The 118,299-nt window shown below is 40.7% G+C and overlaps 3 protein-coding genes and 2 non-coding genes across 7 annotated transcripts; 2 read left to right on the plus strand and 3 right to left on the minus strand.

The window, feature by feature from the left end:
• Positions 1–6,866: 6,866 nt before the first annotated feature.
• Positions 6,867–34,825, minus strand: zgc:65895 (TSC22 domain family protein 1). Of its 2 annotated transcripts, none has more exons than XM_028572273.1 (3): positions 31,994–34,825; positions 9,563–9,614; positions 6,867–7,154 (listed from the first exon to the last, which is right to left on the minus strand). In XM_028572273.1, the coding sequence occupies exons 1-3, from the start codon at positions 34,042–34,044 to the stop codon at positions 6,891–6,893; spliced, it is 2,367 nt and encodes a 788-aa protein (XP_028428074.1). In that variant the 5' UTR covers positions 34,045–34,825; the 3' UTR covers positions 6,867–6,890. The 2 variants fall into 2 exon arrangements, with proteins under 2 accessions (XP_028428074.1, XP_028428075.1); XM_028572274.1 differs by lacking the exon at positions 31,994–34,825 and adding an exon at positions 9,954–10,313.
• A 4,353-nt stretch (positions 34,826–39,178) lies between these two features.
• Positions 39,179–78,619, plus strand: LOC114551211 (cilia- and flagella-associated protein 47-like). 2 transcript variants are annotated; one of them, XM_028572380.1, is made up of 43 exons: positions 39,179–39,512; positions 40,168–40,325; positions 40,602–40,717; positions 41,188–41,326; positions 41,488–41,572; positions 41,741–41,881; positions 42,179–42,348; positions 42,718–42,824; positions 43,020–43,249; positions 43,340–43,544; positions 44,690–44,918; positions 45,224–45,376; positions 45,490–45,676; positions 45,812–45,899; positions 46,087–46,303; positions 46,396–46,640; positions 46,854–46,984; positions 47,893–48,015; positions 48,124–48,255; positions 48,381–48,458; positions 49,808–49,955; positions 51,966–52,051; positions 53,857–54,055; positions 54,159–54,244; positions 54,513–54,729; positions 57,439–57,664; positions 58,307–58,424; positions 59,691–59,818; positions 60,641–60,741; positions 62,513–62,635; positions 62,756–62,981; positions 63,106–63,177; positions 67,982–68,119; positions 68,700–68,781; positions 69,031–69,126; positions 69,921–70,107; positions 70,558–70,655; positions 70,984–71,100; positions 73,205–73,339; positions 73,823–73,935; positions 76,341–76,491; positions 78,104–78,192; positions 78,532–78,619. In XM_028572380.1, exons 1-43 carry the CDS (start codon positions 39,369–39,371, stop codon positions 78,617–78,619), a joined length of 6,102 nt encoding a protein of 2,033 aa, XP_028428181.1. In that variant the 5' UTR covers positions 39,179–39,368. The 2 variants fall into 2 exon arrangements, 1 of the variants encoding a protein (XP_028428181.1); XR_003691872.1 differs by lacking the exons at positions 70,558–70,655; positions 70,984–71,100; positions 73,205–73,339; ... (2 more) ...; positions 78,104–78,192; positions 78,532–78,619 and having other exon boundaries at positions 69,063–69,126; positions 69,921–69,934.
• Positions 42,574–42,645, minus strand: trnad-guc (transfer RNA aspartic acid (anticodon GUC)). Its single transcript has one exon. It is a non-coding gene; the product is annotated as a tRNA-Asp (tRNA).
• Positions 78,620–86,678: 8,059 nt separating the features above from the next.
• LOC114550668 (cilia- and flagella-associated protein 47-like) lies at positions 86,679–115,162 on the plus strand. The gene is made up of 17 exons (XM_028571427.1): positions 86,679–86,821; positions 88,021–88,194; positions 89,933–90,044; positions 92,786–92,839; positions 93,334–93,431; positions 97,370–97,545; positions 97,735–97,842; positions 99,071–99,182; positions 99,572–99,676; positions 100,698–100,854; positions 100,974–101,057; positions 102,236–102,383; positions 103,394–103,578; positions 105,070–105,244; positions 111,646–111,807; positions 113,205–113,370; positions 114,132–115,162. Exons 1-17 carry the CDS (start codon positions 86,705–86,707, stop codon positions 114,321–114,323), a joined length of 2,325 nt encoding a protein of 774 aa, XP_028427228.1. The 5' UTR covers positions 86,679–86,704; the 3' UTR covers positions 114,324–115,162.
• Positions 87,613–87,683, minus strand: trnag-gcc (transfer RNA glycine (anticodon GCC)). Its single transcript has one exon. It is a non-coding gene; the product is annotated as a tRNA-Gly (tRNA).
• Positions 115,163–118,299: the final 3,137 nt, after the last annotated feature.

Below are 118,299 nucleotides of genomic sequence, written 5' to 3' on the forward strand. Positions count from 1 at the left end.
TCTCTGTGCTTCCGTCTGCGGTTTGTTTTGAAATTTCAGAGGGCTCTCGCTTGGCTTGGGCACGTGCCTCCAAGAAATGTGACTTTGGGGTGGAGGACAAACAAGGACAGAGACATAATGAAGACCTGCTGCACACTGACCCTGAGCTTCCCACAAAACACTCAATCCCCAATGTCTTTTAATGCCTCACCGTCATTGTTTGTGCAGTTTGTGAATGACAAACGTGAGCAAAAATCTCTTTCTGTGTTGTGCTAATATTCAATAATAGAGAGGATGACAGTAGGAAAAGGGAAGATGAGAAGACACAAGAAGAGATACCAGAGCAAAGGGCTTGACTTTTTAAAAACCTGTTGTTTTCTTACTAAATTAAGTTAAGTTATTTGAACAGTATTGAATCTGAGCGTGTGACAATTAGTGAGTCTTTTTTCGCTAGTTTTACGTTGCATTTTTCATCATTGTGAATTATCGTGTTAAAAAACTGCCAGCTTTTTGTGCCTGGGTGCGTTCGGTTTTAGTGGAGGTGAAGAGAAAACACTTGATGCAGCAAGTTCATGTCAACTACAGTATGTGGGGATCTTCAGAAGGGGCGACTGTGGCTCAGAGCGGTCGACTACCGACTGCGACTCAGGTGGAAGAGCAATCATCTACCAATCGGAAAGTCGGTGGTTCGATCCCTTGCCCCTGCAGTCTGCATGTCGAAGCGTCCTTGGGCAAGACGCTGAACCCCAAATTGCTGAATTGATTACCAATTGATGAGTTGGTAATAAGTGGGAATTTCCACACATGTCGCCAGGGTTTCTGCAAACGACTCACCCTTCGTCTGAATCTTGCGTGTAACGTGCGTGGAAGCAGCTGACTCGAGTTAAAAATCAGCACTGATTGAGTGCACATGTGAGTCTGCGTGTGACATAAAACCAGACAGGCGACTTCCCTGTGTGGATGACTCGGACACCACAGACCACTGAATCCATTGATTAAATGTGTATGTGTGTGTGTGGTATTAAAGGGTTCTCTCAATAAAACTGATTAATATACTGTCTGATTCCCCCAAAGCCTCATCTATCGTTTAGGGGGCAGTAAAATGAAGTGCATATTTGTAAGAGTACTTGTTCGTGTCCTTGGCATCAGTGGAAAACCAGACGGAAGTCAAGGTATAAAAAAAAGAAAAGCATTGATGAGTCCAACTCGCCTGGATCCAGACACCAACATCACAGATTTGTTGAATAGTCGGGTGTTGGCGGCTGTTTCCCATGGTCAGAGAAATTGACCAAGCAACAGCTTCTGCCTCAACTAAAAATGACATTATCTGGACAGATTTGTTACTTCCTACTGACTGATAAGGGCAAAACAAAATACCCCCACCCCCACCTTCCAACAAGAGCTTGTTAACGTATATGTCAACTTTAATTGTGCATTCTTAGAATTTACTGTATCTATGGATGGCTATCTTAGTGACTTCCTTACCTATAGGCCAGTTAGCCTATCATTGGGCTATATCCTCAACGTTCCACTTCCGGGATTTCTCCGGTGCCGCAGGGAATTCCGCCGGATGCATGTATCCTTCCTTCGTGTTGGGATTTTAAACTCGGGTGGATTTATGGAGGACTATGGTTAACTGCTCCTCAGATCTCTGCGGGAGAAACTGAGACAGCTAGCTAGACTATCTGTCCAATCTGAGTTTTCTCTCGCACGACTATTTTGCAGCGGCTCCATGCGGAGCTCAGCACCTCCCATGACAATCGTGATTGGTTTATAGAAATGCCAATAAACCAGAGCATGTTTTTCTCCCATCCCGGAATGCTGTGTGGACTAGCCAGACCCGCCTCCGCTCCGCAGCGTGTGGATGGAGACTATAGCCATCATCATTAATGTTTGTTTTTTAACAAATAGGCTGATTCGTATTTGCTAATAATATGTTGGATTCATCTTAAGACATTTTAATTTTTGAAAAAACTTAAAATGTGCAGCCCCACCCTTGCATTAACTCTGAGGACCCCCTGTTGAGGATCTCTGATTTAGAGGATCTAACCAGCTCTCATCACAGCTGCTGTTTAAAAACTTCAAAGTCAAGGGTTTTTATTTTATTTATCATTTTATTTGATTGTCTGAAAAGATTGTACCAGGTAATATCACCTACTGTGCGTTCAGATGCTTTAGGCTGGATTTTTCCTCCTAACTCAGCAACAAAATATGGTGTTATCGGTGGTGTATTTGGGATTTCACAGTGACGAGAGTGCTGTTAACAGGTTGTCTTTTGTGTGTGTGTGTGTGTGTGTACAAACATGAAGCGTATGTCTGATGCCTGGACACTGGACAGGCTAATCCCCTCATACAGTAGCGTCTCTGGGGGGCCCACAGGAGGTGGGGCCTCTGTGACAGTCTGGACGCTCAGGGTTTAACCAGCAGGCCACCTGCTTTCTCAGCAATAAGGAACAGCACGGAGGGAGGTCCAGTTCAGAGTGTGTAAAGAGGATTTTTTTTAGGGGGGTTGATTTGGGGTCAGAATGGTCTTTGCATGTCTGGAAACCAGAAAACAGAGGTTTCATGCGTATCAGTTTATGTACGTACTTGTGTACTGGTCCAAATGACTTAATTGATGGATCACAGCACATATTGTAAAAAAATTGTCTTCTATATTTGTGCGTCCAAACATCAGCAGTGGCACAAATATATACGAGGTTAATCTGCGTGTGATCCCTCTGCCTTGGAGTACATCCTATCCCCACTGCGGCGTGGTTGAAGACAACACCTTTTGTCAATGGAAGAGGATTTGCGAAAGTGCCATCTGGACTGGAGCTCTGTCTCTACGCAGCGTCTGATCCAGCGAGACAGCCAGTCAGCCAACGCGAGATCAGGATCTAGGATCAGACTGACCTGAGGAGGGGGAGGAGGGTGGGGTGGAGGACAGAGCACGGCAGGTCAAGGCCCTCTAAATAGATAATTAGATCAAAACCTCAATTAATTAGTGTTTTTTTTTAAACCAAAACTCCTTATTGTTCTCAAGTTACATTTTTATCATACCAGGGTTGTAAAAAAAAACATGAAGCTTTTGATTAGAATAGGTTAATATCACATGAAATGGTAATAAAACAATTAGTTAAACTACAAAGAAACCTAGTTTTGATTGCCTGTGTCGAGCTCTCTGGTGTGCAGCCTAGAAAAAGTTGCTAAAAATAGACACACTAAGGCCGCTGTGCCTCGAGGTTAAAATGTGGCCCTGAAAATAAAAGTATCCTTCTTTGTTGGTGTAAAATGTGCATGTATATATGGATTAATCAGTTTTGTTAATTTAACATTTTCGATACGCAGCTGTCATACTTTTGTATGTGAAGAAAGTAGTCAAAATGATTTCAGATAAATCTCTACACCACTATTTTATATTTTATGATTATTAAAACAGGTTAAAATAAAGATATTCTATGATTTAAATGAACAAATTAGTTTGGAATAAAGGATTTCCTTATAGGACCTTTTTTTGTACCTGTGTACATTTTTATTGATATAAAAAGTGTCTGTTTAGAACCTCCTGTTTTATTTAATTGTTTACTGGACCACTCACTTTTGTATGTTTCTTATATATATATATATATATATATATATATATATATATATATATATATATATATATAAAAAACATTAAAAATCCTAAACCATGTTGTAACATTTGTAATGTCTCCTGCTGCTGCACGAATACATTATGACATATTAAGTGGAATATGAAGGTTATAATGTTCAGTTTTATTGACTTTTATTCAATATTAAATCCACCCTTTCGGGGTTGAGATCTCCACTTTTGAACAAAATTCAAAGTTTGAGCATTAAAACTTTTTCTGCAATCTGGCAAATTTTTCTGCAACGTTATGTTTCCAATGTTTGTATTTATGTGAAGCAAATTATAATAGGTTTTTGGGGTGGGTTGCACTGCAGTTTTAAATATGGGGGGTGGGGTGGGGGGTAAATTACGCCATGATTTAAAGTAATCCTATATGAGGAGATTAAAAGGCAGACTCAATATGTATTCATGTGTGTATACATTTGGTATAAGTATGTAATATGGCATATTAATGTATGTTTGCTTGCAAGTAGGCTAATTGTCTCACTTTTCTTTTGTAATACCTAGTTTTGAATGCTATAGTAAAAAACACTTAATGTAATGATCGTCATATGAACAGAATAGGTGGTGTTTTTCCTCACAGTCGCCTATAATTCACTTTGAAACCAGCTTTTAATTAGAGACATCTACATATGTATGAATGCATGAATGCATCATTTTATTATTGTGTCATGCACACAAAAAGTATGCCCAGCCCAAATAGGCTTACAAGACATCATTATAGCAGGGGACCAAATACCAAAATAGCAACATAAATTAAAAATACAAACCTTCTTGTCTTTTTGCCATGCTTTAGAAACAAAAGTCTATTAAATCTAAACAACCACTCCATTTGGTCATCATCAGTACACCAGAACATTTTTAATATAAAACACAGAGGATCGCTGTGTAAGCTAAATACTACATTTTACACACACACACACACACACACACACACACACACACACACACACACAAAAGACCAAACACACGTCGTAATTAAAGCGTTTTCAACTCGGCTTCACATGACGTCGTCCTATATTTCTGCGCGCTCCCGTTTGCGCGTCCTCGCTACCAGCAGTCCCTAATCCATCCATGTCAGGTTCTATGGATGTATAATAATAACGGAAGTTCCACATGCGGTGGGCGGAGCAACCGTAAGATGGCTGTAAGAGGGCTCGGTCATATATAACCAATCAGAGGGCTACATTGACGCAGGCTACGTTTTTATATCATTAGACTTCTGCGCATGTGTAATGAGGTCTAGTGAGGAAGCAGCCGAATGTCTGGGTTAACCATGGATGTTATAATTATTTTATATTAACAGGGTTAACTGGGAGACAATGAGGGATATTTATTAGCTTTAAAATGTTGAGTAGAGAGAAAACCAGCTGTATTTATTTTTATATATTGTGGAATTATATGGTTTATTTCTGGCCAAGCTACATTTTTGCCTTAATTTAATGACTTAAATCCAGATTTTTTTGGATTCTAGAGGGAGAAAAGGTATACATTTATGCCTAAAATTAAAACTTGTATACATATTTCTGAAGAATGCACCAATCGTCTTCTATGAAACCTGTTGGATAAGATCGGTCAGACTTGTACTTAAAACCACGAAAAAATAAACAGTCCAGGTTTTACATTTTTCTTTTTATTTGAGGTGCAACTGTCTAGTGCAATTGTAACGTCACATTTGTGATGGGCTGAGGAACATGCACAAAACATCGACATACTTCTGCTAGGCCTTCCCCCCTTGCCAAGTGTAATTATTGTGTTCAGCGCTCCAGTTGCACAACGAGCAACTCAAAACACTTGGCTGTACAAAAGACAAAAAAAGAAAAAAAAAAAGAAACCATCGTCATTCATGAAAACAAAAAAACAATATCGCACGTCCCCAAGTGGTCAAACAGTCTGGAGAATTTGAGCATTTGAGATAAGCGACGGCAGAGGAGAGTTTGCATACAGTACAATGCCGTGTGTCACTGCAGGAGAGACAGCATCTTAGTGTCGAGGGAAATAATCCTCGTGTTCCCAACCTGAGTAATGACATCACAGGTAGTTTAAAACCTGGCAAAACCATAGATATATATATATACACATATACACATTTATATACACAAATTGAATAAAACAACTAAAAAAGCTTGTATATATGTATCTATGGTTAGAAACCAGGCACTTGAATTGGAAATTTTGAATCTGTACAAAGTTCATTACTGAGAAACAGTCATGTCCTACTTATTTGCCTTTCCATCAATTCTTTTTTTTTTTTTTACAGATCACTAGGACGTTAATCACATCAACGAGAGCGGAAACACGGAAACAAACAAAACCTTTCGTACAAAAACCTTGATTCCCTGCATAAATGTCGAATGCTCCATCCAAGACCAGGGAAGAGGGTGAGTTGAGGGTGGGGGACGGCAATGTGAACCTTGAAGAGAACGGAGTTCGCGAAGCGAACAATGAGGCACAGCTAATATATATATATATATATCTCGTAATCCTTTAACATCAACCCGGAACATCAAGAAGACGTTACCATCGTCTTCAGATAAAGAAAAATGGTAGCTGGGCCGTTTGACTCCCATTCCAGATGGGTCGCACAAAAATATCGTCTGAAAGTGCATGGAACTAAGCACAAAAGGAAATAATAATAATAATAATAATCAAATGTCAAACAAAACTGAAGTGTGTGCAGATGGACAGTGCTGGGCTGAGGTGGGGGGGGGGGCGAAAGATGATGGCACAATTTTTCACAGGTCACACAGCAAGGGATTCGACAGCACTGACAAGAGCGTGCAGCATACTCCCACTCGATTGGCCGGACCCTGCGTTAGCTCCTTCCTCCGCTGGTTGGCTCTGACCAATGGCAGCGGCTGTAAGGGTCGACTGTCCGGTTCCTGTCAGCTCTGTCATTCCGTTCGTCAACACTATGTTGAAGACGACGATGGTCTGAGGCAGGTAATAAAAGCAGATCTGCACACGCGCGCGCGCACACGCACACACACACACACACACACACACACACACACACACACACACACACACACACACACACACACACACACACACACACACGCAATTGCAAAGTCTTTCGGTTCAATTAAATGTGCAACAACAACAAAAATTGTCCTCCGGTTCAGCGGACGTGTGCCCTCCTCGAGACGGTGGCATATGTGTTGATGTTAGAGTCAGTTCACAGTATGGCAAAACTTCTATCTCCTCCTTTTCTTCTTCCTTCCTTTCCCCCTATTTCTCATCCTCTGGGGGGGTTCTCCAGTGTGCCGTTTATGTGTTATGCAGATGTGCCGGAGCTCTGTGTGGAAGGGAGGACTGGTGTGGTTCCGGCCGGGACCGGAGGCTGGGCAGCGCCATTCGGGGAGCCGCCAGTTTCTGTCTGTGCCTGAAACTGAGCCATTTGCTCGGGGCTGGCCAGGTTCTTGAGCAGGTTGTTCTCCTGCTCCAGCTGAGTGTTGCGCTCGATCAGCTCTTTAATCTGCTCCTTCAACACCTCCACCTCCTCGCGCACGGCGTACATGAGGTGGCTCTTCACCAGGTCCTGAGGACGGAGGGAAGAAGAGAGATTCGGTTAGCTGTGTAATTTAAATCGTGTTTTCCCTTTTAGATAACATCTTATTCAAAAATCACATTTCCGTTTGAGGCTATGAACTCCTTGTTACACAACAAAACATACAAAAATGCCATATGCTTACATTTTTAACCCTTGTGTTTTCCTCGGGTCAAATTTGACCCGTTTTCAAAAAAAAAAAAAAAAAAAAACGGGTTTAGTTCAACCAAATTGCCTAAAAATAACATGGATGTTCTTCAGGTAACATGAATGATTATTTTCATAGAATTTTGGTTGTTTTATTCAATTTTATGTAGAGATGGTCCGATACCGATACCAGTATCGGTATCTGCTCCGATACCACCTAAAACGCTGGTATCGGTATCGGGAAGTACTGGAGTTTATGCACCGATCCGATACCGCATAATAAAGTCCTAAAGAAAATCTACGTTAAAGTAGTTTATTTCTGTTCTTTTTCCGTTGTAACTATAAAAGAAAGTTCTGTGGCATTCCTTGTTTGTGTTTGTTCATGTTTCACAAAGAGTTTAACCTGAGCCAGACCTACAACAGAGATAGAAATCATATCACATCCATACAAGGATAGTAGTATACAGTTGTAAAAATATAATAAAATATATGACACATCGGATCGGTACTCGGTATCGGCCGATACGCAAATTCAGGTATTGGCATCGGTATCGGGAAGCAAAAAATGGTATCGGCCCATCTCTAATTTTATGGCATTTAAAAAAAAGAATTGTTTCAAGACAGTATTCCTGACTAAACTTTGACATACATTGTAATTGTAATTATCCATCCACATCCTCTGATCTTAACTATTAGTCAAAATAATTCATAATTTGGAAAAAGCGACAAAAAGCCGTTGAAAAAAGTGACAAAATCCTCAGAAGAAATGACAAAATATTAGGTTTATTGGCCATGGAAAGAAAAAAAAAAAATGTCCGAAAAAGTGCCAAAAGTTGATGGGAAGACAACACAAGGGTCAAGTCAAACCACACTGGAACTTAGACCATTATCCAATGAAATGATTAGTTAGGCGATTTATCTGCAAACGGACTGGACTGTATTTATATGGCGCTTTCCTAGTCTTAACAACTCCTCAAAGTGCTTTTACATAGTCCAGGAACCATTCACACACATTCATACACCGATGGCCATGGCTGCCATACAAGGTGCCACCTGCTCATCAGATAAAACACACACACACACACACACACTAACACTCTGGTGGCGCAGCATCGGGAGCAACTCGGGGTTCTGTGTCTTGCCCAGGGACACTTCGACATGGGACTGCAAGGCCAGGAAACGTACCACGGACCTTCCGGTTGGGTAGGTGACCACTCTACCACAATGAGCCACAGCCGCCCCAAACATTTCGATAAGTGGTAATGTTTCAAGTGTGAATGTGTTTTTATGCCGCCTTGCTGCAAAAAAAACAAATAATCCTTTCGTGGGTCAATAAAGATCTGTTTCTGTCATTTTTCAAGCCAAATTGCTAATGTTTGTTGGTTCCAGCTAGACTGGGGACTGTTTTGGCTTGTCCATGTTTTTATGTAATCCACACACAGCCACGCACACGCGCACACACACACACACACACACACACACACACACACACTTAAGTGTGACTGGAGGAAAACAAGGCATTGTATAGTGCATTCCTGTGATGATGCTCGAGCTGTGCCAGGCTGCTGAAGGAGGATCTGCGTTTATTAAGCTGAGCATCCCTCCTCTGGACCCGCTCCTCCTCCTCCTCCTCCCTACCCACGGCACGCAGTGAGGGAACAAAATGTTCCTGCACCGGGGTGGGAGGAGCCAATCACCGGCAGAGTTATTTATACTGAGCCGCGGGCGGCAGGGAGGCTGCTGCTGCTTGCCTAGCAACACGGGACAGGGGAGGGGGGGGGGGGGGGCGAAGGACTAGATGTTTACGCATGAGAAAGAGAGCGAGAGGGGATAGCGTGTGAACCTTAGCCTGGCCAACATCAAGTTGCCAGCAAGCCGGAGGTCATCGGTCTAAAATGGTCACAGCGCTGGAAACTCCTGCTGTCTCTCATTAATAAACAAGCAGGTGCATATAAGCGGTAAAATTATTATTTTTTTGTTTGTTTTTTACGCTTCTGCAGCTTTGATGTCTACTAAAATTCACGTCTAGAATACAGGACAGCACAACCATGCTTCTCTCATTCATTCATTCATTCATTCATTAACCTCTATATAAAAACATAACATCTTACGAATATCATTTAACAGGCAATCAAAACATGACAAAATAAAAAGCAAACAGTTGTCCACGTCCTTGCTTTGGCTTAACGTTACGTAACACGGGCCCATTTACAAACAGTGCGTGTAATAGGAGTGGGGTTTCAGATGCTTACCATTGCTTGTTCAATCTTGTTGTCGATGGCCACCACACTTGCACCGGAAGAGCTGAAAAGGGGAAAAGAAGAAGTTAAAAAAAAGAGAGATGTTGATGTGAATACTGCAGGTTGAATTTGAAACTGTCGTCCATCGAGGGTTTAATAGCATAGACGTAGACTGCCATTTGCGGGATTATGCTGACAAAACACAACAACAAAAAATAAAAAAAATAAATAAAAAATGCAATAAAGCAAACGGAGGTCGGGAAGGCAGGCTTTGACTTTGATGGCGGAGAATCAATGAGCCAACATTTCAGGCACGGAGCCTCGCTTTGAATCGAGCCCGCATCGCTAATAAGATGAGTGAGAGGATGCGCCGAAAAAGCCCGGTGGTGACATTAAACGTTACCTATTGTCGAGGCCGACTGGTCCACTCTCCTTTCCGAGCACAGAGGACAGAAACGATATCGAGAAATTCCTCAGATGACAAACGCCAAGATCCATCGCCACCGTATAACATTGGGAGTTCATGCTATCCTGCCCATTAAAACCCCCGAAGGCGATTCTTCGGCTGTGCAAACTGGAAGTCCAGTGGTATAAAAGTAGAAAAAATAGCGCATTATTGAGGACAGGATGACGGGGTGTGCTCTCCGGGGCGACCGTGGAGCTCGCAGCCGGGACAGAGCACACAAAAGACTGCAGCTCCGCGCACCCGCGGCTCCCTCTCTCTGGATTAATGCATGCAGGGGAAAAACAGCGCCAGCAGCTGCGCGATTGGCGGAAATGTGAGCTCATTAACATAATGCGTGGGAGGAAATGGTGCCGCGGCGCACCGGATTGGAGGAGACGTCGCTCATGGTAATGATTTATGCAACATCGCTCTACCTGCTGCACCGTCCTCTATAAAAAACCGCAATTCCACCCACGAAATGAAAGAGGGGACTGCCTCGACTTAAAACAGGACAAGGGCAGCACGTTTATCAGCGGACATTTAGCTGTTTGCCGTTTTTGTCTCGTCTCAAACTGCGATATTAATGAGTTGTTTGTTTCATGCTTAAATGTGGACTGCAGGTGATGGGAAGACTTTGACTGAAACAATGTCTCCACCTATCGACACACACACACACACACACACACAACACACACACACACACACACACACACACACACACTATCTTTGTGGGGACCCGTCATTGACATAATGCATTCCCTAGCCCCTTACCCTAACCTTAACCATCACCACTAAGTGCCTAACCTTAACCCTTACCCTCACCCTAACCTAATTCTATCCCTAATCCTACAACCAGGGGCGTAGCAAGCTTTTCAAAAGTGAGGGGGATGGATGTGATTTGTTTATTAACAATAAAAATGATGGATACAATGACAGAGGGGTACAAAATGTATAACATACAAGATATAAAAAGCTTCCCATTTAAATGAGTGATACTAGAAGAGTATAAAAACACGAAAAATAAGTTTGCGTTTAAAGTCTGTGTAGAGAGAACGGTGTCGTACTGTTTGTTAACATGGGCAAACGGATCATAATCTAATTACGTATGTGGTAATTTGCATAAATAGCACAACAGATCTAAACATTGGGTATAGCCAGCTGAAAATGTCTTGTTGACATAAAACAGTAAAAGACTTAATATAAAGGTCTGAATGGAACCCATAGGCTACCCATGAGCATTAATACATAGAGGCAGGAAGAAGTGCTTTAAAACAGCATTTATTAATTAGCCTATATTATAATGTAGCTAATGTTACAGAAAGTTATCTTCTTACATGGGAAAATACTCGTACATATTAGCTTTCATTTAACGTTGCTAGTGAAGTTAAAAAGGTGCAGTTACCATCCATACTAAATACAGGCTCAGTGACCACCAACTGGTTCAGACAGAGATGCACTTCCTCCTCCACTGGGAAAAAACTATCTTCACTAAGAGATTTACACCTTGGAAAAATAGCCCAAAAAATAAAACTTCCCAAAGTTAACACCAGAAGAGAAGCTGGTAGTTCTCCTAGGAGAGGGGACAGCAGCTCTACTGACAGCTAAACATGGATCTGCCAGCCTGAGGGACTCACAACCACTTAGGATCCCAAAATTACAGATTTGTTTAGTATTGTATTGTAATTATATTAGAATAGTATATATGTGACACCTACATATTTAATATATGACATGTATTGTAGGCTATGAATTTCTGTAAACTGCTGAGAGAGAGAGAGAGTCTGATTACCTCCGCTGTCTGAAAACTCCTGTTTTCTGAACAACAGTTGACACATCAACGTACTATGTGAAGGCATTTCATCATCTGCTGTCTCAGTGTGTAATCAGCTGTGTCTTCTTACTAATAACTGTTTTTGTCTTCTCTGAGGTGATTTTCGACCATTTTCGACGCACTTCTTTTGACATTCTGAACCATTGACATATATATAAGTTCTGAACTACCGCAGAAATGTCAGAGCACGTCACCATTCTAAGCGAATCCCGTTGTCAGAAATTGGCATCAGCCAATGAGATTGCGCTTTTAGAATCAAATCCCCCTTTTACTTTCACGATTGGTTGCTGATGAAAAGGAAATTGCCATATTTGGATCCGACAGCATTGTAGAGGAGAGAGAGAGCTTTCCGACGGTATATGCATTGGGTATATGAGATGACAGGGTGCAGACAGCGATCGCGGAGCAGCGGGATGATTAACACCGCTGCGAAGTACACACCGTTGCCATGAAAAACAGAGCGTTGCTATCGCTACACACCGCCTACGACGTAGCTACGGCGGCAGTTCGACGCGAGGCGTTTGTGCAAAGCTGCGGAAAAACTGCAGAAAAACTGTGGGTGTTGAACCCTCTCACCGGGAAAAGTGTGGGTGTTAAAACACCCACATCCCCCACGGGTGCGACGCCCCTGCCTACAACCAAGTCTTAACCCTCAAACAGCCCTTTAAACTTGTGGGGTCCAGCATTTTGGCCCCACAAAGATGTCGGGACCCCACTAGTATAGTGGACTCCCGGTTTTTGGACCCCACGAATACAGTTAAACAAGCGCGCACACACACGCGCACACACACACACCATAAGTAAACATAATCAATTGCCCACGAGCTGCCCTGTGGCCTCAGTAATGTCCCCATCTGTGAGAGTAAATAAGCATTTACACACTGAAAGTCTGTGGAGTGGCGTGCTCCTCCTACGTCCTTTAGATCAGTTTGAATGTGTAAAATGGGAACAGCCTGTTCTTAACCATAAAACAGAACCGCCCCTCTGTTCTGTGTTAGGCTCTGTGACAAATTATTTAAGAGGGTCTGTGATGTGTGATAAAGCCGAATCCCTGATTCAAAATCGACAGAAAATGACTGGCCAACCATTTGATAATGAATGACTTGTCAAAGTCATTTACCAAACAAATATTGGGTTGGTTTCAGCCACTCAAATGTGATGATACGTTGCTTCTCTCTCTTTAGGTCATTGTAAATGGAATATCTTTGGGGTTTGGGACTGTGGATCGGACACAATAAGATATTTGAAGACATCACCTTGGACTCTGGGAAAATGTGATGTCCATTTTTTTTTTCTTTTTACAATTTTCTGACATTTTATGCATGAATGATCAATTGATTTAAAAAGGATTAATCGCTAACGATAAAAACAGTCAGTTGCAGCCCTAGTTAAGTCTACTTGAGCAACAAAAAAGTATCTATTGTTGTTAATATAATTTTCTATTAATGCATCCTCAGATTCTGAGGCAACCACAGTTAATGTTTTGGTATAAACAAATAACTAATTTGAAGTTTGCTACAGCAGTATAGTTTAATAACATGAAATGGGAAAAATAAAAGTAAGAAGAAGAGGGAACTATTGCAACTAATGGTTATTTTATTTATAGATTAATCTGTTGTTTAGTTCAGGCTATAAAATGTCAGGCAGTAATTTAAAAAGCCCATCACAAGACAAACAGTATGAAACCCCAAAAAATATCAAGTTTACAAAACGGCAATATATAACAAAAAAATTCACTGAGAAATAGCTGAAACGGTTAATTGATTATCGAAACGTGAAGACTGATTTTCTTCTTAGGGTTTTATGTGGACCAAACTGTAAGTGAGAAAGCTATTTAAGACTTGCAACAATACAGTCAAAGATATTTGACTCTTTCGACTATATAAAACCACGTCAATAAACTCTACATGTCTGGCTCTTGATGGGATTCTCATTTTCCAGTAGGGCCCTTTAGTGAAATAGAGTTTGACATCCCTGTTCTAGAATATTAAACCTAATATCCTTGAGTTTTGGACTGTTGGTCGGGCATAACAAGTGATCTGAAGACTCTGGGAACTTCTGATGGGACATTTTTCAAAAGAGTAATTGAATAATCAGGAATATTATCGTTGGAGTTATTTCAATTTAAATTAGTATTTAATTAGTAGAATTATATATAGTAATTAATATAAAAGAATTGCAGGACCTTTGACTAGTCACTGCACCCGTTGTATTATCCCTTGTGTTGTCTTCCATTCGACCGTGTACTTGTCGTCCTGAAAATCTACACTTTTTCATCTCTTTTATCAACACTTTTGTCTCTTTTTTTTCAATTTCAAAAGTCAATGAAAGTAGAGATCCCATCTTTTGTTGTACTTGCGAAGCGCAATGTACGGAATCATCCAAATTAGGTAGTTAAAAAGAAACCCATATTTCCGATATAGACATTTTGAAAGAACGGGTAAAATTTGACCCGAAGACAACACAAGGGTTAAACATTAATGAAGCACGTGCCACTTGAATTACACAAGGGCAGATTCAATCAACTCTTTTTGATTTAATCATGGGGCTAAATTCCTCACGCAGCACACAAAAAAAAGGAAGTGCATTTAGTGCAAACAAGACTGAAACTAAAAAACTGTGAGGGTGTGGTTTTCTGTTCACACTCCTGACCACACGGACACATTTGAATTGAATTAGTGTGAGCTAACTGATCTCTAACCGCTCCTTATTCCCACCTTTCATCAACTTTGACTGGACCCATGTAACTGCTTCAATAAAGCTTCAAGCACCAGTGGTAAGATCTTTGACTACACGTCAGGAGCTCCTTTCAAACACCTAAGGTGCTTACGTTAGTCGTGTTAATTCTCTGGCTGGAACATTAATTTGAGTAAGTGGAAGTGTGTCAACATGGGAGTTTGGAGATCAGAAACTTGGCTTAGGAGATGACGAACCCCTCGGCCTGCTCATATCTTTCTATTTTAAGGGGTCAACAGTCAAGGGAACTCTGACGGGATTGAGTGATTTTTAGAAAACTGGAAAATAATGTTTGTAGTGACTTCTCCTTTTTCCTTCTTCCATAAAGGATCAGGGTCACATGTATGCACTGTTGTAGAGACCCTATTCATATGTGCTTGTGCCCAAAAAAAAGAAAATAAATAAATAAAACAACGTTGGAGACAAATATTATAACTCTCTAGAGCAGGGGTGTCAAACTCATTTTCACTAAAGGGCCACACTGGAAAAAGAGAATCACACCAAGGGCCAGACATGTAGAGTTTATTGACATGCTTTTGTTACTGCGTGTCACTTTTTTTTTTTTTTTAAACATTTTGTTAGCTTTTTTCCTCATTTTTTGTTCGTTTTTGGTCTGACTTTTTTTGTGGCTTTCTCAGACATTTGTCACCTTTTTGTAAATTTGTTGCTTTTTCCGACATTTTTGTATGCTTTTTGTCGCATTTTTGTTGACATGAAGCCCTACAAAAGTAATCAAAAGAGTTCTTAGCCATCATAGAATTTAGCAAATCAAGCAAAACAATGATTTTTATTTTTTTTATTTTTTTATTTTTTAACAACAACAACCTGTTTCACAGCCTGAATATGAAAACTCTGCTTCTGGGAGGATTTCTGAGTCTAAGAGTTGGCAAATCTGCCGTATTCTGCTTTGAATGTCATATAATTGCAGTTTAAAAAAACAGTTTCCTGTGTTTGTGGTTTGGCACACAACTAGGTAGGCCAAAATTTATTGTGAACCCAAATTTATATACAGGCCGGATCTAAATCTGCAAGGGGCCGGATTTGGCCCACAGGCCTTGAGTTTGACACATTTGCTGTAGAGAAACTGGTTGTTGGGTGCAAAAAAAATAAAGAAAAAAACTAAAGGTTAAATTTGAATGTTGGACAAGCTGATTTCATATTTGTTATTGGGTTTTGGGAGACGGGAGTCTATTAGTGGCGTGAAAACGGAGCAAAGCGAAGCAAATACGGGCTGACTGGATCAAATGAGGATCTGGAACATAATGCTCATCTGTGGCAGTTGAGATTGGAGGGAACAAAAAATTAAAACTGAAAGCAGACAAGATAAAGTCTTAATGCGGGATCTGTCCAGGACCACGTGTACATTAGCCAGCCTTGTATATGGAGTTAGAATCATGCCAAAACATCACACACACACAAAACGTGTTTTACTCACGCCCAACGATTCACAAACAAACTCAGTGTGGTTTGCAAATACAAAACATCATTCACAAACTAATGCGTTTTGTTCTTCAAATAAGAAACCTACCTATCAAACAAATACAGTATGTTTTACACATAAAAAGAAACGTATTTCTTCAATGACAAAAAATATCCTGCAAGTACAAACTAAAATCTTTCAAGTACAAAAAAAATCCTGACAAAGCTTATGCAGTTGTTAGGTTAGGTGAAGCCGGGTAACTGAAAGAAATCCAGCATGTTGATCTTGCTTCGTAGTAGCCTACAGGCTGCCGGTCCCACAGAAATCTGTGAAATGGACACGGCCCCTTAACTCAAAAACTGTGGCAGTTTCACAGATTCGCCGAAAATTCGGTGACGGGTATGTAGGTCAATGACAGGCATCATCCGTGGTCTACGCACAGATTCCCTGATCACAGCACGTTTCTTTCTGTACAGAGAAGCTGTATACAGCTTTGCTATTATTGGTATTTTTAGCCCAATAACCGCTGTTTTAATCAACTTTTATTCACCAGATCTTATCATGGTTTAATTGTATTTCTTTTAATGTTATTATTTCGGTCTATTTCGGCCAGGAAAGCTGGATTGCTTTGTTGTTTTGATATTTTTTAAACTATAATACTACATCTTGCAACATATATGTAGATATTATCATAGTTTGCCTTTCTTTATTTTAATAATATTATTTTGGTCTTATTACTGGTGAAATATTACAGTATGCTGTAAGACAGATCAGATATGATCAGAGTTGGGCGCATGCAAAGCCGATTTCCCACAATGCAATGCCGGCATTCATTTCAGAGAATCAGACAACGATCAGCGGGTCTTTAACGCCAGAATTGCTACAATATACATATATATATATATAAAATCAGTGGTTTTGTCACAGCAACAACACGTTGCCCAGCTTTGTTCCAGTAAGTTATGAACCGCAATAATGTTTAAAAAAATCCGCTTGTATGTATGGTCCTGGTAGGCTTAAATTGACTTAACAGCGCCACCTGCTGTGGAGTGCAAATTACAGGACATTTGTTAGTAAATTTACCTGCATTTGTGGATCTGAGGGCATTTGTGTGTGGATCAGCAAGGCGGAAAATTAGTGCCAAAAGTCACGTGACAGTTTTTTGTACTTGTAGAATTTGTTTTGTACTTGTAGGATTTATTTTGTACTTGAAGGATTTTTTTTTGTACTTGCAGGATATTTTTTGTCATTGAAGAAATATGTTTCTTTTTATGTGTAAAACATACTGTATTTGTTTGATAGGTAGGTTTCTTATTTGCAGAACAAAATGCATTAGTTTGTGAATGATGTTTTGTATTTGCAAACCACACTGAGTTTGTTTGTGAATCGTTGGGCGTGAGTAAAACACGTTTTGTGTGTGTGTGTGTGTGTGTGTGTGTGGGTTTTGGCATGATTCTAACTCCATACTTGCCTTTCACACTCGCGCAGTCAGATGTAACATGCGTGTGCAGAAGCAAGAACATTGTGTCCTCAAACACATTTATATAGCCCTTCAGGGCTGCGGAGCAGGCGTATGCACATGCTGAGGTGATGTGCCTCGATTCCTTGCTGCAGGTAGAGGAACCACACACCAAGGGCCAAGACAGATTTGAAAACTGCAGGGGTTAAGTTTCCCTGGATGAATGCTTTGATAACTGCAGGCCCTACTGCCATTTTTCTCCTTCAACAATGGATAGAAGAAGAAGAAAAATAAATCGTCGAACTGAAGGCCACAACAACATTCAGACAGATACATCAACACAAAGCCCTTAGTTTAATCCCTATGCTGCTGCAGTGGACCTGCCCCCCGCTACACAAGCGCCGACTCCACAGGACAATGTGACAACACTACAGCCATCGTTACCTCTTCAGATGCTTGTCCAGCTCCCAGAAGAGCGCTCCTCCTGCCCCAGCCAGCCCCTTCTCTCTCATTGACGCTCTGAGGCTAAAACACACTCTCCGACCAAGCAGAGGGCCCCCGCCACACGGCCCACCGAAAACACCCCAAAACAAACACCACCACCAACACCACCACCACCACACCTCCTCCAATCTCCTGACCTGCTTAGCTTTAGCTGTGGGAGATTCACATAGGGGAGCCTGACCAACAATGGAGGATGGGGATGTGAGTGTGTTTACAAGTCCTCCTGATTGCCCTCTTACTAAGCCTGAATCACACAGACTCGCAGCCGATTGGGTGCATGGTAAAGGGGAATTAGTGGGTGGGGTGTGATGTCACCGCATAAGGAGTCATGTCACCTCCCCTTCGGTTATATAAACTGCCAGTAGAGATTAGGGTGATCCGTCCAATGGGATGAGCTACTTTTGACCACACACCCCGCTAGCACGCCAACAGCCCCCTGCAAGCCACTCCCTTCGGTTTGCAACCTCCAAGTCCTTTCTTGTGCGTTTCCTGCGGCATCCTCTTTGTGATGGACGCAGGAGTGGTATCCCATAATCTAAACCTCCTTGTAGCAGTTTCTAGTGAAGAGTGAGTTTGTTTGCCCTTAAATGCCATGAATATAACAAACAAACATCCCACACATTTCTTCACACTCGTGCCCCTCCTTAAGGTATCTCAAGGAGAATGTTTATGGTGTACCAACCATGCCTTTAGCAGTCTTGTCACTCCACATCAGTGAATGCACACTGGCTACACACCCACAGTATGGGTCTCTATTGGAGCAAGGCTCACGTGTATAGCTCCATGTTAGCAGTAAAAAAAGGCTGCTACACAGGCACGCGTTACAGTCTGAAAAAAAGACGATCACAACAAGATGGCGATCTAGACGGTAGATCAGGCAAAGAGCTGATGCAGGGCACAACAACTAAAAGAATCAACACTGTATCTCAGCCGTGAAAAAAAAAAAAAAAAAAAAAAAAAAGAAAAAGTGTTGAGTAGAGGAACTATAGAGAACAAAGGGAAGAGGCAACCCTAATTGAAGATGGTGCGCAATTGTGTGGACCACAAAATGGCGCCGAGGGGCGCGAAGAGTTAGTTTGTTGGTGGGATTGAGGCTCACCGCCTGCAGTGAAATTGTTAACCTCATTAGGTGAAGGTCACATATTCCTTTCTTCCCTCCACTGTGTGTCACTAATCCAAAAAACAGTCGAGGGCTAGAAAACAAGTGAATTGAGGTTGTTGTTTTTTTGTTTGTTTTTTTAAAAAAGGAACAGAGATTCAAAACTACCATTATTGATTAGCGGCAATTTGTTTTTCTTAAGTTTATTTGTAATTTGAAGACAAAGCTCTTCTTATACTGTATATCTATACATTGTGCACTTGCAGGTTTGGGGTCAGTGTACGCACGCCCCACTTGGAACAAAAGGCTGAGGGAAGCATTCGCTGATGTGGAGACAGTTGACAGTCAGCCAATCGCTGATGGTGCAACAGACTCCGCTCAGCCAATGGTGAGAGACCTTCATCACAGACGGGATGCTTTCATTCTTTATGTATCCACGTCCATCTAAGCTTGTGTATGCGGGCTGACCCATATATTACCTAACCACTATGTTAAAGCTTAATGTATACTTATACTACACACGGGAGACTTAGAAAACAAATAGGCTATGAGGAAAAGTAGTGATAATGTAATAATACTTTGTTTAAGTCACTACAATGCCAAATTAAAATCGTCCTTATTGGCCAGGCTACCATGTTGATGTTACACAAAGCTATTTGATTTTATTAGTCAGGTAATGAGGTCTTGATCTTGCCTAACTGTGAATAAAAACAATTAACAGACAAAGCTCTTCAAAACAGCATCTTCACCCATCACAAAATGCACCACCTGAGAAGGCTCAAACGTAAATTCAGAAATATCTTGAGAGTATATGACTGTATCCTCATAATATAGAAACATTTTTTAAGATGAGCTGAGAGTAAAAGAAGGCAGAGGAGAAGATATATTTAAGCTCCAGTGTTCCAGAAAAGTGTAAAATCAATAGTGCCAACAGAAACCTAAATGCCTTCTTGTGTATTTGCTGTATACACTTGAAGGCATCTCCCCATTCTACCCCAATCCTTCCTTTATACACATTCTCTCTCCCAAAAGCCTCCAGCCGAATGGAAGTAACGCTTCCGCCTTACTTTATTGTGCTGTTTTGAGTGAAAGCAGAGCTGGGCCATCACTCTGGCTGCAGTGTGTGGTCTTGAAAATGATCCAACTCTGCCACAACTGTAAGTTATAACAGAGGCCATTATAAAGCAATTAGGCTAGTGACTTGGAACACAGGAAACAGGACAACATAAAAGTAATCTCCACAAAAACCACCAGTAATACTGGGTTCACTTTTTATATCCATCCTCAAATTAATGTTTCCCTGCTTCTCTCCTTGCATGATCCCTCCCCAACGGTTTGTATGCCGCTCTGTGATTCGCCCACCTCCTTCCGCGTCACTTGTCCTTAAGCAGTGAGGAGACATCAGCTGGCGTGTGCGTCCTGTATATGTGCGAGGCTATGTTTGCAAACTGGCAGGATCCGGTTTCAGAGGCTTTTGAACACTGGCATTTTACACAGAGGAGAACCAAGGCCGGCAGCAAGATCAACCCTGCTGCGTGCGCGTACGTGTACACACACACACACACACACACACACACACGCGCGCAAATAAAGTGTGTTTATAACTTCCAAATTTAGAAATCAAAAAAACCAACAACAGATGAACAAGATTTGATGAAAAGAAAAGGGACAATTACATGACCAAATTTGTATCTGCAGCATGCAATCATTTTTCCGTTTTCAAGGTATAAGTCATGAATAGGGAAAGCGTGCGAAGGTAGCAATACAAAACAACAAGTGGGGATAATCTCCTTAGATCTTTGTACAAACAGACAAAACAAAGAGCAGGAACACCCCAAAACTAGACCAGCTCTCATGGCATCACAGAGCTGCAGGGCAGCAGCTCTGTCGAGCGTAAGTGAATCGGTCTTTGCAATGCACGCAATGCCTTATGTAACAGACCACTGTGCCATATGGGCCACGGAAGAGACTGAAGAGAGAGACAGGGAAGAAAGAAAGGAGACTGAGCGCCAACATCTCTACCACTTTAGTGACACTGCAGACATGCCTTGTTCTTCTGATGGATGGCTGGATGGATGGGGTGTTAACTTTGGAAATTGTCACACATTCCTCACCCACTATGAAGTTGAGACACGTTTTTAAATGGAGGTAAAAATGACGGAGGGAGTTTTTGTCTTTTAGGAAGGAATGTGTGAGATGTCAAAAAGATGCTATCATGCATGAAAGATTTCCCAAAGTCTAAAAAGGTGAAGCTAACAAATTGCTCGTTTTTTACAGTCCAAAAAGATATTCAGTTTCCTATTAAATAAAACTAAAAAGCAGAAAATCAATTTAGCCGCTGTATTAGAACACAATAAATATGAATATCGAAATAATTGACGATTAAGGTCTACTTATGCCCAATGAATCAGTAGCTTTTCATTTCGTCTGGCATGTTTGCACCCACAAGCACACATAAGGAAACACACTGAGAAGACACCATGCTTGGGTTCTGAATTGGCACAAATACCAGCGATTTGAAGGATTACACACAATCTGGCTAAAATCAATACGGATATTCTCCTCCTGCTTCTATTTCGGTGTTCAAAACAACTTTTGGCTCTGTGTGACAAATTTCCACACGTAAAATTGGGATTCAACAGCCCCCCCCCCTACCCTCACTCTAATCCATTTGTAAATATTACACAACCTCACGATACACTGACAACGTTAAAACGTCACGGGAAGTTGTGCTGCCCACCCCCAGTCACGAGGATCTGCACAGTGTTACTGCTGTGAGGTGTAAGGGCTCGATGTCAATGTAAACAAACAGAGTTACTGTCATGTGCATTAACAGTGAGGATCTTCTCAGCAGCGGTTGAGAAACTTTGTTCCAGGCTCTCTGCAGTGTACAGGCTTCGTGCAGTGATCAGAATGCGTTTTCACAGTAGGAAGGGTTGAGGCTCTGACACAAAACAATCCAAACGTGTCACTTTCGGGGGCGGGGGAGGAATTTACTAATTTATGTTTTTCCTTGACAGGTGGTAAGGCCATGTTACAGTGGATGAGTTTGACATTTCCCCCTCAAAAGATAAAGAAAGGAAAGGGCTTCCGTGAGAGATAACTGATAAATACTTTTTTGGGGCTTTTTTTTTTTTTTTTTTGCCTCTAATTGATAGGACAGCTGTAGAGAAGAAAGGCGGGGGGGGGGGGCGACACGCAGCAAAGGGCTTCAGGTCAAAATCGAACCCACCGCTCAACCAGGAGAGCTACCAAGGCGCCCCCATATAAAGTGCCCTTGAACAGGACACATTGCCTGTCTGTTTAATGGGCTCTTTACTGAACTTAATATCTTACAAAAAAATAAATAAATTAAAGACATTCAACTAAGCATCACAGATCAATATCCAGCTAGTCTCCCAGGACCAAGCGGGATACACCAGATACTTTTAGGTCTACTTAAGATTTTTTTCCATTTGTTTTTGTTGTCATTTTTTAACTCCTAAACAACAAGCACAGCTTGTCTAAGCATTATGTATAAGCGTTGGATGAGCATTATCCTAAGCATTCTGTTAATTATGTGAAATTACATTGAGCGCAACTGTAATTGAACGGCAGGTTACAAGTTGCTCAGGGAGTATATAGTATTCTCCGCTTGCAGTAAGCTCAGCTGGAAACATTCAGGTGTTTTTGCCACAACAGGTTCAATTATAGGATGTGAAATATCACACATCTCCCTCCTTGAGAAAATACCTGAAGGGAAGAAAAAAAAAAACAGCATTTAAAAACCTGTCTCCTGTAGGCACCTACCAGTTCTCTCTCACACACACAGCTCATAAACACGTGTTGCATGCATGGACACATTTTACATTCTCTACTCAAGAATCTGCAGCTCTGCATGAAGGCACAAGGCGAGCAAACGTGACACCAGTCTCTACTTGGCTCTGCACCCCAGTCTCTAAACCCACCTATGCCCCCACCAATGTGAACTAGAAAAATGAAACGGTCAGAGCCGGGTGATGTTCTGATCTAGCTGCATTAAGATCTTCTCACACACACACACACACACACACACACACACACACACACACACACACACACACACACACACCTTCAGAAACGACAGCAGAGCCTGAAAACAATGTCCACACAATGTCATCTCAACATTATGATGATTGAACAAAAGCGTGCATGTAACGCAACAAAAAACTATAAAAATCAATCAGCCTCATAATGCAAGTACAAGTTGACTGTAATATAATGGGAGAGCCGTAGATCAAATTGATCCACATAATAATACCTGTACATTTTGTGTGTATTCAAAACGAGACACTGATAAATTCCGCTGTATACACTTTTGCAACACGACATATAAAAAGGGCCTCCAGAATAAGCTTTTTCCAAATAGTCTCATTCATAGACTCATTCAGAGAGGCTGATACAACCCTGCCCACGGTAATCAATCCATCCCTAAAATAAGCATACCTACTGGGTTACAAACCCTGCCAAAGGATATATGCTATCAATCACTGTACTGTTAGGGTCTTCTGCAGCCAGTAACCACACTCATCAGTATTAATTATACATACCCCTATGTTAAATTCCCATAGAGGCAGGCAGATTTTTATTTTTAAAGGCCAGTTATTTCATGGATCCAGGATACTATGCATCCTGATAAACTAACTGAAGTAAAACCATGCCAATCTCTAGGTATGGTGAAGGGAATGTGATGATGTGGGGCTATTTTAATTCCAAAGGCCAAGGGAACTTTATCAGGATGCATAGTATCCTGGATCCATGAAATAACTGGCTTTAAAAATAAAAATCTGCCTGCCTCTATGGGAATTTAACATAGGGGTATGTATAATTATGGCCCCTGTGTTTTAAGGAAGAACATTTATTTATTTACAATACATTATTCATTCACAAAAACAATTTGTCTTTGCCTCATTTTTTTAATTAAGGCATTAAGATAAATTTCCAAAAGATGATTTTTTCATTTTTTCCTCTTTTTAGTCAACTTTAGCATGGGTATGAATACTTATGAGCAGCACTGTACATACATACATAGAGCTTGAAATGGTACAAAGGTAAGTGGTGAACTGCCTGAGGTTAAAAAAAAAAAAAAAAAAGGTTACCCAAACTGAAAAATAATGTACATTTCAGTATTTTACAAAAAGGCCTTTTTCAGGGAACAAGAAATGGGTAAACAACATAAAGCTGTTCTGCAGCAATGGAGGTTGATCAAGCTTTGAAAGTTGGTGCTACCAATTCCCACAGGTGTTCCAACTTGTCTGGATTACTTACAACCCCCTCTGTTTGTATAAAAGTATTGTTGGAACACACTGTGGTAAAATGGCGGGAAAAAGGCAATTAACAAACAAAGAGAGACAGACCATCATAACACTTAAGAATGTTGGTCTTTCCTACAGAGAAATTGCGAATGAAGGTCAATGTGTCAGTGAGTACAGTATTCTTCACCATCAAAAGGCACTTAGAAACTGGGGGGAACTCTGACAGGAAGAGGTCTGGCAGACCCAAAGCCACAACAGAATCAGAAGACAAGTTTCTGAGAGTCAACAGCTTGCGTGATAGGCGGCTCCCAGGACAACAGCTTCAAGCACAGCTTAATAGTGGTCGTAATAAGCAAGTCTCAGTTTCATCTGGAAAGAGAAGACTTGGAGCTGCAGGTTTGATAGGTCGAGTTACAGCAAGAAAGCCATTGCTAAGACGTCAGAATAAGAAAAAGAGGCTTGCTTGGGCCAAGAAACATCGTCAATGGACTACTGAAGACTGGAAGAAGGTGAAATCTACGGAAATCTTCGGTTCATCACGCAGGATTTTTGTACGCCGTTGAGTAGGCGAAAGGATGGTTCCTCAGTGTGTGACATCAACTGTCAAACATGGAGGAGGAAGCGTGGTGGTCTGGGGCTGTTTTGCTGGATCCAGGGTCGGTGATTTGTACAGAGTGAAAGGCACCCTGAACCAAAACGGCTACCACAGCATTTTGCAGCGCCATGCAGTACCCTCTGGTACGCGCCTAGTTGGTCAGGGGTTCATCCTACAGCAAGATAATCACCCAAAACATAAGTCCAAGCTATGCCAGAACTACCTTAGCAAAATAGCACAGTCACCAGCCTTAAACCCCATTGAGCTGGTTTGGGATGAACTGGACAGAAAAGTGAAAGCAAAACCTACAAGTGCCACACATTTATAGGAACTTCTGCAACAGAGTTGGGAAAAACTTTCTGAAGAATATTTGATTTCCATTGAAAGAATGCCATGAGTGTGTTCAGCTGTTATATCTGCTAAACGGGACTACTTTGATGAGTCAAACATTTTGAATTTGGGTTTATAAATTGATTCCATGATTTCTTTTTTTTTTTAACTTAAATTGTTCATGTGTTCTATTCTTTCATTTCAGAGTACAACCAGACATTGAACTGCATGAATTTCCATAAAAACCTGGAAAAATTGGGGTGTTCTAAAACTGACCAGTAGTGTGCGCGCACACACACACACACACACAAACACACACAAATATATGAAGCCCAGAGAAGATCTACAACCACTCATTTCTGTAATTCATACATTGCGTGCAGGAAAGACCTTTCCACTTATCTGGAAGGCACATTTTAGGTCAGTGCTTCCCAAAGCATGTTAGGGTTATATAAACAACAGTTTACCAGGCTGGGAGGATTTATGAACCAAGACTGCCACCTTGTGGGGTACCAGCAGTACAACAAGGTGAGAGAAAGAGCGTGAGAGGGAGAGAGAGTAATGACAGTAAAGTTAATGTCTCTATTGAAGCATGATTAGATGTCACATCTCATTAACAGACAACTGACTTAGTAACTACCTTCAGGTTTGATTTATTGACCCTTATCCAGGAGATCCCGCCCCAAGAAATAAGAAGCACGCACAGGCAGGCAAAACCTTGAAACTGGACTATCATATACTGCACGCGTGAGGTGCCAAATGCAAGCTGTCAGGTTGCTCAAAGACAGTACATTAGAGGCAGAGTTGTTTCCGTACAAGCACATGACCAGGGTTCAAAATTAAATTTTTAATCACCCGGCCAAATGGCTAGTGAACGTTCAAATTTGACCAGCCAATCAATACCATAGGGTTCTTTTTGTCTGGTAAGTGAAGCAAATCGACCAGCCAGTTGCATATTTTACCAGCATTTGGCTGATGGATGGTGCTAATTTTGAACCCTGAACACATCGGTTTCTTGCCTCAGTTAAACTAACTGGGGTTTACAGTTATGCGTATCATGCTGCTGTCAGAAAAGAAAAAGAAAAAACACCAGCAGATGTGCCAGCAGAGAAGTCAACCAGGGTTTTAACACAGACTTTAACTTAAAATACTTTATAGGAGCTTTTAAAAAGAAAATACGAAATATGAGAAACATTTTAGGATTTATCATGAAGCAAAGTTTCAGTCATAGGTTTACACATAAACATAGGTTTCTGGTACATTCAACTACACATGTGCAACCACTTAAAGTCTTGGTTTTTTTTCCCCTTAAAACGAGCCCAACTGTCTTTATAAATGATTTCATTCCCATTTAAAAAACTTTGTAGGTAGCTGGATAAAGAAATTTGAGAATTGACAAAAATACTGAATTGCTAAATTAGGACCACATCATTTTCATATTGTGAATTTTATATATTACTTATTATTACTTTTAAATGCAGATATTTGAAACATACTAAAATAAAGACTTGCACATAAACCAACAAAATATCACGGAACATTCTATGATTTGTATACCGTAATTACAAGGTCTAAAAGTTAGATTTTGAAATGTAAATAAGCAGTTTTTTCTTGTCTTGGTTACGTTTATTAGTAATTTAAGTGTGTTTAAACAAAGCAGCGGGACACCTAACATTCTTATGTTGGGGTGTGTTCACAAGAGCAGTGGTTCACAAATATGTTTGTTGTCAGGCATGACTCACTACTCGGTTGTATGTTTATCCTATAAAGAGAGAATCAGAATAGTGTATTGGGTTACATTTACAATCTTAACGCTAAGTAAAAAGTGTCAACAGCTTCTCCTGGAAACCCCGGGGATCCTCTACCGTGGCACTTATAAAACTAGGATTTTCTTAAAATCATACATCATAACATCAACTATGTTTGACTGTAGCTCCAAGCATTGATCCATATTTGGTCTTTGCCGTCGGGGACTCCCCATACCTCGTAAAAGCTCAGTTTTTTTGGATGGCGAGCCAGTTAAAACCAGGCGTGTCAATATGAACAAAACACAAATCATGAGTCAAAGCCGGTATAACTGCAGGGCTTGACAGGCAGCATATTATCACTAAAATGTATGAAAGACCATCAGAGACTGAAGCGCCACATAAAAACAGAACAGCTTTCAGTCACGTACTGACATTAAAACACACAGGGCTTAAAGAAGCCAAATCTTTGAATCGCCCTTAATATGTGAACTTTATGGCTAAAGTCCATTACTGGAAATGACAAAACAACAGGTTATTCTTCTTACTTTTAGTACGTGCTCTAACCAACACTTATCTTACCAGCAAGACAGAAAAAAAAAGCTCTAATCTGTGCCTGATCATCTATTGATGCTAGGAAGTCATGAGATGAGTAACGCTTTAAAAAACATATCAGAAAATCAGAAGGTAAAGCCTGCATCTCCAGAACTATATATATATATATATATATATGCTCTTTGGATGCTTTTATATAGGCCTTAGTGGTCCCCTAATACTGTATCTGAAGTCTCTTTTATATAGACCTTAGTGGTCCCCTAATACTGTATCTGAAGTCTCTTTTATATAGACCTTAGTGGTCCCCTAACACTGTATCTTAAGTCTCTTTTATATAGACCTTAGTGGTCCCCTAATACTGTATCTTAAGTCTCTTTTATATAGACCCTAGTGATCCCCTAATACTGTATCTTAAGTCTCTTTTAGACCTTAGTGGTCCCGTAATACTGTATCTGAAGTCTCTTTTATATAGACCTTAGTGGTCCCCTAATACTGTATCTTAAGTCTGTTTTATATAGACCTTAGTGGTCCCCTAATACTGTATCTTAAGCCTCTTTCCCGAAATTCAGTCTTGGCGCAGAATTACAGCCATTATTTATTATTATAATGTTAAAAAAACTCATAAAGTAACATTTTCATGCCATGGGACCTTTAAGTATTCTGTGTCTATTAGAAACCAGGCTCTTTTTGACAACCTCGTGCAACAGAAAGGATTCTTCAATCTCTAACATCCCCCTTTGGCACACCTTCAATCTCTTACATCCCCCTTTGGCACACCTGTTGACTGTTTTAGAGGCGGTTATGACTGATGGATGATATTATCACTTCACTTTGTATTCAGGCTGTAAACCCGTGACTCCTCGGTGCCCCTCAACTGCTGCTGCACACATGCATACTTCATTCAAATAGTAGTAAATCACTGGGATTCAAACTCAAAAAGAATGCTGCTAAAATAAAACTGCTGTGGGCAACTTTTAATGGGAAATTAATCAAGAAAGATTGCACCTCTAACTTGTCCCCAAAGGATCAGTCCATACAGATACATTACCCTAATAAAACTCACTAAATGTACAACGCCACTTCATATATCGTTTGACATTTAGCTGGCTGGGAAATACAAAATACCACAGTATGGTAGTTTTCAACAAACAAGCACATGGTTCACAAGTATTTAAACACCAGGGCAAAGGGAATCTTTTCAGATTATTGTGGTAAAAAGTGTCCTAACTGAGAAAAAAACTAAATATACTGATTATTTTGGTAAGGCTCATTGGCAAAGCATGCTGTACTAGAAGAAGGATGTAGACTGTGCTCACATAAGCAAGAGCTTTGTGATATTATTATACTATTTCTGCATCAAAAAAACACACGTTTTGCTTGAGTGTTGAAACATCTCTACAGCTAATATAACTCCGTTTAAAAGGGGACTATTTCATACAGTGCATGCATGGCTTATTGCGGTTTACAAGGCTACAAACTGTGCAAAGCAACAAATAAATGCATTCTCTGAAACCTGTATGAAAAGTCATATTTTTCTGTAGTTCTTGGTGGAATAAGAAAAAAAAAAAGGTGTGTGGATATCACACAGGCAACAGGTGTATAGAATACTAGTGTGTGCATGAAAGTCACAAGCGCTTTCCTTCTACTGTGAAGCCCTGCTGGCAGCTATCCAAAAGTCAAATTATACCGGCACCGACCTGCAGGCTGAAATTCCACCCGGGGAGAAAAGAAGCCCTGATGAAAGCCCTTTAAATTGGTAATATGGCTGTCCTTACGGCACTCTCACTGACATCAACCTCAGGGACGGATATAGAAAGACAGTAAAGCAGGTGACGCATGCATAACCCTGCACTGCACAGATACACCCTCACATCCCTGTTTTACAACAGGACACAAGTCAACCACACAGCTGGGCTAGGTCTGGAGTTGTCAAAGTCACGGCAACTGCAACGTGCCTTTAAAGAGTTCGACTGGACTCTGATAACAAGTTATCACAACTGAAACTGAGAATGAACGCGGCGGATTTGTGCTCTGTGTACAACAATCATCCTCCAACTAGTTGTTAAGTAACTTACAGACCGAAAAAAAAGTGATACGTCACAAACATGTTGAGTCACTGTCTTCCTGTCAGAGGTGCAAGTCTGTCGTTTAGAGTTCACCCAAATTACTTTCTATTTTCATAATCAATCATTCAAGTCGTAGTCAAAACTATCTGCCAGTTTCTCCAATCTCTCAGGACTGATGGTCAGACAAAACAAACTATTTGATGATGTCACCTTGCGCCCTGGGAAAATGTAGTCCACATCTTTCAAAATTTCTTCCGACATGTTTTTTTTAGACAAAATTAGCAGTCATAAAAAGAACCGTTTGTTGCAGGATTAACCCAAATATTGTACTGTAAACAAAACAATCTGTAAATGACAAAAGCATTCAAAGATGGTGATAATTTGTCCGTCTGATGTATTCATGTACGCCTCTGGTTGTTTATATGGAAGGAGAAAAGAAACAATAATGCATCTGCGGTGGCCTTCTTATGTGCTTTCACTACTGATAGAGTTGATGTTCTTGGACATTGTGAGATCATATAAGGATACTGACTGTTTACTTTTTCATACACACTGTTGCTCACTCTCATTAGTGAATACGGGTGTGAATGAGTCATGGTTTTGGTCACTATATCACTATACTACAATAATTAGATCTGAGAAAAGTCATTACTTGGTTTTAATGCTCACATTGATTTGGCTTAGGTGGTGCCAAACAACGGCTTGGGTGCTGCGCGTAAGCTTTATATATATATATATAAAAAAAATAAATAAATAAAAAAAAGGTAGGGAAAACCCTGGACTCGTTTTCTAGAAGGAAAGGGTAGAGGAGAACAGTTTGGGCAGCTAAAATGATACAAAACTGCAAAAGGAAAGGAGACAGAGAGAAAGAAAGAAAGAGGGTGACAAAGGGAAATCAAGAGACAGAGACGGATCGCAGAATGACATGACACACAACACTGTCTGCAGGACAGTGGCCGATTCATGACAAGAAAACGGGCAGACACACTTTACAGAGACCATACAAAAAGACACACACGGTCATGATGGGGTGCCATGAATTGCTGACAAAAGCCCTCACACAGAATACAGCCCTGCTGTGTCTGCAGCTGAATAGGACTACGACAACGGTGAACCAGCAGTTGCTGCACTCTCCTCGAGTTTGGACGCGGTCTGAACAGCTGAAAATACATAAACAGTTAGCTCCAGCTCACCAATGAGCTGCTGTGCTGATAATTGAATTAGAAGTATGTTTACCGGTTCGCTCAGCAACTGTTGTTTTAATCATGGAACTACTCAGAAGTCTTTTATTTTTCTCCATTTCCACTCTGATGTATATATAGAATGTACTGTATATGTGCAACAGTTGGGAGACCTTTTTCAGACAGTTTGCTAATTTGTTGCCAACTGCTAAATAAAAGCCATTATATTCCAGGATATGTTTTGCATTTCAGTTATGGGTGCTTACCTGAGACTGACAGTACTCAGTCAAACAACCTCCATACCCTGCAGGCATTATTGTTGTACTCATACAACATGAAAACTCCTGTTAAACCAGAACACGGGGCAGTATAGTGGTAACACTAGAGTGCTGCCACAACAGTGCTCCATGTCTCTGCAGCGAGAGTTTATGAGATTTATGCAACACAACTCCTGATCAGGCCCTCTATAGTATCTACAGCAGAGCCTCTGAATGACACACTGCATCTTCAAATGGGGCATGGGAGGTTGTTTTTTCTAGGGCATCGACTCCATATAGAAACTACCTGGAACTGCAATAACCACCTTTGAGCAGCAAAACTAACAGGAACTTAGGATTGAGTAATTGTACACATAAATAAACCACTGCACAGTTCCCTCGGGTTGGTGCAAATCAACAGATCCAGTGTCTAATAAAAGACTTAACCTAGGGGGGAAGAAAGGGGGGAAAAAGGAGACGCAAATACTAAAGAAGAAAGGAAGGATAGTGTGAGGCAGTACAACAGAGAAAATGCAGCCTTACTGACACAAAGAGTAATGGAGGTGGATGTTTGATGGTAGGGGTCGGCCAGGGCAGAACATCTGCTGAGTCACCAGCTCCCTCGGTGACTCAGCAACTCCACTGCCTCCACTCCAGCCACTGATATTTTTACGATAACATGTCCAGCGAGCTGTTTTTCAACTACTGTCTTTTGAACGAACGCAGAGCTACCTCAGGGGACAGGGGATCAAGCAAATGGGACATTGGACTTCTAGATCTGAAAAAAAGATTCACTTCACATTTTGCCTTTGAATATTACCTAAATAGAAAGTATTTTATGACAAAAAGCAGCCTGAACTACACGGTTCACCTACAAAATCTTCACCCGCAAAACAGAGTTTACATTAGAATTAACAGCTTTGGCAGCACAGGCCTTCCATCCTTACCTGTCCTCCTCTCCTTCAGCATGCTGAGTCCTGAGGCCTGCAGCAGCAGCGGCCATGAAGGCGCTGGCCTCAGCTGACATGCCCATGTGGGCCAGGCTTCCAGCAGCACCACTGGCCTGTGCAGACCCCTCTCCACCTGCTGCGACCCCTAGCCTGGGCAGACCCAGCAGGCCTTGGTGCTGGAGCAGGAGCTTCTGGGCATCCTCCAGCTGGGATGTTCTTATGGAGCTCCCTCCTCCGGGGACCTGGGTGAAGGTGGCACCCAGGGTGAGGAGAGGCTGGAGGTCAGCTTGCAGTGCACTCAAAGGCATGTAGGGGGTCCCATGGGTGGGCGCTACTGGGACTGTAGCAGTGGAGAGGGGCTGGACTTGTGGCTGTGGATGAGCTTGAGTTGGGAGAGTCTGTGGCTGTCCAGCAAAAGTTGCCTGGCCAGGTGGGGCTACCGAACCTTGATGGGGCAGCTGCTGAGGAATGCTGATCGGTGGCGGTGCCATGACCCCTGAAACTGGCGTTACGGAGATTCCTGTTGTACCATGTGGCAGCGGAGGCTGGACCTGGGTCTGGAAGGGAGCAGTAGGCTGGATAAAGTCTGGCTGCCGGACACTTCCCGGGGCTATGACCCCTCCATGGAACTGGTAACCTCCTTGGGGTTGAGCCTGGTGGGGATCCACAGTATAGGGCAGCTGCTGGGGTACTACAGGGGGAGGCGGATTTACACCAGCCTGTGATGTCGCTGTAGAAGGGACGGTGACAGGAGCCGCTGGGTGCTGCACGTGGGTCCCACCAACAACCTCCTGGGGTGAAACATAGGTCAGAGGAGTGGGTTGTGCCAGTCCCTGTGGTGGGCTCTGCATGGTTTGTGGACTAGTGAAATCTTGACTCGGCGGCTGAAGCGTGTGAGGTGGCTGTACGGCGGGTATGCCCTGCTGACTAATCCCGGCGTTACCGGCCTCAGTCTCTACAACCACCTCCACGCCTTTTGGTGCCTCAGATGTCGTTGGATGAGGAACCTCCTTTTCATAATACTCTGTACACGTCCATCTTCCTTTGCGGTATGGCTCCAAGTTAGTGTCTAGTTTGACCACCCTAAAACGAGAGCCAGTAGCTGTCTGAGTTTGGGTGTGCTGGGTTTGAGTGTTGGGGGCAGCAGCAGACGGTCCTGTTCCTCCTCCGACAGAAGCTACTTGTCCACTCACACTAGTGCTGTCAAAACCTCCAGGCCCAGGAGGAGGAACTGCAGCAGCAGTGTTAGCTGACACATTAGGAACGTTCACACTGCCTTGTAGATGTGGATCAGTGGCTGTGCCACCAACAATAGGGGCTAGTGGTTGGGTTGTTCCACCTGCAGGCTCCAACATCGGTGGCATCTGGCTAGGCCCGGCTTTGGAAGCCATAGCTGGGCTGGAGCTACCCACGGGAGCAATGGGAAGAGCCGACAATGAGGGTTCAACTCCTCCCAAACTATCAGGGTGATGATGGTGGGGCTGGCTGTGTTGCTGAGGATAATAATGATGCTGCATGGTCCCGTTTACCATGGAGGTGTGCTGCTGAGACCCCTGAGGGATGGAATGATGGGGAAGGGGCTCGTTGGGTGACACAATTCCAGGTGTATCGACCCCATGGAGACTGTTGAGGGTCTCATCTGAAGAGCTTCTCTCCGGCACACCTGTATCTGTGGCCCTGGACACGGAAACATCCAGCATATCAGAGGAGGAGAGGTCTTCCGTGTGTGACTCATCCATATCGTCGTAGCTCTCGGTGTCATCTGCTAAACTGTTGTTGCCGCTCACATTGATCTGGGCTGATGTGACACTGGTTATCTGGAAGCCGCTCTTCTTCTTCACCTGGGCGCCAGACACTTGGGACAGCGGCTGGTGGTGGGGTCCGGGAGAACTGGATCCAGCCTGAGTGGGATTGTCGTCAGCCGCGTTGACTCCACTGCCAACGGCTGCGGAGGAGGCAGGCGCGCCGCTGCTACCCCTCCTGTAGTGGTGAGCCGTTTTCCTACTCCCGGTCCCAGACGGGTCCCCAGTAAAGTCCTGGTGGTGCATCTTTACCTTCAATGAGTTGCAAAAGGCCAAGAAGTGGCTGACGGCTGCTGGCGCTACTTTCTAGCTGGGTCAGCTGCAGTACCGCGATACTAACGAGCCATAAGTCAGGTGATTTATGTCCTTTAAAAAAATCAAGCTCAACGATCCGGCCTGTCGTTACGTTGTCGAAACGCTAGCTAGCTCATAAGCGGTGTTACTCGTCTTAACACAAGTAGTAATCCAACTTCATTAAGACATCAACACTGTATTCAATTAAGTAAATAAATAAAACAAAGAAATGTGAAATTCAGCTAGCCGTCGGTTAGCTTCAAGCTGTGTTGGGTCGCCAGTAGCGATTAGACACGCTCTTCCAACAACTTGTCTCTTCGCTACTTACTACGATTATTTTGAAGATATTAGTGTCACAATTAAACACACGAAAATAAGTCCAGCCCGGATTAGTTTAGGTTTACTCAGGTGGTCTTCAAAGTGAACGTGAAAGCTTCTAGCTGGCCGGTGTATGTCGCAGGAATTCAGTCGTCGCGTCAACGTCCCCTCTTGCACGTCGTCTCCTTTTTCCCCGAAACAAAAATGATCCTGGCGAAAAATAAACTTAATAGACAACGATGTCTAAATAATATCCGTCTTTGTAGTGGTAAAAAGTGCTCGCTAAATCCATCTCGGTGTGTCTTTCAGAGTCCGTGTTTGCTGTATCATTGCCGGTGAGCAGCAGCAGCTAACGGGCTGTCAGTCTCAAAGGAGGGAGGAGGAATGCAAACACTGTAACTACGCATGCGCGTCACTGCCTGTTTCGTCAGACTTGTGCTACGTTCAAGCTCAAGACTGTAAAATTAATATATACAGCTCGTACATTCATAGAGACATTTGTTTGTAACAACAAGATTGGACACTCCATAACAATTATGCCTAAATACATTAAATAATTACAATGTAGTAATAAACCTTAAAGTTACATGACAAATATTGTAGGCCTACCTGTAGCGGGTACATTTCACAAGGCAAATCTTAAAATTTTTCTGGTTGAATTCATTTTGTAGGCTACACCGATACATTCATCTTTATGGCAAACAAAAAAAGTGAACGGACAGTGTAATTTTTTTAAATAATTATTTTCTTTAGCCTCTGAGTAAGTCTTATTGATGTCATTGTTTTGTTATGTTTAGATATCTCATGTTTCATATTTCATTTATTTTTTCATATATCATTTGATTGCTAGGCTATGTGTTTTTTTTTACACACTGGAATCTTGAATTGTAGGATAAGAATGTCCATGACCTGCTGAATGTCTGTCTGTTCACAATGTTTAATAAAGAATAAAAAAAAAAAAACGGAATGTACAACGTCCAGGTCTTCAAGTAGGCCTAGGTCAGGCCGAGATATAAAACATTTATTTTTTATTAGGATCGATGTATTCTGATATAAATCGTTTAACATAATTTAGACAATTTTATATTAGCCTACAAAATTGGGCGTTTTCTCACTTGAACCGAATAGCCATGGTGAGAATGTCCGTTTTACAATATTTACTAAGCAATTGAAGGCAGCACTAAAGGGGGCGTTTTTATTTATTTTCTTGGACCCCACTGTTTGGGAAGTGCTACTATAACCAAGCTGTCAAAACAGTGCTGAGTAATGTATTTGAAGCTGGTCTAATACGTTTTTTCCTTGTTTATTTGCTAGCTACTGGTTAATAACAAATTAAACCATTATCTAACAGTTTCTTTACACATGAATTATAAAGTCAGCTAAGAGTGATTTTCTTCATAGCAAAAACAGTATACTGATTTTTAGAAAAGTTCCAGCCTCTATTTTCTTTATTCAAATAACCTTTTGATGGATGAGATAAAAAGCCAATTATTGCTGAGATGTCATGTAAAACCAGTCCTGACATGTGGCCGAGTTGGTTCAGTGGGTAGAGCAGGCGCACATATACTGAGTGGTTAATTCCTTGACGCAGAGGTAAGGGTTCGAATCCGACCTGTGATGATTTCCTGCATGTCTTCCCCATCTTTCTCTCCCCTTTCTCACCTAGCTGTCCTGTCAAATAAAGGTGGAAAAGCCCCCCCCAAAAAAACTAGTCCTGACACAAAGATGATGTTGAACCCTTTCCTCATATAGGACCCTGCTTGTCTCGCCTGTTGGGTTAAAGTCAGCCATTATTATACAAATCCCCCTATACAAAATCAATTTTAATGTACTTATTGGTTTTTGTGCCTGCCTTCTGGCAACAGGTTCTAAACATATAACAGCAGGACAAGAAGGGTTGCCAGAATGAAGGGGAAGAAAAATCAAAGAGTTGAGACACGCCTGTCAGAGCACTTCCAACCTGTCAGCATCACGGCTATTCATAAACACATCACATGCACCTTTAGGGGAGGGCGAGCTATGGGAAAGTTCCACTCTGAAGTCTGATTCCAAAGGTTGCATAATGTTGAAACCGCAGAAAGTAAACAGAGAGATGTAACCCATGCTTTCTGTAAACGTTCAACCTCCAACATCAAGACTGTTCCTTGACAGACTCAGCTTCTGCTGATAAGGAGTTTAGACATGCCTTTAGTCAACAAGAGTAATGTCAACCTTTACTTAAATGTTTAAACGATTCAATATAAAATGCTCATAATCACAGGACATTTTCCTCTCGACCAATGGTGATTTAATTCTACATGGAAAAAATAATTTAGCCTATACATTACAGCAATAATATAACAATCCAAACAAATGGCATCGATCTAAGCAAACTATTTCTATATATGAAGATATGTCACCATAAACCATTTCTGTGCACTGGTGTGAGAAAATCTTCATTGAAACTGTGCATGCTGAAAGAAAAATTAAACAGATATTCTTGTATACCTTGTATATTTTGTCTCTATTTTTTCTTTCAGGGATTGCTGTGCAGCATTTTATGCAGGAAAGCATATGAACAATACTTGGAGAACAACTTATGCCATCTACTAGTAAAATCTTAAACACCTGTGCATCAAGAGTCCACTAAAGCGCAAACATGATCATGCTCTCATGATGTGCTCTCCCTTTAAAGGTCCCATGGCATGAAAATTTCACTTCATGAGGTTTTTTAACATTAATATGGGTTCCCCCAGCCTGCCTATGGTCCCCCAGTGGCTAGAAATGGTGATAGGTGTAAACCGAGCCCTGGGTAACCTGCTCTGCCTTTGAGAAAATGAAAGGTCAGATGGGCCGATCTGGAATCTTCTCCTTATGAGGTCATAAGGAGCAAGGTTACCTCCCCTTTCTCTGCTTTGCCCGCCCAGAGAATTTGGCCCACCCTTGAGAGAGAGACATCATGGCTTTCAAACGAGCAAAGTGGCAGTTGGTCAAGGCCACACCCCCACCCTCCACCTTGCTCCCAACCTCTCTCTCCTCCTTAATAGCTACAGCCACAGAAATGGCACATCCTAAGGAAAGCTCATTGTGGGACTGGCTCTAGTGGCTGTAATTCTGCACCAAGGCTGAATTTCGGGAAAGAGACTTAAGATACAGTATTAGGGGACCACTAAGGTCTATATAAAATCATCCAAAGAGCACCATGTCATGGGACCTTTAACTTTACCACTATAAAAGGACACCATGTCTTTTTCTATGGGAGGAATGTCTTCTTGCAGTGTGTGCGCTGTTGTCCGAAACAACTTGTTTGGCCTGGAGAACACACCTCAGAACCAGAAAGGGATAAAGGATAAAGTCACACCAGCTATCCCAACTGGAGAGCATGAACGGAGGCAGGAAAAGCCATCAGTGGAAGCTAGGGCTGTGCCTCGGTTTACCTCTCTGGTTGATGGAGAGAGAAGGATTTAGAAAAAAAATAAAGTGTATGCTGTTGGAGTTGACCTGTACTTGCATACATGCTCAGAACGGATCAGAAAGGATCCTCCTGACTGGCACAGATCGAATCATCTCTATCTATTTCTGTTGATAAAATATGGGAGAGCCCTAGCGCTGTTATGTCCTAGCAAAGTACTAAAATGGTAGCCTAGAAATCTAGACGCACCCTAGCGGCAGCAATGTATGTGGGTCTGGCTTGTCAGGCTACTAGTTTTTGTCTTTCAGAGATTGATATTAATACTTTGACTTATGTCTTTTTTTTTTTTTTTTTTTTTTTACAAGATCTGATGTTATTTGTGTGACTAATAGTGATTAACAATATATATGAAATATGTATGAAGTTTTACTGTTCAGTGTCAACAGTTGCACCGTCCACCTGGACTGCCCAAGGTTGTAAAACGAGCGCAGCTACGGACTCGTCGCCTAGAAACCACCTGAGCTTTTAACTTCTGTTTAGTCGCTGACATTTGGGTAGCAACAGTTAAGTTGACTATCGGTACAGTATATATATATATATATATATATATATATATATATATATATATATATAAAACATTATACACGTTTACACCAATCTATTTTACACAATATAACTAACACAATTAACAAACTATTTAATAGCCTACCCAGTTATATTATTGTAACATGCTATATACTGAAGAAAGACAATGTTTTTTTCTTGTGAAATAAATTACATCGATTAATAATAAATTACATCAACTCCACTGATCATTTTACATTTGTACAAATGTTTGTTCAAATTAACTTGAATTATGGATATGTGTTTATGATTTGCTGTGTTGTATAACGTGCTGATGTTGAGTTGAAAGTGAAAGGAAATTAATATTAATTAGGTGTATTTGGATCTCTTTATTGTAATATTTGCAGTACCACATATATTATGAGCAGTGTACTAACATACTTAGTATATGGCAGGAGATCCATATATCCATTAAGCAAATTATTATGTTACACCCCTATGGTTACACCAAATAGAATGATAATGAGATCTCATTAGATTTCTATGGTTACACCACAATTTTACATAAAACGAGATAATCTGAGAAATTACTTCTTTTCAGAAAACATCTCAGCTTTCTGAATAATGATCATTATGTATTGACACTTATGGTATGAAGAACATTAGGCTACATTCCTCCGAAATATACAAGATACTTGGGTCACTAGGGTCTATATGAAGTATTACTGTTCAGTGTCAACAGTTGCACCGTCCACCTGGACTGCCCAAGGTTGTAAAACAAGCGCAGCTACGGACTCGTCGCCTAGAAACCACCTGAGCTTTTAACTTCTGTTTAGTCTCTGACATTTGGGTAGCAACAGTTAAGTTGACTATCGGTATGTGAGCCAGCAAGTCGACCAAATTGCGCGATAATTATTTTATATATAATGAGAAGAAGAATATATTTGTGGCGTCTGTAAGTCAGTAACGTTAACGTTAGTTACACTAAAGTCATAACGTTGTAATGGCTGGAAGTTGTGTTCGAGTTGACCCACCATTTGTCGAGTTCAGCGATGTGAAAGTCGGGAAGATTTACAAGACTACAGTCACGGCAACAAATGTTGGAAAAACTTTGAAGAAAATTTTGATTGAAAAGCCCGCGCTAAAGGTAAATTAAACTTAGGTGTACGAAAGGAAAAAAATGACATAATGTTAACATTAGCAAATTAAGAATTTGGTATTAACGCTACACTAGCTAGCTAGCTAAATCGCTTGTTAAGGCTAACGTTAGCTAATACCTCGTGCAAGAAATTAGCTAGCTAGCTAAAATACCATTAATAACTTAGCTAGCTAACGTTAGCCAACTTTAATGACCCTAAATAACGTCATAATCATTGTTGGCCAAGTCCAATATTCTTATCTATCTTCCATCTATTTTTTATTTTTATTTGTCAATGTTTTAACCCTTGTGTTGTCCTTCGGGTCCCAGTGACCCGAAGGACAAGGGTTATGTACTTTCGTTTACTTAGTTGAAAATTGCTCTCTAAACCCTGTCTCTTGTAAAGTAAGTAAAGTTTATTTCTAGAGAACATTTAAACACAGTTTAAGATGACCAAAATGCTGTACAAAAAAGCACTAAGGCGCTGTATTAACCTTTGTTTTGTCGTTCGGGTACAGGTGACCACAACATTAAAGTTAGTGTGTTGTATTTCACGTTAACTACGCTAAGTTTTCCCTACATTAACTCTCTGTCATATCTGTGTATACTATTTGATCTATACCTTTTTTCTCTCTTCTTCTTTTCTTTTTCTTTTGTCATGCAGTTGTTCAAGTTCACAGCATCTAGCTTAGCCAAGGTGGTGGCTCCTGGTCTGTCTGTAAGTGGCTTGCTGGAGTTTACTCCAGAGGAAGAAGAGGAGGTCAGAGACTGCCTTCTGATTCACATAGATGATGTAGAGACCATCAAAATCCCACTGCTGGGGTACGCAGGCTAGCCATATGATATTAACATATGAGTTGTATGAGATGTTTTAATCACTTTGATCTTATGACATTCAATCTTTTTTTTCTTGTCTGTGTTGTTGTGTTTGCATGTTTTTGTACTGAAAGTTGAATTGATTTAGAACTAAACACACTGCCTGTGGCATTTGTTGATGTACATACATACATCATAGACAGATTGTATATAAAGATATATAACATCTCCACAAATGTTTTGGCAATTCAACTCTCTGTCTTTCTTTCTATGCTCCTTTAGGTTTCCCAGGGCTTGTTCCTTCATAATGGACTCAGTACTAGACTTTGGGTGTATTGCTGCAAGCAGTCAGGTGATCAGCAAACATCAGCATATAACCAATCAGGGATCAGCACCAGGTAAATCAAGCACAACTTTCTTGGCCTGAAAGGAAGTTGATCACGTGAATATTCATATTCCAAAAACACAGACTCCATGTCACCCGGATCGTTGGTCTGATTGGTTGAAGGACTATCCAATTACGCCCGGAGGCATTTGAGCAGCATTCGTTGGTGACGCCCCTTTGGAAATGGGCTGTGAATTAAGCTTGCCCAGACCCACTCTCAGTTACAACTGAGAAGGGTCTGGTGTCAACCAGGCTAGGGAATTGTTGGGTCTTTGTAGACCTAGACATACTGTATCTGTAAAGTGTCTCGAGATAACTGTTGTTATGATTTGATACTATAAATAAAATTGAATTGAATTGTCTCAAGTGAAGGTATCTATCCTCTGTTTTAAACCTTTACTAGGATATTATGCAGCTGTTGGGACTATACTAAATTCACTCCATGAGAATACTCGTATGTATTTCTGTGTTTGTGCATTGAAGGTGTGTTCCAGGTGGAGTACAAGGGAGACCCCTCAGTCAGACTCTCACCCTGCAGTGGAGTCATAGCAGCTGGCGCCACCCAGTGGCTGAAAGTGGAACTGTGCACAGACAGACCCAGACAGATTGATGAGAAGGCTCTGTAAGAAAGACTTTACAACAGCAGATAACTGTGAACACAGATAACATTTATTGAAGGGTTTGGGCGCTAAATGCTCAGTGTCATATTTTAAGGTTATATATTTTTATACCACTACTGAGTTGTGCACACTCTACCTGAACGTCACCCTCCTTTTGTCCCAGGCTGAAACTTCAGAATCACGCTCCTGTAGTTCTCAGTATAAGGGCTGAGGTAGTGGACCAGTGCCTTGAGGTTTTTGACTTGCAGGTAATTCAGTGGTCCAAGTGGAATTCATATAGTACTTAATGGTGATACTCAATTGAGCCTTGCAATTCACATTCATCTTTATTGCTTTCTTCCTCAAACTGGTGTTCATGTGAAGATGCTTGTGCCTATTTCTGTAGCTGAACAAAATATAACTGTGCTGTTTCACAGGGGGCTCCACTGTCCTGTCTGTGGTTTGGACCTGTATACCTAGGGACGTCCTGTGTGGAGAATGTGGTTCTGAGGAACAATTCGCCCCAGGCATGTAACTGGGTCTGCCTGCTCCAGGATACTGTTGCTGGGACTGAGGTGGTGAGTGATGCCTTCAGGCAAATTAGTTATAGCTGCCAATCTATACATCTGCTATGTAGATAAGCATGGTTGTGTTTAAGCAAGGAAATATTTAGGTACAGATAGGTTGATTGTAAGCAAAAACATAGCTGTTAAAGTTCTAAGTTTGGGAGGTGGACAAGTAGAGAGGTTAGTGGTTGAATAGGAGGGGTAAACAGTAAAAGAAAGCTAGGTTGGCAGTTTGGTTGGAACATGGGTTGGAGGCCAGTTGCACTGAACTGAAAATGAAACAAGGCCTTTACTGTGATGGCTGTCTAGGGAACAGACCTCCAGAAGAGCACAGACGCCGCCCTGCTGGAAAGAATGGAGAGGGACAGGCCAGCCACCCAAGACGTCTCTCGGGTGTTGGTGTCTGTCCCCAAACAGGGTCGACTGGGACCATATGGCAAAACCACTGTGGCAGTGTGCTTTAGCCCCGTCTGCAAGAGGTAAATTGTCTCTCAATGTGCGTGAAATAAACAAACAAACATAAAACTTCTCTGAATTTAATGCCAAAGAGTATAACATACCCAATGGTGTAAAAAATACACTAATGTTTTATAAAATAATTGTATGGTAAAATGTCAAATGAGGGGAGGGGAGGGGAGGAGGGCCAGAGAGGGGGTGAAGTAAATGTATTACCACCGTCAGGGAGGGGGAAAGAAAAAGTATTACTCCCCGTCGGGGAATTGAACCCCGGTCTCCCGCGTGACAGGCGGGGATACTCACCACTATACTAACGAGGAGGATGTAGGGATGTATTGGGACTGGAATTTAACTTTACCACTATGAAAAAAACCAAAAACACTCTCTTTCAGTACAAGTAAAGAGAAGAAGCGCGATTACTCAGCCAGCCGGCAAGACTACTGTCTTTTCCTGCTGTTTGAGTCATTGGGAAGCAGATATGGCTTCACTCACCATAATGGTACTCACAACACACAAACTCATGTTGCATTGTATACTACAATCCAGTCCAACACAAGTGCTCAGAGGACTGTTGTTAAGCTAGCAATTCAGTTCATATAACTTAATGAGCACATTATTCATTGATTAATAAACCAATAATTAAAGATAGATCACACTGATATTTTGATTTAATTATTTTTCTTCATGTCTTTAGGTAACAGCAGTGTGGAGCTAGCAGTAACAGGCTCTGGACTGCCTGTGTCTCTGGTGCCTAGTCCCTCTCAAAGATTTGATTTCCTCACCTGTGTGACAGGCCAACGTGTGGACCTGCTGTGTGTGCTGCAGAACCTTTGCCCTCAACTTCCTGTCAACTTCCGCTTCCGCAAGTTGGCGCATTTCACCACCAGGCCCTCCACTGGCACAATTGCTCCTGGGCAATGCCAGGTAAGAATGGTGATTGAGTCAGTTAATTATTTTTAATTCCAAGCGAAGCAGCTGATGTGGGAACTTTTTTCTCTCTGTTGCATTCCTCAGGATATAGTTTTGTCTTTCACTGCACGGCAGCAAGGGAGCTTCCAGGTGTGTCAGAAGCTAGATGTCTTAGGTCATGCTGTGAGGGGTGGCAACACAGCTGAAGATGTTATTGGACTTGAGCTTTACAGCTTCCACACCATCACTCTACACCTGTCTGCTGTCTGCTGCAGTGCGACCACACACCCCATGCCTAAACTAAATCCTGGTGAATATTGAAGGATAAATCCCATGAAAAGACCAAACCAACAATGCATCTGTCTCTCAATACTTCCCTTCCCTGTCTAAGCTGGTTTCTGCTGTAGACAAAGCTTTATAAACAGTTCACAAAAAATGCTCAGAAATTTCCTAAAACAGCTGACCACTGTAGTATTTATTTGTTGGTACTATTTTCAGCGGCTATTTAATCCACATTTGGTGCTCTAGTGAGTTACTAGACTAGTGTGCATCTCTCCCTTATAGGACGATCTGATACGTACATGGGCTACATACGGTTCAGGGCCAATACATTTTAATATGAAACGATTCAGTGCGATTTGATTTGATGTTGAAACGATTCTGTGTGATACGATGAGATACAATTCAATCTGATAGATACAGTTAATATGTTTAACTTACACACATTCATTTCCCATTATAAATTAAAATAAGCATTGACTACCTTCAAATAAACATATATTTTGTAAAAGGGACCAGGGAATAGCAAAGCTAGGACATGCCTATAGCATACACTGTAACTTCAACTTTATTAGATAGCCACTTATAACCAAATAACATACACTACAGCTCCATGTTAAATGAAACTGCCTCCTTGCTGCCGTAATCTTAGAGACAGTAACTCAAACATAGGTCCACGTTACACAGCCATTGTGAGCACTCTAATAATAATCATATACAGTATTACGTGAGTACACGTGAGCATAATAATACTGTTGTAAGCGTTAGCATGTGGCCAGCATGCAACTTTCATGCTGTTACTGAACATCTTAGAACATACATATCTATATATATTTATACCAGATACTCACATGTATATGAACATACACATTGTGTGGATGACTCACAGACTGCAGCTGGTACAATTTACAATATCCAAGATGTATTCCTCTCAGCCACTTTCACCGCTAACTCCAATGAGGTGAATTGACCGCAAAGCTTCAGTCAACTGATTCATAACGTTAGAACCAGGCCATCGGCCAAATGTTGGTCCATTTAAACTGATGCAGAGGTCCGTGTATCGATATAGCCATATCTGTGATAATACAACTGGATGCCGATTCGTATCTGTAAATCTTTACACCCCTAAGGATTTTATAACACGTACCTGTCCTGTTCTAATTGGCTGCTTTACAGGCATCACTCCCGCAGTGACCAATCCAACCGGATCACTGCCTCACGTTCGGTCCAGTGAACTGGCTCGCTGTCGTGGGATGGTGCATGCTGCCGTCCTCAGCGCGGACAAAACACAACTCCACGAACATCGTAGGGAGAAGAGTCAGAAAACAGAGGTGGAGGAGTTCCTGGCTTTTCCTAATGACCGAGCCACCAGCATCAGGCCTCCCGCTGCACAAAGACAGTACAGGTAGAGGTTAAAGAAACACTCTTTCACAGTGCCAGTGCAGATCGACAGTCAATTTGTCAACTTAAATGGGTTTGAAACAATCAAAGACAACAAATCAAACGTTCCCTTAAAGTATGACATAGACATTTTTCATTTTGAAGTACTGTATGTATTTATTGTTAAAACCACTGACAAACCAAATAGTATTTAGCTTGTTTAAATGTGGTCTCTGTGCTTTTTTTAATTCTATATTTTAAATGTGCTAATTGCTACAACAACAAATTGTAACTTTGTTACTGAAAGATTCCTATCTTTATCGTGTTCAGGACCATCTTCACCGGTGTACAACGCTATCGCTATGTGGACACAAACTATGCTTTCACTGAGGAAGAGGAGGAGCAGAGACAGTGTCATCGACAGATTTACACAGACTTCATCGAACAGCTCAGACAAACGCGCCTACAGAAGATCAAGGAGAGGTAGGCTTTCTCAGCAATTTTCTGATTGCTGACCTAAAGGCCCATCTCAAGCTTTTTTGTCATACAGTTGAACAGTAAACACTGTAGTTGGACCTTTTGTTTTTGGTTGTTAGGCAGCAGGAGAAAGTGGAGGACGATGTGGAAATTGGGATTGTTCCGTCTCAAGGGCTTGTTCCACCTACACTGCGCATCAGTGACCTGGAGAGCAGTGAGATCATAGAGACCAAGCCAAAATACGGCTATGCTTCATCAGCAGCCAAACGTAGTTGCCCCCAAGAAATGACATTCATCAACCAGCAGGTTAACAGTCAGATCAAAAGTGGTTAAAAGAATGGTAACAGATCAGTTAACTGTTACACAGAGTGGAATTTCAATGCCAAATTCAGGGGAAAGCTTCCTTTTTTTCCAGCTGTCGATATCTTGCATTCTCTCTAGGTAATGAGTGCAGTTCCCTCTACCAGCCAGGAGGTGGCAGACTGCAACAGGACTCTGACAGCTCAGGAGCTCTACCAAGTTGTCATAGGTTAGAAAGTAAATTCGAATTCAAAGTGCTTCAGTCACTGTTTCTAATAATAGCGTGTGTACAATCTGTATAATAAGTATTAGTGTGTTTTTGTGTGTTGTTCTCGTGTTAAGCAATACCTAAGTGAAGATGAATGTTTTTGAATATTGTAAAATGGTAAAACTAAATCTCACTATTTCCTCATTAGGACCATTGTCAGTGGACTTTGGCGAGGTGTGTGTGCAGTCAGTGTGTGTTCAGAAGCTGGAGCTGATCAATCATCTGTCAGTGTTCGTCTGGGTGCAGCTGGAGGTGGACTGCTCTGAGCTGCAGGGCTCCTCACCCCTCTCCCACATCCTGCCACCCCACTCCCTCAACACCGTAACACTGACTTTCCAAAGCAACAAGCTGGGTCACTTCTACAGGTTAGTGTAGGAAGCAGCTCGACACACCTTTTATTACATTTAAATCAGTTATTCTAGTTCAAGTGCAATACAAACATACTTCTTTCCTCCAGACCTATATCCTACTCTGTAAACCAGCAACACCCTGGTCAGATACTGGTCCAGGCCCAGGTTGTCCCCTTGGCTCTGGAGCTGCCCACCACCCTGCTGGTGCTTCGGCCCACCCACACTCTGCTTGCCCAATCAGGATACAGGAGCTCAGTTACCCTTCGAAACCAGTGTAACCATGCTGCAGAATTCACATGGAGACCAGTCGTCACGGAGAGCGGCATCCTGTTCTCCATTCGTCCAGCTACAGGTGCTAAAAGTGCAGCTCAATTTTAGTTTCCCAGGGTGTGAGTACTTTTGTTAGCATTTTCAAAGCCTTCAAACATCAGGAATGTCACTTCACAACTTCTCCCTCCCTGTTGTGTGTTTGTCTTTAAGGAGCTTTATTTTTAATAAGCATTTTTATTTAATAGATATGCCCATTTGAATTAGGGCTAATACAACAAATCTACCCCCTCCCCAGGTACAGTAGAGCCATACAGGGAATTGGACTGTGAGGTAGTGTGGCATCCCTCCTTCTCCTCCCCTCCAGAAGGAGACTTTGACCTCTGTGTCCACGAGGGCAACACACAACGCCTGCACTGTGTTGCTAAGGTCTGGCCCTAGAATAAGGAAAATTACTTTGTATAATCTACTCACATTTACTACTTCTGCTTTGACCAGTTGGGGATGGGTTGGGGGTATGTGGGATTTGGTCATCAGAGAGTTGATCGATGATCTCCATTTTTATCACATTACATCTGCCATCCAGCAGCCAAAACTGCAGTACTACAGTGTTTCTGCTTATATATATATATATATATATATATATATATATATATATATATATATATATATATATATATATATAAATTTAGGCTACTTGCTACAGGCAGAGAGGCAAAAAAATAAATCAATGCACGTAACGTGACGATCTGAAAAGTCTATTTTCCATTTGCTAGGCAGAGGAAATAAAACAATACAAACTGCAGTACAAACAAACAAATCAGCTATAATTAAGGTTAATAGTAAAAGATTTTCAACAATCCAAAACTATGATAAATGAAAGGAAATAAATGATAAAATAGAAAGGCTTATTCTTTGTCATATGAGGCCAAATCCATCAAAGAGGCGTATATCGATTTCTCCTCTCACAGCAGCCTTAGTGTACCAGAACACAATTCAGCAACAAGTGTTGTGTTTTAAGTAAGGCTTGGGACTTTCATGCTTTTTTCAATAGGAAAACACTCAATAGAAAATCACTCTCCCACTCGTACTACTCGCTGTTCCGTTATCATCATCAGTACTTTTGCTCTCTTCACTGATTCGTACACATGCTCCAAATACATGTCTCTGGGGGCTGTCAAAAGTCATTTTGTAAAATGTGTGAAATCAGTGACTAGAGTATAATTAGACCAGGCAGGTTAGTGGGTAAACTACAAATGTAGAATACAACACTATTTATTGATTATCACAGAAAAATGATATACAATATTAAAAGCACTTTTCCTTTTCCCTCTCAGTTTGGGTCCACCAGTGTCCTGCTGGCAGACAAACAGGTCACATTTGGATCAGTGCCTCTCAAGATGCCTTCTATGAGAACTGTAGTCTTACACAACATTGGAAAGAACCATGCCTACTACCAGGTACACACACACACACGCACACACACACACACACACACACACACACACACACACACACGGATACTTAGAAAAATAGCTAGTCTCTCTCTGTCTGTTTGTTTGTGGCAGGTGCTAGATGTGTGCCCTCTGCCAGGTTTGGTGGTGAGTCCATCTGAGGGCGTGGTGCCAAGTGGGGGTCAGGGGACACTCAAGATTGACTTTAACCCCGACTTTGTCATCAAGTTTGACACCAGAGTAGAGGTGAGAGAGAGATAGAAAAAACAGGAGCGAGAGTACTCTCTTTATGTGTGTGTGTGTGTGTGTGTGTGTGTGTGTGTGTGTAATAAAAACAGAAATGTATTTACATGTATGTGTGTATATTACAGATAGCTCTGAGGAACATGAAGTCCATTGAGCTCAGAGTGAGTGGATCAGTGGAGCCTCCAAGTGTAGACATCAGTGTGGTGAGTTTGTGTGTGTGTGTGTGTGTGTGTGTGTGTGTGTGTGTGTTCGGCTTTTATGAGTCTCGCATTGCCAGACCTATCTCCACAGTGCTGCGGAGGAAGGTCTGGCAAACCGGAGTTTATGTAAACACAAAGAAAGGGGAAGGTGAGGGACATCCGGCGGAACTTCCGGCGTGAACCGTCATCGATCCAGACTGAGCTTTTACTAATTAAGATGAATCTGTGCCAACAGGATGTTGTTCAAGTTATTTATTTTAGATTCAGGGTTTCCAAGTGCAAAAATATAGGAATAGGAAATATTAGATTTAAAGCCCCTTTCACATAACTAAAGGACACTTCACATAAAGTAAACATTATTGGTGTATACCCATGGCTTTATTGGGAAACCCAGTTAGAATTACAGTATATTAAGACATGACAAATGTATGGATTAGGGTTTCTGCTTTGGAGTTAGGAAATTATGGAGTCTGGAGGTGCTCTTCAGGTGGAAGAAGGTAGATTTGATCTTGCACACATAGGGCTGGGCATCGTTCATAATCTTTCGATCCCGTACCAATTTCGATACCTCAGTTTCGATGCTGGTTCCTAATAATACTTTTTTCGATACCATGTGTTTTAAAATCCATTTCAACATCAACAAAAATACATTAAACACAAAGCTTTTATTTTCCAACTTAATTGTGAATCAAAACAGTTATCAAAATTAAAAAATTCTGGTAACACTGCTCACTCACAGTAACATTAATAAAGTTGCCTTGCCTTACAAGCTCAGCCTGTCAGTCAGTCATCAGGGCAGAGAAACCACCGTTGTGCCTGCTTGTCTAAGAGGAAGTGTAACGTCAGCAGCACCGTGACCACTTTCGGCTTGCCATTAATCTCATATTGCAGCAAACGCTGTCTGTGTGAAGTTTTGAAAAACTGTAACCACACTTGAAACCACTTTATTGGCATTGACTCACTGTGACTTCAGCAAAACTACAGAGCCGACGACGTAGTTTACTCCGTCTGCACCTCTCGTGTGTGTGTGTGTGTGTGTGTGTGTCAGTCGGTGCTCTGCTCTGCTCTCTGTCAGTATGCAGAGAGGACAGATAAGCTTGCGCTTACGCGTTCAGACGCTTTTGGAACCGAAATTTGTCACCGAAACTTTTTCCATGCCATAAAAATATCGACGTTCGGTGCCCGGCCCTGTGCACACATAACTATGAGCTCTGTTTAGTGAATGCTGAAATGAAAGTTAAGTTTTGATGTCATCCATTTTTTTATGGCATAAAGGCAGTTCTTTTTTATTTACCAGATGTGTCCAGAAGGCATTAACTCAAATGTGCTGATTTATCCCTGCCTTTTTTCAGTCCCATTTCCAGTTTTATGGGGTCCATGCTGGTTCTCAGCGTGCGATACCGTTTACTCTGGCAAACCACTCGTCAGCAGCAGCCAGGGTTACCTTTGACATGGCAGAACACACAGACTTCTCTGTAAACCTCCCTCAGCCCTCAGCAAGTATGTATTTACACACACAATGCAGCATATCACACAGTTACAGTATACTGTATGGGTTCTCAAACTTATTACTCAAAGGTCCGAATCAGATTTTTATTCAAAATCAGAAGTCCGAAACGATTAGCAATAACAAAATAACATTTAATCAACTCACTTAAGCAATGTATACACACTCAACTAGTTGTACACTACCTTGGCCACAGGTAAGTTAGGTTGTTGTAGTGTGGTTGTAGTGGGCGACTGAATGGAGCTCCGCTGTCAGCCTCCTTAGCTGTTTGAATAATGTTAGTAGGTTCGCAGATGTATTTCAGCGAGGCAAGACATCTTAAGTCCAGTGTGTTAATCATTGCTCTGAACCCGTCTTTCTCAACGGTCTGTAGCGGGACCGTAGGTAGATTGCGTTCATAACGTGGCTCCGCTGCATGCTTGAAGTGACATGTCTTTAACGTTAGCACAGTAACGTTAGAGCGACAGGCAACAACAGTGACTAAATTGTGTCTGATTTTTTTTGAAACAAAACACTTCGGAACAACAGACGGCTCCTCTCTTGAGCACACGTCGTTCTGGTGTATCTCCGGTCTTTCTTCACCCTCTAGCTAACTTTCTTCTCGGTTCTTGAATGTGCAGTACCAACCGTAGCCTCTCCCAGCTTAACAGACTGTTATGCTACCTGGCAAGCTAGCTAGGCTAGCAGCTATTATGTTACCCAGCATGCCGTTGGACGGCGTAGATACATTTGTAAATGTAAAATGATTAGTGTTAGAAACTGTTTAAGTCACACATTGTTATATGCTATGGTGTTTTATCCTTTTAAAGAGAGTTAGTTGTGGGTTATTAATTGTTGTGTTATAAAGTTACTACCGTGAGTGAGAAGGATACGCAGTTAACAGGGGTCCCGGTGCTGCGACAGGAAAAAATAAAAATAAACTGGATCTGGCCCGTGGGTCAGTTAATTTTTCCGATCCCCGATCCAGCTATTTTTTCAATATCGGGGCTGATATCCGATCCTAATATCGGATCGGTGCACCCCTATCAACTTTTAAGCAACAAACATTCAAGTTGAGTACTCAGTTTTCTTTTTCTTTTCTTTTTAAAGAACTTTAATAAACGTTTATGTTTATAAGTTTATACATACAAGTTTATAAATACAGTACATGTTTTATTATATATATAAAAATAAACGTGCAAACCAGTGCATAATGTGCAAAAATATAATAAAGTGCATCAAGTGCATGAAGTCCAAGATCTTTTATTAAGTGCTGTGAGTTATAAGTTCAGTTTGTTCCATGGAAGGAGCTGGTCTTTGTCCATTGTTCTCCTCTTCCAGAGGTCAGCAAGCACCTGCTTGCACACAGTGTCACTGTCTATTACAGTCTGTTGTAAAACCATTGAACATCTGGTCTTCCACAGTTTAAAACAAACATGCAGATGATCAGCTGCATCAGTTATTTATGTTTTCCAGACATTACATCTCTCAGGATACAGTACATCACAGATTTATAACACAGATCAAAACTTAACCCACACTTACCCAGACTTCTTTAGCTCTGTAGCAGTCCATTAGAAGATGCTGCTGGTCAACTTTTGTACCGGTACCCAATGGTACCTTTTTTGGTAGCCTACTCTATCTCTCTGTAATACCAAAAAAATTATTTCAGTTGTAAAATAAGTCCTATTTACATTTTGGGGGTGTTATTGTATTTATAACCCAAGGTGTAGGCTGGGTCCAGATTGACTTGCCGATTGACCTGACATTTGGTCTGGATGTGGACCTTGGTCCAGACTTTAAAAAGCCCTGGTGTATAGGTGGATAATATGTCCTAAGAAAAAAAGAAAACAGAAGGACATAGTGTTATTGTATAACTGTCTGTCTAGGCTGTGACTAGAATAAAAGATGGGAATATGTGAAATGAAATGTGATTTTAATACACAGCACATTGCCTTGTGTTTGTCTTGAGTTTTAGTCTGTGTGTGCTTTTGTTTTTGTGATTGTTCCTTTCCATTTTGAAGGAGCAGAGAAGGAGCCAGGTGTGAGTGTTGTGGAGGTCCAGGGTAACCAAACAGTGGACTGTTCCCTTGTCTTCTCCCCCACCCAGGTGAGATTTTGACCAAATGTCTCCCAGTGGATACAGTATCATGAAGATTGAGTAAATCATGCTCAAATGCACATTTAGCATCCGTGAATTAACTGTTCTTTAAACCCCTCCTCGCAACAGTGACTGTCCAATCATAGTTTAGCGACCGTTACTAAGCACAGCAGGTCGGACAAAAATGTCCTAGTCCTGGCTGGCAGTAAATCTCTTTTTGATTCTGATTTCTGATTCTGACAAGCTTTGGATGTCTCCACTCACTTAAATAGTGTATACAGGGTTCTAGTAAGAGAGATACTCAATATACTGTACATATGAGAGTTTATAGGGTGGTGTCTTTTTTAGTAGTAGGACTGTCCCAAACGAATATTATTCAAACGATTAATCCAGCGATTTGTTTTCTGATTAGTCGACTAATCTAACGATCAGTGTCATAGCTTTTCTCCCTTTAATCTTACAGTGAAAAAAGTGCAATTTTAGCAACATATGAAATCAGATGTATCAAATAAATCCAACAATAAAACTAATTCATATTTCAAGTCACTTTCAGGAAGAATACACAAATAAAAAATTAACAAAAAAAAAAAAGAAAAAAAATTTCTCTCTCCTTTCTAAGGGAATTATGAGCCCAAGCGTGATTTAAACCCGACTATTTTTTAATACGTGGGCCGTTATAACTGACGTTATAAAGGACTTGTGAGATATCTGAAACAATCTGACCTTGTTACGCAATTATGGAAGACAGTTTACCTCACACTCAGGTCAGTGTACATTCTGTATACGTGTGAGCTACGGGAGAAGCTGGAGAGGCATAGGTGAGCAGAACTTACAGTGTTTTGCTGCTGTTATCCTCAGGGATCATTTTACAAAGTCTACAGACTACCATGTTGTTGTTGTTGTTGTTGTTGGCATTAAGAGTCAAATACTCCCACACTTTAGAAGACCGTGTGCAAGCCTTTTTCTCAACGTGTTGTTGAACTTGCGAGGAATCCCTACTTTCGCTGTTGCTGGAGGCAGTCATGTTATTTTTTGATTTCTTCCCGTGATGCGCATAGACAGTTAAAGATGCGTCGACGCAAATTATTTGTGTCGACGCATTTACGTAATCGATGACGTCGATGAATCGTCCCAGCCCTATTTTTTATCCTTAACCTTGTCAAAAAGAAAAATCCAAAAGGGCAAAAGTGTGAGGAATGGACAGTGTGTGTGTTTATCTGTAAACGTTAGCTACGATAGTTAGCATGTCAAGGTAACTAGCTTACTACCTTCAGCAGTAACCGAGAGTTAAAAAACGGCTAGCACTTCCACTGTGTAATATATCCTTACTGTGTTAAAGCCAGGAAGTCCAGGTTTCTATCAGTTTAGGCTAGCTAACCCTAACCTTAAGAGGCTTTTGTCCAGGCCAAACTTGTTATCTGAGATAGTGTTGGCAGAGACGGCACAATGCCTTTTCCATTAATATTCAGCCATAATAAGCCATGTGAAATATGTGTTCCTTAGTCTGTGTTGTTTACTGCTGCTGTTGAAGCAGCTGGCGCACATACAATTTTGTTTATGTGCCGCAAAGAGTCGTTGATTCAAATTGTCATAATTTAATGTGCAGAATTGAAATGGAGTGGAAATCATGCCCAACTGGCACTAAAGCTTGACAGGCATAGCAACTGGAACTAATGGGGGCCGGGTTTAGCAAACGGTCTATTACAGATCTTGCTCCCTCTCATCTTAAAGCTTTCAAATGTTTGTTTGTAAAAGTGATCCAATAAAATATTAAGGAAGTAGAGATGGACAGTCAAGGAAATGTCTCCCTGCAGGCAGCCAGTTATGACTTTGACCTGCCATTGATGGTCAATGGAGTGAGATGGCCCACTGCTTCTCCGTCTCCTTTTCTCACTCCGCCCTCCTCCTCCATCTCCTCCTCGCTGTCAGCTGGCAGCAGGAAGCATGTCGTCAAGCTTCTTCCCCAGTCTGTCACCATGGTGACACAACGGTCACAGCGCATACAGGCCGCAGGTGGGGTCATCAATGTGGAGTTAGAGTTGTGTGTGTGTGTTTGTGTATTGGTGAGTGTAATGTAATGTTTTTCTTTCCTTTGCTGTTGTTAAAATGTTTTTAGTGCTGTGCGCCCCACTGGAAATGTCCCCCACTAGCCTAGAGTTCCATGTTGAGCCCCTGGCACCACAGTCTGATGCTTACACTAAGGTATCAACAAGGGACTATCTGCAACTTATAATTTTCTTGCTTCCATTCCCACATTTTCCCTCTATTTTCCCCTTTTTTTCAAGCTTACCCTCAACTTTCTTACTCTAACTCCTCATTTTTACTTGTACCTGTCATCTTGTAGTATGTACCATCCTACTGAAAATCTGATACCACATTCTGACAAATAAAATGATTGCTCTTTATCTTCTGTGCTTCTGCTGTTTTTTTTCTTCCCCATTCTCTCTTTCCCTCCTCTCTCCCTCCGCAGACAGTGGAGCTGAAGGCAGTGTGTGAAGAGAGTGTGTTTTGGCATAGGAGTGTCAAGAAACATGTAAACTGGTGGTTTGACTGCAGAGCAATAGCAGTACCAACACAGCACAGAAAAGAGGGGGAGCTATGTATGGTGTCTCCATCCTCAGGCAGTCTGGGGCCTGGGCAGTCCATCTGCTTGACTGTCAGCTTCAACCCTGAGGATATCACAACTGGTGAGAAATGATTTGAAACACAAATGCATTATGATCTCTCACTGCTTTCCCCTCTCTCACGTACACACAGTCATGTCAGTGTAAATTAAATTGTACTCAGATCACACCATCACCAATTTATCACAATTGATCCCTTTCTCCTCCACACACACACACACACACACACACACACATACACACCTGGAGGGAAACTAGATAATACACAACGTGTGTCATAGCTTAATATAGTGTATATAGTATAACATCTCTCAAAATATACTTTCACATGGGGCAAAACTAAGATAAAGTAGAATATAACTACATTTTAATTTAAATAACACTCGTTAAAGAATGTTCTTGTTCAGCTTAGACCATTAAATCATGGGGCCTTAATAATCTTTTCTAAACAAGGAATTATGTTTCACCCTGGGAAACCAGCCTCTTGCTGTCTCTTGCTTCCACAATGATTAATCTTGGCAATCTGATAGCTACCACAAAACAGGTTGGTGGTTCTTTTTTATTTTTGTCCAATAGTTTTAGAAAGAGTGTATTACTTTTTCCACCTAAACCCAGAGTATAGATGTTAGCCCTCACTGCCACTGCGTAGTGTTGTTGTTTTTTGGAGGCACACATCATTCACAGGGGTTATATGTAGGACTGGGTATTGTCAAGTACCTCACGATTTGATTTTGATACCATTTGATATAGATTCCAGGGCTCCAGACTGCGACCAAATGGTCGCATTTTGCGACCAAAATTTGAGAGTGTGCGACTGAATTTTACATCCAGTCGCACATGTGCAAATTTGCCCCCGTTTTTTACACGTTAAATGTCGAAATGTAGGTACCTGAGCGCGTAAGTGCAAGCTTATCTGTCCTCTCTGAAAATTGACAGAGAGCGGTGCTCCGACACAAACACACACACTCGCACACACACACAGAGGTGCGATCGGCGCAAACTACGTCGGCTGTTTTGTTGAAGTCACAGTGAGTGATGCCGCTAAAGTCGTTTCAAGTATTGTTACAGTTTTTAAAAACTTCACACAGACAGCGTTTGCTGCTATATGATATTAAAAACAGTCACGGTGCTGTTGATGCTTCCTCTGAGACAAGCAGCAGGCTCAACAGTATGCCACTGTGCCCTGGGGACTGACTGACAGGCTGAGGTTGTAAGGCAAGGCAACTTTATTTCTACAGCACCTTTCAGCAACAAGGCAACTCAAAGTGCTTTACATGAAACATTAAAGAGCAATTGAAAACGGTCATGATGAAAATAAAACAGGCTAAACAAGTTACAGTGAGTAAGAAATTAATAATTATTCAATTGAATAGGTTGTAGGGATGGGTTTGGGAGGAGAGAGGGAGGGGTTTTATTTTTATTTTTGTTTAATTTCTAATTTGAGTGTAACATATTCTAATAAAATAACATAATGTTCTAAGTACATAGGATAAATAGGTTTGGAATTATTTTTACAATCGAAATGTAATTACAGAGGGAAAGTAGGCCTACCGAAAAAATTTACCATAATTTCAGGTATCTGTAGCAATATTGGTTCAGATGCGAAAGGTACCCAACCCTAAGGGTAGTAGCCTAAACAATACATGTTTAATTTTAAGGTGAATTCATTGTAGTTGTAGACCAGAGTTGGTATATTTTTTAAATATTTTGTTTACTGTCATGACAGCAATGGTGCCTTCAATGTTGCATCTTCAAAAGTGACACTGAATTTGAAACAGCACATTGTAATTTCTGCATCTATTATCAAAGTATTTATTAGTAATACAGTGGAAATTAGTAGAAATGTGAATATTTGGTTAGCATGTTGATTTGTGGTGTGTGCCCCTAAATTTTCTGGTTGCGCCCCTAACATTTTCAGTAGGGGGCCACTGTGCTCCTAGTGAAAAAAGTTAGTCTGGAGCCCTGGATTCAATACGATTTGATTTTGATTCAGTACTTCACATGAAATCAAAATGTATACACGTAGGTGACTCAAATACCCAGGCTGTTTCATAAGAGTACCTTCTGATATTTGTCATATAATATTATGTGCATTATTGGCATGGTTTAGAACAAATTGAACTTCACCATTTCATTATTCTTTATTAAGCAAAGAATTAACCATTCACAGTACTGCATGCTTTGCTAATGTGTTGAAATAAAATGTAAAGTGCATACACACAGAAATACATGTGTGTGCCTGCTGAACTTGCAGCACAATGTAAACAATGCACACCTCTCTAGGGCTTTACACACACACCTGGCTGGTGCATTGCAGAGAAAGGTGCAGTGACGGCAGTCCGCTAACTGAAAAACGTTCATGCAGGCTGAACTTTACCATGGTGATCTGTCGCAGCTCTGCAGCACTATCCCGTCCATCTCAGCCAAGAACGGCGAAATGTTGAGTTATAACCGACCAGTCTGATGGGCGTAGAGATCTGTGGGGTTATACTGCAGCAGCTTGGTTTTAGTCAGGCAAAGGTAAACATATTACAGCCATGCGAAATGCCACTGTGCTTTGGTGAGGAGCGGCACTGACTGGCTGGGTCCTGATCACCCGCCACCGTTGTTTGGTCAAGTGGAGCCTCCGTACAATGCAAAATGACGGCAAGGTAACTCCTATAGGAGCGGAACATTTTGGAAAATTCTGATAGTGAATTTTCGAAATTGGTATTCATTTCGGTAAATGTATATTGCAATGCATTGATTAATGTGTACATTTTTTTCTCCTAGGCTCTGGCAGAGTGACCAAACTGTCCCTACCTCTTTACCTTGGAGAAGAGGGAGGGGAGGGGATGGGAGGAGAGGAGGTACATCAACCTTACAGAGAGCTGTCCATCACTATTATCCTACAGCTTCCCTGTATCACCATCCACCCCCCTCAACTCCTCCTTACACCAGTACCCCTGGGAAGCAATGCATCTGCCACATTCACCCTGCTGGCCTTAGGGTATCCAAGGTTGGTTTATATACACTAGGCCAAAAACTGATCCAGTAACTGTTACATTTTATGCCTCACTTTTAATTATTTGAATCATGACACACAGACAGCTGCTTTGTGACTCCAGCTTTTTGGTTAAGCTGAACAATAACATTGATGGACTTTTTTTGTATTTACATTTTTCTAACTTGTGCCAATTTACCTGCTGTGTTGAGCCATTGGAGCTAAATTAATGCAGAGGAAACACTGCCACACACATTAACTGACTATTATTCATTTCAGTGGGATTTTTATCAATCAGGCCAGGACTCATTAACTGGCAAGTCTGCATTAATTTTGGATTTTGCTGACATTGTAAGCCAACTAGCTAATCCACATTCCTCTGTGGTTTGCATTGTTTAGATTCCAGAGTGGAAAGCAAGCTGGTGGCACTATTACAGTTCTGGCAGCATTTTCTGACCTAAATCTCTGTGACTGAACTCAGCAACATAGTGCAAGATCTCCTCAAGAAAACATATCTGGGGCACTGTTTACATGCTACATATCTACATTAAACAATAACATTTGAGATATATAGAGAAGGTTGCCTATAATATTGCATGGGTACAAAAAGTGGAACATTGTTTTTTTTACATATGCACTGTCTGTCCACCTTCGCAGTGGAACTATGGTATCAGCTGAAGTGGATGAGGTGGAACTGGAGGATGGGACAAAGACACAGCCTGTTTCCATCATCTTTCCAGAGGGTAACAACATCCCTGCCCCAAACCAGGATCAGGTACATCCCTGTACTCAGAGCAGTTTACACTATTATGAAAAAGTCATGAACCATCTGACCAAAAATGGATGTTGTTCTTGTTACCAGAGTTCTGTGTCACGTGGTCAAAAAGGGCCCTATCTTGCACCCGGCGCAGCGCAGCGTAAAGCCCGACGAAAGTGTCTTTGCTAGTTTAGCGCCCACGTTGGTTAAATAGCAAATGCAACTGCGCCCATCTGTGCGCCCATGGGTGCTGGTCTTACAGGGAGGTGTGTTGCTATCTTGAAGCAGCAGGAAGTGATCGCGCCATTGACCAACAAAAACCTGGTCTAAAGTCAATAATGCAGCATTTCATTGTTATTTTAACAGCGAATTAGTAAAATGCGGCTAGGCTCATGCAAAGCGCGCGCACACTATGCTTGTTACACACACTATGCTTGTTACGCACACAGGGAAGCACAGCAGCACACAAACATGCAAAATACATACAAATAAAAATATTACGGTGTAAATCCTCCATCATAATAGTAATGCGCCAAGATACAAATGCGCCTGGCTTTTAAAGGGAATGGGAGATGATACTCTGATTGGTTTATTGCATGTTACGCCCAAAACACACCTATGAATTAATGAAGACACTAATTACAACCCTTTTGAACCAAAAACGCAAAAGTGGATTTGGACTCCCAAAGTTGCTCTCTTAAATCTATAGTGCGCAACTATTTTATATTAATTAATGTCTTTTACATTCAAGTCATTGTCAAATGAGTTGGTACAAAGCTAATCAGGGCTATCAGCTTCACACAATTCTCTGTATTTCTCAGTATGGCTATGTTTACAAAATGTCGTAGTCCGGCGACAGCAGCTCTAGTGATGCGTTTTACGTCACCACTGAGAAAGGCAAAACATCGCTGTTCAGCTTTGGAGACCAAGAGGACATAAAAATTACAAAATAATTACCTCTTCTGAAGAGTCCATCATGTTTTTTTTAATCCTCCGTGTCTTCCTTGATTTGACGGGATAAACGCTACTAGCAACTGCGTGGAGGAGGGGTGGGGGTGGTGCTGATCACTGAAAGCTAACATCTTGTGGATGTGCCAACAATGTTGTTGTCATTACTTAGAATTTGTCATGGGGGCGACAGAAACTACACACAATAGCTTTAAGACTATTGTAACAAAAATGGATTTATATGAGTGTACCTGATTTTCCTGGCTGGCACTTCAACAGAAACTCTATCATGATCTGTGGAATTATCACACTTTCCCACTTTATGTGCAACCCTAGAGACTTCCAGTAGGCATTCAGAATCAGGAGGCCAAGGTGACCTCTCTAATCTGCAGTGTGTCCTTCTGCTCCGCCATCCCTCTGTCCCTCTGCACAACTATAACCTTCACTGACCACCTCCACAACAGGTAACTGGTTATTCTAAAACACCACCCCTCTTTTTCTTGTATCTTTGTCTTTTTGGTTACTCTCTTCCTCCATCCCGCTGTCAAATAGGGTGGGAAAAAATATCGATATGGCAATATATCGTTGTCCTTCTTTGTGAGATACAAGAATCGATAGGCTAGCGCCAAATATTGATATTTTAATTAATAAAATAAGGCGCTCTAAATAGATGTCCCTGCTTCCAGCATAGTTACTTCATTGCTCCTCGAGGTGGCAATAATGAGGGAAACTTGAACATCCGTTAACTAGCTGAAGAGGGAGAGGTTTTCAACGGGATGGCGGACAGCAGTTTGAGGAAAATAACAGATGCCCCAGCCACGTTTAAGTCGAAAGTCTGGACCCATAGTTGCTCTTTAGTTCTGTAATTTTAATTTACAGACTGAAAAACTTGTGGTGCAGAATTGTGCTGTTTTCTAACAGTTTGGACTTGCAGTCAGTAAAGAGAGAAAACCAGCACTTAACCTCACACAGGTGTTTTGTATTCATAGTTAGACCGATATTACGATGTATCATTATAGGATGGTGTGATTCCCACCCCAAACCATCCTCAAAAAAGGTAAAATCAAATTCTTATTTGTCCATTTCACTCCATTTTGCCTTCTATTTTTCTGTTCTTCTTCTTCCTCCCTCCCTCCCATTAGACAGACTCAACATATTGAACACAATGTTGGTTTGGTCTTTTCATTAAATTTGTTAATAATGAAAATAGAGAATATAAAGCGTTATCCTTGATTCAATTCACTAACTTGACTTATTTCTGTCTTTTTCTTTGTTTCTGCTGCAAGGTTTAAGGTTAAGTTGCTTGCTATTGCTGACAACTGTCTGTTGACAGTCTGGCCCTACATGGCCCTGAACCGCTCCAGGCAACAGATAGTTCTCAAGACTGGTACAGTATACATACACAACACGCATCCATGACACAATGTACCTATATGGAGCATTTATTTCTCATTATGCGTATTACTACATTCCTCCGTCTTATTATTTTACAATGCACAAAGCATTTATTTTATTGTTAATGTTTAAGCCCTATATCTTAACTTGCACTATATTTTGTCTTTGATTCAGATTTTGCTTTTACTTGTGTTAACGTGTTATTTAATGAGCATTGTTGGAGGTGCCTGAGGCCTAAGATTTTAATTTTAACAACTACTTCAGTTATTGTTGTGCATATAACAAACCTTGTACCTGTCAGTGAGTGCTAGAGCTGTAAAGGAAAGCATTCTTGCCACATAAATAATTTCACATGCCACCCAAGTAGCTTCAAAATCCAAACTGTGTAAAGATTATTAAAGGATGCAATTCTTTTCGGAATTATCTGGATTTCTGGAATTTCCGACTTAAAAACACTGCTTTAGACTAGGCTAAGCATAAACACAACTGACTGTAAACATGCAAGCTATGACTTCCTTTCTGCTATTAATTCTTGTTAATAATGGTGTGAAAAAAAATATCCAACTGACCAGTAAGTAAGTAAATTTGTATAGCACCTTTCACAGATAAAAATCACAAAGTGCTTCACAATAAAATGCAATACAACACAAGGAGTCACAGTACAAGCACATTGAAATACAAATAGAAAACATAACAAACAACCATAAAATCAGCCAATCTGATGTTTTGATAGTATAGCACAGCACATGCCCATAACAGAGCCCACTGCAGGATATCAAAACTCGCTTCAACAAACTTCAGCTGCTGTTGTTATGAGTGACGGATATTTCAAGGCTTTTAAGAAACTGTCTGGAAGGGTTTTCCCTGCCATTATATGACTCAGGCGTAGCAAGGGTGCTGTAATTTATCAATATGATGTTCAAGTCCTGCAAAAGCAGTACATAATATCGCAGATGACAGCGAATCATCTATCAATCATTCCGTTAGAACACCGGGTCGGAACTGGTTGCGCGTTGATAAGCACTGATGAAACAATGTTTATCACACTGATTGAGTGTCAAATAACTAGTTATTTAGCAAATAAATACAACGAAATGTTGATGATGTGAAATTGCATAGTTTTAAGTCAAAAACCTAAAAAGTTTCTTGAGTTAGCCTCCACAACCGTGAAAAGGCTGAATATTGATCCCTATGTGTGGTGCTAGAGAGGTAGAATGATTGCTTCTCGCAAGTTCCACCAATTAAACAAACAAAAAGCAATATAGTATATGAGGGCGGTATATGATCGCTACGATATTTCATAGCTGCAAACTTGTCACCTTATTGAATAAAAGATATGGCGCCAAAAAATATGATGCCCGTTTAATTCATGTTGTGACCCGAAGGGGTCCATGCTCCAACTGGGCAAATCACAGACACACCTGCACTTGATGCAAGTTTTTCACTGGGCCACATAATGTTACCTTGTCCAAATTGATTTGATTTGATTATTTGATTGATTATCATTAGCACCACTGAGGTGCCCTTGAGCAAGGCCCTTAACCTCCAGCCGCTCCAGTGGAACTGCTCAGTGGCCAGCAGATCAGACTGCGGTTGTACTGGGCAGCTTCCAGGTATGAATGTGTTCAACTGTGTGAATGTGATCAGGGCGTTCCTGCAAAAGAGAGGCTGCCTCTCAGTGAACTTTACCTGAATAAATAAAGGTTAAATTAAAAAAAAAAATCTCCTTGCATTTGTTTGGTTTTTATTTGACTGCCATTTAGGGGCCACAGCTGTTGAGGCGATACTTCAGAGCTATCACACACCAAGTCCTGCCTCTGGTCCGACTTCATCATCCTCGTCATCGTTTGAACACAACAGCTCAACAAACAAGAACTCAGCCTCAGGTCAGAAAAGTTAAATGTACTATGTAATTGTATTTTTTGTGTAATTGTTTGAGTGTATCTCTTAATTTTTTTTGAGCAGGATTGTGTTTCTATGTGTGTGTGTGTATCTATCCTCGTCAGGCTCCTTTCCAGACAGTGACAGTGTGAGCGGTCAGGCCAGCAGGAATACAGACACCTCTCCTAACAGAGACAGCCCAACCAATCTTGGCGCCCCAGAATTCCCTTCTGCCAACTCAGAGGAAGGACTTTATTACCAGAATGTATTATCGGCTATGGAGAGATGGTTTAGTCTTTTTGGGTGGCCAAGTGGACCACACCCTATCTCTGTGCCACACACGCTCAGAAGGTATACCCAAGAGATTTCCCAATAATGTAGCTGAGGAGCCACATTTGGAGACTAATTTATGTTAAATGACTTTTACTTTAAGGGACTTCTTCTATTATAATGTACGCTTCCTCTCTCCCTCCAGAGTTGTGTCCAAAATTCTAATGAATCATTCCACTGGACGGACTTTTCGAGTTAGTCAAAATAAAGACTCCAGGTGGGTATATGCTTTTTTTTTTGTTGACACTCTTTGAGCAAAAAGATAAAAATGTGTTGTGGTACAGTGCCTTGAGCAGTCTCAAATGAGTCATCCTTATGCTGAAAAGTAGTGAAGGTTGACATAGCTAACTGGATGTGTAAGTCTACCTAGTTTAATCAAAAACCATAATGAAACTAGGTAACTGAAAGGGATTGAAAGTATGCACCTTGAAAGCAGGTTCTGCCTGCTGAATACTGCTTTTATGTGGAGATCTCAAGAAGGCTTATAAAAGACCATTTTAAAATGCGCGCATAGCTCTGGTAAACATAATGACCGGGTCGCATTAGCAGGCATTTGACCATAGCCGATTGGTCAGGGGATAAGACCTGAACAAATCAGGTGATTGAAGGGCGGGTCTTAGGAATCGTAATTTCACCATGAATTTCACAGCCTGGAAAAAGACCACTACACAGCGTGAACAGATGTGCTGGGCTCGGTGGAAGCTAACAGAAGCCGACAGCTGACCAGGTGTCTCAAAGCTACCAACTGATCGGCGGACACAGGGAGTACGTGGACATGCGCGGAGTTTGCGGAGTTTGCCCCCCCTGGTAGCTGAAATGGGTAATTGCATTGTTTCAAAAATGAGTGGAATAATTACTTCTGACATAACCAGATATTTTATAAATACTTTAAAAACACAAAACAACTAAATGGGGATAAGTATTGCATCTGATTTCCTATACTGCTTTAGTAAAAATAATATTTTTTCAGGGCTCTGCCTCTCACCTGAGACCATTGTCGACGCATATGCAGGACGCAAAAAAACAATAATTTGTCGCACTAGTCGGGACATCTTACCGTGCCAACGTTACAATAAAGGTTGCCTAAATGCCATGTCTATAAATTTGCTGTCAGCTTACTAATTGAATGCGAGTTTTGTGTAGATTTGGACTTTGATACGTTTTATTCCACTTTGTTTAAACGGCGAAGTTCACCTCGTTCACCTGTTTGGAGCTGACTGGTGAATGGGACGCTTGTATAGGCCTTGCTGGATACACCGTGACTCTGTTTGTGAATCTACTGATCGCTGTGGATGAATTGTTTTCATGTCATTGGATTACGGCAAAATACTGATCTTTTTTCTTAACGTGTCTTAACGTTTTATGGTGCGATTGCGCTTGGTTTCTGCGTTTCGAGAGGCATTTCAACAGACTGGAGGTCCAACACTGATTGTTCACTGTTAACCTACATGTTAGTTGAATTTAAGTGTTGGGGCATTCTGCCACCGTCTGTCTATTGTGCTCCAACACAGCCGTGCCCACGGGCGTCAGTTTGGTTTGAAATGTGCTGGGGACAGAGACGCATTCGGAGGTACATTTCCAGAAGTGATGGGTACAATGACGCATACTTTTTTTTCTCTTTCGCGCAGGTCAGGTTTAATGTACGTAAACAATGACCAATGATTACCAAATTTCTCTCTAATATTGCTCCTCATAACCACGGAAAACTGTCAAAAAATAGAAACCAAAGTCCAATTATTATGGACGTTATCTGACATTTAGCGTTTCTGCTTCACATTTTCAGCAGGGCAGCGGAGCAGCTGTTGGTTGACTTCCCACAGTTCTCATGGGCTTTATAAGCCCTAACATGAAAAAGCTTAATGTGGTTTAATATACCTAAACAACGATCAATCATCACCACATTTCTGGTTAGATTTTTTTGACAGTTTTCAGTGGTTATGAGGAGCAATATGAGAGAAATTTGGTAATCATTGTTTAGGTACAAGCTTTTTCCTCGCCATAGCCTGTCAAGTTCTTTTGACAGGCATAAGTGTTCATTTCAAGATATGGCCATGATACATTTGGTGATCGTTGTTGAGGTACATTAAACCACGTTAAGCTTTTTCACGTTAAGCAGAACAGGCAGCGTTGTGAACAGAGAAGCGTACAGCCTGCGCAGCAGTAGAGCGGCTGTGTCTGTGCCTGCCCTGTCGCTCAAGAATTATATGCGTTATGGACTTCTTTTTTTAACTAAATTAAGCTCGAGGTTTTAAATTGTTACAATGTAAATTCAAATCAGCTTAAAAAATAAACCAGGTCTCAGTTGCTACAATGAGTTTTTTTTTTTTTTTGCCCCCCTGGCTCGAATGTCAAACTCCGCCTATGTACGTGGACTTGAAAGAGTCCGTCAGTCGTGGCAACAACTGATCTAAAACTTAGCGTACTTAATTTACTAGAAAACACAACAAAATATCAATTTCGTGGATTGTGAAGCGGCGTTCCAACATACATTTTTTTGAAGTGGTAAATAGCTACATGTTTCTGAGTATCCTCAAGTATGGACTTTTAATCCTTGTGTTGTCCTCGGGTCAAATTTGACCATTTTGAAAAAGTTTTTTATATCAGAAATATGGGTTTCAACCAAATTGCAGAAAATTAACATGGATGCATGGATATGTTTTATTGGTTCCATACAACATTATATGCAGGTAAAATATACATATATATATATTATATACAATTTTATAGCATTTGGGAAAAAAAAGTTTAAATGGTTTTAAAACCGTATCCTGACTAAACTTTAACATACACCAGTCTGTGATCCAATCAACATCCTCTGATCTTAACTGTTAGTCAAAATAATTCATAATTTCTGCTTTTTTACCTAAAAAATAATAAATAGGTATAATGTCATATAAATTCAGGTTATTGACCATGAATAAAGAAAGCTTTGAAAGCTTTTATGACAAAAACCTTTTTAAAAAAAAAGTGACAAACAGGCCAGAAATCTTTTTATTGCGTTGTGCTAATGACATTTTTCCTCAGGTATTTGGAGAAACCAACAAAAATCTGTATATTCTCAAATAGTACGTCATTGCCAGGGGTTAAAGTGTGTGTGTGTGTGTGTGTGTGTGTGTGTGTGTGTGTGTGTCTTGTAGTAAAGAGAAAGATTTGGAAAAGGAAGTTTGTGTGAGGTGGACCTGGTCACCACAGACCCAAATCTTGTCAGCTGTTGCTACTGTCATATGCTGCTGTCTCTTCATGTGGCACATTATGTTTGGCACATTATATGGGTCACTTCTTATATCATAACAAGGTAATACAATGTGTAATCAAGTGATGACTGATTAACAGTAATGTAAATGCTAAATGCCCTAATACCTGTTGATACTACAACAATGGAAAGTATAGGCTCTTAACCTTGCAGTTTTGCACATCATTCTCCATTTCTTTGCACAAAACTCTCCAGAAAGTGCCATTTGATGGTTTATTTTTCAAAAGATTTTCCCGGGGGCATACCCCCGGACCCCCCTAAGGTGAGCTCCCCCACAGAACAAATCCCAATTTTACCCCTGGTCTTTAGTTAGGTCTTTATTAGTTGTTGCAACATAAACAACATAAAGTGTAATTGTATTTGCTAAATCATCCATAAAAACGGTACTATTACTGGGTGCACGCTATATTTTCCTGCTTTTTTGTCCTATGCCAATCACACCTATGTGAACTGTTAGTCCGATTGATTTCAAACTTGACAGGTGTCTTGCTACGGGCATGAGTAAGTGCAGTGTCAAGTTTGATGTTGTTTGGATTAGAAATGCAAAATATATCGTTATCGTATCGCACACATTGGCTTTTGCCGCTCTAGCTGCTGGCCACTCCCCCTCTCGCACTGCACACTGAGTGACACACAGCGCAGGACCAGACACAGAGAGGGTCGAAGAAAGCAGCTGCACTTTGGCAGCTAAAATGTGAAATACACCTCAGACCCACAAAAGTGTGCAAAGTAGCCTTTGACTCTTTTCCTGCTTACAACGTTAGCTACATGATTGCTGGATATACCAAACTTACTTTTCTTCACTTTCCTGGAGCACAAGCGGATAGCTGAAAGGAACATCGCGACTGTTGTGTCGAATAATTTTCCGTATCTATTTTTTCGCTAAGAGAAAACTCAACAAAAAGCCATTTGCCAACACTAAATATCAAACAAAAGCCAGACACTATATAGTAGAAAGTTGCAGTGAGCTGTAGCCTACATTCACCACTTTTAAACAGGCAGAACATACCGTAATCTCTGAGATTATTCCTTCACAGCGCTGTGCAATGCGAGAAAATCTCAGAGCTCAACCGGGCAGACAGCACTTTTCATCAGACTCACCGGGTTAATTAAGTACAGTATACTGCTAACTAATAACATTACTGTCGCCAAAATAGCCCTGCAAATCAAATCCCCTACTTCACCGTTAACTGTCAAGCCACTAAACCTGTATGGAAACACCTCTGCTGAAATGTTAAATTCGTTAACGATCACACGAGACAACACCGTCTCTCTCCCTCTCTCTCTCTCTCTCTCTCTCTCTCTCTCTCCACACACACACGGTCCGGTTCTGGTGGTTGATTAACGCAGATAGGTGCTGTTTAGCTCTCATAACAGGCCAGGTGGGAGCACACTGCCATGAGTCCATGACGCTAATGTCTGATTACTCCACATTTACATTGTGATATTTTGTGATTACATTCTGAATCTGCAACGTTCTCTGTCAGGTAAATCAGTAAGTAAGTAGTAGGGTATACAGGGGAATTGCATATGAAGTGGTTTGGGGTCCTTCTGTAAGTAATTTTGGGATACAGTTTGGTTTTGATGAATTCTACAAGCAGCAATACCACAGGCCAAGCAATTGGCCCGTTCCAAACAGGCACATTTTCAACGGGCACTGCACTAGTAGAGTTAAAATTGGTCAAGGAAAGTTTTAGAGGATACTGAAATTGAAACTTGACATTTATCTGGCTTCAGATGCAAGGGATATAACTATTGTATTGTCCAGGTCTGTGGTGGACATGCTTCATCACTTGACTGGCAAACAGATTCCCGGTATTCCTCTGTGTCAGACGTTTTCCACTGATATAGACCAGCGCACCAATCAGCTGCTACAACAGCATGAAGCTATGTTGACTTTTCTCAGGTAGGCCTTACACACATAAATACCATGCTGCTGACATTGTTTGATTCCTGACTAAGGCCCTTTTCAGACATGCATTTTGTTATTTACATGTGATGGCAATTTTACATGTTGGTCTAATGTTTGAATAAGTGAGTTGTTGAGTCACTTTTATGTCCAAGTCAATACTGCAATCTCACAAGGTCAGACCTAGTAACATGTCCAACATGGCACAAGTATGACTTGAATGCACCTTAGAAGCACAATGTAAAACTTGCACAGACATACATTAAATGCATGCCGCAAAAAAACATGCATGGGTCGCAACTATGGCTTTAGTTTTGATTAATGAAATGATTTGTTGCTGACTGCAGCTTGCATGTTGCAGATTTGGTGAAACAGGCCATTAAGGTAAATATTGTGCAAGCTTTGTGGCTCTTTCCTTTAATGTACTGTATGTCTGAATGTCATAATTCCATTACTTAAACCGATAGATAAAGACAGCGGTGTTACATTATCCATGTCTGAAAAGGGTTTAAGTAAATTTTGGAAACTTTTTGGGGCTACTGTCATTTTTTTCAGTAGATTGTAATTCTGTGTTTAGGGTACAAGGAGCCTGCCTTTGTCATATCAGACCAGAGTACTTGCTAGACATGCAGGAGTTCAAACACTGGTGCTCCCTGCAGGTAAAGATAAACATTCACACACAACCATTTGGTCCTAGACCTCTAATCTATTTTCGGAGCATCGGGAGACAATGTTTCTCTGCTAACAATAATGGTTTCATTCATGGTCTTTCTCTTTTCACTCACACACAACATTAGAGTGTATTGTGTAATATATACTGTATATATATACTGTGTGTGTATATATATATATATATATATATATATATATATATATATAAAATATATACATAAGTGTATTTCTCTCAGTCAAATGAGGAAGAATGTGGTCTGAACTACAGCAGTGTTGACTACGAGTCTCTGAGCAAACGATCCTGGACTGACGTGCTGCTGCAAATATACAAGGTAAAAACTCTCTGTGGCACTCTCTGTCTGTTTGTCGTCATCCACTCTGCATCTTGTCAGATTAGTAAGGGTTAATGGTTGTCTCCGCTAAAGTCCATTAATTAGGCTGCCTGATAAGGGACACCTCGAACTGCATTAACCCGCATACCCCATGGTCACTTGCCAAATTCAATTTTTTTTAACACCATTCATTGATATTTTCATGTGTTCGAATAATAACTCGGTATCCCTGTTAACACCTGGAACAATCGTTCCCATCCCATTCCCATCCCACAAGGTTCTTAGTCAATGCAAACGTTCTCTGCTCCAGTAAATGGCATGGACTTTATATTCGACTTGCCACGCTTGGCAAGGAGATATTTCTGCTCCTCTTAAGTCATAGAACCCTTTGGCTCAGACAGCTACGAGCCATAAAGCTAATGTTACACTAGCAAGATTCAAAGTCAACAGCATTGTGTACTTTGTGTTTTACGAACAAATAATACTCCATGTGTACAGTCGGCCGCAGCCTAGTAGAGTTTAACAGCGAATGGGATGAAAGATCTAAGATGTAATCTTGATTGATTGTTTATTGATGATCAGATAAAAGTTAAATTAAAGGTTGAATGAAAACACTTTGACTTGACAAATGTTTTTTACTCCTAACATCTTAATGGAAGCCTGACAACATTTCTGTACTTGGGAACAGCTTGTTAATGTGTCTACCTGTGTGGATGTAAAGAAGAGTAGTGCTGAAAAACGTGAATCTCGTCCTGTTTAATACCAACATTGAATATTCCTCTGCATATGCTCAGGTGCTAGTGTTGTGTCGCGTGTCAGAGAGCGGTTTGAAGCCAACTCTGAACCATGACAACGTAGATGGAATCCTCCCTGTCAGCTCACAGCCACTGGCCAGTAACATCTATTCATCGTGTGAGCTCCAGTTGCTCTCATGGCTCAACATGCATTACCAGGGAATGAGGAAGACTGTGTGGGGAACAGGTAGGACACACAACATGTACAAACGTATATTACTTAATATACTATTTGAATATATAGAAGTTTAAAAATGCTACAGCCCATCAAATGCTGATCCTTTCTTAACTCTATGTATTTTACTGTTTTGTCTACTTCAGCCTGCTAGTGTTGCAAAACTCCTTTATGACTGCTTCACAGTACAGAATTTTGGGAGTGAGATAACGTTAATGGATTTTGAAAGATGGGGTCATTGAATGCATTTTGTGTTAAAGCAATGAAAAGTGATCAACAGTTCACATTTACTTCTGTTGTACTGACTGTAAAATGTTTTTAAAAAGGGAATTCAGAATTGACAAAATGTGTGTTACCAATTTTAAACATTTTAATATCATGCTGTAAGGCTTGAGGCAAGATTTTTGTCAGTACCTTTTGATTCCTTGATATGTATTACTGATTAATAGGTCATTTCTGCAGGTGGTGTCCCATCAACACGCTGGATAGTGAATTTTGACCTGGACTTGACAGATGGACTGGTACTAGCTGCTCTGCTTGCTGCCTACTGCCCTTACCTGGTCAGTGTGTGTGCATGTGTATGTTTATGTTTATGTTTCTGTGTGTGTGTGTGTGTGTGTGTGTGTGTGTGTGTGTGTGTGTGTGTGTGTGTGTGTGTGTGTGTGTGTGTGTGTGTGTGTGTGTGTGTGTGTGTGTGTGAGTGTGTGTGTGCTAGAGAGAGTGCAACTCACGCTGTATTTTTGTGGTTGGTGAATTTGTTATAGAAACTTTGGACAAATTCCAAAAATGTCTTAGTGTCAGAGAAAGTAGAGATCTAAATGAAACCTGGAGTTACAGATAAAGATAAGATAGTTTTTATTCCCTCTTACCTGCTGTGTTCCTAAATAGATCTGCAGCCACTTCCGGAGGATGTACACCACAACTAGCAGCCTGGAACAGATCCTTCACAACAACATCATAGTGACCCAGGCCTTAACTGCACTTTTTCTCAACCTAGATGTACAGGTAAATACCAGATGGGACCAGAGGGGTGTTTCTTGCGACAACATTACCAGTTAAACAAGGCTTACTTTGGTAAATCTGGCTTATTTTCAGTTAAAGGAGGTCTAAATCAGTCTGACCTTGGTTACCATGGAAACCCAAGGAAGTTTAAATTCAAATGCAACTAAGTATAGTTGCCTTTGAAACAAAGTATTGTTAAGATGCTAGAAGACGTTTCACTTGAGAGACTTCCTCAGTTCTGACTGAACGGTAGGAAGACCCCGCTATTTAACCTATAAACTGTTGCTATGATACACATTTCCCGCAGAAAATGTGTTCACTCACCCCGTCTCTGCCCGGGCATGCCCCAGCTGCCCACACATTTGTTGATAATCTGCGACTAGCACGCGACGGTGAAATGGCGATTTATCCCTTTAAATGTGAATAAATGACAGTTACACCCACTGCCAGCAAATGCTCTTTCTGTTGTGATTGGTGGTATCTTGACAACTCGCCGTTAACCTTGTTTCTTACATACTGTGTTGATGCGACTTGTACATTACAGCCACTCAAACAGGACTGAGTAACACAGCAGTTTTTTGTTTTTTTTTAAGACTTAGTTAAGGCGCATGTTGTTAAGGCGGCCCGCCTAAACTGCAAAGGGCTGCGGGAAACCCTGATACATACATACAAAACATTGTTTGCCTGAATCAGCCAGCGGCAGATCAAATCCTACGATCCCTTGTGGCCGGGATCAGTGGGTAGAGGAGGCGCACATATACTGAGAGGTTTATTCCTTGATGCAGAGGTCCAGCGTTTGAATCCAACCTGTGACGATTTCCTGCATGTCTTCTTCTTCTTCTCTCTCCCCTTTCTCACCTAGTCAGATTACAGGCGGAAAAGCCCCAAAAAATTATCTAAAAAAAAAAAAAAAAAAGCCTACGGTCCCTGTACTTCACTCTTAGCCGAGACGACAGCAGACACCGTGGGATGGCTAGCTTGCCCATCTCCCGGGCTGTCTTCTGTTCTCGGCAAAGAAGTCTGCTGTGGTGGGGAAGCGGAGGGACGGAGAGGCCTGCTGCGGCCGGCTGGCTAGTTAGCTATCCTTAGCGTGCTAATTACCACAGATATGGCTAATTCCATCCAACATGTCTTCATGCTACACTGGTTACAGAACAGAGCCGAACAAAGTTGTCACTTGTGTGGCGATAGCAATGTGCTTTCCTACGCTGTGACAAGAGTGTGTGAATGAAACATTAAGTTGTTACATTTTACTAATTTAGTGGTCGGCCGGCTAGCTGGTTAGTTAGCTAGCTTGCTAGGGGGCAAATAAATACAAAAGATTTTATACAACCTTTTTTCAAATATTCACTCCCCAACACCTGAAAACAGATGTTAATGTGTAAAATCAGTAGAGTTCCCCTTTAAGGCTTTTTGACCTATAGATATAACCTTATGGTGAAAGTAACTTTTTCATAATTTGCTTTCATTATAAAAGTAATGACAATTTTTTAAATCAAAGAAGTGAAACAGACACTAATATTTAAATTAAACGCAAAGGTGGACAGACAACCGATTTAAAGGCATTTGATACTTCAAAGTTCTTTAATGTTGCATCTTGTACATTATCTTTCAGCACCTAATATATGATAGAACAAAAATCATATTACTCACACTATACAGCCCATGATGACATGATTACAGCAGAGCTAGAGCACTTTTAGCTCTGCCGTAATCATGTCATTATGTGCTGTATATGATGCATAAGTAACTACTATGCTATAGTACAGTACTACACTGTACTATATATTGACTTGAATCAACAGCAATGTATGTGTAATTTGATAGCTTATAATGAACAAAATCAGAATTTACTGAGACTAAATCTTTTAAGATATCTACTACATATTAACACCATCCACATTTTAAGTGAAAGCAATTACTTGACAGAGACATATTAGCTAATTACAGCATTAATTGCTTTATTAATGACCTATTTAGCATACATGGAGATTTTTATATGTCATGATGATTAAGCAATCAGAGTTTAGGCAGCACTTTCTTTTTCCCTGTATCTGAGTGTGTGTGTGTGTGTGTGTGTGTGTGTGTGTGTGTATGGTGTATTCAGCCCACAGACTTGTCAGACCCAAATCCAGTGCAGATGTTAATGCTGTGTGTTCACCTGTATGAGAGGTTGCCTCAGTACCTGCCACTGCACATCATCACTCTATCAGGAGGCCTGCACAGCATTTTCAGCAAACAGGTTACCACACACACACACACACACACACACACACACACACACACACACACAGCACTAACTTTGATCCTAGAAGACGCCTTAATAAAAGTCTAACTTCATTCCTTGTACATCAAATAAATTTGCACTGTAAGACTGAATGGCTTGGATAATAAGCTCCTGGACAGATAATGACACACTCACAGACACACACACACACACACACACACACACACAGGATTATAGACACACACACATACACTAACAGGATTACAAACACAGACAAATATACATTTGGGTAATGATCCACATTGTTAGGTTAAGCCGCATTACAAGCCTAACAAAAATGGATGTCTGTTTGTCTGTGCTAAGGAAGATGGATTTCATGGCTGTATTGTTTTCTGGCAGCGGCATTTGTATGTGTTTGTGGTTGTGCTCGCCAGTGTTTGTACAAAAACTTGGCTATTTCTGTGTGTTTTTGTGTGTCTTTGTGTGTTTGTGCTGCAGGTGCATCTGAAAAACCCATCCTCAAAGCCGATCAAATACCAGGTCTTGCTTTTAGGAGAGAATGCCCATCTCTTCTCCCTCCCTGATGGATCCACTGTCACCATTCCCCCAAAGTATGTTTTTTATCTAGAAAATTAATGACTGAAATAAATTAAAATACATTTTCATAGTACAAATTTGTACGTCGCTGTCAACGGGCTTATCTGCTAATGTTAACTACCAACCGTTACCTTGAAACCATCCAGCAAATAGACTGTACCATAGGGTGCCATTACCTGAAACCGGTGATTTAATGTCACCGCTCATTTTACACACAGTTTAACCACAAAACAAAACGCTGAGTGTTGATGAATGTATTCTTTCATGTATTCAGCGTGGCTTTAACTCTCCAGGGATATCAATATGTTAATGTGAAAAATGATTTTTCATTATGATGATTTGTTGAAATGTAATTAAATATAGGCTAAAAAATGGGTCTAAAAAGTGTAGCCTACAGATAACACCCTGACTCCAAGACAACAATCTACCTACTGCTTCATCCCCCCCAAAGCAATATGAGAACTGTAGTTCTAAAACTTAGAATAGGATTTTCCCAAATAAAAGTAAAGGAAAAAAGAATAGCAATTGGGGTGTTTTAATAATAAGGGTCTTTTTTTATTTTGCGCTTTAACATTACAAAGGCTCAGAATGTCCTTCAACATGGTTATCTCCTCTACATCCTTGTCCAATTTCGCTCTGGTACCGCTCACACTATGAGTTTGAAGCATGCCCGTGCCTGTCTCTGTATTACATCAGCACACTACATGCAGATTAATGGCACCGGCCCTCCCTCTCCATGCCTCCAGTGCCTGTCATCCAGCTGACTTTTTGCTGGCGGACCTCCAGGCATGAAGGACGGGTGGGTGCTGTTCATCTGATAAATACAACGTAGCTCTTTTTTTCTTTTTTTGGAGCGAGCAGTGATCTGCTAGAGAGGAGCTGGGTAAAATCTGAGATGAGCGTAGAGCGATATTGAGCGAAGCAGCCGGGATTGGCTTTAAGCGGGGGAGTGCAGGGGAAAGAACAGCTCTGTAAGCGAGGTGTGGAAATTCTTACTGCTTCCCTCCGCTCACATTTAAATTGACTCATGATTGTCTTGTTGACATCAAAAGGTCTTAAAAGGCATTACATTTGATTTTAAAAAGTGTGCAGATACCCAGTTTTCATAAAAGCTCCCCTAGAACACATATAGTACAAATCACAGCCCAACTTATTCTGAAAATCTAAAATGTATGCCATACCTAGCTAAGACATGTAGTGACACTGCTAAAAGCCTGTAAATAAGAGAATGCACTGAGCAAAAAGCCTAAGGATTAAAGGGATAAAACACCTTAAAGGACAATTCCGGCACAAAATGAACCTCGGGGTTAATAACATATGTGTAGTCGAGCTAGCTTGAAACAAGCTAGCACGACGAACGCCGTGTTTTAGCTATGTTACTGGTTACTGGTTGCATGGCTTTCATCGTTTGACTGGTCATGACTGTTTTCCCAAGATGGCGCCTGCCTGTACACGTGATAAGGCTGGGATACCCGACCCGAGCCCGACGGGTCCTGACAGTACCCGACGGGCCGGGCCGGGTTCGGACGGATATTTAGAAATGATGGACGGGTTCGGGCCGGGTTCGGGCCGAGCTCGGACGGTCACATCAGTGCAGTAGTGTAAGGCATTGGACATTTTAAATTTTAAACAGCTTATTATGTAATGAGCCTGTTTCACTTGATGCAAATGTTCGTTTTTGTGATTAAAATAAATTTAAAATATTAACCTAACATCTAACAAATAATTATCCTTTTCTTTCATGTTTTACTCCCTGTAGATTTAAGTATGATAATATGTATAGTATGCTACTTTTGTTATGATAATGGAATGGGATTCTGACTAAAATCGATTTGCCTTTGCTGACTCATATATAACAAAAGTGTTTACAGGCATATTTTTCCATGTTAAGGCGTAAATAATCTTGAAAAAAAGGAGTGTTGTGCAATAAAATTGTAATTAAGAAACATTGCCGCATGCCTTTGTAGTGTGCATCAACAATACATACTTTACTAAAACTGAAGTGCTGTCTTTGCATAAGTACTTCCAAAATAACTTGTTTTAGGCAGACTTGTGCTCTGCAAAGAAAAGGAAAAACCCTCCTCAACTTATTCAGCTCAGTGTGCAAGTTGAGTAAAATTGCCTTGAGAGTGTAGCTCATTAAAATGTACCAGTTTTGCTCTCAAGTGAGGCTTCTCCATAAAAATAGCCCATGTCCCATTTTGAATCCCTAGCTTTTTTCTCAGAAATGCTGTCTTTAATGACAATGCCATTATGCAGAAACATAGTATTCAAATTCTGCAGAATCATTACTGTCATAACCTGAAAATGGGAGATTGTACAATAAAATGAGTTGTAAAAGCACTGTGGAGGGCATTTTGGGTCCCGTAGCACAGAAAATGATCAGATAATTTGTTGTTGCCTGTGGTGATTTTCACAGGGCGAGCACTGAACTGACCGTCCAGTTCAGCTGCTCCACCATGCTGCCCATGGAGGCAGTCCTTCTGCTCATCTCCAGCTCTCCTTTTAGCCTGTACGGAACTACGCTCACCTTCAATCTGAAGACCCATGTCACTCACATCACACCCACTGTGAGTATCTTGATTTAAAGTGATGGTTCGAAGTAATTTACCCTAGGGTCCTTTACACCATGACCTCGAGCCAAACACCCCCCCAGAAGCTTTTTTTCACCTGGGTCTAACATTGGGCGAGTTAGCGTAGAGTAGCGTTAGCAGCTGAATAGCTTAGCGCAGGGGCTAATGGACCCACATTTGTATCTCGTAAATGACCCCACTAATAATGCCCAAAGGTCTACACTAGTACATATAGGTTATGCACTCATAAAACGATGGATTGGAAAGTTTGTAAGTACACCAGAAGTTTATGAACACTTGCCTGCTCTCTTCTGCTCTCTGTTGCTGCTGCTGCTGCTACCTGCAGTTAGAAGAGTGCTTAGGGCTGTCTACAAATTACTACACCGAAAAGAGATACAACAAAAATATTTATTAATTTAATGATTAAATAAGGTAATGTCTCCAAACTTACCTCAATTATTACTTGTCTCCTGCTAGTTATATTACAGCACTTACTTTAAAAAATAAGTTAAATAAAAAAATATTTTTGTTGCATCTCTTTTCGGTGTTGTAATTTGTAGACGGCCCTAAGCACTCGTCTCACAGCAGCAACAACAACAGCAGAGAGCAGAAGCCAGCAGGCAAGTGTTATTTACATAAACTTCTGGTGTACTTACAAACTTTCCAATCCATCGTTTTATGAGTGCATAACCTATATGTACTAGTGTAGACCTTTGGTATCATTTCAGGCTTTATTAGTCGGGTCATTTACGAGATACAAACGTGGGTCCATTAGCCCCTGCGCTAAGCTATTCAGCTGCTAACGCTACTCTACGCTAACTCGCCCAATGTTAGACCCAGGTGAAAAAAGCTTCTGGGGGGGTGTTTGGCTCGAGGTCATGGTGCAAAGGACCCTAGGGTAAATTACTCCGAACCATCACTTTAAAGGGATGGACTGACTACCACGCTACATTTACACTTACTGCACTACTGACATAGTTGGCTTCAAGCTTCACTTGCTGATTTGTTGATAGCTTGCTCACCATCACTAGCATGCTTTGTCTGACACACATCACACTAGGGATGTAACAATACCAGAAATGTAGCAGTTGATACCAGCACCAGTGAAATTCCACGGTTCTTGATACATAGGGAAAAAAACTAAAACCAAACTATCTACTTCAACATACACTCCTTTTATTAAAAACATTTGGACATTACAAAAATACAACAGTTGCATGTAGCTTCCAAGTAATAAATAAAAGGTAACCAACTATTAACATTACAAAAAAGAACAGTGGAATGTAACATTCACGTATTTAAACGTGACAACTCTTACCGTTTTGTTTTTCGATGAGTCGAGGCGTGCTGTCACTGCAGCTGCACTTGTCGCTGCTAGGCATTCTTTTTCCTTTCGCGTTTAATGGCAGACGAGTACCGCCACGTTTTTAGAATTTTGACTTTGTCTTGGTACCGAAGCATCAGCTCTCCTTACTGTCTCTGAAATCCTTACATACTAGCAGTTTGGAGTATAGTGTATTTCTGAAGGCTGGCTGGGGCAGAGAGGCTACTGCTGTAGACTGATGATAACCAGATGACAGACTGTCTCCTCCCTTCTGTTTCTCCTTAGAACACTGTCAAGTGCAATTCTCCATGCTACCAGTTGAAAGTGATCCAAGTGCCCCTAACTAACCCTTTCAACAAAGAAGCAAAATTCAGGTAGGTGTCTGTGTCAATTTTCACATGCATGTACGCAATTTGTGACTGAAGAATCCACTCTTGACATTAAGGTCAACGTTTTAAAGGGTGTGGACCCAAATAATTATGGTTTTATTTGCCTAGGCTTTAGATGCTGTAACTGTCTGTGATATTTAGTACAATGGAGGTGAATACAATTTAGTTTGCACTGCTTACCATGAGTGCTCACTGAACAATTATATTTAAAAAATGTAACCGTGATGGGGCTTTCCAGAAGCAAAGTCCCAGTACAGTATGTTTTTGTGTTGTTTTGCTGAATTGAAACCTCCCTGCTGTGTTTGTATGTGCGTGTGTGTTTAGGGTGGTGCTGGTGGAGTCTCCATTCAATCCACTGGAGCCTGAAAAGAAAGACAGCCTCGTTCAACAGGCCTCCTCCAAAGCCAAGTAACACATGCACTGATTACAACACATGCACGCACGCACGCACACATACAATCACTCTCTCACACACACACACACACACACACACACACACACACACACACACACACACACACACACACACACACACACACACACACACAATGCTTTACAGATAATATAATCCACAGTAAAAATGACAGGTGGTGGTTTTATGGGGGGTTATGTGTGGGACTATTCATTGGCCGGGTGCAGTAATATACTGAAGTTCAGAGTCTATTCAATGGTTGCCTGGAAACCTCACAGTGACAACAAGACTCCTGTAAGTCACTGTGCGCAGCCAAGAAATAGTTCCGCACAAAACCCCTTGTAACACCACAACTTTAGGTTTTTACATATTTTTTTGTACAGATTAAACAACCAAGATATAACATGTTAGTTAGTTAGTTAGCTTTAGAGGTGATGGTGGGCATCTTTTTGCTACCTTTGGACAAAGCCAGTTGTTTCTCCATTTTTTTACTGTTGTGTAGTAAGGTGGACTCAATCGAAGGAAACCGACACAAAGGTAGATGAAGTTTAACAGGTTTATTGTAATGTTATTGTAGAAGGAGATGGGTTGCAGAGGGGAAAGCGGCTGGGTGGTGTGGCAGGCAGAGTTAGCAAGGGAGAGTAGGTTGGCAGGCAGGCAAACAGACCAATAGGAATCCTGGAGCACAGGAAACAAACAAGCATTAATTCAGGTTACCAGAACTCAAGGAACACCATTCACAAAGATTTGTAAGCTAGAGGCTTAAACATAGTACATAGTACACTGTAGTTGAGGCAACAATCTGGCGATGAATGGGAGAAAAGCCAGGGTTGATAATGCGGGAGAGGCAAACCGGGGACATGGAAGACAGGAGGAGTGGGGAACACAGGGAAACACAAGGGAGAAACAGGGAAGTTTCCAGTCTTTATGCTAAGTTAACAAACTGCTGGCTGTAGCTTCACATTAAATAGACAGATGCTATTGATCTTCTTACTTTATTCTCGACAAGAAAGCAAATTAGCACGTCCCCCAAAATGTCAAACTATTCTTTTAAGGGTACTTGAGTTGAACTTAATTCAAGTGTACAAAATGGAAAGCACTCACAAAACTTTGAAAGAAGTAGATCATTTTAAACAGATTTTCCCCTCAATTCTTAGTCCTGCTGCAAAGCACTTAACAGCAGTTTAACCGGTTCCTATGGTGCAAAGAAAGCTCAGAATATTAAAAACCTGTTAAACTACAGGTTTGCACTGTGGTCAGTGTTTTTCTTTTTTTGAGATTAATATGAATACATTACTAGATGTTTATTTTTATTATGACAAACAAGAATAGTAAACTGTTAATATTGTCCAAATACAAGATAACACAGCATTTTTTGTCTAATCTCCCACTGGTAAAAAATATCACTGGTAGCTCATAAGTTACCTATTATAAATGCAAACACAGTACATGCTCTGTCTTAAGCAGACGTTCCAAGCTACCTACTTAATTACACATAAAATCATATATATGCAGTTGAGTAGCTTAATCAAAAGAGCTTATTTGGCAAAAAGGGTTTTTTCTCCTGCTAGTCACTGCTTTAGAATGTAGGTAAAGGTAAAGAGAGGTAAAGTATGGGGTTATTCCTTTAGGAGAAGAGAGGTTGTCATAGCTGGTTAGTATGCATCTCTCCACCGGAGACCATCTTCAAAGCCAAACATTCCAGTTCTTCCTCCTAATCAGGAGTTGACTGAAGTAGGATTGAGGTCATCTATGGTTCAGCTGAATTAGGTTGTGTAGTCTTATATCCATATACTATGAATTATTTTGACTTTTTTCCTTCTCCTCCCTCTTTCAGTGTAAAGAAAATTACTTCAGACAAAAGCTGTGGGGAGGAGATGGAAGGGAAGTGCTCAGATGTCAGTAAGTACGAACACACAAATGCACACATGCTCTGTACTCTGTCCTGCCTTTTTTACTGTTTATACTTGTGTCTTGAGTATACTACCTTTCTTCACACCTGCTTGGTTGTGGTCTACAGTATAAACCTTTGTGTGTGTGCCCAGATGATGAAGGTAGTGAGTTCCTGAGTGCAGTGAGAAGTGTTTGTCTGAAGTCAGGCCAAGCAGACATTCTGAACATCCACTACCTGCCCTTCTGCCCAGGCACCAAGTACTGCTCTGTGCTGCTAGTTTGCCAACAGGTCAGTGTGTGTGTGTGTGTGTGTGTGTGTGTGTGTGTGTGTGTGTGTGTGTGTGTGTGTGTGTGTGTGTGTGTGTGTGTGTGTGTGTGTGTGTGTGTGTGTGTGTGTGTGTGTGTGTGTGTGTGTGTGTGTGTGTGTGTGTGTGTGTATCTTGGTTGTCTCTCAATTCCCTGAAACTGATTACAAGTAAAAGATACAGTGCAGTGTAAGAAATACCGAATTCCAGCTACCGGAATCAGGGGAATAAAAAGTTATTTTGTGATCGTATCATACCCACGTGGGGCCCAAAGGCTCTTTGCTGACACCACTTAACATTAGTGGTGTGCGATACTGCAAAATTTGGTATTGATCCGATACCAAGAAAATACAGGGCCAGTATTGCCGATACCGATACGATACTGATACTTTTTAATAATTAAGGTGGATTCATCATCAAATTACTAAATCTGAAAGAATTTCCATGACCTTTAAGCGTTTTTGTGATGTTTCCTTTGGATTATTAAGTTAAAACGGGGAGGAGAAGCAAAGTGTGCCTGCTCTACGTGGGTGACATGAGCGGCACTTGAAAGCAACGGCACTTAACCAAGACACAGACAGCCAGGTTGCCTCTTTGATGAAACCTCAGAGAGAAATTAAAACTAAAGTATCGATCTTATTACAATGGTATTGATCAATATCAATACCAACGTTGGTATCGATATTATTGATATTTGGGTCGATCCGCCCACCACACACAGAAAAATAATAAGAAAAGAGAAAACTTTGCACCGCATTTAATTTAGGGCGGGAATGTTGCCAGAGACACACATCCTATTATTTGGCAAAGCAGCAAATACAAGCTCTTTCATCAGTCGGTCATATGCTCAATCACCATTGTTTTACTCACTCTTTGATACATAGGAACTTAACAGACAATTAACTACATGAAAATCTTACGAATTACAGCTTTAAAGTACATTTAGAACAAAATGCGTGCTTGATGCGAGTTAACTATGGACAATCATGCGATTAATCGTGATCAGACGTATATAAAGTACTAGAGACCCATACTTGAGTAAAAGTACAAGTGCTCTATCAAAAAAGTGACTTGAGTAGAAGTTGAAGTGCTCTTTAAGCACCACACTTAAGTAGAAGTACTAAAGTATTCAACATTTTTTATACTTAAGTATTGCAAGTAGTTTATTTAAAATCTACTACTCAAGTACCGAAAGTAAAAGTACAAGTATTGTGTTATTTAGTTATTAAAGAAAGCAGTCAAAAGTTTAAATATCATATTGTTTATATTATTTCAAATAATTCAAATGTGGCTGTAGCCAAAGGAATTAACAAATATTAAATATATTATATTAAAAATAACAAATATTAACAAATACTGAAATAAAATGTACAATTATCACACTGTGCAAGTAAAATTATCATCCTCTCCAGCACAGTAACGATTAAAGCCCCCAAAAACGTATCACACACTAGCTAGTAACGTGTGATGTAGTGGAAAGTTAGCAAGCTAGCAAAATACAGATAAACTAGCAGCTTCACATCACAGGGTCAAACGGTTAACATTCAGTACTCACTGCAGACTGAAACAACTCGGGAATAGCTTCATATGCTGCAACAATAACTAAATATAAAGAGTACAAACTTACATCGTCTCTAACTTCTTAACGGGCAACCGTAATGAAAAGAAACATGACGCGATCACGTAATTAGCGTACATAACTAACGTAGCCGTAACTACACACACTGTAACCTACACGGTCTCCGTAGCGTGAGGAATTCACAACAGTAACGAGTAACTATGGAGCACATAAAAAATGTATCGGAGTAAAAGTATTTCATTCATCGAGAATATGTAAAAGTGGAAGTAGGAGAAAAAAATAATACTCCAGTAGAGTACAGCTACAGCCTTTTAGTACTTAAGTAGAGTAGTGAAGTAGTTTGCCTCACTTTGCACTTTACTTTGTTACTATACAGCTCTGATCGTGATTACATATTTTAATCGATTGACAGCCCTAATATCAACGTGTTGTCATATTTATGTCATGACTACGTCTAGCAGCAACACATGACTTTGATTATGTGGAAGTGGTTTGATAGCATTAACCCTCAGAAAAAAGAGTCTAGATGTGTAAAATCAAATTGTAGCTTTTCTTTGCTAGTGTTCTGCCATGAGTGCTTGTAAAGGTGTTATGTACTGCAGTGCTCCCACCTGGTCAACGGCACTAGTGTTAGAGCAGGGAATTTCCCTAGAGTTAATAAGGCATGGTAGAGTGTGACTGCTTCTGCAAATTATCTTCATATGATGTTGCGTTGGACGCTTTTAGTCCATAAGTTTGATCACCTTTTGGATAATGTAAGCATAATATATTTGCTGTTCTTTGGTTTGCTGAAAAATACATTTAAAAGGGAGTTAATTGATAGCTAGCATATAGCTGTAGCTGGTAGCTAGTGCTGCTTGCCCTGTGACTTAGCATTTTTTGTTTCTAGCCGTTGTGGCCTTACATTGTGCCTACGTTGTGTTAACTGGTTATGTTCTAATTTGTCATTTGTGCGTTTGTTGCGTTTTTACTAAAAATTGCGATATTTCATTAAATATCCAAGAAACGTTCCGCCTTGTGTTTTTTGGAGGACATTGTAAGCTTAGTGTCTAGCTTTGGAAAAGGGCAACTTATACACTATAGCTAGAGTTCAGGATAGTAAAGTCAAAGTTTGAGAACAGGCAAAAAACAAATAGCATATTTAACATAGGTAAAACATACCTATGTTGTCAGCTCTTGTCATGATTGATTAGGTCTCCAAACATTACAAAGTGACCCTCATTTCTCCACAACCATGTCTGTCTCTGTGTGTCCCTCCAGGTGGGAGATATGTTGTATATGATAAAAGCCACAGCGGAGTTGCCTCTTCCTTCCCCTCTCACTGCAAGGCCCAGTTCTAACATCTCCATGCCCATCAACTCTGGTAGGAAACCTGTCCCCTAAATGATGAAGTATTTCAGGGCATCATAGCACAATCTGAGTAAAAGTAAATGTTATTTAGTGTTGCTGTTTTTCCATTAACCTATTTTTTATGAACATCACTCACTATTGCAGGACACCAACATCAAGTATCATTTATTCATTAAACATTTACTGTAAATGCAAATATCTTACATATTTTGTGCTTAGTGGACATATTATGTTCTTATCATTTTTGGTGGCAACATAATAAGAGCATAATCACATTTAAGAGGCACCAGTAGTAATATTTTGTCTTTAGCTGTATCACTTAAATATGAAGTAGTGTATTTATAGTGAATAGCGAATGAAATAATATCAAAAGTGATGTTTTTCTCCACCAATAGACCCAGCTGTGTGTGTATCAGTGCTAAGCCTACACTGCAAGGTGGGGCAGGTGTGTGATGAGTTGGTGCGTGTGCCGCTGATCAATATGGCCTGGGAGCAAGCTCTGGCCTTCTGGGGTCAGCACACCATGAGTGCCGATGAACACAAGAGGCGTATGCTGACACACACTTTGCACAGCAGCACTGTGAGGGCAACCACAGCTGTACGCAAGCTCTTCAAACAACAGGTACAAACACATAAGATAAGATAAGAATTTTTATTGTCTTTGCACATCGGGTATACAATGAAATTGCAGTTCTTCTTCGGCCAGTGCATAATAAATATAAATAAAAACATATAACAATAAAAACAATAAAAGGAGAGAAGCAAGCAATGTAATACATTTACACATCATAGCGCATACACACTTTATGACGGATGTGACAGCAGTGTGATGATTGCCATCAGTAACTCCAGTTCGTCAGTTTTGTGGACGATGGACCTGGCATTTGTTAGGAAGATGCTTGGTATCGGGGGTTTGAAGGGCTGTTTTCTTAGCCGTGCTAGTAGGCCGTAGGCAGTAAGGTCTCTTAGCCCGGTGTTCTTGCTATGCCCAGCGGAATGTTGTGGAGCCGCTGGTGCTCCGTCGTAATGTCCACCCGACATGAAAATCCCCACCTTCCTCAGCATAACTGGGGTGTAGGTGTGTTTTATCTCACTCATACATACTTGTACACACAAAAACATCAATGCCATTACGAAAACTAAACACCGAAACCGAGAGCTGAGAGCCGCTGCGTCCGTACGTGCCGCCATTCTGATGCTCCGCCTTCCAACATCACAGCTGGAAAGCTGATGTTTGGCTATACAGTAGGAAGGGCAGGCAAGGGGGGGATCAGACACATCAGTATTGTGATATTTTTTCTCTGTTGTCCATATTTGACTTGCTGTCCTTTTTATCTTGTCTCTTGTTAGGCCCAACTGTTGAGAGGTCTTCACAGTAAAGAGCTAGAATACAGTGTGGAGGTTTCTTTGCCACAATACTTTGCTTTACCTAGTATTGTCAGAATACCTATAATGGAAGACACCAACATACCATGGGAGAATCCTGCAGGTACACACGTAAATACCTGAAGAATGTGTGTTGTGTGAGTCGATGTAATTAATGAATGAAAAAGAGAGTTGTAGCGGTGGATTGGGATACTGAAAACACCCAGAATGCCTGTCTCGCAATGACACATTCAGCAAACTTGTTCACTCGCTTTACCCTCTCATCTTCACTCCCTCTCTCTTATTCACTCACTAGCTCTCTCAACCGCCGCTTCCGCCCTCTCTTGTTCACTCATGCTCACAGCTCGTTTGTCTTTCTCTCTCTGTTTATCCTAAAATAAACATTTTTAACTTTAAAAACATTAAGGTTATAAATGTCTTACCCTCGTCGTAATATTAATTAGGTCCTTTGGACTTTACAATGGGCTGACTCGCGCAAAAAAACGGCTTTGCTAGGCTCTGGGAATGTCCTGTCAAACGTTTTATAATGTAGATTTTTATTGCCACCCACGCTAACCTACCACCATATACCCCATACGGACGTCTCTTTTATAATGGTGGTCTATGAGGTAAATGGTTTTGAGGCTAGCGACAAGTTAACAACATTCAGTACTAAAAACTCCACCTCGATAGTGGCTGGACCATTGAGAGATATCCTCGGAGAAGGGACTTTTTGTACACCTGGAACTATTGTACAGGTACTCCGTGGTTGCTTCGGTGGAAATGCAACCACGTGATTCCCTGGAAAAGGTCCCACGACTGAAATGCCCTAATAGTTTTCACTCATGGTCATGTGATTTATTTATGTAAATGTCAACACTTCTCCTTTGATTGTCCACCTCCTCCCATCCCTGAGTCTCCTCTTCTCTCTGTGTATGATAGATTGTGGCTGTGTGGACATCCCATTACGGTTCCAGGCGAACTCCGTGGGGCAATTTACATGTCAGGTGGTCCTGAGGTCCTGGTGTGATACCAGGGTCTATGCGCTAGAGGCACTGGTTACTTCACAGGTAGATATCAGCTGATGTCAGCCGGAGCTTAGTAAACCTGTTAATGGTATATTAAGTGAATCCTGGATTGCTTGTTGGTTCATGTGTTTATGGTTAATGTTACTAAAAATCTCATTTGTGACCACAGGGAGGATCTGTGCATTTGGACTTCAGTTCGCCTGCTCACCTGCTCATTCAGTTTGTGTGTGCACTGCTTATTAAGGGATACCCTAAAAGTATTTGATTAAGCATGAATCATTTTATATATTCCTTCCATAATGAGAAACTGCTTTCTTAGAGGAGAGTGGTAATCCTGAATACACAGCAACCAAAAACCATGGTTGGAATGCATCTTTGACTAATTATATCACTGAAACTAACTAACATATTCGAAGTTTTAGGTTAGAAAAGTAGATTATGTTATGATGGTAATTTTGTAAAATTACATTACCGAAATGTTAAATAATGGTGGGTTTTGGGTTTAAGTCAAATGATCACACCTATGCGTCTCTCACAGCACAATGAGACTCACCAAGACTGGAAAATGCAAGCTGAGGTTTATGGTGAAGGATTCTCCGGCCCAAATGTTTTGAATGTGCCAGCAGGGACAAGAGCCTGCTACCCCCTCACCTTTCACCCTTCTGCACAATGCATTGTCACGGTAATGCCTTTTTTTGTTGTGGTTTCATTGTTTCTTTCTTTCTTTGTGTTTTCTTGCTTGATTTCTGTCCTTCCTTGTCACATTCTTGCTATTTAACTGTCCTGCCTAATATACACTCTCTGATAGACCATGCTATCTTTACAGTGTGGTGGCATTGAGTTAGTGTGTATTCGATATAATTCAAAGAGCAAGACTAAAGGAGAAAGCCCACTTTGAAGTCCCCAGACAGCAATGCTCATGTAGTCATTTGGCCTTTCTTCTCATTAGCCTATTCCATTCCATCCTCTAAGGGAACATTTAGGTCAAGTAGGAATACTTTTCGTGATGTCTCAAACAGCAGCACAGAACACTGTCTGGCCTGTGTGGCTGTTAAGATGATATCTGGGAATTTAATCTTCCTCTGTGGCCACCATAATCTTCCAGTGCTTTTCTAAGAACGTGGTAGACATTTATTTTACTGTAACTGAGCTCTCTCTTTTTAAAGGGTTCTGCAATTTAGTTAGTTGGACCCTTACAGTGATTAATGAAAACCTCACTACTTCTGTCACATATAGAGAAAATTGAAGAATTATTTTCTCTTTTCAAAGTGACTCATTTTTAAGTTTAATCATTAGTGGACTAGAAGTTGAAAACTATTATTTATTTTATGAGTTAAAAATCTAGAAAGATATATTAAATTGATGTATAGATTATACATGTTATCCTACACATCTATATTTCCAGCGGAAAATGAAAAATGACTTGATCTTGAAATAAAAATAGAAACAAATTTAGTAGAGGAAAAAGTGTGTTGCATTGGCCGGGAATCGAACCCGGGCCTCCCGCGTGGCAGGCGAGAATTCTACCACTGAACCACCAATGCATTTCTGTGTGTATCTTTAGGGGCGGGGATTAAATAGGAGACACAGCAGTCCCTGTGCTGTTTATTAATTTGTTTGCCCTTTTTTGTAAATTAAAATATGAAGCTGCTCACTGTAGAATGTACCACAATGAGGAAATGATGTGTATTTTGTGTTCACAATCAATAGTGTAAGAAACATCTTTGTGCAGGGAATACCATCTTTTCCCTCCAGTGCAGTCTAATGCATTTTAGATTTTAGTAAAAAAACATTTTTGTCCTGGGCCTTTCCTTTCCTTTGTATGCACACTGAACACCAATTTGTGTATGTTTGACTGCCTGGACTTCCCTACCCCCACAGGGCAAGCTGTCCTTACACAATGACTGTGACGGTATCGAGCACGTGTTTACCCTCAGAGGAGTGGGAGAGCACCCCCTGCCTGTGGACCATGTGGTATTACGGTGCTCTGTAGGTCAAACTACACACACACAGATTGATGTCCCCAACTACAGCCAGGACAAACTTACTCTCAAGGTATAAGCACACATGCAAATAACTTCCACACATGCAGTTACTTGCTGACAAAGAAAACTGAACATCTTTGGGGTTTGATGTACTCAGGGATGTCAGCATGCTCACAATGGCCCTCATTTATCATTCTTGCGTAGAAACAGGCGTATATGTTGGCGTAAGATTATGCTTACACTCCTCTCACCGCCTGATTTATGAAGCTGTGCGTACCTTTGAAATCTAGGTGTACGCAATACCTGCCCTTGATAAATGCCGCGGCTGAAAACGATCATTAGAGTAACACGTCCCAATATATTCTGGGTTTTGAGGCCTCGCCCCTACAATTCACGACATGGCGAGACGTAATCCGGCTGAGAAGCTGAACTTTTCAGAGGTGGAGATTGAAACCCTGATATCTAAGGTTCATTTGCATTAAAGTGTGCACTATTTGGCAGCCTGGAAACTGGTATTAAAGGCTGTAGAAAGAATGCGGAATGGAAGGAGATCACTGATGCGCCAACTGTGCGGTCAACAGTGTTGCCGTGGTAAATCGGACTCCAGCTGAAGTTTAGCCTATTTAATTTATACATCGACACATTTTTCTATAGTCCTAATAGTAATATACAGGCTTCTATTGCAATCTCTTAGGCCTACATATGTAGGTGTACTTATATTTAAATAAACACACGGTAGCGGAGTTTATTTTACTCATGTTTTTTTTCATGAGTCGGAACGAGGCAACAGCTGAGGGAAAGCGCTTGTCCTCCGCCGCCCCGTGCTGGACCCTGTCTCCTGACAGCAGAGGGGCTGGAAAAACAAGCCAAAATAACTTGGTCAATGGCAGAAATAAATCATTCACTTGAAAGAGAAGCAAAAACCTGAAGAATAAATAAATATGTTGTGCATCGTCATGTTTCCTGTATTGAATATCATTGCCAAACATAACACCATAGGCTACCTTTTAAAAGCGAGGAATAATATCCTGTCTCCTTCGTATAGCCCCCAGTTGGGGCTGTTCTGGACACTGCTCTCCAGGCATCGGGTCATCTGGCTCCATCGCTACATTTATGGCATTGTGTTTTCCCGCGAGATGTTGTACAGAACCCCCCCAGGCTAAAACAATGTTGCATACCGGCGCATAGAGGTCTTCTTTTAGTTTGTCAGGGCGTTTTGTGGTGTTAGGAATTATTTTTCTGCACATTTCCGCACTAACTCAAAACGTGCGTACATGTACACAACTTCCTGAGCTGGCGTAGGATTTGAGCGTGCCGTACGCCAACGTCCATATTGATAAATCTCAAAGTCACCGTGGTTTTGGGTGTACGCTGGAAATTTGGTGTACGCACTTTTGATAAATCAGGGCCAATGTCACTAAAGACATGAGGATACATCAATGTGCCAATCCATCAAGTAGATATTGAGATGAATGAAAATTCTGTCCTACCGGTAGAGCTAAATGAAAAGTCAAAGGATCACAAAAGTCAGCAGGCTTCATCCTCTGAGGACCTTGAATGTCTGTACAGGATTTTACAGCAACTTATCTAATGGTTTTTGAGACATTTCAGATTGGACCACAGTAGTGGAGTAACAGTGTTGCTCTGATTGTATATCCTTGCACCTATGTGCATTTTGAGCCATTTGTATGTGAGTGAGAATCTATTTGAATGGTGTGTGTGTGTGTTCTAGTGCATGTATTTCCTTTTTGTCTGTATTTATGGTTCTTCTCTTTTTTGTGTTTTTGTGTATATGCACATACACATAGGTGGTGACAGATCTATCTGTTGTAAGTGGCACTCCCTCCCTGGAGATTGAACCTGGTCACAACGCTTCATACACCCTGGCTGTGTCATCATGGAAACGAGGAAAACAGACGGGTGATTTTTTTTTTTCTCTGCATGTTTGTGATTGTGGGGGTTATGTGGTTAGTATTTGACGTGGAAGGCAGCTGCGCTCAAATGTGGGCTGACTGTTTATCAAATTCTATTACATTTGCTTAAACAGGCACACAAAGGCTATTACACTCTTGTGTCCATTGTTTAGATGTTTTAAGATCTACATTTGAATTATTTTTTGAGTGTGTACACCAGCTCTATTCACATGCCGGGATTCTGTACAGCGATGCCCGAGCTCCACACATAGAGCTGAGCCGAGATGTGTGTGCGTTAAAACTAAGGTTGGGTACCATTTGGATTTTTACGATTCCGATGCCGAAATGGCACTTTTAAAACGATTCAGATTCCTAAACCGATTCTTGAAAAACTGAAAAATTACATTTAAAAAAAGGCTTTTTAGTGTGGAGTTTTTTTAAAATTGAAAATAATTTTAATTGAACAATATATTAACGTTTTAAAGTACTTAAATATATAATAAGTAAACCTAAGTCACCTAACACATAACTACAATAATTTAACAAATAACAGTTACTATTACTATTATCAAGTAACAACAAAATAAATGATGTTGAGTTGGTATGCCAACCAGCTTCAAACTTTAGCAGTTCTTTTGCAGAAAAATTACCATATTTGCCTTCTCTGGGAAGATACTACACCACACCTGACTTATGGCATGTCCTGCACTGGAGAAAACTCTCTCAGACGGTGTCCAAGGGGTCTGTACACAGTTAGGAGTTTGAAAATTTGGGGAGGCTGTCCTGCCTCCCCCACCACCAGGCTACAGGGTATTGTCCTGAACGATAGTCTAGCAGAGCAAGTGTAATATGTTTACTAGCGATCACGTGCAGTGAATGGTTCATATGCTTTTACGTCCGTTTTGGTGAGCCCAGAGGGAAAATATGGCATTTTAAAAGTAGCCTACATTTACGGTAGCTAGCTAACGGTGGACTACAGAGAAAGTGTGATATTTTTACGTCCGTTTCGGAGCGTGTACAAAAAGCCGTCTATCAGCATTGATTGTAGAGTGCATGTTCAAGAATAGCGCGGACACGCACTTCACACCGCGAGTGGGCATGTGCACCACTAAGGCAGAAAAGGGAGGAAGAAAAAAGAGTCTGCCGCTGTCCGGAGCGACAGAGGGAAAATATTAAAAACTCAATACATATCAATGCAATCACCTGTGTAGACCGCCATAAACATGTAGAAAGCGATATTTCAATCTGCTCTGTCTGCTCAGTCAACCATGCTGTTTTACGCAAACACAGCTCTACTCTACAAATAGCAAATTTTTACAAACAAGCTAAAACAAAAGCTGTCGGCTTTTAGTCTAACTGTTTATCTTAGTTTGCCGGGAATCCGGAAATTTGGGCAAATCCTTGTAAACCTCGCTGCTGGCTGAACAAACCAAACTCTCTGCTAGAGCGGTAAATCTATGGAGGTATTATAAGACCAAAACAGATGCATCTAGCTACTTAATATGCACGTGAATGACGCGATTGTTATGTTCGAGTTCTTGATGATGATGCTGGTTGTATTATTTTGCAACAGCATCTTTCATTGCAAATGAGGCATACATGACGAATGCATAGCCTGCTTATCAGTTCATCATTAAAGCAAGGCTTTTGCTTCAGCCTCTTTGACAGTGACATGCTTACCTGACAACAGCCGTTTCTTTCTGCAAGCATTTTCCACCAATCAGGATTCTGCATACTACAACAATGTTTACATAATCACAGACTTTAACCATCACTCCTCAGTGAACTGCCTCCTAGTCTCAAATCTTTTTCTAGTTAAAGAGACAGTTATCATTATGGAGTTTTTATGTTTTTTTAGGAGTTTGCTCACACTAATACATGTAAAAAAAAAATATAGCATTAATTCAGTAAGAAAGTGAAAATTTCAAACAAGAATAGGTATAGGTATAAATTAATTTTATTTTCTTTATTCGAGCTTCCGGCCCCCAGTGTGTCTGCTAAGAAAAATTCTGGCCCTTGAAAAAATTTTGTTGATGATCCCTGGTGTACACTAATGTTGTAGTGTTTGTGTAGCATGCCTGTAAGCCGAACAAATGCTGAGCACATAATGACGGAATATTTTACATTGTTGCAACGTTAAAGTTAAGATCATGCTGGTTCTAGAGTTAAACTTCCCCAACACAGGATTTCAAACTACAATGGACTTAGGCTACTCGATACTTTCATTCAATTTTATAAGTAAATGCAAGATATGTTGCAATGTTTGTGATAACTTGGACCTGTGTCTGCATTCTCTTGACTGTATGTTTTTGAAGTGCCCTGAACTGAAGCCTTACATTACTTGTGGAGCAGTTTTAACATTAATGCTAGGGTGAGTTTTTCCCCTATATTGTCAGGATAAAATCCACAGTAAATCCACAGTTTGAAGCTGATATAGCTGAATATGAAATATAAGAATTTTTTGTTTGTTTGTGTGTGTGCATTATTGTTTATGTTTCAGTGTACAAAATTATCATTAATACAAAATATATAAATGCATTTATGTATAAAAAGGCGTTTGTGCTGCATGTGGTGTAGGAATAATTGGAAGAATGAGATCCCGAAAATTCACACTGCATTAACATTGTGAGATAGGGGAATCCTTGGCGGAGGTCTGCACTCTCCGAATGCCCTTGTAGTTATATATGTAAAACAAACAATCAAAAAAGAAAAAAAACCTGAACACTTCATTTACCACTTTTCCTGCAGGCTGTTTGTCATTTCTAGAAATTGAAGACATGCAGGACGCAGACAAGCAGAAAGGTAAGCTTAGTGTTGTACCTTATAGCCGCTTTCCGACCGGAGGGATTTTTGCAGTTCCCAGAACATAGCGTTCCTAGAACCCTTTTTTTCTCCTGTTCCGACTGGACCAATTTGGGGATTCTGTTCCTCTGGCCACAGTTCCTGTAACTCTTTCAGCTCCTACTTCAGGGCAGGGTCTTTTCCCTTTTCCGCATAGTGGTGGTTAGATGGCTGTTTTATAATAACAAAAGGTCAGTTCCTATGGCCACTTGGCCAGTGTGAATGCAAATGGAAAAACCGGTTTTGGGGATGAGTAGTTAGTAGAATTGTTTAGAATGGGGCTGTTCCTATAACATTCCTGCAACAACTTGGTCGGAAAGAGGCTATACACTGTACAAGAACCATTTAGAACTTTAACACTTTATGTAGAACTTTTTTGCCCAAGACTTAATTAGAATGTTAAGTATGTGTAAACGTGTGTGCATTTATACCGGATTTATACATGTGTTATCCAGGAAATGTACTTGGATGCTACGAGGTGCATTTCTCTCTAGAGATAACTTGTGAGCCAGCAGCACCCATCAAGATCATAGATGTACAGTGTTCTGCTCAGGTAAGTTCTGCAAACACAGCCTGTACTCTTAAAGGTACAATATGTAACATTTCTGCTTTAAAATGTCTAAAAATGACCATACCTATGTTATATATTTTTATGAGTTGTGTTCTTACACTATCCCAAATGTTTCCACCAAATGTCAAACCCAGAGAAATCTGTTATTTTATTTTCAGACACGGCACGTTTCCTTAAGTCGCCCGTCAGTGGCGTCATATAACCTTTCACCCTCCAGTTACTCTAACTTCCGTCAGAACACTGGCACCAAGATGATACGTTCAGGAGTAATTGTAAATCATACAATGTCGCATAAAAAAAATACTTGTAACCGTAATACTGCTTTTTTGCCATACAGCATCATTTTGTGATTAATTACATCCCACTTTTTATCACAGTAATACAACAGAGACCTTATCTATTTTGAAAGTTCAATATCGATACCAGCTTGACGTTACTACAACGTGCTAACGTTGATGCTAAAGCTTTGTGGGTAACATTATGAGGTTACAACATTGTTCAACATGCTAATAAAGTTATTTTTAGTATGACTGTTTCGTCCACAGCTAACAGGACTGAGCTAACCCACGAATAACTTCACTAGTAAGGTTAATGTTAGCTGTAGATAGACGATTAATCTAATGCTAATTTAGCCATAGTAGCACACCCCGGTCTGTCTGCCTCACTCCCCCAGCGCAGATAGACTCAGTCGGGATGACAGCTGACAACAGCCCCGGGACATATAGCTAGCTAGGTACCGTTAGCCCCCAGTCAGCTATCAGCCAGCTACTTTCATTACAGCAACCTCCCCGGCCAAAACTTATCTCCAGTGCCTGGTGCTTACGACGCAAACGGCAGTTTAATTAAACGTTGGGAAACAGACTATATCAGACCCAGCACCGAGTCACAACAGCGGCCATCCATAGCGGTAGCTACATCTCCGTAGCGCTACCGGTGTATGTGCCAAAAATCTCCTCCCTGCCGAATTTCGCCCCCCTTTGCGTTTAGCTGTCTTTACGGTTAGCTAAATTAACCCGACAAAAGGTGGGTTAAGCACCAAAACGAAAAGTTAAGATTACTGAAAAGTGAAGGGGAGATAATTCCGGGCAGCTGGGAGATGTTCTGCTGATGCACAACAGGCATTGAACGTCCTGGGTCGCCGTCGCGGAGATTTCCCCAACAATCCCCACCCACACCCGTCTCTCAGCCTCGTTTAGTAGCTAGCTAGCGTTACAACAAACCCCGTCTGCCCCGGTGTTGTACTCATCCAAAAGTGACATTGATATGTGAAATATTTTGTGTTTTAGCTGCTGGCTACTATTAGCTTGCTGGCTCACTAGCTAACTGGTCAGCTACAAATAAAAATCTAATCAAGAAAAACGTAATTATAAAACTCCCATAATTCCACGCAACTTCCCAACGTCATCAAAAGTTCAGTTTTACCATCCATTGTTTTGGTTGAGAGACCCCTAGCGGCAGAAGGTTACATATTGTACGTTTAAGTGGATACTCACGAACTCTGATGCAAATTACCTTCAGTGCCGCAAAAATTAGCATCAGTAATTCTTTTCAGTTCAGGGGAGTTTTTACTATGACTTTAGATGTAAATGAGCACATCCACAGTTCATCCTGCTGAATTTGGAATATTTATTTACTGTATTTGAAGAAAAGACTCTTTTGTAGCTCTAAGAGTGTATTCATCTTTTCAGAGGAAGTTTCCATGTGAGGAAATATTATATGACCTATTGGTGTCAACTCAGTGATTTTAAGTTATGAAAAATAATTGGTGGGAGATTTTTGGGAAAACACCAAGCTTTCACTAACCTCATATTTCAGACAGTTTCCTCTGCTGCAGTGATCCCTCTGCAGTGATTATTCTGTTGCAGATGTTATTTGTTTTAATTTACAATCCCTCCTCCGCTAGTTTGCACCTTTGAACAGTACATTGCTGCTTTTATTCCATTTTGACGCAGTTTGACTTATTACCAAAAAGGGTAGCACATTCTTAAATTTCCTCCTTAGGTCTCTAATTGCTGCTGTTTTAAAAAGTACAGTAACACAAAGATTGTAGCTTGAGTTGGCAAAAGCACATACTCTCCAAAATCACAAAAAAAAAAAAAATCTTCTTTCAATTTAATATAAATTTTTCATCTGGTAAGAATGCAAATGCAGTAGTCAGTTAAATTTGTATTTTACAACAACACAGTTGTAGCCTATATATATGTCTGTGTGTGTATATATATATATATATATATATATATATATAGGGCTCGTCCGCTTGTCCGGGACAAGTGGATTTTTTGTAGGACAAGTGGAAGAGAAATTTACTTGCCCCAATGGACAAGTTAAAACTCAAACAAATCAAAATGCCACTCATTTCGTCAATGTTACAGAATTGAAACAAATACATATTTTACCCCACAATCCCGGGCAGCGGGTCGGCGGGCCGCTAACGTTAGACCCAGCCCGCTGTTCAGCGCATTCTCCGAAAGCGAAGCAGCATGAAAGCACGGCGAGCTAGCCGGTGTTAACTTGCTAACTCCACCTTAACGTTACCTCCTCGCCACATCGTTCACAGAAAACAAGCTGAAAACAGAAGTCACTCGTGGCGATAGCAATGTGCTTTGTGTGGATGAAGCATTATATACGTTATTATGTGCCACTCATTCCGTTTATGTTACAGATTTTACTTTACCGATTTGAAACAAATACATTAACTAACGTTAGACCCAGCAGCAGCGGGAGAGCGGACCGCTGACGTTAGACACAGCCCACTGTTCAGCTCCTTCTCTGTAAGCGATACAGCATGAAAGCACCGCGGAACCAGCAAGCCAGGCAGCGGTGTTAGTTAGCTAACGTTAGCATGCTAACTACGCTTTAACGTTACCCGTCCCCACATCGTTCACAGAAAACGGCGAATAAAGCTGTCACTCGTGGCGATAGAAGTGTGCTTTGTGCGGATGAAGCATGAAGTTAATTTGACTCTTGACGGCTGGCTCTCTGTCTCGTAACGTTACTAGCTGCTCCGCTACTCGTTTGTAGCGGATTAAATATCAGGTAATAATCAACTGTAAAGTAGCTACACCTTTTTAAAGGATCCCTTGGTAAGTGAAATTGTAGAAAGAAAAAAAAAAACAGGTTGACACCAACATTTAGTGGCAAAATCCATTGTTATGTCTACAAAATTATTTTAGATATAGTATAAGTTCAAGTCACCACTACCTCTGGTCAAAATATTGAATTAATATTTCAATATATTGACTCAGTATCTCAGAATATAAACAAAGAATATCAAAGTAATGAGAAACTATAAAATATTGACTTAATCTCAATATATTGGCTTAGTATCGTAATATATTGACTTAGTAACTCAACATATTGGTTCAGTATCTCAATATATTGACTTAGTAACTCAGAATATTGACTAGGAATCTGAAAGTAATGAGAAACTTTAAAATATTCACTTAGAATCTCAATATATTAACTTCTGCACACCGGCGTGCAAAGTATAACTTTGTATTATGAGTCTGGAGATCCTTTTTTCTTGTTGAAGGGGAAATCTATTCTTGGGACATTTTTGTTTCTACTGTTTAAACTGAATTGTATTAATGTTGATGGTGTTTGGATGCTTTCAATGGTTTCTTCAAATTCTGCATTAGCAAAACACAAAAAAAATTATAAAATTATTAATCTTTACCTGGACAAGTGACTTTTGTTCATGGACAAGTGCCTCAAAAAGTTAATGTCAAGCCCTGATATATATATATATATATATATCATATTATTGTTACATTTCTAAAATGCAGGCTCTAAAGTAGTGTTTCTGCTGCTGGCCACTATTACTGGAAAATGTAATCTTCCTTTTACACTTAGATCAAAAGACTATCAGAACATCTCAGGGGAAGAAAACAGGTGTCATCTTTGAAATGCTGTCTTCCTAGAGCTCAGTTGCCTTAGAGATTCCTGTCAAAAACCCACGAGGAGAGCTGCTGATGCTGGATGTGCACCTGGAAGGAGATGACCTAAGTGGGCCCAACTGGGTTTCAATTCCCCCACAGGAGACTCTCACCTACAAAGCAACGTTCTCCCCTGGCAGAGTAGGAAAGAGCACAGGCAGGTAAGACTCACTGCATTAAAGCTGACCCGACCTTCTTTAAAGGAGGAGGTAAAATGCCCATTTACCATTCATTGTTTGGAATACAATATATTACAGTCCATGACCATGAGCTTGGTAATGTAATATACACAGTAATTTATTTGTCTATTTTCAAGTGTTTTAAATCTGAAGTACACTGTTTCCTGCCAGTGTGGTGTTCCAGTCAGAGTTGGTGGGGGAGTTTTGGTATCAGCTGGAGCTTTATGCTCTTCCTCCTCCATTCATCACGCTACCACAGGCCTGCTGTCAGTTGGGCAAGTAGGTGTACACACACACCAAGACGCATAATATCTCAATGCAGGCTTATTGGCTTAACATAGGTGTTTGAGTTTAAGGTGTGCCATCACATCCTTGAGCCACCATGTATGAGATGTTGATAGTCTTTATTCCATCTGAGGAGAATCTGTCGTCGAGGTAGCAGTGCAGAGAAGGCCACAACTATAGCATTGTTAACAATGACCTTCCATCTACGACCAGGACGGAAACATATGGCTTTGTGTGCCAGTATCATGCCTACATCTTAAACAATTCTCATGCACTCAAGGACTTCATGGTTCAATTTGATTTCAATACTTTGGGTCACGATCAAATTTTGATTCAATATTGATTCAATACGATTTATTATTGGTTCAATACTTTATATGAAATCAATATTCATACACTTAGGTGACTGAAATACCCAGAATATTCATAAGATGTTTTCTGATATTTGTGAAAATATTATGTGCGTGTGTGTTTGCATTTCTTTAAACCAATCACTATGGTCTTGGGCGGTGCTAAGCTCCATTTGCTAAGACGGTGTATCTGCAAAATGGACTCGGGAAGGAAGTTGTTTTGGTGGCGTGTAGTATTTTTGTTAATTACGTTGGTACTACTGAGGATCGATTAACGTTAAATCAAACTTTGGTACCTCGAGGGTGGGATTTTATTTTGTGTGGTGTGTAAAATGTTCTTAATAAATAACAAAATGTTCTAAGTAAATAGGATAAATAGGTTTGGAATTATTTTGACAACTGAAATATTTTTTTTGTTATACAGAGGGAAATAAAAAAAAAAGTACCATTGGTTACCAGAACCTAATTTCAGGTATCGGTAATACAATATGTTTTTTTAAAGTAGCAAGTAGTCACACTGAGAAAAAATAAGTCATGTATAGAAATTGTAATGCAAGATGCGTCTATAATCGTTTTATCATCGCATCGTAGCCCTCAGAATCGAATTGTGAGGTGCCTAGAGATTCCCACCCCTAGCATGATAATGATGTCAGAGAGATAACTTACCACAATAACAGAATAATGAATAGCGATTATAGCTGCATATAAATCCTGCAAACTGCTTATTATCTCAGTAAATTCTAAATGCAACATTTGTGTCAGGAAGCTTATCTGGCATTACTGTGTGTGTGTGTGTGTGTGTGTGTGTGTGTGTGTGTGTCTGTGTGTGTCTGTGTGTGTGTCTGTCTGTGTGTCTGGCGCGCTTGTGTCAGATGGACCAACCAGACCATTCCCCTGGTTAACCCAACAGCTGAGACTCTGGAGCTGATTGCAACCAACAGTAACCCCAGAAACTACACACTTGAAATGGATCCAGGAAGTACTGTAAGTACTCACACTCACCTTTGTGCCTCATCCTTACTTTTATCAGCTCAGTATTCTGTTCCATTATTGCAGAATAAAGCTGAATTTGTCACAGCATACTGTACATCTGAAGTTACCTTGTTCCTGCAATTGATTTACCATCGTTTTCTTTGTAGTTCAATGAATATTTGATTTGTTTAAGATTACATACATTTCTTAAAACAGCCATACTGTATAAGACACTTGATAACACAGTTGCTTTACACTGTTTTTTACTTGCTTTATATCTGGGTGGAAAGCTGTAGGTTGCCTAACAGTGGGATTTAAAGGATTTGAGCATGTGTGTGTTTATCCTCCCTAACTGTCCCTATTAAAGTTATTTCATGTGTTTGTGTGTGTGTGTATTTCAGCTTATTGTGGAGCCCCACTCCTCCACCCAGCTTGGTGTCCGTTTTAGTCCTTCATCCATCGGAGAGGGGAACCACACAGCAAAGATCACTTTCACATGCCCTCAGGTGTGCATATATACACACACAAACACACAGAGAAAATTGATTACATTAATCAGTGTCTCTTGCCTTCCACACACACACACACACACACACACACACACACACACACACAAGAATATATTCGGACACCCATAGGTGCAGGTGCAACGGCTCAAAACGACTTTGATCATAAAGACCTACTTTGGATAAACAAGTAACAAAATGTTGCTGTACTGGCAATACGGTTTGGCCACAAAGTAGATGAGACAGTCCCAAATGGGGCTTGGCTACTTAAAGTTCGACATGAAACCGATCTGAAACCAGAAAATTACACGCTTTACCCAGCCTTATCAATCTAAAAATATGATTCATGGTTATAGTGAAGAGAAAATGCATACTGCCATTTTCCCTCCGAGTTTCATCTTTTGTCTTTCCTCCTCTGTATTCCCTTCATGCGTTCTGATTTCAATTCAATTCAATTTTATTTATAGTATCAAATCATAACAAGAGTTATCTCAAGACACTTTACAGATAGAGTAGGTCTAGACCACACTCTATAATTTACAAAGACCCAACAATTCCAGTAAAGCCCCTAAGAGAAAGCATTTAGTGCGACAGTGGCGAGGAAAAACTTCCTTTTAGGGAGAAAACTTGGGTGGTGAGGAAAACTTCCTTTTAGGGAGAAACCTCGGACAGGCTCAGGCTCCTGGTAGGCGGTGTCTGACGATGCCGGTTGGGGGTGTAATGAACAGTGGCAATAATAGTCACAATAAAGAAAACTATGACTAGAAATAGTAGTTGTAGTAGTTCATGGTGTAGCAAGGCACTGCAGGGCGTTACAGGGTGTAGTAGGACGTAGCAGGGCACTGCAGGACGTAGCAGGGCACTGCAGGACGTAGCAGGGTGTGGAGCAGGACCACAGCGACAGCTGCATCATGATTTAGGTGCCACCCTAATCCAAGGAAAACTGCTGGGCAACTCATTTACTTCATGTCTCTCCCTCTGGCCACTGTGTATTTGTTAATCTGTCTCTGTCTTTCTTTAGTTGCGGGAATGGTGTGTTTTGTTGAGTGGGCATGGCCTTATTCCAGAGAGCGAGGAGCCTCTGAGCATCTCATCCCTGATTGGCTCCAACGCCTCCATCACCATTCCCTTCACAAACCCCACTGAGCTCCCAGTCGTGCTCAATATCACACTCACAGGTCACAGCTACTCCTTGTCTTTCTCTAACAGACACTTTCTCACAAATTTGTTCTCGTCGCATGCATATGACACACTCAGACATAATCTCACAGTGTGTGTACTTGGTATTTCTTCTCAGATGAGGACCCAAGTGGGGCCTCCAATTTCTATCAAGTCACTAAAGACAAGGAGGTCTTCTCTATCCCTCTGAGCCACACTGAAGGTATGTTAACTGATACGATTTTCACCACATTATGATAAAATGTTCATTAAACCAATTTTACCAGGCAACACATACAGTTCCCAAATTGAAGTACTATGCACTATGGCTTGAAATACATTTTTTGAAGCAAAATGAAACGGAACTTTAAAGCTGCTCTGATCAAATGGCTATGTATAATGTAAAATGGGTCAATTGTAGTGAAAACCCACAGAGAATTATCATTCACCTCAACAGTTACCTTTAGCTCTACAGAGTTGTTTAGCATATTTCAACCAATTGTTCCTTTTTTGTGGACTGCAACTGTTTTGGTTCACTCTCACCGCTCTCATCAACCTTGTTTCCAGCCGCAGCAGACAGCAGTTTTCAACGAAAAAGCTAAAGAGCCAGATATTTCCCTCATGAGTGTAAACTAAAGCAGAGATAAAATCGCTCTAACTAACTATTAATGTGTAAATAAACAATTATTTACTAACATGTAAGCAATAAGAACTTTTTAAAGTAGTGATATGTCAGATGTGTTTTTGTCAATTTCTGTTGCCCTACTTGCCAAGAAAATCAATTAATACAGCTACAACATTTTCTGAAATCTTTTAATGTTGTCTTGGCTGTGTTTAAATTTGACAAAGCTCCTTTTAGTTGGCAACAAAACAGGTTAAAAAGTGATCCAGCAAAGATTAAGATTTGATAGAAGCCATTATGTGGCTGTGGGTAGAAACTGGTCATCTACCAATCGGAATGTTGGTGGTTTGATCCCTAGCCCTTGCAGTCTCCATGTTGAAGTGTCCTTGGGCAAGAAGCTGAAGCCCAAATTGCTCCCACTGCTGGGTCATGTGTGAATCTGGCACCTTGTATGGCAGTCATGTCTAGTCATTAGGACTAGAAAAGCACTATATACTGTAAATGCAGTCAGTTTACCATAAATGCCCTTGTATCTAAGGCTTACCTAACTGACAGTAGGGGATGTGGAGAGCTATTAGTCTTCATAAGCTAAATAAATCCACCACTCCTCTACATTCTAAAAAAGGTAAGTATTAGTTCTGCAGATGTCCACATTAAAACTATTTCAATGTATTTTAATTAGCCATGGTTACCAGAATGAACATTTGTATTTGTCATTTGGTTCGTAAGCAAAAAACGCTTTAGAAAATGTTGATGGCTGTCCTTCATCTTGGCTGCAGGTATACAGATCTGTGAAGGGGACCGTCTTGATGTGCCTGTAGTGTTTGCACCAAACTCTATGGAGATTAAACAGGTCCGGCTCTGCATCACTGCGAAGCCCTGCAGCCGCCCAAGCAACAACAGTACATTCAGTACAGACGACGTGAGGTGTGTGTGTGTGTGTGTGTGTGTGTGTGTGTGTGTGTGTGTGTGTGTGTGTGTGTGTGTGTGTGTGTGTGTGTGTGTGTGTGTGTGTGTGTGTGTGTGTGTGTGTGTGTGTGTGTCTTTTTGTCTGCATAAGAGGCTATGTCTGAGTCTATGCCTGGTCCCAGACAAGCTTCTAGACATTCAGTAAAGCTCATTAGCATCTTATATTACAACATCCGGGTGGGTACACAAAGTGAATAAGAGTTACTTGTCAACAAAACAGGGAAGTGTTGAAAGTGCTCAGTACAGTTTTGAGCTCATCAAAGATGTTCTATTCCCTACAGTGGAAACAGTATAATGTAATGTAATGCCTACTCTGGATCACAAGTAGCTGTGCTATTGCGCATTGGGCGAGAAGCAGGGTAAATCCTGAACAAGTCGTCTACACAGCTATCACACTCTTTTTCACACCTTGGAACACTTTGAGGAAAACCATGCTGGCAAAGGCACCATAATCCATTACTTTTACAGTAATGGCTTTAGCTCAGTTTTTTTTATGTTTCAATGTGCAAAACACATAATGCAAACAGGCAAACTGACTCTTAAATATAATTTTGAGGCCAAAAATAGGAATACTGCCTTTTGTGTTAAGGATTTTGAAAATTCAAACTCATTTGGGACAAGGAAGCCAAAGTAAATATAAAATACTCAAATAAAGTATACATCGTTTTCATTCTTAATCTTATCTTCATAATTATTTGATTCAATTGTGATTAATTAATTAACAACAAACAAAGGTTGGATATTCAATCCATTTAGTCTTTAGTTAATAAACGTAGCAGCTATCCTTAGCTCTGTGAAAAATCAAATCTGATTTCTAATATGCTGTACACGGCTGTTGGTCTGGTTTTAGATTTTGGCCTGCCACAGATATCCTATTAGGAAGATGCCTGGCATGTTTTTAAATCCAGTTATGGTTCATTACTAATCCCAAGTACTGTGTGCACTCAATATCAAAATAAATATTTCAGGTCAGAGCAGGAATTGCCAACCATCTGTTGGATTTACCCTATCCGTGGAATTCCCATGGAGGTTCCTGTTGAGAACGCTCCACTCACCGTGATCCATTGTGAAGCGGGGTGCACGCTGGAAAGGAAGATGGATGTACTGCTCACTGGATGTGTGCTGGGGAATGAAGACCGTAAAGGACAGGAAGGTGTGTGATTTGTGAAGAGTCCCAGTGGTCTTGCAATATTAGAAAACACTTGTGAGGATAATTTTTTAAATCTTGTTACAGTAGGGGATATATTTGATATCATAATTCAGAAAATGTTTAGTAGTTGACTAATAGCAGTAGTTGTAGCACTCCAAAAGCAGATAGAGGAATACTTTTCAGAAAGATTACCAAATAATGACAGCCTTTTACCACAAATTAAGATGACTTGAAAATGTTTTCTACTCTCCTCTGAAACTGTTTCATTTTCTGTAGGCCTTACAAAACATTTGATCATGACCACAGCGTTAAGTGATGGACCTAGACCTAGAATTTATTCAAAAAGGGATTCCTTAATTTCTCTTCCAATAGCAATTCTGATACCAAAACTCAGGGTGTCTGCGTTTACTGAGTACCGATCCAATACCAGTGCTCTATTTTTCCTAAATGTTAAATGTGTATTACACTTCCTTGCTGCATTAGTGTAGTTGAGATCATTCTTATGTAAATTATTGTGAGGCTGTAAAAATTGAGCAGTGGGGACTATATCACATAGCGAAGGTTGGAAACAAAGACCATTCTGAGTCTTTTTAAGTTCAGGGTCAATTTTTTTCTTTTCTTTATAACATTAGCTAACCGCATATGGCATTGTTGGTACTTCCGTTTTTGCAGTAAAAGCTTACCACTGACTCCACAGTAGAATATATTTATTGTGAAGCACATGCAGGATGTGGATGTGTAAAATAGTAACTTGACACATTGACATGCGCTCACATATGAACAGAGCAGAAAGAAAAACAATTTATTTAAGGAGGAGTGTTAAGGAGGCCGATACCGATCTGAAGTTTTGGATAAGTGGATCCCAATCTGTAACAGCAAACTGGAGTGTCCTATTTTATGACTAACAAAAAATCCTCAGTATGCTTGAATGAAAAATAATGAAGCATCAAATCAAACAAAAATTGTAGACATTTTAATTTCTCAAAGTAGTTGCTTAAATCCGCTCAAGTACAGCAGCTTATAGTGCATTCCATTTACCTCGCAACTCGGAAGCCGCTGGGAATGACGTCACACCGGGGATTAATGCGTTCCATTTACAAGTTGGATTTTCACTGTTTTCATTAGCTCTAGCCAGGTTAACCATTGTTAGCAATGCCAGTTTGTAACAACGCATTACGCTGTTTTTTGTGCATACAAACGGCAACCGTGATTTAGTGAGACACAAATAAGACAGAAGGGCTTATATCTATATGTTACAGCTTTCACAACTGTTGATGCACAGAGCAGCCATGTTGGATTTTTAGCTTGGGGTACTCTGTGGTTGTCCGAGTTCCGAGCTCGGAAATCTGATTTCAGGGGGCGTGGATCCGACTTTGACCTCGGAAAATCCAGCTTCTGATTACAAATGGAACGCGTCATTATGTTCTCTTTTTTATTTCTGGTGGTTCTTGCAGCTGCTCAATCACCTTCTAATTATTTCTTACTCCCGGACAGTTTCCTCAGTGATGGTGGAAGACTTCCTGTGTGCGGTTCGTTCAGACAGCAAAACGGAGCACTCAGAGGTGGAGCACTGCCTTTCTGCCTCCGTCGATGCAGTGAGAAGGGACCCTGAGACTGGCATCGTATCACTCACCCTTAATCTAGTCTACACTCCTCTCAGGCCATGCAGGTTACAGTACTACAGACACACACACACACACACACACACACACACAAAAAAAACCTGTTCAAAGAAAATGTGACACATTGACAAGCACGCAGGAAAATTAAATATAAATAGTAAGAGGAGGAATGTGTCTCTTTGTTGCAGAGATTCAGTAGCTTTGGAGTTAAATCCTGTTCTTCTCCTTGTTAAACCTCTCAATTGGTTGTGTTGTCAGCTAAAGCAAACAAACACCTTGCACACTCGAGAGTAATTATTACACAAATGCACATAGAGAAAAAGAAACCATACAGGCACATTTTGAGAGACACAAACCACAGACTCACACCACATTAAAAGCCAAAAGACCAGCGAGAGATGTACACATACACAAACACTCATTTGAAGAGAGAACTGAACATACACAAACACACACACACACACTCATGCTTGCGCGCACACACACACACACTCATGCACGCTCACACACACACACACACACACACACACTGTGAGAGTATTATGCAGACTGAGAGAGGCACACAACACCTCAAATGTTAAAAAAGCACAGACAAAAAGAAAAAACACAAATTTGTACACACTCAGAGAAACAAATATGCACACCTCTTTTGTGTGGGGGGAAAAAAACATAAGGATGCTAATAATAAGTCCGAAAAACAAACAAGCACATACAGTACTAGCACATTCTCACACACACAGACACACAACAGGAAAGAAGGCATACAAACACAATGTGTTTGTTTCTCTCTCTTTCTCTCTGCAAATAACACACTTGCATTGAGCGTAGTGAGTAAACACTGCATTCATTTATCTCTTGTCTTTCTCCCTCTAAAGTACAGTCTCTTCTTCCTCTAGCTTACTCTTTCTCCCATCTTCTCTTTCTCTCTCTCTCTCTCTCTCTCTCTCTCTCTCTCTCTCTCATGTGGGTGTGACCTCTGCATTCATTTATAACTACTGTCTACATGTGCTGAGTCTTAATGTTTGTAGCTAAAGGATGCTCTAAAGGGGGAGGCCAGCTCATTTGCTGCCTCTGCTTTAACAGCACTTGCCATGTTAGGTCAGATCCCTATAGACAAGACATTAACTCTGGTGTGACCTTAAAGCACATTTGATACTTTTTAGGTTTAAAATGCTAGGGATTCTCCTCTTGCTTTTCTAATCAATTCACACATGGCTTTTTGAAGATCAGTTATAATGGCAGTCAATGAGAAAAGCATTTGGATATTCCTTTGACTTAAGCTTCTTACGTTTGAATTGTCAATTATTCACACACACTTTATCCTTGACGCTTTGGTGAGCCAACTTTAAGTTGTTGAGGCAATTCTTCTCATGTCAGATCACTGAAAAGGACACCATGGCATTAAAACAATTGTACTGGACAACGTTGTATTGACACTGAAAAATGTTCCACTGAAAAATAAAATGCAGGCATTAAAACCTATTTTATTCTATTTTGAGATTTTCTGCATGCTGATGGGTTTTTCCATGACGGTCTTCGGATTTCCGTTTCAACTTTCTGGCTATTTTTTTTTTTTTTTATGCCTGTGTTTTATTTTTCAGTGGAACTTTTTTCAGGGCCAGTACTTGTTTCAGTGCCAATACAACTTTTTCAAATAAAAGTGTTTCAAAGCCAATGTTATCTTTTTCAGTTAAGGTTTTATTTTGATTGCCAAAAAAAATCTTCAATGCCAAAATTTTATGTCACACCATAAAAAGAGGTTTAACTAATTCAACCACAATAATAATTGGACCAGCACTCCTTCCCTATATTCTCAACTGCTTGGATGAAATTATGAATATTCACCAACACTTAAAGGTCCCATGACATGGTGCTCTTTGGATGCTTTTATATAGACCTTAGTGGTCCCCTAATACTGTATCTGAAGTCTTTTTCCTGAAATTCAGCCTTGGTGCAGAATTACAGCCACTAGTGCCAGTCCCACAACGAGCTTTCCTTAGGATGTGCCATTTCTGTGTCTGTAGCTATTGAGGAGGAGAGAGGGGGGCGCAAGGTGGAGGGTGGGGGTGTGGCTTTGACCAACTGCCACAAAGTAATAAATGCCCGTCTTGTCCGGGTGGCGATGTTGCTGCGGCCTCTCGGGCACATCTCCTCAAGTCTAGAGAGGATTGCTGCAGCCATGGAGCGCGGGCCTCCAAACGCACCACCTACTCCTGTTGTGCCCCTTCCTCCTCCCCCAACTCCATCTCCGTCCACTCGCTCCATCAGGAGCACATCGCGCATTGCCACTCCCGGACCCTCAAGTTTCCAATCCCACCGTAGTTCAACATCACGTCTCCTTAAGTCCTCTAATATTTCCTCATTTATGTCATCAACACATCCATGATTCATGGAAATGTTGTGTAAAACACAACAAGCCACAAAGAATGCTGCAACTTTTTGAGGACTTTAGTGTAAAGTGCCTCCTGATCTATCCAAACACCTGAAGCACATTTTCAGTAATATTTTTCCTTGTAATTATGTATGGTTTGCAAAAATGGGAACTGCTGCGTCCGTGTAGATAAGGGAAGCAAGGTGTATGCGCGTTGTGCACACGCTACATTATGGCCAAGCATGCGCCCCTAAAATAGCATCTGAATAACACGCCACTGACTTTAGACCAGGTTTTTCCTGGTCAGTGGCGGAATTGTTTTCTGAAACTGCAAAATAGCACCAGGGAACGTTTGCGCCTCAACACGCCTCCTCTTTTCGCTGAACTGCCCGCGGGAGCGCAAATTCATTCCCTAATTTACCGACGTGCGTCTGTGGAGGGAAAAGTCCGCTGTGCGTCGGTTGCAAAATAGGAATGATACATGCGTTAGGGCCCTCAGTGTTACTTACAAATTGTGTGTATCCTTGAGGTCCAACAAAAGTGTTCAATACATTTCCTTCCTCATAAAACATGTACAAAGCCGATTTTTAAAGCATTTTAAATCCTGCATTTTTTACGTGCACTTGCTTGCAGTCTTCTTCTTTTCTGTCTTTGATGGCGAATTGCTGTGTTTCTGGGGGCATTAAGAAGAAGAAGAAGACATACTTAATTAATCCCCCAAGGGGAAGTTACATTTTACACTCTGTGTGTTACACATACTACACAAAGGCCTGAAATACACACACATGCCCAGGACCTATACTGTACATGCACTAGTTAGAGAGATATCAGCCAGTACCACTACCTCACAATAGTGTGAAACCATAGGTAGGAATGTGACTAGCGTCACCTGTGCACATGCATGTGTGTCCGTGTGCCCATGCACAATACAAACAAAACAGGTCCAACTCATAATAAAACAGCCCTATACAGCTACAAGAAGTCAAAAACTCATTGTTAAAACCACCTTTCTTACTTAAAATGAACACTGTACAGTGTTTCCTTTAGGATTTTCAGAACAACAACAAAGAAAGTACAATCATAAGAACTATAAGAAACATTCAGAATTGGAAAATGGTTTGATAAATATATTAGATAATAGGGATCCAAAAGAAAATTAAAGTATGTAAAGCAGTTACAAGTAGAAGTTTGCAGGTTTAAAATTAGATTTCAAAATTGTCCAAACGGCACAATTGAGTTGATTTTAAGAAAGTGCTGTAATTTGTTCCAGGAGTCGGGTGCACTAAAAACTGAGCTCACGAGCTCATGGAACATGAAGTAGAATGAAGAATGTCCCTCTGACTTGTATGTAATGGAAATATACAGTATGATCTCTGTCACAATTTATCTATTCTCTACTGTCCTCCTTACTGTACATTATATGTGACATCCTGCTGAGTGAAGAGTGCATTCATTTATCAGCTCCTGACTTCATCTGTGGAGGCCATTAATGAGGCGTGCCCTGGTAGGATCAATACCTCTGAGAGCTAATGAGTTCTCCATGAGGAAATGACGGGGGGTGTGGTGTCGCTAATCGGCTCTTCCATTATCTACGTTATTTCTCTGCCGTGGGTAGTGAGATGAGGAAACCAAGTATCACAAGCTAAAAGCGGGAACATTAAAGACCGGTTTAGAGAATCATGTTTCTTTAGATAAATAGGAATGCTCAAATTACCCTTTTCTTAGAGTAATTAGAGTGGAAGAATGACTTGAAGAAAAACATGACTGGCACGCAAAATCAGAGGTATTCATCTGCGTGCCACAGACGGCAAACTGTGTTAAGGTTTTTATTCCAGTTGAAGCCTAATGCAGCTTATTTCACTGATTAGTTCCTCTTCCTTTTTAACATGGTCCTGATGTGTAGCTTAAAGGGAAGATTTGCTACCTTTTAACGTGGATGTCCAATCAGTAGAGCTGTAGCAATTCCAAATTTTGCTATACAATTAATTGTCTCAGAAATAATTGCGATTAACAATATAATTGTCTGGTTCAGTCAAATTTTAAAAATATTTATTTATTCCTTTAAAACAAAGTTTTGAATGAATCCCAGGATACAACTTTTGGTTATATGACGGTTATGTGACCCAGATAATATAATAACACAGCCTATGAAGTAAACTTGACAATAGAACATGTAACCTCATCAATAAAAAAACAAAGCATTAATCATTAATAAAAAAACAACGCATTAATCATTAACAAAAAAACTGCATGTTTGATTTCTCTGGCTTGCTTGCTATGGCAACAAGTGACAGCTACCGCTAGCATAGCTTTAGCTCAACAGTTCGACCAATAATCACTTATATAAACAGAATCAACAATTACAACAGTCGTAACCCTTAGGACCTTAGCTAATGTTAGCTGACAAGTTGTGTTGTGTTGTGTTTGCTTTCGGCTGCTCAGGTTCTGGAGGCCCCTGCCACTGGCCATATCCTCCCCGCTGCAGCCACAGCCTCCCTCAGCCTCTCCTTTTTGCCTTAACCAAGATTCCATTACAATAAAAGAATGGCTCTTTTTTACTACTAACCTAAAATATATGTTACTGAAATGAATCAGAAATGGTGCTTGAAATGTTTCAGTATGCTTTTTTTTTCCTAAACTAAAGTAATGCAACCCACTTTTACAACACCCCCTATTGACCGGGCAAAACATTTTGTTTTATGAATAATTGGTGCTTAAATTTGTCGGACTTTCATTTCTGTCTTTCATATTTCCTTACAACATAAATAATATATGCTTTCATAGCCTAGTGATGTGATTGTCAGAAATGATAAGCCTGTTTCATGTGGATGCAAATTTTATTAAGGTTTCATGATTTATATGAGCAGAGCTTGCCGGCCAAATAGCTGACTACTCATTTAAGTCTAGCCAGCTACTTTATTATAGGCTAATACTTTTGATCAACAAGTTGCAATTCACTATGCCTGTATATTTTATGACCACTATAGCGCCTCTCTGTCTGTATCAGTCACGTGCGCGCACACAGCTGAGACGCTGCGTGTCTTGCCGAGTAGAGAGCGGAGAATCAGCTTCAGTGTTTGACAGATATTAGCAAAATAATTGATAACAATTACTATAATTAAGAATTGCATTGATTGCACAGACAGGGAACATCCTCATTAGACGGGCTACACCGGAAAACACCGGTGGCAGCAGTTTGATGATTGCGCATTAAAAAAAAGTCCTCTGAAAGCGCTGCATGTTCTATATAGGCTACAGTATGCCACAGGTCATTTATAGGCTTAATGAATGAATGAAATAATGAATTAGCCTATCATTATTTAAATTTAAATACAGCAGAGCCATCTCTAAGACCCACTGCAAACACACACACTAAAACAGGCAATGTTGTCAAGTTAACTGAACTGTCATTGGAAAATGCAGCCTCACTGTAATTGACAGTTTAAAATGTCAAAGAATGCCTTTTTGCTATTGACCAATATGCAAACTAATTTCAGATGCCCAAAATCACGTTTTAAAAATAAAACATGATGTCATAGAAGTCCCTGCAGTAATAGCCTATATAAGTGTGTATATTTCTAAAACATTAAATATCATTGTGGCATGTCTTGTTAAAACTTACATTGAAGGATTCAATAAATAAATAACAAATAATGAATTAGGTTTAGTGATTCTTAATTTCAAAAGTTCTGATCAGTCAGGAATAACTGTGGCTTTACTGTAAATATGAATAGCTATTTACAGACTGTGTGGACTAAAACACACAAAAACCATAATTCTCCTTTGCAATAATTCAGCACATTTACAATCGGGAGGCAAACTCATTAAAATATTAAATAATTAAGGTCAGTGTAAATGATGGAATATTGGCATTAGAACGTGCCAAATAGCAGTCTAATTTACAATAATTTTGTGTTATGTTAGGTTTTAAAAATAGTATGTAATGTGTGCAAAATAGAGTGTAAATACAGAGTTTTGGTGGCAGTTGAGTATTGTAACCAATTGAAAAAACTGTGTGTGTGTGTGTGTGTGTGTGTGTGTGTGTGTGTGTGTGTGTGTGTGTGTGTGTGTGTCCAGGTGCTCAGTGGTACTAGCTGTGCAGTGTGTGTCCGGCGGGATCTGGGAGTTTCCTATTACTCTCATTACCACAGAGCCTCAAGTGGATGATGTCATCCTCACTGAAGTCACTGAGTTGGGCAAGACTTCAGATGTTGGCTTTCGTCTGACCAGCACCACCAGGTGTGTGTTGACTCGCCTATCTTTTTTTTTTTTTTTTTTTTTTTTTTCACTCTTATTCCATTCACGTTTTCTTATAATTTAATACAAACTGCAATTCACTACACCTATAACATTAATAGGGTTTTCCCATGGGCACTTTTGACTGTGCCATGCCAAACCATGCCTCGCTGATTTGCGTTTCCATTACTAGCCCGAGACTAGTAATGCAAATGGGCCTTCTCTGAGTAGGTCCAAAGCTCGCCCAACTGCCTCCAAGCCGGCTGCGGTGACGTCGCGCTAATCGCAGTATTTTTGTAGCTTCTAATTGAATCTCTGAATGTGGTAATCTGCTTTTTTCAGTCCCTCCAGAAAAACGCGATTATGCAATCACATAATTCAATGCATAATCAGCCAAAGTCCGCATATTTATGTGTGGCCCGCATTTTTTCAAATACGCCGCACTTTCGCCGCAAAAAACTCAAATATATCTTAGCAGAAAGTTGAAAAATGTTGCCTTTACTTCACACAAGAGCAGCCATTTTCCCCTGTTGCCATGGGAACTTTATAAAGTGACGTAATTACGCAACGTGAACATCATCGAAAAGCAGGGTGTTGGGGGAATCACTTTTTTTTCTCTTCCCGCTAGCCTGGGTAAACCCTGACGAACTTCCGGCAAATTTGAGATTTGCTCTGCAAGTCAGTCTGGCGAAGAGCCCATTCAAACCCATTTCCAATGTCCCCAAAATCCTTTAACATTTTTGAAGACCCAACATTTCCTGATGTTGCTGCTTATTAATAAAAGCTTTTAAATAAAAAAATAACAGAGGACTTTTATTGTCAAGAAGTAATAGGAAATTATACATTTTATCCAGCGTTTTACAGCCGCTCCTTTGACCACTCAGGCTCGCCGGCTTCTAAATGGCAAAAGCAGATGTTGTGTTCCCCGGGGACCTCTGTGCCGTGGGGGCAGAACAAAAACACATCAGAGAAAGTGTCATAATAAGATCCAACACACAAGATTCACTCTCAGTGGTTTCTGTGACATGAGAAATACTTTCCGAAAGCCAAAAATACACAGAGCTGCCTTTGAGCCGTAGCCCCGAAAAGCCACGCCACTAAAGACACACCTTCAAGATGGTAGCACTGTTGTAATGGAAATTCAAATCCCTGCCGTGCTGGGCTGATGTGCCAAACTGAGCCGAGGGAAAACCCTATTAATGCAGCTATATTGCCCTTTTTGATCAAAGTTTCAAGAGCCTTAAACTTAGGAACTAAAGGTTTTTGGCACCAGGAACTACTGTAGAGGAACTACATTTAGTTCCTTGTTCCTCTGGTCAAAAATGTAAAGTTCCAAGGATCCTCATCAGGTCCCCTGAGAAAGGTCTTGTGGTGAAAAGTGACTAACATTCCCATTCCAGGAGGCCAGAGCCGTTCACAGCAATGTTCCTGCCAGGCAGCAGCAATGAGTTCACAGTGACTCCAGCCTCAGGGATGTTACCTCCTGTTGGTTCTACCGGAGCCCTCATCACTGTGTCCTTCACACCTACCATGTACAGCAAGCACAGAGCAAGACTAACCATCCAGGTATTTCAATTATTTATTCTCTGATAATCTCACTGACTGTTGGGTCTATTTGTAGTTTCAGTTTTATGGTAATAAATTGTACTAAATGTCTAAGAGGTCTTTTTTACCGCTGCATCACCGGTCATAACATGTTACCAATAAAAGTGTTTCAGAGTTATTATTACTTTTAGGAGTTTCGAGTAGTGCAGAATTGTACAGTTTCTGTTACTTTTAAAAGTGCCAAGTAAGCCAGAAGCAGGATTTCCAGCTGCAGATGTGAGATGCCACGATACTGGCCATACCTGAACTTGGCGTATCGGGCGATACCGAGTACCGATCCGATACCAGCGTGTCATATATTTTATTGTTTTAACAACTGTATACTACTATCCCGGTATGGATGTGATATTATTTCTATCTTTGTTGTCGGTCTGGCTCAGGCTCTGGCTCTAAACTCTTTGTGAAACATGAAACATGAACAAACACAAACAATGAATGCCACAGAACGTTCTTTTATTATCCAGTTTGACAGTCAGTTATAATGGAAAAAGAACATAAATAAACTACTTCAACGTAGATTTTCTTTAGGGCTTTATGACGTGGTATCGGATCAGTGCATAAACTCCAGTACTTCCCGATACCGATACCAGCGTTTTAGGCAGTATCGGAGCCGATACTGGACCATCTCTAGTTAAAACCATGCATATGCTCAATTACATATTCACCATACAAACTCAGTAATTATCAGTTGAATGATTGACAGCTTACTTCTCTTATTACAGGCAGCAGACATGCAGTGGACCTATGAGGTAAGAGGGAAAACCCCTCATGACTCCCCACCCATCTGTACCACATCCCCCAATGCCAGCTCTTCTGTGCTCCGTCCAGCCAATGAACAGCTCCAGAACTTTGTGGTTCGGAACCTTCGGCTTCCCGCCCTGGCTAACTCGTCCCCTCTCAAAGTCCGCAGATAAAGGACATTCTCACTATCTCCTACAGCTAAGGATCGTCATTTGTGTCTTAACTTTCTTTTTTACTTTTAATGTTTAAATTATAAACACGGTTACTTTATTTATCCAGCAACATGTGTTGTCTTCAAAGAGATACCTTTATATTTTAGTTTGGACAGGCACATATTGCTGATGCATCATTCATCATTTGTCCTTTTTTTTTCTCTTAAAATGGCTCATTAGTCGTGTTAGTGTTTCTTATCAGCAGTTCTTATTAGCTATTTTTCTGCTAATACAAAAATGTTTTTTGTCTACCTTGTGGCAAGTGAAGGACATTTTTGAAAACTCTTGAACTTGAAATTTGGAAAATAAATTGCCCAGTTCTTTGATTTGAAATCAGTGTTCATCACTGCTAATGTATTTTGAACTGTAATTAACCTTGAAGTAATGCCTTCATTTAAACAATACTCTCCAAAGTCATCATCATACATGTTGTAACACATTTGGCAAAAAAACTCCACATGCAAAATTCCTTCTGTAGCTGCTTTCTTCATCCCCCTGTCTTTCTTTGTGATTGGAATGAATTGAAAGAGTCATTGTCCCTGACGTTTTACACATTTCAGCAGTTATCAGACGTATGATAAGCAATAAATGCCAGTAATGGTTATGGTGTCCCTATAATGCCTTAGAGTAAAATGTTACCAACCTTGTTTTATTCATCCCTTCTCTTATGATCCTGTTAGGCAGATATTGCCACCCCACATTATATTACACCAACCAGGACAACCTTGAAATACAGTGCAACCTTTCTGAAAATCTCAGTATCTTCTTCTATTTAATAAATCAAACCACATGAGCCTTAAGAGGTTGCCCAGTGTGTGGGCCTGTGTGCATACAAATGTATCCTACACAGCACACATGGCTGTTACGCTCTTCTCTTGAATCTGTAGCATCTATGATCTGTAGCTGCATTGTCAGCTAAGGATTTTTAATAAGTCTATTTCAGTTTCATAAATATTGTGTCTATAAAATAGTGTCTATAAAAAAGTATTTGCCCTTCTTGAAAGATACCATGTTGTGTGGTTTTGCAACACTAAATCAAAGAAGATTTAATGTAAAATACTGGCAAGCTGAGTTTGTCCTTCATAAGATAAATGTCCATACATTAGTGAAATTATCCATGTTAGCCATCAAATTATTTTATGGTGCTGCATCTTACATACAGTATATTGTGCAGTATTGCAAGCACAGCAATGTTGGATGTTGCAAACCCTCTGTGGACTGTTGAACACCCTTTCCATGAAGAATATGGAATCTTCTCTTCCTCTGTTCAATGGCACATTTCAGTGACACTTGTTAACTTATGTACCCTTACAGCTGGGGGGAAACTTCTTATTTCTGTAGTCTAAAGGTTATGCTAGAAGGTTATTAGTTTTTACGCCATGTTGTCCAACCACGTCGGAAAGCAAGTCTTAATAGCTGTTCTGAATGGCCATATAGCCACATAGCGTCAATATCAGTTTAAGTGTACACTAACAACAAAAATGTATCCGCTACCGACCAGTTTTGCTTTAGCTATTGCCATGCTACTGTTCCTCACGCAAGCATCATCTAATGTTACCCCCACATGGGGCAAACACGCGCAGAAAGAATATATTAATTCTAACCAGAGAGAAACGATCAAATTAAGCATTTACATGGTTATTAGGAATAATATTCCTAATATTTTCCGATAGAACGGATTATCAAAGGTTTACACCACTTCTCCTAACCAGTTTTTAGTATTTATAGTGCTCTTCATGACACATGTAACTCAAAATACGAAAAGAAAATACAAGGAAAATGACTCCAAAAATGAACTAATTGCAAATCAATCAAAAGGCATGTGTTTCTGGCATCACAGCCTCCTCCTTTCTCTCCCCCCGAGCACAATATCCAACTGGCTTATATTGAATCAAAGGAGATTTAGTGTGTCTTTGACACTGAATAACAGAAAAGATCCTTCAATGACAAAGTCAAAACAGAACTCTACAATCTGATCTAAATTAATTATCAACATAAAATGTAGTACTCACCATTTAATAGGACACACTTAAATCATCCCAGGTGCCGCCAATTGGTTTCACAAGTCACATAAGTCTCATAATTAACTTGAGTTCACCTGTATCTGGAAGGTTCAAGTTTTGGTGATTCAGCATTTTGGCAAAAACCTCCATCATGAAGACAAAGGCTAAAACTCCAAGGAACTCAATGAAAAGATGATGGAAAAGCACAGGTCAGAGGATAGATACAGAGACAAAGAGTATGCTGGGGCTGTAAATGTTTTTTTATTTGAATGACTAATCATGATGAAAATTAATTCATGGTACCCTTGAAGTTGTTTTAAAATGTGTTTGTATGTAATATGTTGTTGTGTTAGAGAGTCACATTCTGTTGTTTGTGTGTGCCTATGCGTTTGCACTTGCCTTTCTGTGGGTCCACATATGGAGCTGTCCTATGGCTCACCTTGTGCCTGTGGAATTATTCACGAGGCAGTTACGCTCAGTTATGCGTCCATTAAGCACCATCTGCAGCGTACTAGAGCAGAGAGAGAGAGAGATCGGAAAGATTGAGGAAAGAAGCAAAAGATAGAAGATGGAGAGAGAGAGAGAGAGAGAGAGAAAAAAGGACACAAGAGAGGTAAGGCAAAGGATATGGTTGGAGTAATACATGATGGAAGTAGCAAAAGGGAGAGGGAGGGAGAGCAAGAAAAGATGAGAGCAGCAGATAAAGTGAACAGTAAAAGGCTGGTGTCGGGTGGAGGATAAAGAAAAGACACAGCATGTATTTTGCATATCATCTGTGAGGGAAAGGGTCTGTGTGGCTGTGTGTGTGTGCGGTTGTTGATTCCTGTCCGTAGATTACCTGCGGAAATGAGCTCCCCTTCTCGCCTTCCTCTGCAGGTGCGTTGCCCCAGCAACAGATGAGACAAGCCAACAGTAATTGGTGGAGGATCTGTTATGTTGCCTGCAGTAACAAGAGATCACACTGAAGTCAGTCTTACAATAATGAAATCTTGGTGACAGGCCGCGAAGTGCTGACACATTAAACTCAAACTAAGCAGATCCACTCACCTCCGTACAAAACAAGACACTCAAAGTTTAACTTCAATTCCTTCGAGAGAACGTTAAGTTTTTCTGAATTGTGTAGCACTGCTTAACAGCTGTGCAGTAATACAAAGATATTTCCGTTGGCTTCTGTTGAGCTAGTCTGTGCAGGTATGGGTAAGGTACAGCTTTGTTGAACAGATTGCGTTAAAAGTTGAACTAAGACTAAAAACACTCCTCACTCAGACTAGGACTGAGAGGTAATTATAAGGTTTCTTACACTGACTTTCAGTGATATATTGTAGTTTTCTGACAGTTGTGAGGTTATGCGATCTAAAAATGCTGAAACAGTACCACATTTTATATGTAGGCTTTATGTGTATAGGCAAATTTATTCCAACCAGAAAGAAACGATTGAATTAAGCATTTACTAGTAGACTGGGTAAACCAAACACGATCTCAGGCTGGAAACCTGTACATTTTTCTATCCTGCTTCCGTTACAAATCTGCGGGGACCAATCAAAAACTGTCTTATCCACCTGGGTTTAACACGATGACGATAGAGAAGCGATGGCAAGCAGCTTTTTGTTTACTTTGAGCAGGGCAGCAACCCGTTGATGCCGCTGTCACTGCTGTTTTAAAAGATTTCAAAGGCAAGTTTTCTCTGAAAATGGAACAGAAACTTCTCCTGGAACAATTCCTACAAAAGAAGGATGTGTTTGCCTTACTACCGACCGGCTTTGGTGCCGGTCGGTAGTATGGCAAAGTACGTCACCCGGATCGTTGTTCTGATAGGTTGAAGAACTATCTAATTGCGTGCAGAATCATTTGAACTATGCCTGTTGATCACGCCTCTTGTGCAGTAGAAAATACAGAGCAGACTCCCCAGACTAATGTTCAATCTTAAAAGATTG

Source organism: Perca flavescens, chromosome 24, assembly GCF_004354835.1.
Source record: "Perca flavescens isolate YP-PL-M2 chromosome 24, PFLA_1.0, whole genome shotgun sequence".
NCBI classification, from domain to species: Eukaryota; Metazoa; Chordata; class Actinopteri; order Perciformes; family Percidae; genus Perca; species Perca flavescens.

Excerpts from the sequence above, each read along its gene's own strand:
- LOC114550668 (XM_028571427.1), top strand. The coding sequence starts at position 86,705 with ATGCAAGCTGAGGTTTATGGTGAAGGATTCTCCGGCCCAAATGTTTTG. Across the intron at positions 101,058-102,235 it reads CCCTCTGAGCCACACTGAAG|GTATACAGATCTGTGAAGGG; the intron begins GTATGTTAACTG and ends TCTTGGCTGCAG. Across the intron at positions 103,579-105,069 it reads AGACCGTAAAGGACAGGAAG|TTTCCTCAGTGATGGTGGAA; the intron begins GTGTGTGATTTG and ends ACTCCCGGACAG.
- zgc:65895 (XM_028572273.1), bottom strand. The coding sequence starts at position 34,044 with ATGCACCACCAGGACTTTACTGGGGACCCGTCTGGGACCGGGAGTAGG. Across the intron at positions 9,615-31,993 it reads GCTGAAGGAGAGGAGGACAG|CTCTTCCGGTGCAAGTGTGG; the intron begins GTAAGGATGGAA and ends TCCCCTTTTCAG. Across the intron at positions 7,155-9,562 it reads ACAAGATTGAACAAGCAATG|GACCTGGTGAAGAGCCACCT; the intron begins GTAAGCATCTGA and ends CTCCGTCCTCAG.
- LOC114551211 (XM_028572380.1), top strand. The coding sequence starts at position 39,369 with ATGGCTGGAAGTTGTGTTCGAGTTGACCCACCATTTGTCGAGTTCAGC. Across the intron at positions 54,056-54,158 it reads ACAGCGCATACAGGCCGCAG|TGCTGTGCGCCCCACTGGAA; the intron begins GTGGGGTCATCA and ends AAATGTTTTTAG. Across the intron at positions 59,819-60,640 it reads ACTGACCACCTCCACAACAG|GTTTAAGGTTAAGTTGCTTG; the intron begins GTAACTGGTTAT and ends TTCTGCTGCAAG.